The 144,179-nt window shown below is 37.7% G+C and overlaps 1 protein-coding gene across 1 annotated transcript; it reads right to left on the minus strand.

Moving 5' to 3' along the window:
* Positions 1-8,759: 8,759 nt before the first annotated feature.
* Positions 8,760-105,250, minus strand: MDFIC2 (MyoD family inhibitor domain containing 2). The gene is made up of 4 exons (XM_059937708.1): positions 105,074-105,250; positions 104,401-104,488; positions 21,300-21,521; positions 8,760-9,219 (listed from the first exon to the last, which is right to left on the minus strand). The coding sequence occupies exons 2-4, from the start codon at positions 104,486-104,488 to the stop codon at positions 8,960-8,962; spliced, it is 570 nt and encodes a 189-aa protein (XP_059793691.1). The 5' UTR covers positions 105,074-105,250; the 3' UTR covers positions 8,760-8,959.
* Positions 105,251-144,179: the final 38,929 nt, after the last annotated feature.

The following is a 144,179-nucleotide window of genomic DNA, read 5'->3' on the forward strand; positions in this document are numbered from 1 at the left end:
ACATTGAAGTCCCTCTCACCAGATTAAGGAGGAGGACAGACCCTCCCACTGCCTACCTTTTGAAATTGGCCAATCTGGACCTCAGCCATGGTCTTCTTACAGCTTAAGTGGCTAACAACATGAGCTTTGGATTCACACAGACTCCTGAGTTCAAATCTCCACTCTGCCATCATGTTCCCTTGGCATGAGACAGTTATTTAAATACTGCAAGCCTCACTTTCCTCTTCAGTAAAATTCCTCAGAGTTTGTTGAGGAGATTCAATGAGATAATACATGAAAGGCCATTCATACGGTGCTTGGCACATAATAAGTGCTTATTAAAGTTATCTATTGTAATGAGTATTATCCTAATCTTGGGAGAAAAGGGTACTGTATCATAAGAGAAGGAAAAATAAAGACATACGGGAATTAGATACTCTGCTCATTTCCTGGATAAGTAACCAGGGAATAATGAAAAAGATGGCATATGGCTAAGTCTCAAAAGATTGGTGTGATGTGGGCTATTACAGAAATAGAGCATAAACATCTCTCGTGTTATGGGAACAAATGAGCTGGGTAGTGCTGCTAATAATAATTAGAGCTGAAAATGTTAATGAATGTACTATACGTACTAAATCTACACTAAAGATTTTGCTGAATTATCTCTTTTTACCCCTTACAATGACCCATGGGGTAGGTGTTAATAGCCACATTTTACTGATGTGAGACTCAGAGAGGTTTAGTTACTGATTCAATACATTTAGCTAGTAAGCAGTGGAGACAGGGCTGGTACCCACGTCTATCTTTAGACCTCAACCTTCTTATCTACTGTTACATGGCTACTTGAAGTCATTTAATAGAAGATACTTGCGTTATAATTGGGCATTCTGGAGCAGGGGTGTCCTGACAGCCCAAACACCCCGAGACCAGAAGGGAGGGCCCTTGGGACGGTGAACCTTTGGGATGCTCCTCTGAGTGCCTAGGTGATATTCTGACCCCACCTACAGAAAAGGATCTAAGATCGCTTTAAACCAAAGGATGTCCTCCATCCTCCCAACGCCCTCATCCCCTAGAAGGAAGCTTGAATTACTCATAATTGCTATGTTGGCAACAGATAACACCAGAAAAACTGACAAGGATGTTTTTTCTGCATCAGTGGTATTAGTTATAAAATTTCTGCTCTCTCTGGGCTTTCACAGGGTATACTGATCATGGCATAGCTGTCTCCATCATGCAGAAAGCCCCAGCAAGGGCAGAGAGAACTAAATTTCAAGCATGACTAATAGTATATACACTGGATTCTAAGCCAATGCAAATGTGCTGAAAGTTCATCAGATGAGTTTTCACTGATTATTCCTACAGGACCAATCCAGCTATTGAGAAGTCAGTTTCCATTATCCTTCCCCATGCGGCAGAACTTGCCAGGGGCCTGGAATACAGTTTAGGCTCTAGTCAGATGGGATTTGCACTTCGTCCAACCCTGAAAAGTCACTCCTTGGCTATTATTTTTCACTCTATTGTAAATAGCAAGAGGCAGATGAAAAAGTAAAAAATATGTTGGTTGGAAGATACTTATTCTCGCCTACCTAGGGCAATCAAAGAGGAGACATCAGCTCCAGATTTGGTAAGTAATAACTCACATTTGACTTTAATACACTGTGATAAACTTTGAGGAATATATCTTTTAAAACATAAAATGCTTTACCTCTGATTTAAAGTTTGGGGGATTGGTCCTGTGCCGTTGGCAGGCTAGATTTAGCATCTCTGGAAATTCCAGAGCAATTTTAAACTACTCTTTTTGATCACTTGCTGCAGCTCCAGCTTTCAAAGAGAATGAGATGTTTTGGGAATGAATTGTGATGGACTTATATGAAAATTTATATGACCAAGAATTGGATTTGTTCCCCTGGAATATTATAGATTATGTTTTATGTTGGAATTACATCAGTGTGCTGAGCAGCAGAAGGCTGGCTTAATGTAGCTAAAAATACACCTTGACTTTCCACGTGGAATAAAACTCTCCCCTCCCCAACCGGTTCCTTCCCTAATGAAAATAATGGCTTCATGACTCATAGACATGATAGACAGTAGGGAATATTTGAGTCTTAAACTGAGAAGAGTTTGAGAAAGGACTAATGGTCCTTTTCTAATTTCTTTCCCATCCATCTCTTCCATCTTGTTTTTCCTGTCACCATCCTATTTCAGGCCTTCAGCACCCCATGCCTCATTGCAATGGCTTCTTTGTCAGTCTCTGGTGTCTCCTTGCTTTAATTTGTCCTGTACATTGTGTCATGGTCCATCTTCCTCCTACACCACTTTAATCATGTAACTCCCTGCCGTTCTTCAGTGGCTTTTCATTTGCTCCTAAGTACATCACAAAGGAACATCCAAGGCCCTTTCTAGATATGAACCTTGCCTCTTCCTCCTTTCCAAGCACTCACTTCCCAACCACGCACCTAGTCCAGGCCTCTACTAAGTCTTACCTGGAGCTGGGCAATAACCTCCCAACCGGTCACCAAATTTCTCTCATTCTTGCTTTCATTGAACCTACTGTTGCCAGTATAAGTACCATTGGTGGCATGCAGGATGATTTTTGGTGCTACAGACACTTTTATTCTCAAAATCATTTCTAATATCTGGCTAGTACATTATTGTAAAAATGTTACTAGTAGATCAAGACCATGAATTTATGCGTATTATTGCTAAGAATGAGAGTCATCAAAAAGGTGAGCTAGGAGGTAACTTCATGAGGTCTGTGGATCTGCTGAGGCCCTTCTTCAACATTCAGATCCCTATCTCTGCCTTATCTCTCTAGGAGCAGTTCCCCAGACTTGTCCCCTGAGCTAGGTGGTTTACTGCCTTGGCCACATGAGCAGATATTTGATTGTAACAATGGCGGAGTGACAGCTTTGGCACAATCCTACCTTCTTGCCTTCCTCCCCCATTGCAGGGGCCTGCACCTCATATTACAAAGCTGTACAGCCGTGATTTGAAACATTCATGCAGCTTTCTGAAGAGCCTCAATTACAAATGATGAGTAGCTTATCTGCTGGGAGAATCTTGTTCGATATTCTTATTTTTTTTTAATATTTACGGGAACTTGATGTTCAGTGAAGACCCTTAGGCAGAAAGTGCTGAAAGAGGAAACAAAGAGGATGTTGGAGAGGGCTGAACCTAGTGAAAGCTCAGAATCCACAAAGTAAGTTGTGGCTTTGTAAATTCACTGTAAGTACATTTGAGGAACAATAAACCATAAAAGAGGTTACCGTGACCTTGGTTTCTGCATAGCTTTTGAGATAAAAGGTCTCAGAATCAGAATGCATTTGGTTGACATAGTGTTGTTGACTGATTAAAAACAATTCATGCCCTCATGGAATACTGATGAGGGCTGGCCTGGGTGTGTGTACAGGATATGGACTCTGGAGGTAGAGATCAAAGTTGCTTTGCTAAAATGGAGCACTAAAATGTAAGCCTTCATAACCAGAGATGAATGGGGCACAGCTACTGGCATAAAGATTAAATTGCAATACATTCACTTTGCATTCACATAAAGATTAAATTGCAGTACATTCATTTATTACTTATTGGGTACATATCTTAAAAGCATATTAAAAAAAAAAAAAGCATATTGAAGATGTTCCAGATTCTCATCATTGCACAGGATAACAACTTGGAAAACATTTACTATCACCGAATGGGTTTCTTTGAATAGTGTCATATTTTTCTGATTGCTTTTGCTTTAGAAGTGAATACTTGAACTTTATTTTGATTTGGTCATTTTTCATATGGACAACTTTTAGGCTTAGTGATTAAAAGCATAAACTTTGGAATGAACAGACCTGGGTTCAAGCCTTGTGACAATTGCTTACTTGGTATGGACCTTGGGCATGTTACTTAATTTCTTTAGGTCTCTGTTCTCCCTAGGAAAATAGGGATGTTAGTAGAACCTGTGTCATAGGGCTGTTTAGAGAATTGCGATAATGTATATAAAGCACTTAATCAAATATTTTCTTTTCTTTTTTTAAACATTTATTTATTTATTTATTTTTAACAGTAGGTCCTTGTTGGTTATGTGTTTTAAATATAGCAGTGTGTCAATCCCAAACTCCCAGTCTATCCTTCCCCCTCTTCCCCCACCCCCAAATATTTTCTATTTGATATTTTTCTCATCCGTAAAATAAATAAGAATAATGTAGTAAAGGGAACACTTTCAGGCTCTCTGGTTTCTCCTAACTATATACTAAGAGTGCATGGTGAAGTTCAGGTGTTAGTAGATGGTATTGCAGTCCAGGTTTAAGAAATGCCTCAATGTCACCCTCCCACTCACCCTTTTTCCCTTACTGAGTTTTGGCAGAGGGAGCTATTGATTATATGGAAAGCAAAACAGCTAGACAGGCAACAGGCTCCCTTCTAGCGGTGCAAGCACTAATCAGGGCAGGTCTTTCTAGCCAAGACTGAATCAGAAAATATGGTTTAGATGTGAAGGTGTAAGTGAAGGCCTCTGCTTACTACTTCTTGAATCAAGATAACTCTTGGCTAAGGTGCTTCCTCAATTGCCAACAGAGGTGTGACATGACCAGCTTAGTCCAAGACAGGAACCTTAGACAGGAGGGAAAATGAGAGTGTCCTGTTTTAGAGCTGATCTTTAAACCAGGTTCCCCAACCTAAATTACACCACCAGGTAAAATGTGGCCCAGTGAATGTCCTGGCTTCTGACCCAAGAGGTCAACAACCATTCCTCTCCTGGAGTCAGGGAGGGAGCTGAAGGATCATCATTTCCCCACATTCCTTCTCAAAATGTGGAGTCTGTTGAGCTAGGGCTGCTAGACTTAGCAAACAGAAATATAGGACAACCACTTAAATTTGAATTTCAGATAAACGAGGAATCATTTCATAGTATAAGTGTGTCCCATGCAATGTTTGGGACATGCTTATACTAAAATATTTTTGTTATTTATCTGAAATTTAAAGTTAACTGGGCATCCTCTCTTTTACCTGGCAAGTCTGTTTCTAATAGTTTTTTTAAGGTCAGTTTGGTGATGGTTCATTGAGACTGATAGAGAGGCTTGCAGAGCTCTTTGGGGAGGTTATCCTGTGTGTTGTAGGATGTTTATTAGCATTCCTAGCTTTTAATCACTAAAGGCTACTTGCATCCTTCCTCTTTCCATTGTGACAACCAAATATGTCTCCAGACATTGCCAAATGATTGCCAAATCACCCATAATTGAGAACCACTGCTTTAGAGATAGTGGCAAAAGCGAGGCTGTGAAGCATATCAAGATGGTAGACCTGGATAAAGGTGGTACTTTCATCCAGTCAAGATGGTAGACCAGAAGGTGGCACTTTTATCCAATCAAGATGGTAGGCCAGAAGGTGGCACTTCTATCCAATCAAGATGGTAGGCCAGAAGGTGGCACTTTTATCCAATCAAGATGGTAGGCCAGAAGGTGGCACTTTTATCCAATGCTGATACAGGTCCTGTCCCTTCCCCCGTTTTCATCCCTCCCCGCATTCTGGACTCCTTCACAGTAATGTAAGGAGCTGTCTAGACATACGTAGAGGATCTCATTAATACAGTTTTGGTCCAGTGTTGATTATGATCACTGGAAAATTATTCTTTATTCACTCTGCCTTTCTAAACAGCTCACATGAGGCTCTATATGGCAGCTCTTCAGGTTTTAACTCAGATATCTTTTTCAAAGAACACCCAACAAACTATTAAACCAAATACTTAAATTTTATAATTTTATCACAGGTCATCAGTTTGTGTACCCTGGGTGAACTTAGCATTTGATGGGCAAAATTCTTAGAGTCAAAGTGCCTCTCTTAAGTGTATGTATTATTCTTTTGCTTCATTTTGTAGAGGGAGAAATTTGGAGGCATTGGATAATGAATTCTGTCCTTCAAACGTTTCCACCTTCACATTTATCCTTGAAAAAATGCTGATATGCCTTCATGTGATGTTTCCTATTTGTAAAGCTTCCCTGACTGTGTTGTCTTACTTCTTTGGAAAAAACTGAAGGGACTTTTGCTTTATTAACTTTGATTGTCCAGCATTGATAATTAATTTTTTAGGCCTGTCAGCTTATGTAGTGGGAAAATTTCATTAGCAAGTTAAATGTAACTTCGTTTTTTCATGGCTTTCCATATTTTGTAGGCTTTTAGAGAAGCAGTGGTTTTATAAAAATACATTGAGCAAAGCAAAGACAATGTACTTATCTGGTTATATTGCTGTGGGAAAAAACATTTCTCTTCTGGAATCCCTATAAAGGTTGTATGTTCTCAGATCTCTCTTATCTAGTGTGCTTCCTTAAATCAGAATATTCTTTTCCCTTAAAAGCCCACCTTAAAGAACAACAGTATCTTTATTTGTGATCACCGGCCTTCATCATTGCAGAAAAAAGAATCTGAGCCTTCTCAGATTCTGATATTTGTATTTAATCAATAACCACATTCCTTTTTCATCTGTCTTACCTCTGCAATTGCATTTTCCCAGCTGCGTATATTTTATTGTGTAAGAATTCAATTGAAAGAGCCATTCATGTTTGCAAAAAGGATGATGTTTTATTATTGGTGATAAAGAAAAGAAATTGCACACTTTGTATAACCGATCCTTTCTGTTAGAGCATGGAGCATGGTGAATTCTGAAAGTGAGGAATAAGTTAACAAACTGTGGTAAGAGAGGCCACAGAAAGATCTTGTAGTATTCTGACCACAGTATAAAATAAGACCTGACAATTCTTAACGTCTCTAATTGACAAGCGTTCAGTTCACATTTGAAATGGACCATCTTTGCCCAATTTGAGGGTATGTAGACTAGAAAGAATAAGGGGATGATGGTCAAGGTAAATAACTCCGATATGACATGGCCTGATCAATGACACCAGGTACCATATTATTGGGACAGGATTCCAGAGACCTCCTACAGGTCCAGGTGTTCCTCCTTGAGTGGCTGGATCAGGGGGAGGTGGGTGGGTGCTTGGAGAGGGGCCAGGTGGCTGGGGGTACAGGGGGAAGCCCTAAGGAGGTTCACGGTAGCAACTGTTTATGAGCCAGTCTAGTAGTAGTTTAATATTTGAACAGTTGAAGTAGCTGTACCGCTGTGTAGAGCTGGACTAAGAAGTGGAGAATCCTGGGGTGGTACAGTGTCGTTAGAAAATTAGACCACCGGTTCGAGTTCCCGACACTGCCATTAAATCACTGTACGGTCTTGGATAAGTCAGTTCTTGGGGTCCTCTATTTTCTCTTATGAAAAATGAAAATACCGGGTAAGAACAGCTCTAAGTCCCCTTCTTAAGTGTTTACATTTTTCGCTCATAAACATCTACAAGTTCTATGCATAGAGAATAGAGTTGTCTCTGAGCTTCTGAAAAGCACTGAGACCAAAGCGTTTCATAAGGGGTGGGCAATCACATGCTCTGTACTTTGTGGAAAACATGATAGTCAAACAGGGATGAAGCCTGCATTAACCGTGGACGGTCTGTGCTATCAGGAACAAGACAAGAGCAGCTCAATGCCTTTTGATGGGAAGCTTAAAAATATTTGCAAAAGATTAAGAGTTTTCAGCGTTTTGAGGAAGTTACTGCAGAGTAGAAGAATGTGCTAGTTGACTAGAGAAACAAAACAAGTGTAGCTTTTGTCCAAAATTACCTAAGTCAGGCAAAGACAGGTATTTTGGAATTTATTGTTGTTGTTTGCCTAAATCATAAAACGTTCCCTCTCCATTTTACTTTTGTGTTCTTTGTTCGGTTATTGATATAGTGTGCTTTTTTATATTCAGTGAAGATGTCCATGGGAATATTTAAGCACATGTTTGTGAGCAACGCCATGCCTACAGAAAGTAAAGAAAATTCCAAAGTCACTTCAACCTGCCCAAATTGTTTTAATTCGTTTGAGTTGGAAGTCACTTTCTACGTTTGTATCACATCTTTAAAAAATTTTTTGTAAGTATGAGGAAGTGCTCAACATAATTATGAATCAGTTGAATTATCAGAAATAGAAAAAAAATATATGGTTTCTGAAGCACATGCTGTATTAGGAAACTTAGTGCTGAATAAGTACCTGCACGTGTATTTCTTTCAGGTGCCTACACAACTCGTCGTTCAGTAAAATGAACTGGTTCTGTTTTAATATCCTGCTGCCTATTGTACCTGACAAACAGAAATGAGGAAAATGACAAATGGATGATCTGGGGTCATTTTCTTGAAACTTGCACATAATTCCCACTTCTGCTCATTAGAATAAAGAAAAGCCTTTCTGTAACAAATTAAGAACATGCATAACCTGTTATGATATAGTCATAGACATATAATAATACAGTCTAGAACTACAGTACTCTCTCGAAGTACATCATATTCAAAATTCCCTGGATATGTCTTGGAGACATGTGTAGTAATTACAGGAACACGGTTTCTAATTCATTTAATTCCCTGTCCTACCTAAACAGAACATATAAGTGAATTTTAAGAGACTGTACAAATAAATTTTTAATTGCAAAATGATGTTATACAATGCATTATTAATAATAACCAACAATGCATAATGTTTATACATGAGTCCATTAGAAGGACAAGCTAATGTATGTCAGTTCTAAAAGAATGTGCTAATTTGTCCTGAATTTGTGAATGAAGTTGAATCCATGATGCAAGCCAATGAGTGCAATAACAGAATGGTTTCACATGCTGTTTTACAGTTAAGAAACATCTTGTACCTATGGCATTTAAGAGGTATTTAAGATTTGTTCATCACATGTGATCAAGATCTGAATTTTCAGTGAGCCATGCGGTTGGGAAATTTGGAATAAGGCCATTGAGTTGACAATACTAGCTTTTTCCCAGACAGGTGCAGAATAAAATGGTCTGGAGCATCCAAGAAATGTATACAGTCCTTACATTTCAGCGCATAGAAATCACAGTCTCATTGTAATGGAGTTTCCCCCGGGGGGCCAAAGGGTCTGCCGGAACGTGTTTCCTTTGTCGCGCTAGTGGTAACAGATTTCTGAAATCTCCATGGCCAGCTCCAGACACTCACTGGTCTCCTGGCAAGATTCAAAAAGGCTGAAGTCTATGTCACAGTTGCAGTTGCAGTCATTCCGGGAGTGGCTTTCATCTGAGGTGTGGCGATACCTGTGAGAGGGGCAGCACAAATTGGTACACACCGTTTCACACGTATCCGGGAGCATCAGGAGACAATCCAAAAACTGGCAAAACAGACAGGTGAGGATGAGGGAGGCACAGTCCTCTGTTTAAAGAAGAAGAAAGACAATTACAGGTGGCCCATCTGGGGGCGCATATGAAGAGGAGGCGTGTGCAGTGGTGTGCTTGATAACTTTATAGCCAACTCTTAATTATTTATCCGTATTAGGGGCGATGTACACCAGTTATTCTCTCAAGCTCCCCCTCCCCCATCCAGTACTCACTCTACTTAATTAATTGTTTCATTAACTTCCTGAGCATTTCCTATTGATTCCACGTGATCTGGTTATTTAAAGTGCTGTCACTTTTCTAAACTCCTTTATTTACGTTGCCTGCGGAGGTGCTGGGAAGCCGCACAATTAGCTGCCTATCTGGAAACCTTGCAATGGTCTGAAAAACAGAGCGTCCTCCCCAAGTGTAGGGAGCTTGCAGCAGCAATTAGATTTGGGGACAATGAGAGATCATACACATTTCTGGCTTCTCATCACAAGGCTTTCTTATTTGTTTGGTGTGGATTCCAGTAAATCTGCCACACCCATATTCAAATGTGAGTGAAAAGCACATTTCAAAACCTAACATAAATGATTTTTAAAATAATCATAGTTGTTTCGGGTTGTATTTTATTTTTAATCCCTGTCTTCTTTTTCCTCCAGTTATGTAAAGCCTTGATTTTATATCAAGTTAAATGAAATATGGCATCGTATACACCTAAAATGGTATAAATCTTATCAGTCCTCTTTAAGAAAATTGGTTTAAAAATTTACTATGCATACTTGTAAAAATGTGAAAAGTATCTCTAAGGCATTGAAGGTAATTGGTAGTTCTAGCCAAACAGCTGTGATGGGTTATAGATTATTGTATTTTTTGTTTCCATAAAGGGAATTAGTTAGAAGATGTAGCAGTTCTCTTGTTAAAATTATAACTTCTTAACATCTTCCTTCCTTCCTTCCTTCCTCCCTCCCTCCCTTCCTTCCTTCCTTTCTTATTTTTAACATCTTTATTGGAGTATAATTGCTTTACATTGTGGTGTTAGTTTCTGCTGTATAACAAAATGAATCAGCTGTACATATACATATATCCCCATATCCCCTCCCTCTTGCGTCTCCCCCCCACCCTCCCTATCCCACCCCTCTAGGTGGTCACAAAGCACCGAGCTGATCTCCCTGTGCTATGTGGCTACTTCCCACTAGCTATCTATTTTACATTTGGTAGTGTATATATGTCCATGCCACTCTCTCACTTCGTCCCAGCTTACCCTTCCCCCTCCCCGTGTCCTCAAGTCCATTCTCTATATCTGTATCTTTATTCCTCTCCTGCCACTAGGTTCTTCAGGACTTTTTTTTTTTTTTTCTTTTAGATTCCATATATATGTGTTAGCCTACGGTATTTGTTTTTCTCCTTCTGACTTACTTCACTATGTATGACAGATTCTAGGTCCATCCACCTGACTACAAATAACTCAGTTTTGGTTTCCTTGTACGGCTGAGTAATATTCCATTGTATATATGTGCCACATCTTCTTTATCCATTCATCTGTCGATGGACACTTAGGTTGCTTCCACGTCCTGTCTATTGTAAATAGTGCTGCAATGAACATTGTGGTACGTGACTCTTCCTGAATTACGGTTTTCTCAGGGTATATGCCCAGTAGTGAGATTGCTGGGTCATATGGTAGTTCTATTTTTAGTTTTTTAGGGAGCCTCCATACTGTTCTCCATAGTGGCTGTATCAATTTACATTCCCGCCAACAGTGCAAGAGGGTTCCCTTTTCTCCGCACCCTCTCCAGCATTTATTGTCTGTAGACCTTTCGATGATGGCCATTCTGACTGGTGTGAGGTGATACCTCATTGTAGTTTAGATTTGCATTTCTCTAATGATTAGTGATGTTGAGCATCCTTTCATGTGTTTGTTGGCAATCTGTATATCTTCTTTGGAGAAATGTCTATTTAGGTCTTCTGCCCATTTTTGGATTGGATTGTTTGTTTTTTAGATATTGAGCTGCATGAGCTGCTTGTATATTTTGGAGATTAATCCTATGTCAGTTGCTTTGTTTGCAAATATTTTCTCCCATACTGAGGGTTGTCTTTTGGTCTTGTTTATAGTTTCCTTTGCTGTGCAAAAGATTTTAAGTTTCATTAGGTCCCATTTGTTTATTTTTGTTTTTAGTTCCATTTCTCTAGGAGGTGGGTCAAAAAGGATCTTGCTGTGATTTATGTCATAGAGTGTTCTGCCTATGTTTTCCTCTAGGAGTTTGATAGTCTCTGGCCTTACATTTAGGTCTTTAATCCATTTTGAGTTTATTTTTGTGTATGGTGTTAGGGAGTGTTCTAATTTCATTCTTTTACATGTAGCTGTCCAGTTTTCCCAGCACCACTTATTGAAGAGGCTGTCTGTATACTCTTGCCTCCTTTATCAAAGATGAGGTGACCATAGGTGCGTGGGTTTATCTCTGGGCTTTCTATCCTGTTGCATTGATCTGTACTTCTGTTTTTGTGCCAGTACCATACTGTCTTGATTACTGTAGCTTTGTAGTATAGTCTGAAGTCAGGGAGCCTGATTCCTCCAGCTCCATTTTTCTTTCTCAAGATTGCTTTGGCTATTAGGGGCCTTTTGTGTCTCCATACAAATTGTGAAATTTTTTGTTCTAGTTCTGTGAAAAATGCCATTGGTAGTTTGATAGGGATTGCATTGAATCTGTAGATTGCTTTGGGTAGTATAGTCATTTTTACAGTGTTGATTCTTCCAATCCCAGAACATCATATATCTCTCCATTTGTTTGTATCATCTTTAATTTCTTTCATCAGTGTCTTATAGTTTTCTGCATACAGGTCCTTTGTCTCCTTAGGTAGTTTTATTCCTAGGTATTTTATTCTTTTTGTTGCAGTGGTAAATGGGAGTGTTTCCTTAATTTCTCTTTCACATTTTTCATCCAGAAGTGTATAGGAATGCAAGAGATTTCTGTGCATTAATTTTGTATCCTGCTACTTTACCAGATTCATTGATTAGCTCTAGTAGTTTTCTGGTAGCATCTTTAGGAGTCTCTGTGTATGGTATCACATCATCTGCAAACAGTGACAGCTTTGCTTCTTCTTTTCCAATTTGGATTCCTTTTATTTCTTTTTTGTCTCTGATTGCTGTGGCTAAAACTTGCAAAACTATCTTGAATAACAGTGGTGAGATTGGACAACCTTGTCTTGTTCCTGATCTTAGTGGAAATGGTTTCAGTTTATCACCATTGAGAATGATGTTGGCTGTGGGTTTGTCATATATGGCCTTTATTATGTTGAGGTAAGTTTCCTCTATGCCTACTTTCTGGAGAGTTTTTATCATAAATGGGTGTTGAATTTTGTCAAAAGCTTTTTCTGCATCTGTTGAGATGATCATATGGTTTTTCTCCTTCAATTTGTTAATATGGTTTATCACATTGATTGATTTGTGTTTATGGAAGAATCCTTGCATTCTGGGATAAATCCCACTTGATCCTGGTGTATGATCCTTTTAATGTGCTGCTGGATTCTGTTTGCTAGTTTCTGTTTCCTTCCTTTCTTTTTCTTTCTTTTTCCTTCCTTCCCTCCCTCCCTCCCTCCTTTCTTTCTTTCTCTCCCTTCCTTCCTTCCTTCCTCCCTCCCTCCCTTCCTTTCTTCCTTCCTTCCATCCTTCCTTCCTTCCTTTCTTTCTTTTTTTAGTTAAGAAAGTCTCAAAAACATGTGAGGGTTTTGAAAAAGGGTAGGTAAGTGTTCACGTGATATAGCATCTAATTAATTAAAATCAGCATCCTGAAGACTTGATGGTTGAAAGTAACATTCTAGCATGAATTGGAGAAAAATTCCTTCCTCCTGATGGGCTTATCAATTAATTAACATTAGACTTTTTGTAATCTATTTTTCCCCCATTAAGAATGTTAATAACCTTTGGTTTTCAGACTTCAGTTGACTGTAACTGTACAAGCCTGTAGGAGAGATTTCGCTCTTTGCCTCATCTGTCAGAGCGATCTAAGTGTTCTTAGAGCTCCCTTCATTGATTTCAAACAATGTTTTCCAGAAAACATTTTTCTTTTCTTATTCATATACTTCTTAGTGTTTAAGAGAAGGGAGAACGTGGAAACTTGCTCTGAAAGGGAACAAATATTTTAAAGAAAACCATTCTTATCTCTTTTATAAACATCTATAAAGGTCTAAAGTGAGTTCTGCATATAGGTAAACAGAAATCTCCCTTCATCCCTGTGTTCCTCCCCCTCCCCCTGCTTCTCACCCTCCATTTCTTTCTTCCCCATAAGACAGTGGTAAAGAACCACACCATGACTTTTATGACCACTTTAATTGCCATATATTGTTGCAGGTGCTGTGGCCATTACTCAGTATTTGTAGTTTAGGTGGACTATTCCATAATATGTCTGTGGTGTGTGTACTCATCTATTTGCCAGACTGGGTGTATTTTTGTTCACTCAGAGCCAGTTTCTAGCATGTGGCCAACTCACCCGTATCTCATAAATCACTATAAATCTCCCACAGAAATTCAGGAGTGAGTGAGTGCAATACATAGACTCTATTCTGCGTATGCATTTCTGAAGAGGGCGTGTTGGTGGTCAAAGATTTCAGGCATAAAACCTCGTCACGTTTTTTGCAATTCCAAGACTGCTGCTACAGCAGCCCCTGGCAAAGAAGAAGTTCTCAGGAGAAAATATTCCAAGCAAATGCTCCCTGATCTTTTAGGCTAGAGACTCAGAGACTTACTCAGGTCCATGACCATATAAAAATGATTTTCCCACTAGGTGCTGTCCTTTGTAGGTGCGAGACTGAAAGTTTGGCTTGGAAGTAAGTCAGGTTGGGTGTAGGGTATTCTGTGGGGATGGGAGCTGGTGTTTCCTATCAGAGTGTGAAAACCTGTTTGTAAGATGGCCTTATAATTTCCTGTGGGCATATAACCGTTTGGTTCAAATCCTCTTGCCAACGTCTCCTCAAGTTGGCAGACTCCGGAGGTCTCCGCTACTGATATATACTATAGATTTTATTTATAAAAAAATATATATGTTGACCTAATCCTTTGGTCAAGTTGGCATTTGTTTCCTTCCACCTCTCTGTTTTGTGCTTGAGAATAGAGCCCATTTTTTTCTGTTTATAAGTCAGTCCTTTTTATTTGGTTGTAAAAGGCAGAGCCTCTTGCCTAGAGAAACACGGCAACATTAATGAATTGAAAACAGATTTTTTCCCCACTTTCAAGTGTGTTCCACACTGTTCCTAAAAGACACATTAAATAATTCTACATGAGCAGGCTAAACTGTTTTGCATATGGCCAGTTTATGTTTGCACAAAAGTAACGTAAGCAGTTCAGAGGAAAATTGACGCACTGTTTGAAAAGAGAGTTGGACTTTCCATTCTCCTGAATGGGTATATTTTCCTTTGCCTGCAGTATTCCTTGGGACTTTAATATTTAATAAACTTGATGTTCAGAGTCATAGCCTATGATTAGTACTCCTCTCGGCCCATCCAAAGCATCATCCCTGCATCCAGCTGCCTGCTTCCCATCTCTTCTGCTCTGTGCTCAGAACATCTCACACTTACCAAGGCCGCATTACGTCATGGGTGTCCCTCTTTCCCGCATCCCACAAACCTGTCTCTTCCCTCGTTTTCTCTTGTGAGTGGCTCCTGAACACGCAGATGAATTGGCACAAATCTGGGACTCATTCTTGTCATTTTCCTTTTCCTCATCATACCCTTCCCAGCCAGTTCTTTCCTGAGTTCTGCTGATGCTCTCTCAAATTCCTATTTGAAATCCATCAACCTCTATCCACCATCCTAGCTGTAGCCACCATCAGCCATCCTCAGGTCAACAGAAACAGCCTCCTGTCCTGACACTGCTTCCACACGAGCCCACCTCAAACTCATCAGCCCCTGCGATACTGTTAATCATTAATTAGAACATCTCACTCTCCCTTTAGAGTCAAGTCCTAAATCCTTGCCATAGCCTGCAAGCTCCTGTGTGATCAGGTTCCTGCCTGTTTCTCTGCCTTCCAGTTCTAGTGGCCTCCTTACTCACTGCACTCCAGCCAAACTGGTTAAATTTCAGTTCCTGGGATGCACCTAGCTCAGGGCCTTTGTACATGCTCTGTCTCTGGCCTGTGTTGCACACTCTCCCCTCACAACTTTACCTAACTCCTACTCAGCCTTTGGGTCTTTAGCTTAAAACACCTTCCCTGTAAATCACATCCTTGCAGAAACTCTCATAGCACCCTGCTTTGTTTTTTTCTTCATAGCACTGACCGCAGGATAGTAAACTAATTAGTTTATTGATTAGTTTCCCACCCCCCCCCCCGACTAAAACCTGAGTTACAAGAATGGCTTATCTCTTGTTGAATGAATGAATAAATGAACAGTAAGAGATAAACAACATGGTCCCCACTTTTTAGATGTAAGGACTAAGGCTTAGGGATTGTCACTGACTGTCCTAAAACTTTCACCTGTATGGTGATGGAGCAAGGAATTAATCTAACTCTGGATCCAAAATCTGTGCTCTCTTTCTCATTGTTAGATGTGTCAGCTGGTTTGTGTAAAGCAAATTTGCAGTCCTGTACACTTTACATACATCTCACATGGGTCTTGAGATAACTCTCAGTTGAGTACTACTACTGTTCTATAGATGAGGAAACTGTGGCTCAGAGAATTTAAGAAATACAGGAAGTGGTGGGGCTGTCATGTGAACCTAGATTGTCTCCTCCAGAGCCCTTAACTCTGAAGCTGACCTGCCCTTCATAACACACACGCTTTCTTCTGTCACGTTCAAGCCTGGCGCCAGATGCTCTAGGCCTCCTGGTGACCTGTTTTCCCTTCCATTCCCCTCTCATCCTGCTCCCCTCTGTATTCCCAAGACTGGTAAGGTGTGTTTTGCAGGTCTGCCAGGTGGCTTCTGGCTAGCTCCAGCCAATAGGAGGCAGCTATAGGAAATGGGAGGGTGGGAGAAAGGAAAGCCTGGGGTATATCTCCTTCCTTCTCTCTGCTTTGTATCTTCCCTTTGGTTTTATCTTTTTCCGAATGTCCTTCTCTTTGTGACTTCTGCTAATGCCACTTACTAGTGGTCTGTCTACTAATAGTTAGTTACTAGTGGCCAATGAGCTAATGCCAGTAGTAGTGATTTACTAGTGCCCTAGAGAGACCAAGGGAAGAGGTGGCAGAGCTTTCCTGTTGTCGGTAATTTCCTCACGTAGCTTTTCACCTCTCCCTATACCTTTGTAACACATTCCCAAGTATTAAATTTCTTTTATTGGACTGCCTGGCATCATGGCATAGGCTCTAGTTGCTGCTGTCAGAGTACCCATCTCATTTCCTACTTCTTCCTTCCTTAAACCTGGATTAAAGGAGGTTTAAGATGTATCCAAGACCTGCAGGCCATTCAGCTGGAAGTGGTATTTGCCTTTTAGCAAGAAGCCATGATAAAAACCCTCTCTTAAGTTGATTACATTTCCTCTTTACACCCCTAGGGTACATTGAGGATGTGGAGGCTATAACGTGCTAAGTGATATCCTTACGACCCTGAAGGACCACTGCAACTTCTAAAGGTGCTAAATGTTAACTGGATAGTGGCTACTTAAGAGGGAGAATCTGTTTCTGTTTTGTATATACATTCATTTGTATTATTTTTAGATTCCACACATGAATTCTATCATATAGTGTTTGTCTTTCTCTGTCTGATTTACTTCACTAAGCAGAATATTCTCTAATATCATCCACGTTGCTGCAAGTGGCAGTATTTCATTCTTTTTTATGGCTGAGTAATATTCCATTGTATATGTATACCTCATCTTAATGTGGTTACCAAAGGGGAGATGGAAGGGGGCCACAAATTAGAGGTATGGGCTTCACAGATACAAACTACTATGTATAAAATAGATAAGCAACAAGAATATAATGTACAGCATAGGGAATTATACCCATTAACTTGTAATAACCTATAATGGGATATAGTCTACAAAAATACTGAATCACTATGCTGTATACCTGAAACTAACGCAATATTGTAAATCAAGTATACTTCAATTTAAAAAAGAACAAAAAAGGGGGTAATAGAGAGAAGAAGAATCTGCCTCATAAGAATGGATCGTGTTTAATTATAGTGGAAAAGGTAACAGTGCGAAGGAGTTTCCACTAATATACCTGAGGTCGGCCCCATGTTCACGGTCCTGTAATCCCTGAGTTTGTCTTTCCAGCTTTCAGTGTTCTTGCCACCATGATTCCCTGGGATCAGGAGGAGGGAGGAACAAGAGGTAGCTGTAGCTGCCCTCTCTGGTCCCTGGCACATTCCTCAACTCCAGAAACATGCTTCCTGCATCTTTGGGAATCATTTTCCAAAGTGGCAAGAACATGGCTCTTCCAGAAGTGACCCCAGATAAACAACAGTCTCCCTTCCTCTCCCCCCAAAACAAAGTAAGAAAAAAAAAGACAAGATGAACCTGGTCCACCCCCAGTATTCTCATACGTTAATGGTTAATGTGCTGTCCCTGAGAGAATTTGGCATAATAACAAGATTCATGACACACTGGCTCCAACGGGTCACTAAAAGTTTTTGGTCAAAGAGTATAAAAATTGGGACTTCCCTGGTGGTGCAGTGATTAAGAATCTGCCTGCCAATGCAGGGGACACGGGTTTGAGCCCTGGTCTGGGAAGTTCCCACATGCCGCGGAGCAACTAAGCCCGTGCGCCACAACTACTGAGCCTGCGCTCTAGAGCCCATGAGCCACAACTACTGAGCCCGCGTTCTGCAACTACTGAAGCTTGCGCACCTAGAGCCTGTGCTCCGCAACAAGAGAAGCCGCCACAATGAGAAGCCCGCACACCGCAACCAAGAGTAGCCCCACTCTCCGCAACTAGAGAAAGCCCGCGCGCAGCAACAAAGACCCAACGCAGCCAAATAAATAAATAAATAAATAAATAAACCAAAAAAGTATAAAAATTGGTTCCCACTCCCCCGACATTTAGTTCTTTAAAAAAATGTCTGTAATACAGAATAGGAATAAATAAAGTGTGACTGCCTTTCTCTAGCTGGGGTATCATCCCTGATGTTATCAATTTTAATAGCTACTTAAATATGTCAAGATCTATTTAAGTTCAGACAAGCACAACTAACATTCAAGTCAGTTCTTTAGAACTAGAATGACTAGATTTGGGTGATACTTAGTAAATTTTTGCTTATGATTTTTTCTGAGCAAATGAACTGAAATAATTATAAAATTGAAACATTTTATAAGATGACACTATTGCATCTAATTGTATGAAATTTACAGTGTAGAAAATGTAATCATTTTATTCAGTAGTCCGTGGTGTAATTAAGACTGTTCTTTTGAGGTATCTTGTATTTATGATTTTCCCCTTCCACCTGGATGAGACATCTCAAATTCAAAATTATACATCAATTAGGTATATTCTCAGGATTCTTTTTAAAGAGGCTGTTTTCTCATATCATGTGTATCCCTGGTTTTATCATCCACGGGGATGCTTTTGCAATCCGAACATAGAAGCAGAAGCAGAGACACAGATAGTGCTCTGGACTTTTTCCATTTTCTTCAGGAAAGGGACCACACAGGATGAGGCACAATTTAATAATAAAGTAATGTCGCAGTACACAGTGTGTGATGTGCAGTAAAGATCATTTTAAATTCCCATCAGAGCACACACCATGAACTGTGCTAATGGATGTAACACATTTTACAAAATCTGCATGTGTGAGGCTTCTCCATCCTGTTTTAAGTGGGGCAATGTATATAAATAATAGATATTAGCAATTAAGCATCCATTCCTATGCACTCATTTATATATTTGAAAATAAATTAACCACAAACTACATAAAAGTGGATGCAATCTTCTCTTTTCCCTTCTGTTTCCCCTGCTGTTCCTGAAAGATATTTCTGTATTTATCTCAGTATGAACAGTGACCCCAGCTCTCAATTTCTGCATCCTTAAATTAATTACTATCAAAATTTTCCTAAAATGCAATGAGTCTGACTTAACTCTTTATTTCCTTGATGTTTGCTATCTAGGATAATGAGAGGTTCTTAGCACTATCTGTGGGCCCTAGTCTAGGTGTTTTACTCTCCTTTTTAACCAGGTACCAAAAACTCTTACCTCAGTGGGGGGATTTTTTTTTTTTTTTTTTTTTTACAATGTGGGAAATGAAGGATGAGCGATTACCTGTGCTGTCCGCTTAATACTGGAATTTTCTGGGTCATAGTAGCCTCTGTCCAGGCCCTAAGAAAACAGTCTAATTCAATGGTCTTCATGAATCTCCTTTGCTCTTTTGAAGAAAGAGTAGTTGGTTCTTTTCCTACATGAGGCTCCTGAGTATGTGTTTCCACTTTAATGGAGTAGTCATTTTGGTCTTCCCTGAGAATACAAGGGTTCAGGTATCATGCTAGCTGCATTGGTCTTTCTCATTCTGCCAAGATACCTGATGAGACAGATCAGAGTGGTTCCGGAGGGGCACCACTCTCCTGTATTGTGTGGATACATATAATGGTAATTCGTAATTCTGGGATCATTGCAACCAAGATCCATTACAAGTAAAATCCATGCATCCCTGACACGATCTGATAAAATTCTCTATTGCCAAAATGCAGAGAACTCGCCTCTGTTGCCTGTTTTCTTGATTAGCATCAAGCTCTAACAAAACCAGAAACTTGGACATCATCTTGGACTCAAGGTCATACCTGGCACCCTATCGGCCAAAGTTAGCTGAAAGCTGTGTATTGTCGGGAGTGTCTGGGGCTTCGTAAAAGAAATAGAACTATTGCCAACACTTAAAAATTGGGAGATTTCCTATAACACTGTAGCTCTGGCAGGTCTGAACCTCTTTTTCCTTCTGGCAACAATTAGCTGGAGCGGAGTGGAGGCAGTGTACTTCTCCTTGCCCCAGTCCTCACCCATCCCTATCACACATCTGGAGGTACTTCCTTATTCGCATTGTCTCCTGGCAACTGCAGGCAATTGTGTCTTCTAGTCTAAAGCCTCCATGGCAATGTTTTCACGAGATCATACATAACGTGTGTTAGAAATCTCTCCCCTTACTTTTTAAAACCATACTCATAATAAAAGCAAAAGTCGAACATCTGTTCTGTGACAGGTTCTGTACTGGATGTTTTACCCATGTTATTTCATTTGATCTTCAAAACACCCAATTGCGTGTTACTAGCTCCATTATATAACTGAGTCTGAGATTTAGAGATGGTAAAAAACTTAATCCAGTCTTATACAGTGAATAAATTTCAGAGCCAGGAATTAAACTGATGTGATTTCAAAGTTCCTGTTATACAAAGTTTATTTCACTTTTTTTATCTTACTTTGAAAAAGTAAATATGAATTTAAATATAGACCAGAAACTGTACCTTTTTATGTTTTCCTGTGAGAAACTTCAAGGTTTCTTTAAATGCAAATGTCAGTATGGAACATTACACAATTCCTGAATGGTTTATGTCTCCTATGAAGGTCAGTGCAAAGTTAACATGAGTAAAATTCCATATGTCTTGGTGTGGAGTCTATGGCCTTGAACTTGACTGTGCTGATCATTTAGCATCAATTCAATTTGAAATTGGTTTTGCAAGTGCAACATGCCTCTTATGTCATATATAGAGGTGGTTTGGTGTAGCTTTGCACTGATTCGAATGCCTAGAAGGTGATGTTACCTAGAGGAACCAACCCTTTTCCACAGGCTGCTGGTGTAAGCGTCCTTGTATTTTATTGCAGTCTATATTTATACTTTTCCAGCTTTGCAATGCTATTCCACCCTGTCTTCGTCTCCTCTCAGCCTAGAGTCGCGGATTGAATAGTCCCAGATGCAAGAAGAGAAAAAAATTGGCTATTTTTTAGTCTACTTCATAGCTCCATAGCAAGAATGATTTTACCTCACTCCGGCTATTTAAAACACTTTGCCTCAAACTCCCAGCTTTGAGAGCAAACAACCTGCCAAGCACCTCATAATTGCAAGGTGACCTTGACATGTGTCATTCATCAGCGTTTTCAAATTGAAGCCTTCCTGGTTAATATTCATAAAGACTTTTTTTTCTAACAGCATATATGATGGTTTTCCAGGGGCTGGGGTTTGGGGAGCTTTATTTAGAGATGGGTTGATTGTGAGAAACATACCATCAGTGTCTCTTGGATGAACTGAAGTATGAGTTTGGAGGTAGGAAAATTTCGTTTGGCATTCTTCAAGGGAGGACAGGGATATGCTGGATTCTGACAGTTTTTTCTCACTGGGGGTTTCCTTGGCTGGTCCATCTGTGATTTTGAATTCGGATACTGAATTTATAACGATGGTATTAATGGCTTTCTCTTCTGCCTGCTTTTCGTTTGTGAGTTGCGTATCTAGATGAAAAAAGAAAACACACATACACAGACTCGCTTATAGTTGACATGACCTCACGATCCAAGAAGGGACGTTTGCAGAAAAATTCACATTCTAGACTTTTATAAGATTAAAATCTTATTTAGAAGCATGAAGCATTATTGGACAGGATTATCTTGAATGAAACTATATGTAAGAATAAAAGTTCAATAATTATAAAATTTTACCCATATTTCAAGTTTCACCTATCACAGTCATTTGTACCACTTATTTCAAAAACACAGTGGTTTTTATAGTGATGGGTGGGGAGAATCAAGGCATTCATTCACTAGGATTAACAAAATCTCATAGAATGTTGTCAGCTTATTGTCATAATGTTTTATGGATCTCAGAAGTAGTAGAAGGGTCTTAAATGCTGGACAGTAATGTATATGATCTCAATCAAGTTGTTTTATTTCTTTGTGTCTACAAACCTTAGTTTCGTCCCCTGTATAAGAAAAGTGGTCACACATAACCATCCTATAAGCTCATTTCTACATCTGCCCTTAAAGACTCTTACTTTGCCAGTCTTTTCTCTGCCTTGCCATTTGTTAGGTGTCTATGAAGGTGATAGTCTTTGTGGCTTTTGGGGTGTACTCCTTGGGAACAGGCTTTTATTTCCATATAACCACCTGGCAGGGAACCTAGAGCAAAGTCCTTGACTGAGATTCTGGTTTGGAGAGGCACAGAGAAGGCTGAAAAGACCTAGGTGCTTCGTGTATTTCAGAACTCCCATACTCATTTACTGGTTCCTGCAGAATAATTGAGGGTCTGTTATATAACAAGCACTGTTCTGGAAACTGGGGATTGAGTGCTGACGAAGACAGGCATGGTCCCTGGCTTTCAGAGACATCCAGACGGGGTAGTGATGCAGGCACTGTATAGCTTACCTACACCAATTAAATCGTCCTAAGATGGAGAGAAGAGTTAACAGAAGGTATTCTCAAACCTGCATCCAGGATGATGCCCAGGGACTTCCTCAGCCCTAAACAAGCGTCAGTCCTGGTGATTTGGCGGCACTACTGGGAGATAGTGAAGGTGCCTCCTGGAGAATTGCCTTTTCCACCACTAGCCCAGTGCCTGACTCAGTGACGCTCACTGAGTGACTGAAATCAATAAAACAGTTGGCAACCTGGTTTAATTTTACTGCGCTTAGGCAGCTCCGTGCAAGAAATACATTCTTGCCAAGTCCATTTTCATTGTCCTTCCGGAAATTGCTTCTTAGTTTGAGGTAGATGGAAATCTCTGCTTGATCCTGCCACCTAGGACAGTGGTAGACGTGTCTACAGAGGAGAATCATCTAGGAAACCTTCTAAAAATTTGGAATTTTTTTAAAGCTCAGGCAATCCCTCCTCCCCCTCAACAGATTAGATCACAGCCCGTGAGGGATTTTTGAAGCTCCCTCAGTGATTCCAACATGCAGAAAAGTTTGGGAACCACTGCCACAGAGGCCTTCTGCTTTTGAGAGTGGAGAAAGGAGAGGACAGCCCACTGATACATACATCAGTGATTTTCAGAAGCTAATCATGAGACAGTTGCTCTCCAAAGGCTCCTAACTGGCAGGGGAGCTGACAGTATTGCACGCACAATTGTATTGTCTCAGGCCGTTTTTGTTGCTTTCTGAGCCTCCAAACAGCCTCGGCTTTCAACAGTGTTTAATTTTTATTCCCTACCTCTTAGGCTGCTAGCTTTAAATCTCTTGGTTGCAGTTTGATTCACCTTAAGAGGGATTGGCAGAAATAGGGGTTCAGAAAAACATCTATTGTTGATAGCAGTTAATGTAATATTGAATAGATAGAATTAGTTCAACAGATTGGGAAACTCTTGGGTTCCTTTAACCCAAGAGAGATTCACCGAATTAATGATATAGTGATGATAATGATGATGATGATGATGATGATGATGACAAAAATAATAGTTTATTTTTCTTGCTTGGATATCAAAGTGTCAAGTAACCAGCTTTAATCGCAAATAGTCATTCAAATTATGCCTTCAGTACTTAGAGAAGAACTGGTATTTTGGGCCAGATAATTCTTTGTCACAGGGAGATTGTAGGGTGTTTAGCATCATGCATGTCCTCTACCTACTTGTTGCCAGTAACACCAGTTGCCCTAGGACATGACAAACAAAAAGGTCTGTGGATATTGCCACATTTCCTCCATGGGGCAAAATCACCAATTTTGAATATCAAACCACTGCTTTATACATGCATACACACACACACACACACACACAGCACACAGAGTTATATACCTTGTATGTCAAGTTCTGTGTTACCACTATGAACCTTATTTAATTTAAGCATCACAAAGACTCTAGGAGGTAGATACTGTCAGCCTCCCAGGACAGATGGGAAATGTATAAATTGGTACCCCAAGTTAACAGATGAATGAGTGTAACCAAGGCTTAGTTTATTTAGATAAGTTCCCTGAGGCTTCCTTGTTAGTAAATGGTAGAGAGCTGGGATTTGAACCCAGGCCGTTTGGATTCCAAAAGCTTTGCTCTTGTCCCTGTCTCTTTATATTATTCAACATTTTCTCCAATTTGTTCTTAGCTTTTATCTCTGCTTCCTCACTATGGGGACTGCACATCAGCAAAACCCTCTTCACTCTAAATCCCATGATGTGTCACCTACCTGAAATCAAGCCTTGCAAATAACATCGCTTTACAGACATACCTAAGCAGTCTCTGCAAAGCAAGACTACCTTCTTGCACACTTAGGGAATCCTGCCTCTTTAGTTACAGCTGCTGTATCCCCTACATTAAAGAGCATTTCAGGCAGAGCTGATAGATAACAAAACTTTGATGAGTATAGAGATTACAGCAGCTATTTACTACAGAATTAATTGACAATCAGTTCAAATTATCACACCTAGTCAGGCTGCATGTAATGTAAATGGCTTTTGCACAAAGTAATTCAGTAACAAAAAAAAAGTTGGATAGAGGTTACTGGAATATAAGAACATGCGGAGAATACAGTATACAGCCAAGTGGTATATGATTCTCTTTTTAATTTCTCGACACTTTTAAGTATAGCATTTTGAATCTAAGTGGTGTGCTACATTAAGCAACCATTTGGAGACACTGGGCTTGTACTGAGAGAATTTTATGGAGAAGTTAAACTGCCATTCATAAAGTTATTTTAATTCTATAATCTCTGTTTATATTTTTATTTTATTTTTTTCATTCCCCACTGGGAACTATCTGTTACTCATTAGAAAATCATCTGACAAACACACATTTCAGAACCCAGTCTGTTCAACCCAGAATTCTGACATCTGAAATGAGTCACAATTTTTGGGTGAATGTTACTGACATCTTCCATCTTTTATAGATGGAATGCTAACAGTAATTTCCCCAGATTCCTTCTTTTGCGGTGTTATTTGACTTTGTACCCGAAGTATTATAAAGTAGCATAAGCTAAAAGGAGAAACACATAAAAAGTGGTATCACATCTTCTGCAGAGAAAACTATTTTGGAATTAAATAAGGAACTCGTGAAACTAAATTTGGGATGTTATACATAGTTCTTGACATTAACTTAGAGAGAATAATTTTTTTCAACAGGAAAAAATCACCAAAATTAGGACAAAAATTAGAAGTTCAACTGTATTTCTTGGGAAAGAAATTAAAGTGTGTACTGAAAGTCAGGGAAATAGAAAATTTCTGTTTGGGCTAGAAGTAATTGCAGAAGCAATGGGCATAAACTTAAGTAACAGAGACGACAGACAGTAAATTAATTTTTTATTACCACTGAGCAAATGTTATTAATTTAATTCAATTAACATTTATTGAGTACCCACATGCAATGGATGAATCAATGTGACAGGAGCTATTAATTTATTTACTTTAAGTCATTAATGAAACATTTTAATGATTTTCATTTTTGCTCACTAAGTGTGACTTTAGAATTTTTACATTGGTGCATCTTCTGAGTCTCTATATATACGAATTCAAATCATGAATAAGTAGCATCTCTTCTCCCCCGCGCTCCTCCGATCCTATTCTTGTTTTCCCCCTCCCTTCCCTTCCCATTTCTCTGTCTGGGTTTACTTCTTTGACCTTTCCTATCTTGATTATTGGTTTCTTCTTTCCCTCCCATTCCTTCAATATATTTTTTCCTCAAACTTTGTTCTCTTGGTTCCTTTCTTTGTTCCTTGGTCTTAAAGTCTGTATTCGTTTACACTCACAACTTATTTTCTTTGTGCACTTGGGCCCCAAATCTCTATGCAGTTAGCCAGCCAGCCACAAAAACTATGTGCCTAGCTGTACTAGGTGCTTGGGAATTCAAAGACTAAGAGCAAATAGTCCTCAAGAGACCCAGAGTCAATTGCAGTCTCAAACTTGCAACTGACTGTTGGATGTTTTATTTGAATTACTGGCCAAATCCTTACAATTACTGTGTCTCTTTCTATTGGCCCGTCATTCTCCTCCCCAAACTTGGTAATCCTGGATGTCCCTGGAGAATTCACAGTTCAATTTCTTTTCATAGTATTGTCATTTTGCCAGTTTCATGAGCTTAAAAATATTTGATTTGCCCCATCTCTCCATTCAATGACCTTCCAGTTTTTCTTTATTATTCCTTCTAAATATCTCACAAGTCCATCTCTGTTTTTTCATTTGAAATACTACCACTCAGGTTTAATCTTCTGTGCCCTCAAATCTGGACTCCAAGGCATACCTCAGAGATATTGTTGGTTCTGTTGCAGACGGCCATAGTAAAGGAAGTACTGTGGTAAAGCAAGTCACACGAATTTTTTGCTCTCCCAGTGCATATGAAAGTTCTGTTTACACTATAGTGTAGTCTGTTAAGTGTGCAACAGCAGTATGTCTAAAAACACAAGGTACATACGTTACTTAAAAATGCTTCACTGCTGAAAAATGCTAACCGTCAGTGAGTTGTCATCTTTTTGCCATAGTCATAGCAAAGATCATTGATCCTAGATCACCATGACAAATACGGTAATAATGAAAAAGTTGGAATATTGTGAGAATTATGAAAATGTGGCACAGAGACACGAAGTGAGAAAATGCTGTTGGAAGAGATGACTCTGATAGACTTGTTTGATGCAGGGTTGCCACAAACCATCAATTTATAAAAAACACAATATCTGTGAAGCACTATACAGCAAAGCAAAATGAAACAAGGTCAGCCTGTGTTTCAGTAATCATTGATCTCAACTATAATAACAACTCTCCTAAGACATCTTACACACTGTAATCAAAATGATGTCGTGAGCAGTACTCTTCTGATCATATTACTCATGAAAAAGCAAAACAAAACAAAGCAGATGCACATCATGCATACACGCAAAATGTCAGTAGCTCTTTCTTTCCCATTCTCTTATTCTCAATTAACTTATCCATTCTACTGACAAATTGCCTTTGACATAAGTTGCTTGTTGTTAAGTTTTTCTTGTGAACGCTAAACTCCAGAAACCTCTATGAAAATTAATTAGATAAGATGTTAAGGCAGGGTGATTTTAGTTTTAATTCTAGACCAAAACGTTTAAGGTGAGTGTGTATTTCAAATGTTTGGACCATTTTTAAAGCTGTAATGGTGAATTATATTTTCCTTTGGATTTAAACTATACTCTAGCTTAGAATTTAGTACTATGATTATCCGTGGTTGAAATCAGATAAGAAACATACAAGTGACATTTCAAAGTGTAAGCTACTAAACCATTAATAAATAAGTATGGTTAGTAAGCTGACATAGTAGAGGTAAAAAAAGTTTTTTCCTTTGTATGTAAAGTTTGTAAAGTTCACACAAATGTCAGAAATGGTATTCTGTTGTTATTGTTAGACTATATGGACTTTATTCTCCACAGCTTGGTAGGTAATGACACAATACACAAAGTAGAGAAAAGCATACAACATGATCACACATGGTGAAAATTATTAGAACAAGCTAGAATCATTTTCTTGATGTATAGAGCATTATTTTTCTTACATTGAGTTAAATTTGAGATTTGATACTATGGCTAAAGACAGAACAAAATGAGGAAGATAAGGATTCCCTAGTAGTCACAAAAGCATAATAAAAGGTAACTGATACTCAAAGAAGGTGTTTTTTTTTTTTTAAAAAACCACATTTTCTTTTTTGGAAGCTGAGTGGGGTAATTTTCTCAAGGTGAGGGTTGAAGACTTCCTAGAATGTTCTCACCTTTTGAAATGAATGGCAGTAAATAATTCATGGAGTGTTCCATTGTTATATCCTGTTAGTTAGATTGGACAAAACAAAATCTTGGGTTCATTACATCTATTTTTTGATGGGGAAGGGATAAATGAACTAAGAATATTATACTGGACCTTCTTTTTCTTTAATTTTTCAAATGCCAGCTCTGGTTAGATGTCCTTTAAAGACTTTCAGGTTTTTTGTTTGTTTGTTTCTTTTATTTTTTAAGACAGTCAGGTTAAAGCAGCAGTTTTACATATCATTGTTTTGCTTTGTCTTCTGCAACACTTCAACTGAAACTCTGCTTCAAAAAACATTAGATAAAATGTTTATCAAGGGCCGTGACAAGAGGACATTTTAAGCCTTTTCAGTCAGCCTTAGTAAATCTTTTTCTTTTTATAGAGAGAAAAAGCGAAAGAATGTTTTTCCTCCAGATGTCATAGCAATGAGTGTTCAAGGTAAAAAGGATTCATGGGGAAGAAAGTTCTAAGAGAAAGTTGAACATGGCCCCCTCCTCAGGCTTCCCTGATACCTGCAAAGCAACTTCAGTCTTTTGGGACCGAAGTGGGATTTTTGGCCTAATGTTTCTAGATAATTACCTCCGTTTTCTGCTTGCCACTATACTTTGCACCGGTAGGCAGACATAGGCTAAGTGATATACTTTTATAGCTTGATCCTAAACTTTAACAAGGAGCAATTCAGTCCTAGGAAGTGGTTGAATCTTCTTTAGACATGAAAACAGTTTGCAATTATGAGTCTCCATTTCATTTTCATGCAGTTAGCTTCAGTTTAACGTTAGTATAAAGTGTCTCAAGAAATAGAGATTATGTTATCTTAGGAAAAAAATAATTGGTTAGCAGTTTTTATAGCTTGATGCACTTGGATTAGTAATAGGTTAAGAGCTCTGAAAAAAATAAATGAAGCCAATCAGGCTATAAACTCATGTATAATTGGTGTTGTGTATACATTTGATTTCTTTTTTTACTGTTATGTTTAAATATAAATGTTAAAAATTATAATTATTCACAATCGTCTCTATTATGTTAAAACCGTCACAATTTATCATCCCAACTATTTGAATGTCACTGAAAGTCTCTTACTTGCATTATCTCATTTGACGCTCACAACAGTATTGCAAAGTATTATTATCACCATTATATGAATGAGGAAGTAGATGGAGTGTCAGAGATTTTAATGGTTTGCCCAAGATTACCCGGCTGGTAAGGGGCAGGGCTAGTACTTGAACTTATGCCTTCTAATTCCTATGACAGTCAAACTTTCACAAATTGCTTTATGGAACCAGGCACTCTGATATGAGATCAAGACACTTTTCTGAAGTATAACTCCCTTGTCCTTTCTGATTTTCCTTTCTCTAGGCTAAGCGATTTTGCTGGTGTTTGATTAGGAAGCACGCTATGTGTTTGCTCAAAACCAGAATTCTTACAAATGATTGCATTTTCCAAACTTATCCCTCAAAGACCATTGCAAGTGTCATCTCCTAGGTGAAGCTTCCTACACTGCCCCCCACTCCAACTGAAATTGTTACCTTTGGGAGCCCCCAGAGACCTGGGTTTGTCCTCATTATAGCCTACACTTCCATTTATTGTACTGTGGCTAATTGTGGATGTATTTCTCTTCCCTTTTCTGTTGTGAGCTCCTTGAAGAAATGTGACCTCCATTCATCTTTGATTTTCCAGCACCTAGCACAGTGTCTGGCAGGAAGCAAGCGTTAAGTAAATTTCAGATGACTGATGAACTGACTGACAGATTGAACGTGGGGTGTCTCAGCTTTCAGTTGACAATTGACTCATTTTCCCTGGGACAGGTTTTTCTGAGCACATCTTCCATTGGTCTTCCTCTCCCACTCTCGCTATGCCAGTTGATCCTGGTGAAAGTCTAAAAATTCTCTCTTTTGTGCTAAAATATATATTGATTTTTATTTTGATGTGAAAGCAACACTTGCATTTGTATCTATAAAACTGTGAAGAATACAAAAAGACACAAAGAAAATAAAATCCCCTGTAATTCTACCGTTATTAACACATTATTTCATTTGTTTCACAAAAAGACAATGGAAAAATCTGGTGTATATATAGCATATATATCTACATATATGTCAGATTTATAATATATAAAATATGTATTAAAATTAGAATATATATTTATCTAATTTTAATATATTATATATACAATATATATGTATATATTATATATAGTGTTTCCAAGATGTGCCACTCACTCTTCTAGGAACTTTGCATGTATTAACTCATTTAATACTCCCAGAAACCTTATGTGTTAAGTGCTACTAGTATCATCCCCATTTTTTGGATGAGGACCCAAGAGCACAGGGATATAAAGTAACTTACCCAAGGTCACCCAACTAAAAAGTGATGGAGTTGGGATTATAATTAAGGCAGCCTGGCTACAGGTGTGTGCTTCTAACCATCATGCTGTATTGTCTGTCTAGATAGAGGTTTAAAAAGAAAATCAATATTGCGATTTTATTGAATATATTGTATTATATATGTTACAGTTATTTCATGAATGTTTCCCTATAGCCTAAAGATTATTTAAAAACATACATCTCAGCTCAAATTTGCCTCCTCAAAGAAGTCTTCCCTACACTAAGTCTAAAGCAATGGTTCTCAATTGGGACAGATTTTGCCACCCAGGGGACGTTTGGCAATGGTTGGAGACGTGTTTTACTGTCATGACTGGGATGAGTGTTTTTAGTGACTAATGGCCAGCGATGCTGCTAAACACCCTGCAATGCACAGGAATCCTCCTTGCCTCTCCCCCCGCCCCCCCCCCAAAAAAAGCCTACACAAAGAATATGGTTTCCTCTGAATCTGAGAAATCCTTATATAAACTCACCTCAAGCCCTCACCACCAGCCATTTCTACTACATCACAAGTTCACTGTCTTTGTAGTGCTTTCCATTATTCTGAAAATGTTTTGTTTATGTATTTGTTTACTTGATTATGGAGTATATGTCTCTTCTACCCTTGACTAAAATATCACCTTTAGGAAAGCTTTGTCTATATTAATTAATTGCAATCTCCTAGAAGGGTGCCTGGAACATAATAGGCACTTAATAAATAAGAAGTCAAATAATGCATAACATTTCTTGCATGACATATCATAGATTATTTAACATTCCGCCATTCAATAAAAATGTAAATTGTTGCCAATTTTTGCTATTATAAATATTCTTAAATGCTATTTTCATGAACCTTTTCATATATCTATTCATTTATGCAGGTTTAATTCATAAGTAAGGACTTAATTGGATTAATGGCCAAATTTCTAAAGCTTTTCGTATAATTTACTAATTGCCTTCCAAAAGGATCATGTCAATTTATACCCACACCAGTAGTGATTGGGGGAAGTTTGCATACTCTTTTCTGGCTGACTCTAGGTTTTACCAATAAAATAATTTATTTTTATCAATTCAAACAGAACTTTGAGCCAAATCTTCGGTTTTCTATATCTGAAAAGACAGTCTTTCACTATCATGAGAAGTGCGAGGTTTTTTTTCATATCCACTGCCTTTCTGAAGAATTTTTGTTCCACAGCTAGATTCATGGGTAATTCTGAGCTCTGCTGCATTATATGGAATTAGACAGTGAAAGACATTCATTTTGGGTTTATAGATCTATACGTTTTTGTTCAAAAATATTTATTGGCTGATTGACGTTTGGATTTCATTTATTTAGCTGGTTCTTGCTTTTGTGTCCTGAGGGCTCTGAGGTGACATGCCTGTTGACAGACTGTGCAGGATCCCTGTTGGCTTGTAGGTCTTGACAGGTTCATACCCATTCATAACATGCCTGTATAAATGTAGGATAGGGATGAGATCTATATAGAGAGCCTGGAGGCTAGAAGTCAAGCCACACTAGGAGGAAGGGCAAGAGGTAACAAGAGGGAGTAAGTAGAGAAGCAAAGCACATGCTCATTTACAACTCCTTTGGCCCATTGTATGTGCCCAGTGTATTATGGCATCTATCAGAAGCCTAACTGGGGTTTATGATCTATTTTCCTGGTGGCCCATCTGGTGGAAGTTTAGTCCAATGGTGTCCCTCCTAGAGGAGGTAAAAGTCTATCCAATGCGGGTTAGAGCAGCTACTGACGTTGTTTTTTTAAGAAAATTATCATATAATAGTTATTTTGGTGTATTTTATAACATACATAGAAGTTAATGTGGCAACTTATATATCCATTGCATGCACACGTGTGTGTGTGTGTGTGTGTGTGTGTGTGTGTGTGTGTGTATGTGTATGCATACCTACCTAAGGTGGGCCTTGCTCTTTTCCCCCCTTTTTTACTAATAAAGGTTTACAAGAAAAACCTTAGAGACCTGCTGGTCTAAGTACTAGACTGAGGTCAGCCCTCTACATCCCTCTCCACCTGAAGGAAAATCCATTTTCTTAGGCTTCCTCTTGGTACCGAGGGTGTGGCACACTGGAAGACTGACAGCCACAGCAGCTGCAGTAGTGGCCTGAGTAGACTTTTCCTCTGAGTTTCTATAGTGGTAACAGGATTAACAGACTCTATTCTGGAAGTACTTGGGTGGCATAACACCTCCCAGCAGAACTATTCCTGACAAGGACGTGCAGATGGAAATGCATATTTATGTCACTTAAAGCCTACCAGAGACACAAGGATTTCAGCTATAACAATAAATAGAAAAAAAATTCTCCAGAGTTTTCGGTAACCCATACTCAAGTGCACTGACGGTGCTTGGCGAAAGACCTACGGTTTGCTCCTTGTCCAAGCGTAAAATATTCAGTATTCCAGCATGTGAAGGTAGACTATTCTGAATATATTTTAGAATACTTAAAGCAGGCTAGCACAAAGTTAGGTTACATTTTCAGGGCTTAAAAATAACAGAACAATTCTATGAAGTGTTTGGAGCATTTCAAGGAAAAAACACAAGTCTCCTTTAAAAAAGTATCCACTTATTCCATGTATTAATCATGCTAGGTTTTAAAAAATTATTTCCACAGGCCAAATAGTCACTGTAGTCACAGCTTCCAAGTTTAAAATATTGTCTTTATAGCAATCCTTGGTAGAATTTCTCCTAGCTTCCTTCTTAAGCACCTCTGACAATATAGAAAAAGAAAAATGCTCACGTCCACAAAATATGGGCTTGCTTGTTCTGGGAAGAATTAATACAACATATCTACTCATTAGAATTGAACTAAAGAATCCAATCAGTCTGGCGCTTCGGCTAGCTCAGCTGAGAGGGCAATGAACAACCTCTGTCTCCCCACCGTGCCCCAACACCTTGCCTGGTCCAGTAATGAATATTCTGTATCATTTGGAAAATTGAGCTGCCCTCTCCTTTGAAGAGCTGTGCTTTTTGATCTGACCAGCGAGCTGTAGTTCTTTGTCACTCTAACCAATCCAGGTATGATTTTTTACAATAAACAGAAAATTTTCAAAAATTGAGATTCTGATTAGATTGCCTGAAGAAATCTGTGAAGAAAAGAGAAGAAAATCTTAAGGAGCAAACAACTGGAGGTGAAAAGCCTGCAGGATAGATCCAGAGGGACACAGTGAATTAAGAGATTCTGAAGAAGTCAAAATTATAATGACAGAATTAAAATCTGCATTCCGGGCAGTAAAACAGAGAATTGACCCTACAGAAAATATCAATAGTCATGTAGAGAGTAAATATGAACAACTTTCCCATAGTTTAAAAGTAAAGGACAAAGGACTGAACTTATGATGGTAAAAATGGTGTTAGATACAGAGGTCAGAGCACATAGATCTCACCCAAGAGTTAATAGTTTCCTAAAGAAGAAACCAAAACATTTAAAATTTGAGCTTTGTTTAAAGATAATCTTGATGTGTATGTCTTCAGTAGAAACAATTTATGAGTATGTACCTCACTGTCTAAAATTTAGTAAAAAAGAGACCAATAATCCTACAAAGTATTTTAAATTATAAAAATAAAGATATTTTTCAAGCACCCAGACAAGAAAACTAGATCATATAAGAAACAATTGTTCTGAGGTTGTCCCCAAATCATTTTTGCCAAAGCTAAGTGCCAAAAAACAGTGGTGCAACATTTCTTAAATTTTGAGGAAAGATTAGGCCTTGACAATTTTCTCCTCAATCAATTTGTCTTTTCTGTGGGAAGGTGTACTAAGGTATTCTCATAATACATTATCAGAAGAAAATATTCTACTCTAAAGAAAACTAACAAAACCTTTTTTGAAAACATTATTGAAAGTTATATTTTCACTTCCAGAGAAAGCAAAAGCAAAGGTAGGAACTCAGGTTTTGAGATGCTGAGGCAAGGAAAGAATGACAGTTGTCTTGAGGAACGATCAATGGTTATTACAAAATTAAAACTACAATGAAAACATTGAGGTGAATGTCGTTATTCAGAACTAACACTGATTGGAGGTGACAGAGCCATAAACCAGGGAGTGGGTAGAACTCTTTGGTCTCCTTATCAGATGGTTTCTGGGTGTAATTATAAAGCAACCTTTGCAGGATTCATTTTTATTCTTCATTATGGCAGTTACCTGGAAATTATACGTAAGAAAGATTCTCAGATAAAACCTCCACTCACAAAAGTGTTTTCTGAATTTTCCAAATGCCTGTAACCAGCATGAGTTTTCCAAATTTTCAGAATCTTTCACGTTTTCTTAAATGAGCATTTTGACACAAAAGACCTTTGTAAAAACTAAGAAAAATATATTTTTTCATTGAAAAAAAATTCCTTTTCAAAATGACCAGTTAAAAATGGGGAACTTTAGGGCTTCCCTGGTGGCGCAGTGGTTGAGAATCTGCCTGCCAATGCAGGGTACATGGGTTCGAGCCCTGGTCTGGGAAGATCTCACATGCCGCGGAGCAACTAGGCCCGTGAGCCACAACTACTGAGCCTGCGCGTCTGGAGCTTGTGCTCCGCAACAAGAGAGGCCGCCATAGTGAGAGGCCCGCGCACCGCGATGAAGAGTGGCCCCCGCTGGCCACAACTAGAGAAAGCCCTCGCACAGAAACGAAGACCCAACACAGCCAAAAATAAATAAATAAATAAATAAATAAATAAATAATAAAAATAAAGGAATTCCTTCCCCCCAAAAATTTTTTTTTTAAATGGGGAACTTTAAAATGAATGCTATAAAATACTGATTCAACGATATGAATTAGAAACCAAGATAGTCAAATAGAAACGTTAGTGTCTGGAGTGGTCAGCGTGTACACGTCAATAATTTTATTCTTTGGAAAGTATTAGTATAAGTATTTCCTTTGTTTAATGAAAGGAATGATGAAGGCAAGTATTGTATGTCTTTATTCTTTAGTGATCCTCTAAAATATTTTTATAAAGAAAGGCGGAAGAGAGAATTCAGGCATTTTGGAGAAGGTCCTGGAGCTAGTGAATGTTTAGATGAGGAACCCATCTCAGAACCATGTGGGATGTCGAAAAGGTCAGAATCAGGGCAGCGAGCAGCACAGTAGTAATACAGCCATCCGGGCTTTCAGTTCACACAGTGTGTTCAGAGCCACTGCCTCTTTTGATCTGCAAATCCTTTCCTCCCAACAGCATCCTCTCCACACATAGACATTGGTGACTCCCAGTTTTGTGAATGCCCTTTACAAGTGCCATTCTCTCTGCTTGGAGTTCCCTTCCTCCTTCCCCACCTTACTCAACTCCTCCTCATCCCTCAAACCTGGAGGAGATGGTACTTTATTTATTTAACAGCTATCTGTCATCTGCTCCTGTACTTAGAAACCCTGCCAGATACAGGGAATATGAGGATTAATGAAACCCATTTCCCATCCTCATGGGCATTTCACCTTCTCTGGAGCCTTCCTTGACTTGTGACAAAGGTTCTTTCTGTGCTTCCAAGACATTCTGTTACGCGTGTGTCTTTCTTTTCTGTGAGGAAAGGTGTCCATGCCTTGGTATTCCTGACCTTAGCAGAGCATTTGGCATAAAGGTTGAATGAATGTAGACAGGTGTCTGCTTACTAAGTGGTAGGCAATGAAATGTTTAAATTCTGGTTCCCCCGGCCTCTAGTCTCTTTCTCTTTCCGCTATATTATATTGCATCCAAAACAGGTACAATAATAGCCAGGACAGGTGACATATTTTCAGGTAAGTTTTCAGATATGAAGTTCTTTGGAAACTGAGTCGAATTATAGAATTGTAGATGTTGGATAAATCATAGATGTCAGTTTCATCTTCCAGACACCAATTCATCCATCCATTCATTCACTTAGCACCTGCTGTAATAATGAAAATAAGGATACCTAACAGTCGCTCCACATTGTGAGAAGCTTTGTCTAAGTGCTTTAAATGAATTCTCCTTTAATCCTCACAATAACCCAACGAGGAGGTTATTATACAGTTTTCCTAGCGAGGAAAATGCAGTTTAGAGGGGAAGGGGGCTGTGCTTTATTCATTGGTGTGTTCCTAAGCTAGTAAAGATTGGAGTAGGAATTTGAATTCAGGCATTTGGAAGCTACGGTCCTTCCTCTTAACAAAGATGCAGGAGGCACAAAGATGAATGTGGCGTGGCTGTGCCTTTGGGGTCTTTATGGTCTATTTATAGGAGGCAAACTTGTCAACAGATAGATTGCCCACAGGTATCCCTTCTCTGCCATCTGTAACCTGATTTTTGTACCAATGAAATGCCCCTTAATGACTAATAGCTGATCAGAAATCCCCAGTGAGGCCAAGGTTCAAATGAAGGAGCAGAAAGGACAATGTATGATGGAAGATAAGGCAGTTTGGCTCTCGTCCCACTCCCTGGGACTCTGAGGCATATGATCATGTTAGGCTATCATTGTTCAGGAGATCTTCCATATTTACAGGGCATTACGAAATCAGATGATGAGTGTTGGTCCTCATCCTCTCAGTTGGGTAGATTAATCTCCCGATTCTCTTTAAGAGCCTCTATCAATTAGGTTGTCATAGAAAAAGAACCCCTGAGCCTGGCTGAAATCCTTTGTGTCTAGCAGGTGAGTGTTCTGACTCTCACTTAGAAAATGACAATAGTATTACCATGATGTCATCCACCCTTTATGCTTTAGATTGCTGTAGGTGCTTTTATGGTCCACACACTCTCTCCCAAGTTTATAGGACAGAGAAGCACTGCTGGTCTCTTTCTTTGGAAATCTAAGAACTCAAGTAGGAGAACAGTCATAGCCACGGAGAGTTGGAGGTTTGGGTAAAATTTGAGTTGTTCTTGGTAATTGGAGATGAAGACTCTTTGAGATTCTAGGTCCTCAGCATCTGAAATGCTTTTATGTTTCCATAAAGATAAAACTAGTCATTTTAGCTCTTTGTTAAGAGTGCATTGGCATTTGTATTTTTGTCAAATGAGTTATATGAAACTATGCATTTTAAATCACTTTAAAGAATTGATATTTGTGGATTTGTTTGTGTCTCTGTGCTTATAATTTAGTACTTTGGATGGGTAGGCTTTCAACAAAGCAATTCTTTACTACTATGACTACTACTACTACTACTACTACTACTACTACTACTACTACTACTACATCTGCTTTGGATTAATGTCTCTTTAATTGAATGCCAAATACATTTGCAAGAGCTCAAAAGGTTGAAGACAGTAACAGAAACTCTAAAGGAATAATACTTAAGGTGGAACCACAGGGCCTCCTGGGTTACGTGAACTTCCTTACAACTTAGCTAATGGGATATTTAAACCTGAAATGAGCCAGCCATACTTTGTTTGAAGTTGTCCCTTGGTGATACACAAACAGGTATAAATATACAAGGTGTTTCCAATTCAAAAATTGTGGCAGACTGGAACGAGGATTTTTTGTTTCTCTAGGAGAGCTCTGTAAGTCATCAAAAGATACTGCTGATGTTTTAAAGGAAGTACCTTTGCTCTTGTCAAGGTTGCTCTGAAAGGAATACCTTTGTAGGTGATCAGCTTGTTGAGTCCAGCTGGTAACTGTGCAATAGTTTATACATCATGTTAGCATGAGCCCACCTAGATCTTGTTTTCTAATACCTAGGAGAGTGGTCCCCAAAATTTTTGTGTAGCCATTACGAGCCCCAAGGCAACTGAAATTCAGAGAGATGAAGCAACTTGTTCAAGGTCACACAGCCAAGGCTCAAACCCAGTTTGTTCTGATTCCAAAGTCCTCTCTCTTGTTACCATCTATCTCTGCACAGATTCCTTCAAATCAGCTGAGATGAGTGCAGAGTGCCGATAATAAACACTCGCATCCAATACTTCGGGCACACATATGTTTAAGAAGATGTTTGAGTTAGAATTAGAAATGATTCTCTCTTTTCCTTTCCGAGCAAAAGTTACTTTTCTAGATTTCAAAGAGACTAGTTGCCATGCATCAATTAGGAAAGATTGAAATTCTCTTCTAGAAAATGAGTAATCTATTAAATTCTCGTACTGTCAGAATGAGACTTAAAGGCTGGTGCCCTGTCCTAGGTTCATCACCAGAACTTAACTCTGAGATATTTCTTTTCCCAACCTACTACCCAATTTTAAGAGCATTCTAGGACAGAACCAGGTCAACATGGTTACAGGCAGTCAATTTAATTCACATACAAATGAGCAAATGACGCCGGGCTTCTTTGGGTTCTTTTGGTGTTTCTTTTTTTTTTTTTCTTCTCAGAGGTGAATTTACTTGTATCACTTTTTGGGACCCAATCTTTGACCCTCTTTTACTGTGCTCTTTCTGTGGTACCTGTTAGTCAGTCTGACTTTTGTAACTTCTCCCCCCGGCCCCCCTCCCCAGTCCTTGTGGTTTTCTTTCTTTCTTGACTTAGCTGATATGCTCTCTGCGTTGGATATGTACAAGAGTGCAGTATCTCTAGTCGTTATATATTTCTTCATGTATCTTAATCTTTATTCTTTATCATAACAGGCATTGTGGAAAACACCGGGTTCATGTAAAAGGCAAATCCTCATGTGTATCCTTGTCACTAACAAGCAGAGGGAAAATATTGAGTGTGGATGAAATGGGATTAGTAAACTGCAAGAAATAGCCAAAATATGTTTTCTTCTAAGTTTGTAAGTGGGCTTTTTGCTTACTGGGTCAGTATCCCTTGAGTTGAATTCTACACGGACCAGACACCCTGCGTTCTTCCTTGGTCTCATGAGTATTTATGATGGTGGATGAATAACCCTGGTACGTGTGCAGAAATGACTCTAGCCCTCAATGGCTGAGGTGTTTTGCTTTATTACGTTCTTCCATCTATTCTGGAGGCCCTTTGGATGGGCTCCAGATGTTTCATAAAAGGTGGCACTTTTTCTAAAGACAAACGCTTAGTTTTCTCATTGGCAGCGTTTCATGAGTGTTCTCTGAAGATAGGAAAGCACCCTGCAGGGGATGCATTTAACACAACGCTATAATTTCCACGATGCTCACTCAGGGTCTGACTTTACAACTGCCCCTTTGCCTTCCCAGTGCCCAAGGCAGTAATGGGGTCAGTTAGAGAGCTTCCTTCAACACTTGGGAGTCTTCCCTCTGAGACTTCAGTGGAGATAAACACCAGGAGAAAATTCATCCCTGTGGTTTTTTTTTTTTTTTGCATTCATTTAGAGGTTCACTCAGCAAAATGCCATTTCCAATTCTGTTCTCTATTAAAACACCGCGGTTGATAACATCACTGTAATTTTTGTAGTATTCTTTTCCCCTCTTAACCATCCAACAAAGAAAGGAAATGGATGAAAATGTATGTTAAGTGAAAACATAATATTATATCTTCTTTGACTTTCGCAAAGGGCGTTAAAACAGATTCATTAGTTTTGCCTAAATGTAAGGTTTCCATGAGGATTTTCGATAAGTGACATGACAGAGTTGATACGTGCGCTCAAGACAATGGAGGTTAAAACTGTTTTGAAAATATATTTCTCTAATATATCTCGCATGTTGAGCAAGTTACAGAATAAATACATGGTAGATAGTTTTCAACGTAAGAAGAAAATTTTCAAGGCAGGTCTGTCTTTTCATGAGATGCCTTTTGTGCCATGATGAACTAGCCAACAAAAGAATTTTTGGGGGGAGGTCAATAAGAGAAAGTAATTTATAATACTGATATGTCAATATGTGTTTCAATAAATTTTCCCCCAGATTTTCTTGAATTCTCGTCATTGTAAGAATTATAATTATATGTCTTCCTCCCACTTTCAAAGTGGCACAAGGCGCCCGTATGCAGTTCTGCCGTCGTCACTAGAATAGAAATGTCACGACTCAGTTAACAATGCTTTATTATTCACATGGATCTTTTTTTTTTTACAGTGTTCTTTATCTCAGAAACATTGTAAATCAGTATCTACCTCCCACTCTTTTGTTCACTTGCAAATTTGTATTATTCTAGTTGAAGAAAGCAATGGTGTGTCAGGAGTCAATGTGTACTGTTTATGTTCTTCCTGCTTCAAAATCCTGTTTGCCATAAAAAGGGAAGATGCCAGAAGCATGCCTAATTCTAACTTCTTTATACATGTTTGTAAGAAAACTTTCTCTTGTGGATCAAAAGAAGTTTGGTGTTTCTGTAATCTATGAAGATGAAACAATGGAAGGAAAATATATTTATCATAGAAAGAAAAAAGTACTTTAGATGTATGTCTTTTAAAAATATGTCATTTGCTTCTATCTCAGCGTCTCCCTTTGGAGCTATGTATGTGGCTTTTACTGCAGCACTGCTGTGTTCAGTTCAAGATGTATGGTGGTGCTTTTATTGAAATAACTTCAAACTGTCCCTTTTAGACAAAAGTTACTAGCGGAAAGAGTGTTGGCCTCCTAGGACTTAAAAATCATGCTATCAAATCTTTGTTTCATCACCAACTATCAAGTTTTTTTTTGATATGATACTTAACGCGATTTAAAACAATTTAGGGAGTGTGAAACATAGCACCTTATTCCTGAATTCAGAAGTATGGTATTCATGTGGATTAACCACACTGATAAAAAAAAAAGATCCCTCAGAAAATATCATGCAGTATCCACCTAACAGATGAATTTGAAGCAAGACAACAATCAGTGATTCACTCATTCATCTGTGAAACATTTATGGATTCTTTACGTCATACTTAGCAGTATGCCCATGGCTGGTAGATACACAAAGGTGAATAAGGCCTGGTCCCTGTCTTCTGAGTTTACCCTTCAGTGTGGTGATAGGCACTCAGATGACTTCAATAGCATATGATAAATGGATAAAAGGTTAGGTGGTACATAGTTCTCTGGGTGTGAAATTCAGGAATTTCTAATAATGCTTGGTGTATTACAGCAGATAGATGTCTAAAAAGAGACGACGTTTTCACTGGATCTCAAAAAATTAGTATTCAGCTGCCAGGTGGCCACTGATACTCAAGAAAGAAGAAAAAGTTTGTAAAACATGGCAGTGTGAAAAACAGTACTTAGTAGAGCATGGTAAGAGCATGGGGGGAAAAGGGAAAAGAGAGAAGAAGGACTGTGAGAGTTAAGGTGGAGTTTTTTATGTATATCTGTGGATTTTAGACTTTAGCCATTGGGGCAGTGGTTCTTGATTTAGGGGGAATGGACCCCAAGGAAGTATATGAACTCTTTCCTTGGAAAAATGCACCATACCCAAACATATAATACAGATTCCTGACCCCTCGCCCCCCAAACACGCAAACTATATCCAAGTTCCCTTAACTCCTGTTTAAGAGCCTGAAAGAAATGTTTTAAGCAGAAATAAAACAAGATCATATATTTGTCTTAGAAAGTCCAATATGGAGGGTGAACTATAGAGAAAGTAAACCGGAGTCCAGGATTCTAGCTATTCTTATTCGGCTACTTTCCATCACATTACCTGTAAACCAATTACAACCTTTTCCTTACACGATTTTTTCGGGGGCCAAAACTATAATATCAGTCTCTCTGAATTTTTCTGTGCCTCTTCTTGCCCAAGATATGAGAACATTTCCCAAAAATGTGTGATTAAAAGGCCAAATGTTGTAAAGAAGGCAAGGATACTTCAGGATGGAAAACAAACCGCTGAGTTTGGTAATTTGGTGACAATTTGCTAGAGGAATTTCAATAGGTGGGTGAAGCTAGAAGACAGATTAAAGTAGGATGAATGGGGGAAAACAGAAATAAGAAATTTAGAAAAATGGAACATACAGTACTCTCTCAGTAAGTAATAATAGCTAAATATTTCTAGAGGCTTTTGGTGTGCCAGAAGATGTTCTAAGACTTTTCATGTGTAAGCTTATCTGATCCTCACCACAACCCTACGGGCTAAGGACTGTTACTATCCACATTTTATATATGACGAGGCTGAGGCACAGGTAGGTAATATAAGTTATGAATTGTAATTGCAGATGGTGAATGGCAGAGCTGGGATTTATACTCAGGAAGTCTGGTTCCAGAAAAGAAGATGAGCTTTTAATTATCATGGTGCCCTGCCTATGATAAAGTAGACTTAATAGGCAAGAAATAACATTCTTAGTACATATAATATAATAAGTAATATTGATAATATAGTGGTATTATAATGGTAATAGAATATGCAGTTACATTAAATGCAAAGGAGAAACTTGAATGATATCAGTTTGAATAGGTCACCACAATTATTAGGATTTAGTGTGAAATATTTTAATATTTGGAACTGCATAAGGTGCTAACAGTAGTCTTTACTACCCTTAAGTTTAAGAAGTTTTGTTATAAAGAAAGACATTTTTTAGAGGTGAATATTTATAATAAGATGTAAAATAGACAATAATGCCAAAATACTGAAGAAAATGTAACACTATATATTTTCACAGTGAATGAATGGAAAAACCTTGATAAAAAATCTTGTAATCAAAGTTTAATTTGAAAAGTCACCCACCTTTAGCATAAGTATTTTTCTTGTATCTTAGAAGGAACTATTTGTCTTGTAACTATATTAGGCTGCCAAAAGAAAAGTTTCACTAATAGAGATTCAGAGATGGCCTCTTTTTTTTTTTTTTTTTTTAAACATAGCATGCAAGTTTTGGGAGAAGGATCTTTGATAGGCTTGTTCTAAGTTGTATTTTCTCTTCAAGTGATAGTATATGAATACATGAAGGAAAGAAAATTATTTCCAAAGTCAATTTACTGGAAACTGGTGCAACATTCAAGATTGTTTACTTTTTAAAAGGTATGGTGTTAAATGTTGAAAATTGAAAAAAAAAAGAGTTTTATACTTTTATAAAGGTAAATGTATATTCCTCCCGTTTATTTTTTTCATGAGTCATTTATTCTTTGATAGCACTAAAGTTCCATTTGTATTTTGGTTTTCTTTATTGACTAAGATGTACAGCTGGATTTACCTCGAAATTCCTTAATTCATTCAGTGAATGGTATTGTCTGCTATGTGGTAGATACTATTATACTAGGGGAGGAGAAACTCAGATAAAAGACATAAGTCGGTTTTCAAATCACTTCCAAAGAGCAGACTCCGCTAAGGAGACACTGAGAATTCCATGTAACAAATGCTCTGACAGAGGTTATGGGGATACTGGTGAGGGGCACCCAGCTCAGTCTCCATCATAGAAGAGGTCTTCCCAGAGAAGATGAGTCAAGATTGGAATCTGAGGAAGAGTAGGAAGAATGCACATTTTCTTTTGTTAAAAAAAGAAAAAAAAAAAAAAAAAGTAAAACTTTTTATGAAAAAAGAGTTCAGTTATCAGCATTCTGGTACATATGTTAGACAGGGAATCAGCAAAGAAGAGTGAGGAGGAATAGTCAGAGGGTAGAAGAAAAACCCAGAGACAGCCAAGGAAGGTGAGTGTGTAAAAGAATTTAGTGGTCAACAGCGCCAGTGCGTCTAAGAAGGACATTATATATTCAGAAAGCTCCTAATTTGCATAAATTGGCATACACAGCGCTTCAAATATGGCTGAGGAAACTACTCTCAATTATACTGACTTTAGCTAATAAAGATTTATGTTGGTGACAGAGACTGGCTGTCTACTGAGCCAAATCTTCTTCTTCTTTCTGTATACACAGTAAAAGTACGTTTTTTGGCCTCCTTGCATCTAGGTGGGATCATGTACATAGTTCTGTGCAAAGGGATGCGGCCAGAAATAATGTGCCTCACTTCCAGTTTATCCCCTAAAATACGCCCTGTGATTCTCCACATTTTGTTCTTTACTTCTTGGACAGATATAAGCAAAGCATACAGTAGAAAACTCTGAGGGGGCTTCTAGGGATGGCAGAGCCACAAGAGAAAAAATGCTTGGATCCCTGAGTCACCATGTGGTAGGAGACAACTGAGAAGTGTTTATCTGCATTGAACTTTGAGTGGCCACGAGTGAACGTTTATTAAGTTAGGCCATGGAAACTTGGGGGTTGTTTACAGCAGCTACTGTTAATCAATCTGGTTAATAACGTGTTAATTTGGAATACAACTCATAAGTAATCAATAAATATGTTTCAGTAATTATTATAGAATAATAACGATTTACTATTTATAGGGTTACAGGATTGATACAAAATACAATATATTTATTACTTTTCTCCTGTAAGAAATGTACTTAGTAGATACTGTAACAGTAGTACTATGTAGTTGTATAATAGTAGGTACTATTACTGCCATCACACAATAATGGTTAAGAAACTGAGGCTCAGAGAGTTGGAGACATTTTACTTAAGATCATAGAATTAAAATATCGTGGACAGGATTTGAATCCATACTGTCAGATACGGGAGCTGTCCTCTTAACTGTATATTGTCTCCCATTGGTAGATACCGTAATACATGTTGAGCAAGTAATATCACGTATTATTTCTTTCCTGAAGGGGAACATAGTTTAATGACATCCAGTTCCCTTTATCCTGCAGAATAATGTAGAAGATCCATTTCACCCTTAGGATGACAACAGAAATTCTTTTCACCAGTATGTCCCGTCATAAAAATATGAATATTTTACATTTGGTAGTGTATATAAAATATACAATAAAATATTTATTTGTGGGCTAGTATCAAAATCTTTATTTTTGACCACTAGAACTATTATTTGGTTCTCAAAATCTCTGTCAACTTGTTACCGTTATGCAAATAATAGATGACTCATATATATATTTTTTAAACTCTAGCCAAATGGATGTTTGAATGACAACAGAAATCTCTCTAGAAATTGGCTGATAGACATTCTCTATTGATTATTTATTATTTAATATCTGGTTTCATTTAACAAAACAAACCTGAGCTGTGATCACAGCAAACTATAGTTTATAACTCGAGGATTCTAGTTTTTGGGTGGAAATCTCTTTTAAGTGGAGGTTTATCTATGGAACAATTCATCTTGCTTGAGTTTTAAAGACAGTGCTCTGTGCTGAATCCAAGGGCCAAATGTATATTCAAATATAAGGATGATACATGCCCACCACCTACCTGGCTTGTGTTATCATCCAAGAGGATCTGAACAAACAAAGGTCTTTATTAAAAAGGTGAACTTCACTATGGAGAACAGTATGGAGGTTCCTTAAAAAACTAAAAATAGAACTACCATATGTCCCAGCAATCCCACTACTGGGCATATACCCTGAGAAAACCATAATTCAAAAAGAGTCATGTACCACAATGTTCATTGCAGCTCTATTTACAATAGCCAGGACATGGAAGTAACCTAAGTGTCCATCGACAGATGAATGGGTAAAGAAGATGTGGCACATATATACAATGGAATATTACTCAGCCATAAAAAGGAACGAAATTGAGTTATTTGTAGTGAGGTGGATGGACCTAGAGTCTGTCATACAGAGTGAACTAAGTCAGAAAGAGAAAAACAAATACTTTATGCCAACACATATATATGGAATCTAAAAAAAAAAAAAAAAGGCCTGAGGAACCTAGGGGTAGGACAGGAATAAAGACACAGACTTAGAGAATAGACTTGAGGACACGGGAAGGGGGAAGGGTAAGCTGGGAACGAAGTGAGAGAGTGGCATGGACATATATATACACTACCAAATGTAAAATAGATAGCTAGTGGGAAGCAGCCGCATAGCACAGGGAGATCAGCTCTGTACTTTGTGATCACCTAGAGGGGTGGGATAAGAAGGGTGGGAGGAAGACACAAGAGGGAGGAGATATGGGGATATATGTATATGTATAGCTGATTCACTTTGTTGTAAAGCAGAAACTAACACACCATTGTAAAGCAATTATACTCTAATAAAGATGTTAAAAAAAATTGAGCATTGAGGATGAAATGTAAGATCTTTTTATTTCTTCACATTTCTGCTCTTGTAAGAGTCATCTAAAGTGAGTATTTCTACAAGTCTCCATTCTGACCAGGGCATGTATTCTGGATAATGTCTCTATACATATATCTACTATATAGTTGTATAACTTACTATTGATTTAGCATTTATTTAAATGTAAGCAATAAAGTACTTTAAATCGTTATAGACAAAAGAAAATCAATAAGTAATCACCAAAGAAGAATATCTGTTCTACTCCCTGAAACAATATATTGTCTGTAAAATGTATTTATGTTAGAAAAAAAAAAAAGGTGAATTTCAATTTGAATAAAAAGACCACACCCTGATCACATTTTGCTCCTTTTCCCTGCTCTCCGGCAGCTGGATTGACACTTAGGAGGGACCAGTAGCCACGAAGCACAGCAACACTGGTCCATCCTGTCTTGCCATTGCTCTGCATTTGTAACAAATACTTTTCTTTTACCTTTCCTGACAAAACAGCCCTATTGTTATCAACTGTAAATGTATTAGAAGCTCACAAGGGCATTTTAGTATGTGTATCATGCCTGAAAAATACTATTGCCTGACAGGTTCCCATTGGCAAGTGAAAAGAGGTTTTATTGAAGGAAACAGCAGTAGCAAACAGCGAGCAGTGCACAGGAAGGTAATTGTTCTTTTAATATTGGAGGCGCACATTCACTTAAGACAAGGGCTCCTGCCCGTGCCTTATCCACACCCAGAGGACCCGCCAGACAAGCAGCCCCGAAGCCTCTCTCTGGGATCAAGCTGTCAATGCAAACTTGCATTCTTTCCCTTTTTCTGAGCTAAGTAAGCTCTACCCCCAGAGCTCCCGATGCCTTCCTGAGTGAAAGCTCTGAAAGAGCTCCCTTCTAAATTGCATCACTCGCCCAGCGCTCTTCAAACTGACAGAACAAAAGAGCCAAATTCCAAAAGTCTGGTCTGAGTGACTTGTTAGTTGCGTTGGTTGATTACCTCTTAATGGGCTCTGAGAATGGGCTGTGGTCGTTTTGACGCTGCTTAAGGAAACCTTGCAGAGTTCTTTTCTACTTAGTTCCTAATTAAGGTCGATTTGCTTAATCAGCAAAACACACACTAAGCGGAGAGAGAGAGACTCCAGAAGGAAGTTACTACCATCCCCCTCCCCTCCCTTCCAATCAGTGGCAAAAAAATTACTTGGACCAGGAGTTACAAAAATAAATTCTCATTGGAAAGGACTAAACAGGACTGCTGTGATGTGTGTGTGTGTGTGTGTGTGTGTGTGTGTGTGTGTGTTATCTTTTTCCCTTCCAGAACTGATGCAACACCAAATAATAGTGTTTCCTTGCCGGCTATTTAGCGCTGTGAGTTCCCAAAGCCTTATTGTCTGCTCCTTCCGCCCTGCTCCCCCCAACCCCAGCCATTAATGAATACATTCAGCCAGCCAGGGTCACTTTATTATTCTGACATAATGAACTGGGGATGTGATTTCCAAGTTCTGAGGCTGACACTGGCAGGGCGACACTTTCACCTCGAGGTGCCGCCACTGTATACTCGACACACTTGGAAGAATAAATATTGATCTGCTTTCCGAGGATGTGTGGCCATGTGAAATGTTAATGCTTTTAAACGGTTTTGGACATACAAAGCAGCTATTATTACCACTATTATTATAAGGTATAAAATCTCAGAGAGTATCTCATCTTTACCCTTTATCCTCATGATTAGTGCATCTGTGTTGAGTGCCCGGTGTAGTCACATCACTGCTCATGTGACTGGATACGATGATGACATTCACAGACAAAGACACTAATTTTGAGACGCCCCAATAAGGAAGGTAAGGATTATTCTCAACAGTAATGTGTATACATATTCCGTGGACTTCCAATGATGAATGTTTATTCCCTCACGGGGCCTCATTTATTATTGGGTTGGAGATTTTCCATTTGTCTTCCCAGGATGATTCATTCTTTTGTATGGAAGGAAGGGAAAAAATGGCCATTTAAAATCATAATTGGCTATGAAAGTTTGGGGCCCTAAAAAGGTTGGGGTTAATATCTAACCTTTGGTTTGGCAAAAGCACTTCTGGGAAAGTTTAGGTACTAAAAGTGAGATCCCCCCCAAGCCTCGGTGTAGGAGACAGTCATAGTGAAACCGCTCTGCATAAGAAAAGGTGAAATTTGTGGTTTGGGTGGTACTCTTGAAGCTTGACAGAAATAAGAGTGCAGCAAGATGGCAGGAGGCAAGGACTCAGCATGGAATAATGGCCAATGAGAATGGCCAAGTGACATAGTTAACACTATGGATGTCTAATAGCTAATTTTAAATCGCTTGCTGGCTGGTGTTTTGCTGATAAAGCCCTCCTCCCCATTGTTTTCTCACTTTTGTAAAACTTTAGTAAAAATCAATTACCCACATAACCTATTGTTGATGGCATTAAGAATAAAGAGGTTGAAATCATATCCCCTGAAACCAGCTGAGGCCCCATGTAGATCTGAGACGTGAGAAGTATTTGCAGTGAGTGACTTGGGATTGCGTATGAGACGATTCCACCTTTCTCAAGGATTCTAGACACTTGAAGAGAGGGCTGGGCTGCCACCTGAGTTATACATTTGTTTTTTTATTAAGTTATTCATTCAACTCATGTTTATTGAGTATCCACTGTATGCCAGGGACTCTGATGCAGATTGATTGGGAATACAAAAGAGACTAGTACTGTTAAGACCCGTGCTTAGTACAGTTTATGGTCGTAAGTAATGGGATGCACGTGTATCTACTTTGTAGCAATTTGGACATTTATAACGATCCTTTGTCATCTGCCCACATACTAGTGTTTCTATTTTCTTGCCCACTTCTTCCTTTCTTCCTTTATTTTAGGCAAATTCATTTCTTTATTGGATCCTAGTTTTTCAGATTTTACTCGAGTTGTTATCACATGTAACCTCCCCACTAGTCACACCTCGCCAAGTCCTCTTTACAGCCTTGGATATCCTCAGCCTGAAGAAACCTCACATTTTGCTGATTTAATTGGTCTGGAGTTCAGTCTGAGCATCACAGTTTGTAACAACTGCCAAGATGATTCTAGTGTGTAGCCAGGGTCGAGAACCAATGTCCAGAAGTGTGCACATAAAATCTTATTGGTACAGTTTCCTATGATTGCATTTTGCAGCAGCATTTCTCAGTTCCTTTATATTTTCTTCTATCCCCTATCAGAGGAAAAGGGACCCTCCTCCTTTTAAAGATAACCTTCTGCCTTAGGAGTTTGCGTCTCCTTCTCTTTCTCCATCCGTAGGAAGCATCTATATTCACCATCATCCTCTTTCCCTGTATTTTCACTCTCTCTGCTGACTCCATCCTGCCTCTGCATGCTTGCTTAGGTACACCATAGCCTGAAAATCCTTCTTAAGCTAATTTTCCCATCACCCAGTTCCTCAGAGGAGTCCTTAACACAAGCGATTGTACCATCTACTCATTCCTTAATCCTTCACAATTGGCTTCCATCCCCACACAAGGAAAACTGATCTTTCAAAGCCCATGCAGTAATACATGCTGGCTGCTTAATACGTATTGGTTGAGTGAATAAATGAATGAATATATGACTTTCTAATCATCAAATCAGTGATCTTGCATCAGTTTCCCTCCTCCTTGATAACATGGCTTAGCAGGCCCATGACTCTGTCCGTGTCCTCTTTAGCATAGAATGCTGTTTTGTTTTTTTTTTTCCTATTCTGATGTTTCTTCTATGACCCCTTGGTTGGCCACTTTGCAGCATTACACAGGTTTATGGGTTGTGGTGGTAGATAAACTTGGCGTTCACATCAAGCCCCTGCCACTTCATAGCTGTATGACTTGGGACACATTGCCCACCTCACTAAGCCTCATGTCTTCATCCATAGAGAGGAGATGATAATAACATTGTTTTAAGGTTGATGGGATACTTTAATGCCATTGCAAAGTCACGAAGCGCTCAGTTAATGTTAGTGGGTGTTCTCATTCCAGTGGTTATAAGTCCCTGTGGGTAGACACCATGCCATTTTTTCCACCACTCTATTCTGTCCTCAAAACCTACAGTGTTTGGCTCAGGGTCCTTGAAAAAAATTAGTTGTGAATGAATGAGCCAATGCATTGCTTCTCTTCTCTTAATGGATGATCCTTCTCAAAGCTTTGCCTTAGGCTCTCCTCACTCTTTCCCTTGCTGACCTCATTTATCCCCTGATGACCTTTTGACCTCATTCATTACTTCACTTCTCGTCTTCATGTAGATGACTGCCACATCTAACCTGAAATCCGACTCTGCTTGTTGTGATCTCCATATCCAGATGTGTTGTCTTTAAGACACTTTGCAAGCAAACATCCCTAAAGACATTTCTTTGATATCTTAAAATCCCTCATACTCAGAAAAGAACTTGTCTTTCTTCTCTCTCCCTAACTCTTATTATTCATTTATATATATTCATTATTATATATGTTCATTATATGTATTTGGAATAACCTCCTATATAAAGTATATTTATTTAGGCTATATATTTGTTTAATTTATATATACATATACACCTACAAAATATATGTATTTATCTATGTAATGACCTCCAAAGAGTTCTACCTGCCTATTTGTTTATTGGCTCGAAGATAATCCCACCTGCAAAATGTTATTCTTCCTAATGTCTTGCTCAGGGTATTGGCTCTCTACCCCACTGACAACCAAAAATAACAAGAACATTAATTTTTAAAAGTTCACACTCCTTATCCTGCCAGTGTTATTTTGGTCCTTACTTTGATCAAAAACTTCCTTCTATGTAAACAATATTTATTTATTAGGCAAGCAACATGTAGATAAAATTTTATCGTGGAAAAAAAAAGGGCTTAAGTGATATGGAAGTGTAAAAACAAAGGAAAATTCCCACCTCAGTCCTGCTGCTTGCTTCATTCTTACTACTTTTTATGGAGGTGGTTCCTATTTTCAGTTTGGGATAACTCATTTCTAGACCTTTTATCTACATTAATGAACATATGGATGTCTGATTTTTACTTAATGTAAATGGGCCGTACTGTATTTGTCAATGTGACACTGGATATATTTTTTTTTCCCCCTCATTAATACGTCTTGCTCATTTAGCCCTGCCTCTTCCTGAAGAACTGGGACACAGTATTGCCTCCTACTGGAGAACCATGACATATTTAGGCAGACTTTCATTGCTGAATGCTTAAAAGCTACCTTGCTATTTATTCCCCATTCCTCTGTGCCATCTTTTCACTAAGCGAGAAAGCACCTTTCAACTTTTCTGTCTTGGCCTCTTTGTACATGCCTAACAGTGAAACTTCTACTTATGCCCCCAAACCCAGCTCAGATGTTAATTATACATGGAGTCCTCTTTGCAAATTCCAGCTTCAAGTGATATCTTTGAGAGATTCCTCAGTCCTTGGAGGACAGAGACTGAGGTTTTTGTCATCCCTCAAAGCTGAACATAGGGTCCTAAATATAGACTCTGAATCCATGTATTGTATAAATGAGTACATGATTTTTAAACTTTTGTGACCTAACATGTATACAGAGATAGAGTGTAAGCACCTTCAAGGTAAAAACTGATTGCAGTATGCCTTGAATAATGCAGATGTGTGATGATGTGTGTGCCAGTGCTGTGGCCACTATACTGTGGATGTGGACAAAGATGGAGTCCTTCCCTTATCATATGGCACCAAAAGTACCCATTAGCCAGTATAGGAAGCTATTACAAAGAAATAAAATGAACCTACCAGGGTCTTCCAGAGGACTTTGAATTGAGCTGGATGGTCCTTAAAAGAAGGGAAATTAAAAATAATTATTTGCGTGGATATCCATTTTTTTGCCTTTCCAGGATCCCTTTACTCCCTTTTTCAGGAAAGAGAAACCCACTTTCCAGCGGAGGACCTATTCCATGTAGCTTGAGTGGAATGGTCTTGTCCATCAGTGCTCCCTGTACAGAGACATGGTAACCCATGTCCTCTGTTTCCCAGCCATAGCGGTTTGTTGAGGGATGGCTCTAAGACCAGGTAGTACCAATCAGGTTGCTCCCTGAGACTTGAGATTAGCCTGCTGGAAGTGAGGGTTCTCTCCTCCTTTGTGAGGTAGAAAGATAATGTAGGCCTGTGACTGACAAAAGCCATCTTTCCTGCCTTGTGTAAAAAGCCTGAGAATAAAGCCAAAACAGGGAGCCAAACGGCCAAGAAAAAGTAAAGACAAGGTACTGAATTCATCATTTGGGTTCCTGGATTCACTTACATCTGAAGCTCATCTACTCCTGGACATCCTAGATACGTGAATCTACAAATTCCCTTTACCTATGCTAGTTGGCTTTCTGTGTTCTATAATGGAAAGAGGCCCACGACATTATATAGGAGGTTTTATTCATTTTAAATATTTCTTCTGACTCTTGTTTCCTTCCCATCTCTCTTTAGAGGATGTATGCTGATGAAATTCTCTAAATTCAATTGTTTAATCTCTGCTTTCTAACTCCCAAAACGTTCACAGAGTAGAAATGTTAAATTATGTGGAGGTATGCCAAAAATGACCTACAAAAATGGATTAAAATTGGAGGCTGGATCTTATGCTAAAATAATTGGTAAGAAATAAAGAAACTGAGGTGTGGTTTCTGCTAACCTGGTCTTTCAATCAGCTCTGTTCAATTTACATGAGTGAGAAGAGGGGACAAAAATTTATGTGTATTTAGTTTCTACTCAATTCAACTCTTTCATGAAATTTACCCCTTTCATGTAGATGTTGTGATCCTGACTTGGAAGATTTTTTAAAAATCCAGATGCTTTTCAGAGTTTCATTCTTCTCCAAGGTCACTAGTTAGTTAGGTATGGTTGATTTAAGGTTAGGATCCAGTTGGGTCTGACCTCTGAGCCCTCCCTCTCCACCATCCGGAATGCCATACAATTAGGAAGAATGTTGACCCTTTGATCTCAAAGCATATTTCCAACAAGTCAACTGCTTTGACATTCATGGCTTGGCATTATTGTTTTCGGGAAAATTATATTCTGGGGAGAAGTGTATTGCTATATAGGGAGTTTGAGATTTGAATTTGGAGACATGAATTCTAGTCCTGTGATTTTTTTCCACTAAATAGCTCTGGGATTATGCAACTCAATCTTTTTAGATCTTAGTTTCCTCCTCTGTCAAATAAAAGATATGAGGGCTGATCATCTCTCAAGTCTATCCTAGTCCTCTTCTACTGGTAAGCGCTTCCCAGAACCCTATACCTCCAATATCAGAGATGGTAACACGTTGTGTTATGATTATATGCTATATGCAGTGATGTCTTGTTTAGTTCAGTATTTCCCAGCAACGAGCCCAGCGTATGGCAAATAATAGATGATCAATAAATACCTGTTGAATAAATAGATGAGGGAAAGAAGTCTATTCACTTTTGTGTACAGAATACTACTTTTTATATATTTTTTTCAACTGACCAAAAGAGTGATCTTTGAAATTGCAGAAAATACCTCTAATTTTGCTGGTGAGAAGTAAAAATAAGCTAATGGTAGATTCGATCAACGTTCGATTCATCAGTGTGGATTTTAAAGAGGACTTTCCTTTAATTCAAAGCTCAAGATAAGCAAAGAGTTAACTGACATTTTTCAAATAGGAGATGTACTTTAAAGTATAGAATGGTCATTTTAGGTGGCCATTGTAATTCAGCTTTTAAGGCTTGGTAACTGAGCCATCTTGGTGAACCTTCTGTGTGAGTGAAGTTTTCCTTAATCGGCTTTTCCTATATTATTTCATCCTGGGAAAGAAAAGCAGTAGCTAAGCCAGAAACAAGCAGGAGAACAAAAAAAGGAGTCTGTGGCCAAAGCAACAGAATTACTTTTCTTTTCTTTTCTCTCTCTTTTTTTTTTTTTCCTTTCACTTGTGTTTATAAAGGAGAAGTAAGAAACATAATTTTTCATCTTTGTTTAGACATTGGACAATACAAATCACAAGAACAGTTATTTTTGACATCCTATTTTTTTAGGTGTTCTTTGGGATTTGGACCCTAATTAAAAAATATGTGTTTCCTAGCCCTTCTTACTGTGAAAATCCTTGGCAATGTAAACAGATGCACCGGTTGGCTTTTAATTCTGACACCAGACTGTCTGAAATAATAGCTCTAAGAAAGTGTGAATTCTTTCATTCCTCAAGCTTTAATTATAAGTACTTAATTTGTTTCTCTTTCTACTGCTGACTATCATACCAATCTGGTTTATTTTTTATCTGGCTAAACATGGTACACCTTAGAAGCCCCTCATTTTGAAAAGTTTATTCTGCATGGGAAGACAAAAACAAGCTAAAAGTTTGAGTTATTTTCATATTCCAGGTCACATCACTGTGACAACTAAGATGTTAAGTGGCGTTCTAAAATTTTGAGTAATACAGGCCTTTAAGATGACAGAATTAGGATCTTGATAAGCAGTTTGAAAACACTGAATGTTTCTCGTAAAAATTGACTCATCATTTGAAAAATGAGCCAAGTTAATAGCTTACTAACTCATCTTGACCTTTCACAGTCAAAGATATTCTTCATTTTTGTGTCCACCATTTTTTACATCTTATAACCAATTTGCTGTCACATCATTTTTAGCCATGGGACTGACTGTGGTGATACTGACTTCTGTAATTAGATGAGGTACCATGTATGGCACATTAGCCAAAAAAGTCATCAGTTGCTGGACGTGGTAGCAATTCTTTTTGAAGAATTGCTAGGTCTGAGCTTTCTGAATATTGTCATATTTCCACTTTGAAAGCTTCACTGTGTTGAGATGTGTTTTTATGTTTCTAAGGGCAAAAAATAAGATCAAAGAAAGACAGATCCTTGCTGGAACTCATGATAAACGTAATGAAGAAAGTCTTATGTTGTTCCTCCAGTTGGTTTCTTTCCAAGTTTATCTCTATATATGCATTTACATTTTGAGATACTTTCACCAATTATTTTGGAGCCTAATAATAAAGATGTTAAATCCCCTTTGTAAATATGATGGAAAGAATGATTATGGTTAAAATTTAATGTGCTTTAGGTTAGGCATTGTTAAGCCATTATTATTATTATGTCACTTTCATTCTCGTAACAATCCTATAAGGTATTATTATTACTATCCTCATTTTAGAGGTGAGGAAACTGAGATTTTATCCAAGTTCACAGAGGCAGGAAGCTGTGGAAGCAGGGATTTGAACCCAGGAAGGGTTCCTGCTGCTGCTAGACTTTACTACTATTAATTTACCTAATGTTTTACACACATGGCCCCATTTAATCCTTCCCCAAAACCATTAATATAAGGACTATTATACACCCATTTTATGGATAGAGAAACTGAAACTCTGATAACGGAATTTGCTCAGAGTCACTCAGTTTGCCCATCTCACTAAGTAGGCGAGATCAGCTTGGAAGTGAGGTCTGCCTGATTGCAATAAGCCTGTGCTCAAAACCTTTATTCTAAATTGCATAATAACGTTTATCTAGGGCTTCAGAGTTTACTATCTAAATCTAGTAGAAAGCACCAAAAAATTCTTTGGTGTGCAATGATTGAGGTAAACTATTTTAGGTGCCAGAAAGAGTTTAAGGTAAAGGTAAGGGCCAATGAAGTAATTGCTGTTTTTGATTTTTTTTTTTTTTAACAGTGATGAAAAGGAGTCTTGGGGGATACGTATTTCCGGTGGTAAAAGCAGAGGCTGGGGATTTGGGCTCCTGGGTTATCTTCCTAATTCCCTTTCACATGACACATCATTTAATTCATTTGCCTCCAATTTATCTCCCCTAAAATCAAGTTGGTCATGATAACAACTCTTCAGGAACTGTGGGAAAAAAAGATGGTGATGTTCTCTTGACCTTTTTGCGAAAAATGCAACCACTCTTTTGTCCATTTTTTACTTTTTTCCCATGAGTCAAAAATTTGTTTATGTGGAATTAGAGTTTTGAGAATATGAAGTCTCAGTGGCCCTTGGGTTCATGACCATGCTTTAGGGCAATAGCTTGCACAGCCATGATAGCTTCTAAGTTGTTTCCTGTTTTTCTTGGTCTTACTGCAATCCTTGCCAAAGCTTCCCTTCTCCTCTGCTGCATTAGTAATGCAAAATGAAATTCATTGTGCCCATTATATCTGTTAAATGGTTTCCATTTTAACTTGAGAAAAATGTATTGACGTTCATGTGTTTGGCATGGAAAGTGTGTATATCTATCGAAGATAGCAACTTGTCTGTTGGAATTACAGTGCATTATGTATAATGCTGCTTTTAGCTGCGCATGTACATTTCCTGGAATCTTATTGTGTCAGAGCTTGGAAAGTTTACACAAGCATTGGTAATCTAATTTTTGTCTGGTGGGTGGCTGTGGAAATATGGAGTATTTAAAAAAGCAAATGTCTTGGCCATCTGTGCCAGGCAGGGGTGTCTAGTCAGGTGGGGTAAAAGCACTCATCAAAAAAAGGTTTTAAAAATATTGCCCCAGGTCTAACCTAAATATTAATTTCCCAAGAGCAGAAAGATATAACAGTTACTGTAACATGGTTTTGAGCATATTTCTGGTTATTCTTTTTAGGTGTTCTAATTGTAAGGTGGAGGAATGTTTTATCTTTCTCCTGCCTCTTAACAATAATCCTTCTCTAGACTCTATTGTTTCCTATGTCTTTTGTCTTCTGCAGACATGAGTCTTTGGCTCATGAACATCTTGTTAAGGTCTGTTGAGGATTAGGGGCTGTGATACAATTTTCTTGCGGAGTCTTTTGATTGGAGATTTTTCAGTTGGTTTGTCTTGGAGGTCTTTGAAATGTCTTCTCTCAAGCCATGATTTTCATTTTTCTTTGTTCTCCTCAAAATTGGGGTTGTATTTTGCTCCGCTGTTCCTGGGGTCTAGGTAAATGAATTGTATTATTTAATAGGCGAGTGTGAAATCCTGTGTGCAGTCGCTGGACTGCCCTCTGCCTCTCAGAGTTGCTAAAATCCTCCTCTCTGCACTGCCGCTGAGCTGTGATGTAGTTTTTGTTTTTTAGCTTTACGTGTATTTCACTCAGCCATCTGAAGCCGGGTTTCTTAACTTCGGCACTGTTGTCATTTGGGGTGGGTAGCTCCTTGTCGTGGAGGGTGTCTTGTGCACGGTGGGGTGTGTAGCAGCGTCGCTGGCCTCTACTCACCAGGTGTTAGGAACACGTTCCCCCAATGTCTGCAGGTATTCCTGATGTCCCCTGGGGGGCGTGAAATCACCCCATTTGAGAATCACTGATCTAAAGCAAGGTTGAAAGACAAGGCTGGCGTGATGTAAAGGCATTTCCATAAAAAGCACTGAACTCAGGCAACGCAATGACAATGCTGAGGGAGCTTTGTGTCTTGGAGGATATGTGGAGAAACTGTATCACACATCCCTGGAGAAAATACTGTAATAATTGTCTATAGTTTCTTAGACTGAGTAACAGAGGAGGTAAGGGTCACCTTTTAAACTGCTTTGCTTCTGATCTGCTAATTATCTCCTCACCCTGTGATGCCTTTTATCTCCTCTCTAAGCAACTTGACTCACATAAGGAAGATTCTAATTCTTTGCAGATTTTCACCTTAACTACTTTTCTACCCTAACCTCCCTGCTCTTCTGTTTCCCCCACTGGTTTTCTTTGGCTCCAGTGGGAACATGGTGTCCATTTATTTCTTTAATCCACTTCACCACCTAATAGTACATTCTCTTCTGAGGATGAATTTTAACAAGATGCTTTTTCACTCCATAATACACTCCAGTAAAGAACTAATGTTTACCGCGATGAGTACCCTCTATTCCAACTGAAAAGCGGAGATGCCGCCGACCACTGCCGTTGTTCACTTTCTCCCGTTTAACTTTTTCTCAATGCCTCTTTGAGTGAGTTACATCTGTTATATTTAATGGCAATCTTATGGGCTTGTCCAAAGGGCATCTATTTGCTACTGAAATAGTACTGAAGATAACACGCAAACGAATGAAGTCATCAGATGTATCTGATGATAATATCGAGGTTATTTTTTATTTTTCTAAATGCTGTGAAAGCTGTGGAGGGATGCTAACATATCTATTTGATCAATATATGGGATGTAAAAAAGAAGAGGAGACAAGATTGACTGATGAATAAAACGAAACTGACACAAACAGGCTGACAGCCAGCTGTAAGTCTCTTTAGGGCAAATGCAATTAACTTAGAATAATAGACTCAAATTTGATGGTTAGAAATGCATTTTTATTAACAATCACAGGCTGAATCATTATGCTCTTATGAATAAAATGGTACTTATATTTCGTGCATGTGTGTGCATGCATATATAAATATATATACATATGTCTCTCTACGTATATATCCATGCCTCTCACATTCCTATGTGCTCTGCTTACAATTTGGGTGGAAAAGTTGATTTTTAGAATAATGTACTTTAAAAAGGAAATTCATTCATAAATTGTCTCCGGGACTATAAATTCTGAATATTCTCCCAAATTACATATATAAAAATCATGCTACTTATCTGGTGCTATTAGACATAAAGCCAGTGAGCCCTGGTCCCAGAACTGCTGGTCCTTTGGGGATTTGGAATTGCAATCAGGGATTTACAGATTTCATTTTGAAGAGGAGAAGTCATTTCTAGAAACCTAAGCTCATTTCCTCTCCTTTAATAGCTATTTTAAATCATTCATTTAGAAAATACATTAACTATTTAGGGTACTTGCAATGCGTTTCTCTTGGCATTGTCTGCATTTTTTAAAGAGTTTTTTTTTTTTTTCTAAAATTATTTCAAAAAAAGGTGATATTTAGAAGAAAAAGACCGAATGACTTTTGGGTGATATAAAATTACTTTTGCATAATATTTCCCTCTCTCATTGCCTAAGAGGAAACAACTTAAAACTTAACAAAATATTAGAATATTATAAGCAAACTTTTTAATGCCATAGAGATGAAAAAAAGGTGCGTGATCCTTGGAAACTTACAAACTGGACTTTAAATATGGTTAAGAAATGGCATATGGTTGATGGCATCTTTAAATGAATTTGTTAATTTAAATCAAAAACAGTTTTAATTCTGTACTACTTACTTAATATTGATTCCCACCTTAACTAGGATGTGGATTAAAAAAAGGATATGAGATTACAGGAAAAAATAAGGGACTTTAATTTCTACAAAGAATTCAGAATGTGGAGTCTTGCATAACCCTGCAAACTCCTTTAGATACATATTTTTTCAAATGCAAAATAAAGCTCCCTGAGTTATGTAATTGCTATTCTTCAAAAGGACATCATGAAGGTTGACAATTTAAAATGTACTCTTCCTGTCACCATCCAATTTTGTAAAATGTCTACTGATGGTGTAAAAAACAATCTCTGCAGAAGAGGGCTGCCACTGCCAATTTAGGACACTGGCTTTGTTATTAGCGTAGGCATATTAGATCATCCTCTTGCTGTTCCTGCCTGCTTTGTTCTTTTGATATGGCAGGGAACTGAAATTGACAACAGCCTACATTTATATAACAATAACTTGCATTGTTAAATATATATGTGTAGATAGACAGATCGAGAGTTCTTTTATTCCCCAAAGATATCAAAGTTCACTACACACCATGAAGAAAACCACAGAAATATGCAGATGCTTCTGGGGTGAACCATGGCAACTATTCAAAAGCATAAAGTATTGACAGCCTCAAGATTCTGGAGTAGTTCATAGTCTTTTTTAATTTTGGCTATTTTTACCCCTTTAGAAAATTTCTGTTTTCTTCAGGAGAAGAGAAGGATAAAGGTCACATGTTGTTACTTGGTGATAAACCAGAAATAGTTTAGGAAAGTGAGCTGGGAACCCAGCTGTCCAAGTCTGCAGGCTTGAGAAACAATGTTGTGGTAAACACAAGGCTGAGTAGACTGCTTTGCATCTCAGTCACCGTGTGATCCATTGCATTCGTTAAGACCACATACAGTGAACTCAAAGTGGGGAGTCTGAGGACTGGATGGGCACCCCTATAAATAGGGTTACCATGTTAAATAAAAAAATACCAAATAAAAATACAGGATGGTCAGTGAAATTTGCATTTCTGATAGATGATGCAAAAGTTTTAGGAGAAGGAGGTCGCACGCAATATGTGGGACATACTTAATACTAAAAACTTATGCATCATTTAGCTGAAATTTAAATTTAACTAGGCATCCTGCATTTAATCTGGCTATCTTCACCGTAAAAGCAAGGCTTCGTTTACTGTTTAGAAAGTAGATTATAATTGGGGAAAGAAGGTTTTAGAGAAAAACCAGTAGAACTTTAACTTTTTCTTATCCCTACAACAGCCTTACCATCTTAAAGATTGTAAACCTCTTTCCTCCTCACAGAATAGTAATGCACAATATTATGTTTAGATGTGACTCTCCGCTCAAAAATTTATAATTATAGGTCCTGGACAGAATATTCTTGAACAATGTAAGGCTCAGGTCCTATCATAATAATTGGTGTCTGTCTGTCTCCCTAACTGCCATGAAGGATAGATAATTTTTTTAAAATGTGTTTTCCTGGGTACCAAATATGGAGTCAAGCAAATGGTAGGAGTTTAATCCGCACTGCTTGAATGAATTTATTCCCTCACCATTGAATTGATTTTCTCTTTCCTTCTAACTTTTTGTCATTTCCCTCCTTTTTCAGACATAATGATAATATTTCCTCTATAGTTGAATTTCCATTTTAAGATATCCTTTAGCCTGCATAGGGTGAAATGTCATACCATCTTAGAAGTAGGGTATAGGCGATATTTCTTACAAGGATGGAACTAGATTAGATCTGGAAGGTTGAGGGTGACTTTCATGGTGATGGGGAGACTTAGTGAAGTAATTTTTTAAGGCCACCAGGAAAGTTGTATTATAGAAACATTTAATTTCAGATATTCAACTATACTCTTGAGCATTTCATATGTATTCTTTATTACGTAAAGTATATTATCTATTGTATGAATGAATGAATGAATGAAGAATTTCCTTAGAGGACTTTTTTAAAGATTTTTTTTGATGTGGACCGTTTTTAAAGTCTTTATTGAATTTGTTACAATATCGCTTCTGTTTGATGTGTTTTGTCTTTTTGGCCGAAAGTATCTTAGCTCCCCTACAAGGGATGGAACCTACACCCCCTGCATTGGAAAGCGAAGGCTTAACCACTGGACCTCCAGGGAAGTCCCTCTTAGGGGACTTTAAGTATATAGAATTTTTATCTTAGGCACTGTACCAAGTTCTGAACCACAGACCCAAGCAGCAACTCCATTGTATTAGAATCTTGATATATAACATTATGTCTCTTTTAAAACTCAGAATTTTGTGACTCTTTAATAGCAAAAGGTAAATCTTTTTATCCCCATCATCATTATCATTGGTTTTGTTCCTATTATATACACGCTATGGGCTCTTGCCAAGGAAGTATAAAGTGAGAGAGGTGTAGGGTGAGGGAGGAAGAAGTAGAATGAGTTAGAGCCTTAAGAATGATTCAAGGTTACAAGCATGCGAAATGGAATTATGGTCATCAAGAAAACAGAAACTGGAAGTTCATCAAGAACAAAAATAACATCAACATTTTTTTTTTCTTAAATATAAGTTTCCATCTATTTTCTGTGATAAAGAGATGCTTACTCCTCTTTTAGATTAGGTTAGACATTACATTAACAAATAAAGTAGAATTTTCAGTTAACTTCATCAAAATAAAAGTCCAAACAAGCCAGTTTAATCCATCTTTCTACTATTTGAAGGGTAGGGAGGAGAGTGCTAGAGGACATAGGCTAACATTTACTAACATCTACTGCATGCAGGCACTGTGTCAGGCAGTGGGAATGCTAAACCATAATCTCTGACCTCAGGACTCTTTGACTCATGATCTAGTGGGAGAGATAGCCAAGGAAGTGAATGATTGCAATGCACTGTAATTAAGTGCTATAAAGACAGAGTATATTGTACAGACATGGTCCCGTGTAGAATCTTATCAACCTTCTAAAGCAATTGCAGGAATGTCTTCACTGGGGAGATAATGCTTGAGATGGGTTCTGAAGAATTAGCAACTGGCCAAAAAAAGTGAGAAGACATTTTATGTAGAGGGCACAACAGTTGCCAAAGTGTTGAGTCTGAAGCAGCATTAGAAGCAGACTGGTTTCACTGGAGTATAGAAGTAATTCCAGGAAATGAGACTTAAGAAATAGGCATAACTCAGAACTTGGAGGCCCCATAAAGTTTAATATGGTCAAATTTAGAAAGAGAATGCTGGCCGCAGATTAGAAGAGACAAGGTTAGGTTAGAAGAGCAGTGTCTGAGCTCTTGCAGTCAGTAGTTCAGGTGAGAGGTAATGAAAGCTTAAACAAGATGTCAGTTTCTAACTGGAGATGCACAAGATGTAACAAGCCAAAGAACTAAAGAGCTGCACATTCTGAGGAGTGGTGATAACCCTGGTCAGCATCAAACAGGATTACATTGAGTAGGCTGCCATATGTGATAAGTTTGCTGATGGTGGACTATATGACTCAGAGGAAAGGATACCAAGAGAAGGAAAGTGAGTCTACTTTGTTGATGGTAAAATCAGTCACCTTTAAAGGAAATGGGATAGGTAGCATTACACGCATTATTCTAAGTGACAACTTCACAGCCATCTTTTTTTTTCCCCCTATGGAGTTTTATCCCATTTGGCTGAAGAAGAACCCGAAGCTCAGAGGTGTTAGATGTAATACTGTAAATTCACAGAGCTAGGAAATGATGGTGTGGAGCTCCCTACTCAAGTCCATCGAATCACAAAGTCCCTGATCTCTCCTTTAAATTGCACACCCTCAGAGTGATGCGTGTGTTTGGACCACGTTGAACAAGGATTTAATTCTACATCAGAGACACTTTAAGTAATCTCTGCAGGAGTTTGAAGTGGTTTCAAGAGCTTTGTGTCTTTACTATTTCCTAACCAGTTTGAGAGGCCAGAAATGGATTCATTCATTCTTTCACTCAATATTTATTGAGTGCCTTCTTTCTTATTTTTAGTCGTAATTTGGAGCTACCTCAGGCTTTAGTGTCTAAGGGAAGGAACTGCTCATACTGTGCAAATATGAGCATTGGTTTGGATACAGTTGAGGAGATGCCACCATTGTTGTGACCCCCAAGTTCCAGGAGAAAAGGGAACAGAAAATAATTACATTTCAAATTTTCCCTTTGTATCTTTCTTTTTGGATGAATCATCCTTTTCCCCTCCCTCTTTCATGACTGCCCCTTTAGGTCTTAGTGAATTTTCCCCTAAAATATAGCATTGTGGGTGCCCCTGCTGTGAAAACGGAAAGAAATGTAGTGTTTTTGGCCATGGGAGAGTTGCCAAGTCCAGAGTACCAGCACGGTGAGAGCCATCCTCTGTTGATTTCCCCCTTTGCCTTTTTTGGATGGTGATGAGACACTCGTGTGGCATGAAGCCTGTTTGCTCCTTGCTGTATTTATTTTGTTAAGATTAGAGTTGCTAAGATACGGTAGTCATTTCAAATTGTAACTGCTGATGCCAGTGGTCATAAGATAAAGAACTAAAATTCCTTTATTTGCTAAGCCTAATAAAAAACATTCTTGAGGGGGCGAAGGAGTTTTCTGGCAAAAAAGTGAGCAGTATGCCAAGTGGCCTAAGTTTTAGCACATAAAATTAGATCTGCTGGTCCAGCTGATGTTGAGCTATTTCAGTCAGAAATCAACAGAGAACTTCTGCCTTCGAGTTGTTTATTAAGTTATTGTTTTTAAACAAAGGAATGGTCAGGTTGTGCACATTTCGTGTCCCCTCTTCTATTTAGTGGTTTAAGCCAAGGGATTTCTTTTTCAGTCTGTTGCTAGTTATTCTTCTCTGTTCAAGAAGTATTTTGAGGGATTTGAAGTTTCAACATTTTCTCGCAACTTCTTGAGTTGGGCCCCTTAATTCTTATCATCTCGTGTAGCTAACGCCCTAAATCTCTCTTATTGTATTTATTAATTCTACTCTAGTAGTACATAATTTATAAGTCACTTGTGGCTTTATTGTTGTCAATGACATTATTTAGGTAATTGAGAAGATACCACACCCTATGTTTCAGATTTAATCATTATTGACAAGAAAGCATTCTGTGTTTTTCTTCATAATGAATAATTTTTTTAAAAACTCAGAATGTTTTCCAACTGAATTCAGTCAATCCTGGGACGTTCCTCTAAGCTTCTAGGTAAATATTTTCAACTAATACTTAAAAGAAAAACCATTAAACTATTTGGGTGGAAAAATAGTCTCAGAGAAGCCAGTTTGGCACAGTTTATTCTATGAATGTGTGTAATTTCAAATTACTGTATGTTTTTATTTCACAAAAATTTCCAGCTTCCCCAGAACACTTCAAATGCTAATATCCAGAGTTTCCACTGGCAATCCTTTGTTTGTCCTGGAAGCATCTTGCAATTTGGGACCAAGAAAATACTGTGTTCCCTTTGGATTTATAGACATAAACATATGTATTTCCTCTTCAGCACACAGTTCTTTTCAGGGGAAGCCAGGTTTAATGGGCAGATTGTCAAATAAGGATTCACCAAAACTACATAGCACGTTTGGCTGAAAAAGTGATCTTCGATAAAATTTAATCTATTTAGAGAAAGATAAACTATAAAATAGTGACTCATCCCGATGTGATTTGATTAAAAGTAATATTTTGTGAAATCACCATTTTCATGCATTTCCAGAGAGACCTAGAAACTGTGTTGTATACTGTGGAATTGTATTCATTAAGCCGAACTTCTGATACCCAGTGGAGCCTTATTCCACAACAAGCCTGTGGTTAATTGTAATTCCATTAGAGAAATTGCAGAAAGGTGGTTTCTGCCCACATCTTTGGAGACGGAGTGACTCCTCAGGTTCTGTGGTTATTGCTGTCTCAGGATTTTGAGATGCCAGCCCTTTGTAGTTTCAGTTCTAACATCTGAGTTCTTAGAACTTAATGTCCAGAAGGTAAAGTCATTTACCACAGTCTTCAGCCTTCATATTCTATGTTGGTAGCTCATCTTTGCCATAATAAGGGCACCATCTGAAATTTTATTTTATCTATGTATACTGAGGTCTCAGATTATAGATATACCGTGTCTCTAATTTCATATAATAGTGGGTGTATATTAGATTGATTTATTGGTCTAAAATTTTCACTCCCCTAAAATAGTATTTTACCTGCAGAACCTTGCTCTGGCTCATGGTGGGTGGGGGAGTGTACATTGAGAGTTTAGTACTGTGACTTGACTTGGCAAAGATAGGGAATGAGATGTGAGCAGCGTGCTTGCAAACGTGGGCTCCTGCCTTTTGCATTGAGAATAACATGCCTAAAAGTTGCTGGTCCACGAACGATGAGAGACATGTGGGGCAAAACTGGACCCAGCCTACAGCTTTGAGCTAAGCCCTACTGTACCCAGCCTACATTAGCCAAACTGTAGCTGACTCATAGATACACAAGCAAGAAATAAATGCTCATTGACATTTGTCACTGATATGTGGGGTAGTTTGTTACATAGTATTATTATGGCAGTGTCTGACTGAGACACTATGTCCGATGATAGTTCCTTCACCTGTGTCTTCAGAACAACATTCTGCATAGGTGAGCAGGTGAAGGAAGACATCTACTCTTTTCTTAAGTCTTTTGGTTCTGTGCTACCTTTAAAGCTGTTTGACTTCAGCTCCATACAGATTTGAAACATTTCAATAAATTTATGAGTTGTGTGTAAGTGATCAATGCCCAAACCTCTTTCTTGGTGAAATAGGACAAAATAGAAGATTTTTACAAACTCGAAATAATTTTTGAAATGGAGCTACACACAGTCTGGGTGTAATTCTTACCCAGTATATCACGTAGGTTTAAAGTATATGCTGTAATTGTCCACTGGAGTATGGTGGCACGTACCAGTGGTCCATAAGCCTTTCACAGGTGCTGTTACTTCATTTGCATCAATGTATGACCTTTTTTTTTAATGGGTAGTAGAGGAGGGGACAAGTCTTAACTGAGGGTATAAGCTATTATAGTAATAGCTGGCAAATGGATTATTGAACTAAGTAGTTCACTTAAGGTAGATTAGAGAGTAATAGGTTAGAAGTATAATTCAAGTGTTTCAATCTCAAAACTTAAGCAAAGACAGGCAAAGAACATAATCAGTAAAGTGGGCCAGGTGATAGGAATGGGACATGCCTGGTAAACTGAAGAACATGTACCCCATTTATAGGAGGTGGGTATTTGGCTCTAACTAGTTTTGTCATGCAGGCACTGCACTGTCTTTGAACACCTACTATGTGTCCAAAACTATTCTAGATTCTACAGATACAACAGTAAACAAAACAAACAGAAATCTTCATGGGATTAATATTCTGGTTCATGAAACAGACCATAAAAAATTAAATAAGTAAAATGAAAAATATTTTAGATGGGTATAAGTGCTAAGGAGAAAAAAAAACCAGCAGAAAAGTGAGGTAACATAAAACATCCAACAACACTATGCCATAACCCATTTTAGAGAAGTTTGAAATTCTCGCATCAAATATACCTAAAAGGAAACATTCTGTTCCATGAGATGAAAATATTTAAATATATTAAAATGCACAATCACATCTAAAAACAAAACAAAATCCAGAAGCTTTTCTGTTTTGCTCATTGGTAAAATTGAGCTAGTTCAGTAGAATTAAAGAAGAGGGTTAACAAATACAGAGGTAAGATTAATTATGAATCTGTATAGTTTGATTCAAATAGCAGGAATTTAGTAGGCATGTTTATATTTTTAATATTCCTTTCAGAACATTAAAATTTTTTGGTAATTGTACATAACAAAACCTAGTTCCAATTACACAAAAAAAATTGTATGCTAAATAGTAATGATAAAACATTAGTGTCAATTGCATGATTTTAACAGCTGTAATGCCTGTTTTTGAATTCTCTTGGATTTAATGGATAAATTAAAGTCATATTTTAAGACTACTTAAAAGAATTTTTTAAAAAAATGCTCAACCCCAAACATTCTAAAATTGCTTATTTTTATTCAGTCTGTGCAATTACTCTCAATTATTATTTTTTTTATACAAGTTTTACATTATTATAAACAGATGTGAGTATGATCTGAAATAATATAATCCATCTTAGATACAAAGGATATAGAACAAAAATAAACTCTTTTGGGGCTTTCCTTCTGCTAAACATTGGAGAAAATTAATTTTCACATAGAAGTCTTTGGAACAATAAATACAAGTCTATTTTCCCCAATGGTGAAGTGGCAAAGGCAGTTGCACTTAAAAACCAAAATCTGGAAAGCAATTTTCTTCTATGAAATCAGTAATTACGAAGAAGTTCATTACGTAAGTTTATCACAGTGACAGAAAAAGATAGTCTTTTTCTTGAGATTACAAAGTGAAAATTAGAAGTCCTATCATCACTCAATCACTCTACCCCAATGGAGATGTTCAGTCACTTCCCGCCCCGTAGTAGTTAAATTGTGGGCAGTTTCTTGTGCTTTTCTTTACATGATTTCTGCATATATAGCACTTCCCATTTTTATTTTATTTTTTATTTATTTTTAATAAATTTACATATTTATTTTTGGCTGTGTTGGGTCTTTGTTGCTGTGCGCGGGCTTTTCTCTAGTTGCGGCAAGCGGGGGCTACTCTTCGTTGCAGTGCACGGACTTCTTGTTGTGGTGGCTTCTCTTGTTGCAGAGCACGGGCTCTAGGTGCGCGGGCTTCAGTAGTTGGAGCACGCGGGCTTCAGTAGTTGTGGCTCGCGGGCTCTAGAGTGCAGGCTCAGTAGTTGTGGCACACAGGCTTAGTTGCTCCGCGGCATGTGGGATCTGCCTGGAACAGGGCTCAAACCCGTGTGCCCTGCATAGGCAGGCGGATTCTCAACCACTGTGCCACCAGGGAAGCCCTCATTTTTATTTTAAAAATGAGAGCTTATTATATACAGTGGTATTTATTTTACCCTTTTTCTACTACCCATTTTCTTTACTGATTTTATAATATTCCTCTGCACTTGACCAGTAATATGGCATTTAGCTTGTTTCCTATAGTTTTATAATACAGTCAGCCCTCTGTATTTATGAGTTTCGCATCTTCGGACTCAAACAGCCGTGAGTTGGAAATATTTGGAATAAGAAATTCCAGAACTTTTCAAAAACCAAACTTGAATTATGTAGAATTTACACTGTATTTACAACTATTTACATAGCATTTACATTGTGTTAGGTATTATAAGTAATCTAGACACGATTTAAAGTATATGGGAGGATGTACACAGGTTATATGCAAATACTATGCCATTTTATATAAGGGACGTTAGCATTGGCAGATTTTGGTGTCTGCCAGGTCCGTGAAACCAATCCCCTGTGAATACTGAGGGAGGACTGTAATAATTTTTGGAATGATTGGGGAACCAGCTTGAAGAAGAAAGAAGTGCAGATGAAAGTAATGGACCAATTAAAGGTAAATAGTTCAATTAACAAAATAGTAAACTGGTTCTTAAACCATGCTGCATCTTTGGTATCAAGGAAGTTACTTTGAGATATGTCATTACAAGAAAAGTAAAAGAAATTAAAAAATTTTAGTAAACTACAGGATAAAGAGTAGATTGTACTAATGACTGATACATTTTTTTAATAAAACAAAACTATGAATAATACTTTGTGATTTTATGGGTGTCACCAGGCACACAAATAAAAGGGCCATAGATGAGTCTAAGCTGTTCTTGACATTTGGTTCATAATAAGCAGATATGGAACAAGTGTGTTGGTTCTGTGATTCAGGACTAAATAAGCAGGCCTATTCCTCAACTTGCCTTAGCTACCCTCTGAACACTGGGAACTGGGACAAACACACACCAATTGACGGAAGCCTCTGTCTTGGTGATGGGGCAAGAACCAACAAGGTCAAAGAATTTTATCTATTAGTTTCCTCCAGTGTAAGGAACAACTTTTTGAGGCGGGTCCTTGTAATTCAGATGGCAATGTTAAAGCAGTTATATTATAAACTGTTTGCTGCTGGTAAAAATAAAGCCACTTTCTGGGAATCAAGATAACATGTGTCAAGGAGGCAAGGATATACAATGGAGAAAAGACAGTCTCTTCCATAAGTGGTACTGGGAAAACTGGACAGTTACATGTAAAGGAATGAAATTAGAACACTCCCTAACACCGTACACAAAAATAAACTCAAAATGGATTCAAGACCTAAATGTAAGACTGGACACTATAAAACTCTTAGAGGAAAACACAGGAAGAATGCTCTTTGACATAAATCACAGCAAGATCTTTTTTGACCCACCTCCTAGAGTCATGGAAATAAAAACAAAAATAAACAAATGGGACCTAATGAAACTTCAAAGCTTTTGCACAGCAAAGGAAACTATAAACAAGACTAAAAGACAACCCTCAGAATGGGAGACAATATTTGCAAACGAATCAACGGACACAGGATTAATCTCCAAAATATATAAACAGCTCATGCAGCTCAATATTAAAGAAACAAACAACCCAATCCAAAGATGGGCAGAAGACCTAAATAGACATTTCTCCAAAGAAGACATACAGATGGCCAAGAAGCACATGAAAAGCTGCTCAACATCACTAATTATTAGACAAATGCAAATCAAAACTACAATGAGGTATCACCTCACACCAGTTAGAATGGGCATCATCAGAAAATCTACAAACAACAAATGCTGGAGAGGGTGTGGAGAAAAGGGAACCCTCTTGCACTGTTGGTGAGAATGTAAGTTGATACAGCCACTGTGGAGAACAGTATGGAGGTTCCTTAAAAAACTAAAAATAGAATTATGATATGACCCAGCAATCCCACTATTGGGCATATACCCAGAGAAAACCATAATTCAAAAAGACACATGCACCCCAATGTTCATTGCAGCACTGTTTACAATAGCCGGGTCATGGAAGCAACCTAAATGCCCATGGACAGACAAATGGATAAAGAAGATGTAGTACATATATACAATGGAATATTACTCAGCCATAAAAAGGAACGAAATTGGGTCCTTTGTAGAAACGTGGATGGACCTAGAGACTGTCATACAGAGTGAAGTCAGAAAGAGAAAAACAAATATCGTATATTAATGCATATATGTGGAATCTAGAAAAATGGTACAGAGGAACTGGTTTGCAAGGCAGAAATAGAGACACAGATGCAGAGAACAAATGTATGGACACCAAGGGGGGAAAGCAGCAGGAGGGGGATGGGAGTGGTGGTGGGATGAATTGGGAGATTAGGATTGACATATATACACTAATGTGTATAAAATAGATAATTAATAAGAACCTGCTGTATAAAAAAATAAATAAATGAAATTCAAAAAAAAAAAAGGATAACATGTATCTCTGTTACAGGTTCTCTGAGTCATATAGAAGTGTGCTCGTCATTTGAGAGACATGGTCTGGCCTTCTTATTAACCCTCCCTATAATGATCCAGTGTATACACTAATCTCTAAGGTTTTTTTAAGATAGGATACTGGACTTCCCTGGTGGCGCAGTGGTGAAGAATCTGCCTGCCAATGCAGGGGACATGGGTTCGAGCCCTGGTCCGGGAAGATCCCACATGCCACGGAGCAACTAAGCCCGTGCGCCACAACTACTGAGCCTGCGCTCTAGAGCCCACGAGCCACAACTACTGAGCCCGCGTGCCACAACTACTGAAGCCCTTGCGCCTGGAGCCTGTGCTCCGCAACAAGAGAAGCCCCAGCAATGAGAAGGCTGTGCACCGCAACGAAGAGTGGCCCCCGCTCACCGCAACTAGAGAAAGCCTGCGTGCAGCAATGAAGACCCAACGCAGCCAAAAATAAATAAATTAAATAAATAAATTAAAAAAAAAAAAGAAAATACCAATAAATTCCTCAAGTAGAAAATGTACAGGTCATATTTTACTATAGTGAAATAAAATTAGAAATTAATGACAATTTAAAAAAGATATGCCTAGCCAATTGGAAGTTTGAATATTATTCTCCAAATTGTTATTAGGACAAAGAAGAAATCAAAATACAATTATACTGTGTTTAGAAACAAAGGCAGTGATACTAAATATCCAAGTTTAAAGCATGAGTCAAATATAAACTTATGGAAAATTACTGCTCTTAAGTGACAATTACTTATGTAAGTATTCAACTCAAGAAAATTTAAAAAGGAAAGGATCCTAAGGGAAAGAGAAGAAAGGGGGAACAGGTTGAATGAGAAATAAGAATTGGACAAGAACGCAAGGATAAATGAATCAGAGAGTTTATTTTTCCTCCAGGGAAGGAAAGACACCGAGAACACAAAGTTCTGAGAAATATAGTAATGCAAACCACACAGTTATACAAATAAATTAGAAATTTTAGATTATTTTAAAATTTGGAAAACGTAGAGAAACAGACTAAGAGCTTTGGAAAAAGTGGTTGAAGTCTCAACTATTAGTTGATTTTAAGGATGATTCCTTTCAAATTTCTAAGGTACAACTATTAATTCCAGCGCTTTATAAAATATTTAAAGCAGGGAAAAAAAATAAGAACAGCTTCCAATAATTTTATAAAGAATATATAGTTCTGAGCCCCAAATGATAAATTAAAGGAACAAACAAACCAAAAAAAGAAAAACACAGAGCAGTCCCATATAAATGCAGGATCTGTTTCAGGGCTAAATGTTTGTTTCAGTCACTAGTAGATCAGTGGCTGATTATCATAGTGTAGGTCTTGGGCTATTTTAATTATTGAAACTTTCTCTGGTACATGTAGGCTGCTACATTAGTCCTACTCCAGTGTTTGCAAAAGGTTGCCTGGAATTTCACAGCTTGTGAGTGTTTTCTCTTTGTGTATACCTGAGTGAGTGGCTTTGCAGGGCCAATTTTTAATACATTGCAATTTTATTCCTAAAATTAGATCATAGGTCACTTCTCAGAGCTGGGAAGTTGTTCACACCTCGAGGACACCAGTTATTTATCATTAGCTTAGGATTTCCAAACTCAACATGACCAGGGGACATGAAAAGGGCCTGGGAGAAAGCAAGGCGAACTGGAGAGTATTATGCCTGGCTAAATGGAGTTGTGGTTAATCCTTTCCAACTAAGTGGTGCCATTTGGGGTGCAGATTAAGTGTCATCAGATATTTGCTTTTCAAAGAAGCCAGAAGTCTGAAATGTCTATGAAAAGTTTCTGATGTTTAAATATTGGTAATTAATTCAAATATTTAACAAGAATTACACTGCAAAAATTACATTGCACTGGACTTGCAAATTTGATCGAATGTGGCCCAGAGCCCATCATTTTGCAAATTCTGGCCTAGTCCATTACCTTCATTTTACATATGAGAAAACTGAGACCTGTGTAAGTAACTGACCCATCCAAGGAGGCCTCACAGAGAGTTGGGGGCAGGGGTGACCCTTGCATCTCAGCCTCTTGACTCACACTCGCCAAAGCTGTGTTGTAGTGAAAATCCTATCGAAAGGCACAAAAGAGTGCCATGCTACCTCTGCATGACATTAGTTAAAATTGTGATGGTTCCATCACATTTTTTAAAGGAGTAATGGCAATCCCCATCACAAGCCAAGGGTTGCTCAGCACATTTATTTTGGTCAAGTTTGTTTAAGTATAATTTACATATAATAAATGTACCTCTTCTATGTGTATGGTGGGATCTTGGCACATGAAAACACTGCCATGATCAAGATGCAGAACATTTGCATCTCCCCAAAAGCTCCCCCATTCCCACTTGTAGTTACATGCCCCCCACCAGCCAGCCCCAGAAAACCACTAATCTGTTTTCTGTCCCTCTAGATTAAATCTGCCTTTTCCTGAACTTAGTGTAAGTGGAGCCATACTGTGTGTACTCTTTTGTGTCTGTTTTCTTTTGCTCACTATAATGTTCCTGAGATTGATCCACTTTGCTGAGTTCATTCATTTGTAATGCTGAGGTGTGTAGTCCATTGTATGAATAAACCACAATTCATTTCTCTCTTCTACTCTGATGGTCACTTGAATGTTTCCTGTTTGGAGCTAATATGAAGAAAGTTACTGGGAACACTCATGTGCAGGCCTTTCTGTGGGCATATATCTTCATTTTTTCTCTTGGGTAAATACCTAGGGGTGGAATTGCTGGGTTGTATGGTAAGTTTATGTTCAACTTTGTAAAAAACTTCTCAGCACATTGTGAGTTTAGATAGACTATGTAGCAATGCTAAAATACCAAAACCCTATTATCCTTCCTCTAAGTTCTTCGATGCTTTCCTCCAAGTTTTCACTGAAAAGCACAAATGAATGTTTCCTGGGTCACTGGGTTAGAATTTTCTTTCAGCAAGATTTTGGGAAGGAAAGGAAATGGAAAAGAGATCAGAGGAGATCACTGAAATAAATAACTAAAAGAGACAGCCAGCAGGTAACATTCTGCAATAGCTCTCCAAAGAGCCCTTACTGGTCACGTGCCTTCTAATTGGTGCCATTAAGGCCTCCGTCCAGGTCACAGAATAACGTCCCTCCTCATTTAGCTTCACAGATTCTTTGTCACACTCCTGACTACCTTTTACCAAAGGGAGTCCAGCCTGAGTTTTGTCTGAGAAAGGTTATCTGTAAAAGGAAGATGAGTAAGGTCCTAAGAGGACTGCCAAATCTAAGATTTACCCCAGTGATCAGGGAGACATGAAAGGTATGCATGAGGTTTCATGCAGATGTCAATGCTCGTCCCAGAGGTAGAATAACAAGTGTGCTAAACCCAGCGAGTTCATTAAAACTTACTCGACTCCACAATTTCTCTGAAGATTACTCTCAAGAAAATATGTGTTTATATAGTACTCATCACCTCTCTTTTCTTCTTAAAGATGAGATGCTGAGACCTTTAATCCGAAGGGAAGTCTTAAAAGCTTCAGGATGAGATCACAGAATTGTTTCTCTCCAGGAGTATTTTAGGATGATTGCCATCACCCAGGAGATGCTCCAGAAAAATCCTCCCTAAAACAGTAAACTCCAGATAATACGATAGTATCATCTAATTGGGAAAAAGTCAATCCTTGTGTAAAGTCTGTGTTATGAGGATCTTTTTTTTAAAAAGAAGTGAGGTGTCTTGTTTTTGGTTATACGAGCATTTTGCTAGTGTCAGAGGGGGGAAAAAGGCAAGCCTTAGAAATACTTCGCACACGTATGTTGCCATTCTCCATCTATTGTGCCAATGGCAGGTGTTACGAATTGATCATAGTTTTTTAAAGGGTAGATTTTTCAGAGTTGTTTAGTAGTCACATTTACAGAGAGGTCCAGAATTTGCTTTTTGATACCAAAATTTATTGGCCTTTTCAGAGCAAGAGGTTGGTATAAATATTATAATTAAAATGAAGAAATAGATGCCTGTGGAGTGTGTGTATGTGTGTAGTGAGAGAGAGAGAGAGCTGACTATTTGAATCTCAGGGAGTTCAGTTAGGCAATTCAGGTTATAATATTTTGGTGCTTTTGATTGCAGATAAATTATGATCGATGAAAATGAAACAAGGTTTAGAGTCATCATATTCAACAAAATAAACTTAACTTTTGAAAAACAGAGTGAATATCCGACAGAAGTGAGCATTGATATATAATTTTTCAATGACATTATCCATCAGCTTGGTGTTATAAGATACATTTGCAAAGTATTTTCTGGAAATAATGTTAAACTGAGTTAAGAACTTAGGAGCTTCCAAATTGAATATGCATTGAGGAATGTTATAAAAATTATTAGATGTTGCTAGTGATTTAACTTTAAAACCCAATTATTTTTTACTATTCCTCCTGTAAGCTCTGGGTTAGATTTGTTCAAGATTTTTGCCTGTTTTGCAATATAAGTTATATAAAAAGGGAGAATAAAATCTATTACCATTTGTCTGTAAAGAGGAAGATTCTCAGTACTTTGTCTTCCAAAGCAAACTGCAAAAATAAGCTGCCTCTTCAGGGTGATATAAGTCTGCAGCTGTCACTCATAACTTCCAAACAGAAATTCCCATAGTTAACAGAAATGCCTCCTCATCATTCTAACTGATCTTATAATTATATCAATGTTAGAAATTTTAACTTACGAAGAAAGTTGATATTAAAAAAATTATTACCTATTTTATATATTGCGTTTCCAAATAGTATTCATGATGATTAAAACTACAGGCCTTGGAATGGTACAGCCTGCGTTTAAACCCTGGCCTTGCCATTGGTTAGCTTTGTGACCTTGGGTAAGTCGCTTACCCCACCTCCCATACCTCAGTATCCTCATCTGTCAATTAGAGATAATAATAATACTTACCTCATAGGGTTGTTACAAGGATTAAATAAGTTTATATTTGTGAAGTACTTAGAGCAGTGTCTAGCATAAGATATGTATGTATGTATATGTGTGTATACATACATATATATACATATATATACACGCTATATGAGGGCTTGGTGAATAAATTTCATTCAAAATAGGTACTTTTCTGCTAAAAAATTCTAAAAGTCATGTCTTACCCCATGAGTGTTTAATTAGGCAATAATTACTTAAAATCAGATTATTTATTATTGATCCAATTCATGTTAAGTGATCAACTTTGTTTAATATTCTTAATCAAAATGTCATAGATAAAATTACTCAGGAGTTTATTCTCCCACAATTAATTTTTAAAAATATTTTGATGAAGAACATTTAAAACTTAAAAATATTATATGTACTTTTTTTTTGATAGTACAACCATACTTATTTAAGATAATATGTCCTCTATGTGGACAGGATTTTTGCTGGTTTTGTTCCTCCTCTATTTCAGTGTCTAGAATAGTGTTTGGTATATAGTAGGTGTTCAATAAATATTTATTTAATGAAAAATACTTTTTTCTAATAAATTTTTTTACTTCATGCATTTGAAGATATTTTTAAAATGTTAAATATTGTTCTTTCAATATTACATATCATCATTTTTAATGAGTAATTAACATTCCATCTTATACATATTTTTCCATCCACTCCCCAATTATTGGTTATTTGTGTTATTACTTCTGTTATCTTGTTATCGTAAACAAATATTGTGACAAGTACTCATAGCAAAATACTTGTACTCACCTCTGATTATTTTCTTAGGGTAATGTCTAGAAGTGGCTGGTGAATGAATTATATGGAATTTTAAGGCTTATGATTCATTCAATATTTATTTAGTAAATGTTTACCAAATATCTAATTTGTGCGCTTCTTGACACCCACTTGGAGATACTGTGGTAAATAAAGCAGGTTTAGCCCTATGACAGGGATCTTACAGTCTAGTGCAGAGGTTGGTAAACTATGGACCAGGGGTCAAATGCAGCCTCTCTTTTTTTTTTTAATAAAGTTTTATTGGAACATGATGACACTAATTTATATATTGTTTATGCTGTCACACTTTAATGGCAGAGTTGGATAGCTGTGACATAGACTATATGGTTTGCAAATTTGAAAATATTGACTGTCTGGCCCATTACAGAAAAATTTCACCAACCCCTGATCTGGTAGATGGTAATTTTGTCAAATTATCCTCCAGAAAGTTTATGTCCTCAACTATAATCCAGAAGTTCTCACATTAACAAGCTAAACATAGCTTGGTTTTTACTGGACTTATTTATTTTTTTCTTAAGAAACTCCTTAGAAGCAAGTCATTTTGAGCATAGCATGCATGAATAATCACCAAATCTGAAATTCAGTGGAATCAGAAATATTGAAATTTACTTTAAATGAGACACGAGAAATATTGTCTGAGCCAATGTGACTGACTGAGCCCTCAGCAGTTTTATTGAACTTTCCTTCTGTCCTCATAAGGCCTGAGAAGGCTTCAACAACTTAAGTAGCCCGTATCTTCAGCTGCCTGGAAATAAGATTTTTAAAAATACTGGAATTGTTGAAAGAAGTAAGATATGACTTTACATATGAAATCCATTTTGTTTATTCCGAAACTAACCAAAATTACCTTAATGACTTATGTAAACGGGAATATCAGTTATTTGACTTTTTTCCCTCAGTCCTGGCCTCACACAAGCACACTGACGATTATTTGTCAGATTGCTTACATGGTATGAAGGCTTTTTAGACACTGTAATGGCGGCTCTTGATTCACTTGATAATATTTAGAATAAGCCATAAGAGCTGATCTCGGAACGAACAGACAGCTTTTATCAGCTTTTAGTGCTATTACTGCTGTCATAAGTGGAAAATTGGCCTAATGCAAGCAATACTGCTGTGTCATACTGCAAAACTGCTGCTTGGTTTTATGGTTTATTTCTTCTAATGAAGGTATGGCCAGGTTTGGCGATTGGTCCCACCACCTCCTGAGCTGCAGAGCCTGATGCCACCACAGTCTGTGGTTTACCTGAGGAACGGAGAGGGATGTACTTAATGGTGGGTGGGAACTTGCCTATTGCCCTAGGCATGTGATCATTTGTTACATAAATGCTTGTTGAGTTCTACTACTGTGTGCCAGGTGTAGGGGATGAAAGGGTGAGACAGATCTGATTAATATAGAACTGGTTTTGATCAGAGGTTGATGATTGAGGGCCTGCTGGCTAGTTTCACTGGCCTCCTTAATGTTTTAAATTAAATTTTCATTGAGATATAACTTATATAGAATAAAGTACACAAATCTTAAGTGTACAGATTGTTTTAAGTTTTTATGTACACCCATGTAACCACTGTCCATCAAGATAAAGAACACTTTCAGCACCCTAGACAGTTCCCATGTGACCCACTCCCAATTGGCACCTTTGCCCCCAAGAGTAACTGTTATCCTGACTTCTGTCACCATAGATTACTTGTGCCTGTTCTACCTATAAATGGGGTTATGTGATGTATATTCTTCTATACCTAACTTTATTTGCTCACCATCCTGTTTGGTAAGATTCATTCATGTTTTTATGTGTACAAGTGGTTCATTCTTTTTGCTGACTTGTAGTGTTCCATTGCAGGACTACACCAGAATTTATTTACCCATTTCATGGTTGGGGGACTTGGAGGCTATTCCAAGTGATTGGTTGTTTTGAATAAAGCTACTTTGAACACTCTTGTATATTATTTTGGTGGACGTAAACACTCAGTTCTACTGGTTATAAATCTAGGAGTAGAGTTGCTACGTTGTAGAATGGGCATATTTTTAGCTTTAGGTAAATAAAGCTTAGCAGTTTTCCTAAAATAGTTCCAGTTTGTACATCCGTCAGCGGCATATGAGAATGCTAGTTGCTCTGTGTTGTTGTCAGTACTTGATATTGTCAGTTGCAATATTTTAATAGATGTGAATGCCTTTATATGCTGCATGTGTAGAAAATTCAAGAAAAAATATACTTGGCTTGGGAATATGTTTTCTAAGTATACTTGAGCATGTGTGCGGAATATCATGGGCCATGGGGGAGGTGGTAAGAACACCAGTTTTGGTATCAGAGGAATTTAGGTTGACATCTCTGTCTCTACCTATTTATAAATGAGTGGCTGGGGTAAAATAACTTATGTTCCCTATGCCTCAGATTTCTTTTTTTGTAAAGCATAGCAAAACACCCTAAATCAAAGGGTTGTCATAAAGACAAGTGAAATAACACATGTAAAGTAGTGAGATAGTGCCCGACACATAGCTGGGACTCAATGAATAGTTCCTTTCCCCTCTTCTTAGTGGTCTGGGTGGTCAAGCAAAACAGTGAAGCTGCTCCAGAAAGATCCATCTATATATAGCTGCCTGTCAACTTCTCATTTTCTACCTCGTCAAGCTTTCTCTCCTCCCTAATATCCTCAGTTGCCCAAGCCAGACTCCTGAATGTCCTCCTATATTCTTTCCTCTGCCTCCCTCACTCCATGCAATAATGACAACGAGTATCATTCCACTTTTTAATTTACCAAGTGCTTTGTGCCAAACCCTGTGATAAATGCTTTACACATATTGCTTCATTAGAACCTTGCATAGTGCATATTATTCTTTCCATTTCACAGATGGGAAGAAACTGAGAGTTTGAAAGATCAAATTATCCTTAATAATTTGAGTAGGTGGTAGAACTAAGATTTGAAACCATATCTCCTTGACTCAGATGCTCATTTGATTAACTACAATTCAATATAGCAAACTAGTTAGAAAGTCCTCTTGACTGTATCTACAATACATCCCCAAATATATAATTTCATCTTTATACCCCTTATCACGTGCAAATTTTCTACACATTCTCAGCTTCCCTGGACAATGTTCTTCTTGCCAAATGTGTCACCGTGCCGTCACCTTTACTGGCACCGCCTGCTGAGCTCCCAATTCAGACAGAATCAGAGTTGAAGGCTGAGATTTGCATGGGTCTCTTGCACCGCATGCTGAGTCCTATTTACATTAAGCAGCTCTTCTGTTTCTTCATTTACATGAAATGCACACCATGAGGTGTGGAATGGGGTTTTCCAAATTGTTGTCAACGGGCTGGATTATGCATACAGGCAGGTAAATTCCTCACCCTTTGTCCTTTAATGGGCTGCTCTGGAGTATTGTTTCTCCTTGTATACCTTCTCCAGAAGTCCTGTGGGCTGCATGGCAACCCACCTGTTACGACATGATGTGGTTGTTTGTGAAGTGGTGACCAGCATAGTAAGGCATCGTAATACATCACATTGCCTTGCATCCTTTCTTTCCTCGCTTACTGATTAGTTTCTTAGGGCTGCTATAACGAATTACAACCTTGGTGGCTTAAAACCACAGACATTTATTCCCTCCTAGTTCTTGAGGTCAGAAGTCTGAAATCAGTTTCACTGCAACAGAGTTGGGTCAGCATGGTTTTACTCCGTCTGGAGGCTGTAGGGGAGCATCAGTTTATTGCCTCTTTCAGCTTCTGGTGGCTGACTGTAGCCCTTAACTTGTGACTGCTTCACTCCCATCTCTGTCTCCGTGGTTGCATCCCCTCCTTCTCTTCTGCATGTGTCACATCTCCCTCTGCCTGTCTCTTATAAAGACACTTATGATTGAGTTTAGGGCCCACTCAGGTAATCCAAGATAATCTCCACTGGTGAATATCCTTAACTTAATCACATCTGAAAATATCCTTTTTTCCTTACAAGGTAACATTTAAAAGGTTTCAGGGATTAGGATCTGATATCTTTGGGTGGTCATTATTCAGTCTCCTACACTTACCTTAGTTCTTCACCTTCACCACCATAGGTATGCACCTCTCAAGTAAGCCATCAGCACTTTACCCTTGCCTCAAGCTCTGATTTCTAGAGCAGTTGAGTGAAGGCATTATCTTTGCCATTAACTTGATTCCAGCCATCACTACTTCTTGCCTGTATTCTTGCTGCCACAAATCACATGCCAAAACTCTCATCCGATTACATCATTCCCTTGCATAAATTTCTTCAAGGCAAACCCCCGTGGATTTTGTGTCAACATTCAAACACTTTGGCTTATACAAAGGCATTCAAGGACCTCCTGATCTGTTCTATTATCTCTCATACTTTGTTATTTGACACTCCCCAGTCTAATGGCTAAGATCACATGCTTCAGTTAAACATCATTTGCCTCAATTCTGCCTTTACCATTCACTAACTGAGTAATCTTGAATAGGTCCGTTCATTTCTCTGGTTCTCACTTTCCTTAAAGTTCCTTTCATGGTGATTGGGGTCATAAAATAAGATCACATATATGCCTGGCACAGGATAAATGTTGAAAAAAAGTTGCTTTGGTTATGTCATATTGCATGTGGGAATCTAAAAGTCAGGTAATATTTTATGTATCTAGGTATTTATTCATAATGGTTTCTCTCCCTGAGGGATCCTCACCACCATTGCTCTCTGCCCTTCCCCCATAAGTTAACTCTTTCTTGTTTTTGGAACTCAGTTCAAGAATCATCTTCTCTGCCAAGCTTTCCCATTAGCTTTCCAAAATTCTCGTATATGTAAGCCACTAGGGTACCTTGTTTGAAATGCAGGTTCTTTAGCCCTGGCCACAGAAATTCTGGTTCATCATATCTGAGCTAGCCTCATGGAATCTTCAATTTTATAAAGCACTTTGGTTGATTTCACCGTGTGTGGCCCCTTGACCTACTTTAACACCCTGTGTACCACACATGGCGAGTCCCAGCTTGCGTGGAAGCCCTCTTGGACAGACACACCATCCAAGAAGATGTGTCCAACCCCGTGGAATCTGTTATGTTCTCCCACCAAATTCCGAAATGCCCATGTCCTATCCTGACAACCGAAGTTTTATAAGTCAGATCATGATACTTATACATACTAATGATTACTCATTCCTTTTGAGCTAAAATTTAAAGGCTGCTATGATCTGACCTCTGATCCTCTCTGACCTTAGTTAGCTCTTAGCACTCAGCCTGGCTCATCCTACTTCACTGGCCTTGAACACGTTGAGAATTCTCTTGACTCAGAGACTTTGCACTTGTTATTTACCGTGATGGAAATTCTTTTCCTCCAGATACAAATGTGGCTCTTGCCCTCATTTCATTCTGGTCCCTGCTGGGATGTTACCTAATCAGAGTCCTTCCTTGACTACTCTATTTATGCCCTACCTGCTTCTACTCCTTAACCGTTTTATCACCAGAAATACCATATACTTGTTTGCTTATTGTCTGCCGTTCTCCACTAAAATACAAACATCATGACTATTTTGTTTGTTCCTTCCACAGTGCCTAGAATAGTGTCAGGGAAATGGAGGCGTTCAGTAAATATTTGTAAAATAAATGAACCTGCCAACATTGTCTCACCAGTACAAAATAGGGAAAGGGGGAATTAGAAGACGAGTCTTACAACAATTGGGTATTCAGGACAGGCCTGTTGACAAGACTAATTCTGGTAACAAGACAGACTAGAGCAAGAGATGGAAGAAGCAGTTGAATATATCCTGATCATCAAAGCTTTTGAGGTTCATGGCTTGGGAACCTCGGTCGAATTCTCTCCACCAGTGGCTTTTGGGGTGATTAATAATCAAGCAATAGAATCCATTTCTCTTGGCGAAGAGAGTAGCACTATGGCTTGGAGCATAAGTGATCCTGTGGCAGGAGATGCCTGTCAATCCCAGCTTTACTAAGGAAGGAAGACACTGGAATAGATTTACAGAAGCCTTGTAAAATCAGCAGTGCTCTGATTGATTCTTTTTTGGTTGGCCTGCGTTTTTAATCCACTGTGCCTGGAGCATAGTAAATGCTCAATAACGATAGTATAAATAGGCCTAGATTTGGCAGAAGCTGGGACGGAACGGTTACTGTTGAGACTGATGGATATCATTATTATTCCTGGGAACTGTAGACACATGCAAAGAATAGGGACCTTGAAGACAGTCAGAGCTCAGTTCAAATCCCACATGTGTCACTTACTAGCTAGCAAATCTCAGTCTCTCCTATTGCTGGTTACCTCTTCTGCACGACGGACATGATTGTGTCACCCAACTCCGTGGTGTTTGCACGGGATTGATGCTTGGGTTAGACATTTCGTAGCTATGATCATAGTAAAAGTTAGGGTTTGAATGTCTGAATCTCCAGGGGGATTCAAGTTAGAATCCTGATTTCATACAGAGTAAGAGAGATTAAAGAGTATGTGGTACTGAGTTTTTAAAAGAAAAAAGAAAAAGGATCTGAGGCAAAGATGGCCATATGTTAACATCTGTTCAATCTGGGTGGTGAGTAAATAATATCTTTTTAAAAGAATGTGTAAAATGTCAAAAATCAAGTAGTTAATATACGTGCTGTTAATAATCTTACACGATGATTCCAAGATTAACAACTCCGCTTCTGATCCCTGATCTGTAGCCTTCCTACCCTCATACAAAAGGCCTTTACATGTTTTTGGGTGGCAGTGATACTGGCTAGTGGCTTTTTCAAATCCTGAATAAAACTTGGATTTAAATCCCGATTAGACTGGTTTTCATGAGTCTGACTCTTAAAACTGTTACCTTGTTCTTGTTAAAGTTCCATGAAAGCTAGAGTCATGTTGTGCTTCCATTTATAGTTTTTATCTCATTAGACAGGCTTAATGAACATTACGCAGCAGGAAAAGTGACAAGGCCAGGATATCTGTACTTGTTAATCCCTGTGATTTATTTCCGTAATCCTGCCCTACAGTTTTATAGAATTGTATTTGGAATTTGCAATTCCAGTTGGTAAACTATCAGAATCGGTATGTGAGTCTTCGTATGTTTCCTTGCAAAACTCTGTTAACCTATGTGAAAACAAAAGCAAAAACAAACAAAAAAAGAATTCCTTGAAGAGTGACAAACATCAAGAGTTAATGAATTGGTATAGCTGATCCATATTTTTGAAGTTTCATTGACAATGTTATGTGGGTTAAACTTAAATCACTGTGGTTCCAAATTACTTGCTTCTTACTAAGGAAAAGAATATTCTTAAAGTAATTTTACTTATCTCTGGAGGAAACACACCCAGTGCAAAAAAAAAAAAAAGTAATTTTCACATATTTTAATGGGTAATGTCTTGGGTTCTGGACCATGTGAGGTTTGCACTCCGGTTCCCCACCTACCATGTGTTGATCTTGGGCAAGTTAATTATATTATCTAGAGTTCAGTTTTCTCAACTGTTTCTCAGTTTTTTACGGATAATAATAGCAGCCATCTCACATGAATTTTGAGAGAATTTGGTGACTTAAGACATGTAAGTAATTAGTACAGTGCTGGACAGATTGTTAGCTTGCAATATATTACACTGTTATTGTTATTATAACTAATAAATCAAGTTACTAATAACTACAGGTAGAACTCCTGTCTCCCTTCTCTGGACTGACCTAGAATCTTGAACATAGATCTGTTCCTGCACTTGTCACAGTGTCCTGTGCTTTTTCTCTTTCTTTGAGCTTATCTCCCGCTACACTCTGAGATTCTCCTGAGGAAGGACAGTTCCCTTAGCACAGCATCACAACATCGGTAGCCAGGAATGGCAAATCGTTGGCAAGCATCCTGCCATTCTCCCCTCCGGTACTCAGCACAGCGTTGCTACCCTTACCCCACTCAGAATGCCCTTCAGTACAGCCCTCCTAGGAGTTACTGACAGCCGATTAGAACCAAAGAGTTCAAGATCAATGTATTTGTTACCTGTATAGTAGATGCTCATCAGATATTAAATAATATGTAATATTTCCCTTGTCTATTTATTCATTGTTTATTGTGGAAAGAAAAAATGTAAAGAGAATTTTTTAGAGCAGTTTTAGGTTTACAACAAAATTGAGAGGGTGCACAGAGATTTCCCGCCTACCCCTGTCCCTCCGCATGCATAGCTTGCTCCACTACAAACCTCACTCACTAGAATAGTACCTTTTTTCTCTTTTTTAACCGAAGGTGAACGTAACCCTCTTCCAAAATGTAGTCGGCAGATCTTGTTTTTGGCTTCCTGGCAGAATGTAGGAGTGTAATACTTTGTGTTCTCCCATTCTTTACCTCTTAAATTTTGTCCAGTGATTTATTTTTATTGTCATTCACTTAAGTTTTACCTATCACATTCAAGACATGATGGTTTCAAAGCTGAATAAATAATCACTGTCTTCCCTCAGAAAGCTAAACACCACTGTAATACAGAGCTATTACTCTACAATTAAATTTGTATGTTTCAACCTCTCCTGTTACACTTGTATCTCTGTGGCTCCCTTTTGACATGGGGAAAGTTACTCCACGTCTCTGAATTTAAGCTTCTTTTCATGAAACGAAGATAATAATAACCTATCTCACAGAGTTGTTGTAAGAATTAAGTGAGATAATACACAATATGATTTTCCTTCATAATATTAACAATTGTATTTAACCAATTGTTTACATTATATAATATCTGCCTGACTAAACCAGAGTCTCTCAGTGTAGATACCGTGCCTGCCTTGTTTCCTTTTATAGCTACAGTTTCAACTAGTGTGCCTGACACCTTGTAAATGCAATTACTCTCACTTTACTGTTAATCACTATTAACCATAATAACGGTGAATCTGGAAGCAATTGCAGAGATGGAGTTCAAGCTATGTTTGTCTGGCTCCTTTAATTTGAGAAATGTTGAGAAAAGAAAGTTCACAAACTTGTGATTTCTTTTGTATGTAGGAGTCTTTCATATCTGTTATGTATTTTAATGTATTATTTATGTAGGAATATCTTGTATTGGGATGAATTTTCTTCTCTTTGGGCAATAGCACTTTTAAACCACCTTAAAATTTGACAAAATCAAAATTCATTTCCAGTATTTTCGCCTATGAAATGTCCTCTTTAATGATGTGCAAACGTTTAAAAGTACATATTTGATGATGTATATACTACATATATATCTACATATAGATATATGTGTTATCTATCTATAATTTGCAGGTAAAAAACAATTACTTTCCTTTCCCTGGTTACACATTGGAATTGTAATTTAAAAATAGAAGTTTTGTTCAAAAATTTTCTTTTGAAGGTAGAATTACCCTGGTGGGTATAAGTCTGATATAACTAACTTTTCCAAAATAAGCTTAGAATATTTTTGATTCAAAATTGTCAAACATATGCAGGAGAAACATATGCACAATTGATTTCTGAAAATTTAAGAATTTATCTTTTTGAAAGAAGTAAAAGCTGTTTGTGGAAAGTGTAATCGACTTTGATTTTTGTTGTTTGAGAAGAAATAAGTAGCATATTGTATGATGGGAGGGGCAAAGGTTCAGTCTTAGCCGATTCTGCTTCCACCCCCTTTACTTTTTAGATTTCTGGAAGTGTTCTGCTCATTTGCATTTCCTTAGTTCAGGGGTCCTTAACATTTTTTTTTGAGCCATGGAAGTCCGGTGAAGGCTATAAATCACTTCTCAGAGTCATGTTTTAAATGCATAAAAATAAAATCCATAGGATTATAAGGAAACCAATTACATATAGTTATCAAAATATTTAAAAATTGTTGATATAGTAATAGATGTGCATCTTTATCACATAAATTCAATAAGTACAGAAATCGAATAACTAATGATGGGATAAAAATAAACAACATTTTGAGATATCAGTTACAATTGTAAGGTGATGTGAAAATATCCATGATTTCTGTTGTTCACATAATCACAGTTGTTGCCAATTATTGTGATGTTGCCTTTATGATTGAAGGGAATTCTAAAGTTTAGTTAGAGGTTAGTGAAAACAAAACACTTCTGCTTTAGTTGGATGTTACAGTGATATAAAACTGTGTTAGCTTGGGATTTGTCCCCAGATAAGATTTTTTTGGTGGGCTTGATCCTTTTCTTCCCATTTTCTCTTTTCAGCACAACACTAGACTTCACTAGAAGTTAACAGGATTTTTTTTTTATGACATTAATATTCATCCAGAAAGTCTTAAGAAAGAAAAAAAGATGAATGAATATCTGACTCTTACTGAAAAGAGAGGGAAAAAAGGCCTCCTTATGAGCTTGCTTATATTTGCTAATTGGTAAAATTAACTGTGCCGTTTTCTATTTCGTCACTTTATTTACTTTTGTGTTACACATCGAGGCCTAAAGAGACTCTTGGAGCCAGAAAGAAAGAGTGGAGTTATCTGATGAAAGACGGAGCATAAAAACATAAAAAGCACAAGCTATCACTCAGGAATATGAATATAAGATCAAGGATGGTACTCTGGGCAACAGTTGAATGAATTTTTAATATTTATCAATTTTTATTAAGAGTACGGCTTGGTTTTACAAAGACATTGTCATGTTTTAAGTTTTCTCATCTGAGTTTCTTTTTCCCGGTGCTTTAGAAATGTCACTTGTTCAAAATAGTATTGCTCTAGCATTTGAAACTTGGTTCATGGAAATTTATATTTCTCTTAAGAATGAAAAATATATCATTCTTTAGAATAAAAAGTACATTGATTTTTCTCATACTATTCTTTATAAAATACACCCTCTTTTGCTAATGAAATCTGTCTACTCTAGTTCATTAATAGACCCTACAGTACAGTGTGTGAAAATGCTTTGATTCAATTCTATTTCATTTTGACAATATTTGTAAGCACTTACTGTTGATAAACACTGTTGTAGGTATGTAGGGGAATATAGAAAAGAATAAGAAACCACACGTTCCCTGATGGTTTCCATAGGGTCAAGAAAAGGGAGAAAAAGACCTAAAAAGTGACTATGAGAAAAAAAGGTGAAAGTAATAATGACAGTAGTTATTATTGGGTGCTCAGTACTTTTCATTCATTATTATTCATTCTGCAAAGTAGCCTTCAGCCGCAAATAACAGAAAATTCCAACTAAAACTTGCCTTAAAAAAAAGGTAATTTATTTCTCACATGTCAATTTCAGAGGTAGGTTGGCTCAAGGGTCGATTAAATCAACTGCTTGACAACGCTCATAAGATTTTTGTTTCCTTTTTTTCCCCTGTGTTAATTTAGGTCAGACACATGACTTTATTATTAGGCTGACTTCCCTTTAGGACCATAAGGTGGCTTCCCACTTTCCGGCGTCACATATAGACTCGACAGCATCCAAAAGTGGAAAGAACTTTTCTTGTAAACTTCCTTAGGATCCCCCAAAACCTAAAACCTAACTAAAAATGAATAAATAAACAAACAAACAAATAGAGCAATCGACTCACCTTTCCTTATACAAAATAAAACAAAACAAAAACCTGTACCAGAAGTCTCTAGCAGATTCACGTCTCATTGTCCTGAATTATTTCACAAACTTGTCTAAAACGATTACCGGTAAGGGCAATTGGGACCCCCATGATTGGGTTAAACCAATCAGAATTCACTTCACTCCTGGGACCGTTGATGGAGCCAGCCTCCCTGGAAATGCGTGGCTGTGATGAAATAGGTGGGTTTCTGAACAAAACTGAGGTTCCTTAAGAACAAGGGGAAAACGGATGTTGGGTAGGCAATCCACTGTATATGCAGCCTTTATTATTTTTGATTTATAGCTTTGGAAACTGAAGCTCAAGGATGTTAAGTGATTTGACTAAGATCACTGTTTAATTAGGAGTAGAACCAGATTTTAAATACAGGTCAGTGTGGTTCCAGAGACTCGGCTCTTGACAGCATCATTCCCAATGGTATAAATACTGCAATGGAAATATTTTAAAGTGCTGTGGTTTTGATCCATGATACCTCTTGATTCATGTTGAATATCTCAGTTGTTGCATTTTTGTTGTTGATACGGGTCTTACTTAATGAAACCAAGTATGGTTTGATAAAAAACACATGCCCCCTATTTATTTTCTCTTTGCTTCTCATACCTGCTCCTTATATTCTTTCATCTTTATGGAAACAACAAAGGTAAATTATGTGTAAAAATAGAAACAAGCTTGATTTGCAAACCTCACAGCCTCTGTGTACCCCATTTAAGACTGTGTTTAATGTGTGAATCACCTTGTTAAAGACATCAACAGAATTCTAGATCTGTTTTACATCTTAAACTTCATTCCAAGCAGCAGTATTTTTACTGATGGGGAAAGGGTGAAAGCCTTGTTTATCAAGACATTTTCTTTACTTTGTAATAAGATGAAGAGAAAATGAATGAGTAGTTTACACCTACTACGAACCTTAGATTTCCTTTTCCCATAAGCCCCCAAACAACTTGAAATTTAAAACATAAAAGGCCACGAAGCTTCATTTAAACCCTATGCTTGTTTTCCCTCTCCAGATCTTCAGCTTATTGTCTCCCTAAGAGACTGAAAGAACTCTAAACATGCTGCTTCCTCCCTATTAACTTCTGCACCCAGAGCCCACCAGAAAATATGATGGAATTCATGTTAGTTAACTGAAGTCCAAGAAATACTCAACTCCAATTTCTAAAACCCAACACTTCTAACACCTGGACATTGGTTGACATACTTCTTCAATTAAGGTAATTAAAAAAAAAACAAACTCATTTAGTTATGTAACTCACAGCAAGTGAAGGATACACTACAGTTCCTGTGTTTCCAACTGAGCAAAGAGCTTGGTAATTGACCCAGCAACTTGCATTCCGCCTTTGAGGTCTGTCTCCTTCATCCCCAGAACCAAGTTACCAGGAAGTCCTGACAATTGTAATTTTCAATGAATCCTCAAATTTTCTCTTCTCATTCATATTGTCATTTAAAAAATTTCTACTTTGGCTACTGCAGAACCCTTCTATCTGCTTTCCGCCTCTCCCATCCACACTGCTGCCAGAGTGGTCTTTAAAAAAGGCAAATCTAATAATGGTCTCTCTGTGTTTAAGGCCATTTAATATCTTCCATTGCCCTTCAAGTAACTTCTTTCACATAGTTAATAAGTACGCTATGATCTGCCTCTCTGGTCTAGCCTATTGCCAGGCTTTGGTCCAATACCCTCCTCTTCAACCCCTACCCCCAGTATATTATGGTTTTGCCAGTGATTTTTTCTTTTTTTAATTATTTATTTATTTATGGCTGTGTTGGGTCTTCGTTTCTGTGCGAGGGCTTTCTTCTAGTTGTGGCAAGCGGGGGCCACTCTTCATCGCGGTGCGCGGGCCTCTCACTATCGCAGCCTCTTTTGTTGCGGAGCACAGGCTCCAGACGCAAAGGCTCAGTAATTGTGGCTCACGGGCCTAGTTGCTCCTCGGCATGTGGGATCTTCGCAGACCAGGGCTCGAACCCGTGTCCCCTGCATTGGCAGGCAGATTCTCAACCACTGCGCCACCTGGGAAGCCCTGCCAGTGATTTTTGATTGACTAATTAGTGTATATATTTTTCCTTATGGAAATCTGAAATGATACAAACCTATTTCTCTCTGATCTCTAGTTATTTTAAAAAAGAGAACAAATAAAATTTACATTTAAGCACAATTCTCTCCTTGTTGAATTTAATATTGGACAATTTTAATAATTGTGCAAATTATTTTGTCTGACTCTGAGTAATTGGTTATTGTAAAATGAGTCCTTACAGAAACAAAGCAAAAGAACCAAAGAGCCAACCTGTTTACTTGAATATGCTAGGCAAAGTTTAGATAAAGGTTGTAAGAAAATTGCTTCAGACCACAGAGACTAGATGTCTTGGTGAAAATGAACAGTTTAGATATTTGAGCCACTAGAGGGCTGTAATTAGACTCTACTTCTGTTTAACCCTCAAGTTATTCATTTAGCTTCTCTTATTATTAACGCCAATTTCATATAATCACTGTAGTTTCAATTGGTTAGACAGAAATAAGAATGCTTTTCATTGCGTATGTCTGGGTGCCTTGTGGAGCAGTAAGTGTATTTGTGTAATCAGAATTCTTTGAGTTGCATTAAACTTCTTAGAGGGTGGAAAAATATTTGACTCACTTTCCTCCATTATGTGAAATGAGAAATTAAAATTCTCCCCTAAGCATTTTGTTATTGTTGTTGTTTTCCGTTGGTGGGGTAGATGGTAAGAATTCAGGTAATTTGTTAAGTGTCATTTGATTACCTAAAAAAATAGCTTTATTTATAATTTTAACTAAAAATATTATTGTAAACTAGCAGGCTTCTGATCACCAAAGTACAATTGAATTTAATTTATGGTTGAAAAATACAATGGATGAAGTATCCATCATGTCTGCAATACATTGTGTTTGTTTCTGGCTTCAAGCTTTTACAGAATGGTGTCTTTTATTCTTTGCTAAATCCTACTATTTAAAGATTTAAGGGGACAAATTTTTTAAAATTCTGAATATAACAAGGAAAATTAAGGTCACGTCTAAGGTTGACCGTGGGCTGCTACTTGCTGAATATGAGAAAGCAGGGCTATGTGTAATGTAATTTTCTTGCTGGAGAGATGGTAAGACCAGATAAGGATATTTGAAAATTAAAGTTAGATTTGGCATCCAAATATCCTTAGGTCTGCAGGTTTTTGATCTGTTTATTAGCCATGCAAAAATATATTGCTGTTTCTTAATCTGATCATGGTTGATTCTGCCTCTGGAGTTATTTTCCCCCCAGACTTTGATGTGATATGTTTTATTCTCAAGTGCTCGTTTCAGAAAGATCAGCAAACAAAATAAGATTTCCACTTCCCTCCTCCATCAGCCATATTTTTTGTTTAGTTAACCAACATCAATGGGAAGATATTAACATGATTAACTCTCTTGTGTCTTAAATGACTGGATATTATGGGAACTGAACTCCAACTTTTATCTCTTAAATATGAATGCAGCAATATTACAATGTTGTAATTCATTCTGAACTATTTAATCACTACAATCTGTAGGTAAGTTGGCTTCTGAATCTTTGCCTAATGTCATGACTAAGTCCTCTTTCCCACTTAAATCACCATGTCTTTGCTGAAGACAGGTGTTTAGAGAATCCAACTAAATGAATTAGAGGCTTAAAGATGCATTATCCGCCAGACTTCCCCAAACTTTTTAAGTTTCCTTTAATTTTATTTGTCATAATGAGTGCAGGTGAGGGGTTATTGGTCATCTACCTTCAAGTATATTTCAGAGCAGAGTCTATGGTGAGCAGGCACTGGATATAGCATCAGCATGCCTGGCTTGAGATCTGGTTCTGTGATCTGTTTCCTGTGTGACTTCAGACCTCATTTTTAAAATTTCTCTGACCTTTACTTTCTTCCTGAGCATGGCTGTTATGAACATAAAGTGAAGCACTGATGTGCAGTACGTTGCATACGGTTCCCTGACAACCAAAGATAAGGTGTGAGGATGCACAAGGTGCTTCTGGTTAATCCGTTTAAAAGGAAATCGCAGTAGATGCTGTAGTGTATTCTTTTGAGATTTCAAAGCAAGAAATTGGAAACAACCTAAATATCCGAAAGTATGGAAATGTTGACATATATTTTATGACTTCAGTAGTGGAGTACTATGTGTATAGCCATTGACATGGTGCTGTAAATCTGTATTTGTTAACCTGAAAAGGTATTGACATTCATTTATGAGTAAGAAAAGCACATTATTAATTATATTGCCTAATCAGGTTTCATTAAATTTACTAGTGTGTGTATATACACTTTGGTACACATATAAAACATATAAGGAAAGATGTACAGTGGATACCCCTAGCTGTTAAGATTTGGAGTAATTTTTTACCATTTGCGTTTTCTAATTTTTCTGAAACCAACAGATTACTTACGTAAGGGGACACACACACACACACACACACACACACACACACACACAGAGGCATTCCAGTTTCAACCCTGAGGTTTTCTAGAATCTCTGACAACTCCTCCCTCTCTTACCCTCTAACATCTAGTCCGTGGCCAAGGTGTTGGGGCCAGCACTCTTTTGGGTGCCAACCACTTTCTTCCCATTGTCCTGGCAACCAGTAGCCCAGTTCAGAAGTCATTCTTTCTCATCTGTGGATGCAACACTCTGTTTCTACCCTTCCCCTCAATTAATATGCTTCTAATCCATTTAAATAAAGATGCTCAAATCACGAATGTTTTCTAAAGCACAGAGTTTTCTGCCATCTTTAGGTCCTGTCTGCCTTCCCAACCCCAAGCCCAGATACATTTGATAGCTTCTCTTTGTCCTAGAACTTTCCAAATATGCTCTTCAGCCTAGTATTAAAAGTCCTTCATGACAGAGCCAATGTTTATTTCCTACTGTCACACACATACCCTTTACCCAGGAAAACATAACTACTGTTCTCTGAACATGCCAGACTTTTCTGTCTCCACTTTAGACCATAGTATTCCATCAGTTTGTAATGCTACTGCCTACTCTACTTATGATTTATAGCCCAGCCACATCCCCAATTTTTCTGAATTGTAGATGTGTTCTTTCTTATATCATATATCATATATCACTTCTGAATATCATATCACCTTTGGAATTTACTTATGTAGTCTTTCATTTATTCATATCATTTTTGAGCATCTGCTCTGTTCCAGGGGCTATCTGGATGCTCAAATATAGAAGTAAGTAAGCTGGATACACCCATGCCCTTGAGCAATTATCAATCTAATACTTAACATTTCTGCTTTATTAAATCTGTTGGCTTATGGTGAAGTTTCCTTAACTACTACCGGCCTCTGCAATATCACATATACACTGATTGTGGGCACCTAGAGTGTTATTTATGTCTGATTCTCTCCTAAGAAACTACTATATTGTTTTACAAAGAGAAGATAGTCAATAAATGTATTGTTAGAAGGCCAGAGAGGATGGAATAAAATATTTTGTTCCATATACATATGTATTATATATAACTATGTATATTATGTGTATATAATATATAATTATATATATAATTTTTAACCATGTAACTTTTCCCTGTTCAGGGTTTTTACAAATTAAATTCGATTTCCAATTAGCATTGTTAACCTGTGAAGTGATGAGAACAAGTTATTTCTCCTAGCTGCTAGGGGACTGCAAGACAAGACTGATGTCCTTAAGTAAAACTGAAGCAACGAGTACATTCTTCTGTTAGAGAGGAAGTGATGAATTGAGTTTAGAACTCAGACTTGGTAATTTGTCCTAGAATCCAGAGGCCTGAGGGTAGCTTCTTAATTAATGGTTGTTGGCCTACAGAATTTAGAGGTTTAACAGTATATTGGACACCCCAGTGTATTCATGACCTATGAATATATTTTGCCTCCAAGTTGTGTTGTTATTTTTTTTTAAAAAGTCCTTAATGCAGTTGTCCCTCTTTACTAAATAAGTCATTCACATTAGAATTTCCCTTGGAAAAGTGAACTCCCTTACTATTTATTAAGTATCTTTATCTCTTCATGTTATAATTTTTCCTCATTTTAAAATGTGGACATCAGTTGTTTTTCTTTTCTTTTTTCTTTTAAGAAAAAAGGCTGGGTAATAAATTAAAGAATATTTACAAAAAGTTCTTTTAAGAGACTATGTAAGAAATCTAAGTTAATATTTTTAAATGAATCCTGTTTTCAAGGGAATCTTTAGTGCAGTTGTTTTAGCTGAAATCTGCTAAATCCATTAAAAACTACAGCAAACCGGGGCTTCCCTGGTGGCGCAGTGGTTGAGAATCCGCCTGCCAATGCAGGGGACACAGGTTCGAGCCCTGGTCTGGGAAGATCCCACATGCCGCGGTGCGACTGGGCCCGTGAGCCACAACTACTGAGCCTGCGCGTCTGGAGCCTGTGCTCCGCAACAAGAGATGCCACGATAGTGAGAGGCCCGCGCACCGCGATGAAGAGTGGCCCCCACTTGCCACAACTAGAGAAAGCCCTCGCACAGAAACGAAGACCCAACACAGCCAAAAATAAATAAATAAATAAATTAATTAAAAAAAAAAAATACAGCAAACCAACAAGCTCTGTTTTAATCTTAAGAGAAATCTTTATCTAAGGAATTAGGTATACCCGTACGGTTTGGTGTGTGAGAGATTGATACTGAAAAGTTCCATCCAAATTGGTTGTGCACATTGTACTATATTTCATATAAAGTTGAAAAGCTTGCTCTTGTCTGAATCCTCTGGCACACAGGATGTGTTGTGATATTTTGTTTCTCCAACTGAATTATAAGTTCCTTGGGCACAAGAATCATGACATATTATTTGTGTTAAGTCTTTGCGTTGCAGGAAATCAAAACATTCGTTGATTTGGTTTACTTAATTGTATATTATTTTGTAAAACAAATGCCTCTTTTATGGTATGAATACTTTGTCTTATCAATCTGAGTTTTCATATAGTGATCTAAGAAATTAGTTTTAAGACACGTGTATAGAGTGGAATCTTTCTTTTTTTTATTGAATGTAGACGGAATATAATTTTTGATGAATTTTTTCTTCAGAAGAGTTTATTTATAGAAACTTTACATATTTTAATGAAATTTACATTCAGGATGTTTTAGTGTTAACATATATCTTTTGTCAACTCTGGGAGAAATTTGGTTTCCAATCTATAATTCTGAATATTCTAAATAAAGAAAATAAAATCAGCAAATGAAGGAGCTAAAATGCAGATTTTCCTCTCCTATTGTCAGTTGTTTGAGATTAGACATCATGAAGCACCTTTCTTACCTTCTGCAAGGTAGCTGTTTCTTTTCAAATCCATACTAGTGTGGAAATTCAGCTCAAGAGGAGAAATTGCCTGATGTCTTATTTAATACTACGCCTCTAGGAGTTATCCCTTCTCTTTTTTCTTGAAGTTATACACTGGCAAAACTACTGTCATTGCCCTTGCTTTTTGTCTTTGCTGCACATTTACATTTCGACAGGCTTAAATAATGGCTAAAATGGTTGAAGTGATTTATGTCTGTAGACTGATGTCTTCATTTGCTCTCTTCATATTCCTTTTTTTACTAATGGTCTGGTGCACACCTAGCACAGGTACGTTTTATTAGAGAGTATATTCCCTCTAAATGCTGTTCCTAAGCTGAAAGAAATGGGCCATAATCATATAAAAATAAAGTATCTCTTTGTGGAATTTACAAGAAATGGAATGTCCTTATTCCTGAGCCATAGAACATAGGGGACTTTTTCTCTCCCTATAAGATTGCTCTTTATACTAATGTTGGTTAAGTGAATCACACCAACAGCTGTTGTGACATAGAGGCAAATGAGTCTCCTGAAAAATCTCAGTTGTAACGAGTAAATCTCTTGAAGTTTCTAGTTAGCTACAACTTTCATTTTCCTGTTGAGACAGGACAGATTGGTTCCCAGTTTCTACAGATGGCTTCACTCCTAGTTCATAAAATTGCAGTTAATAATGGTGAGCTAAGATCATTCTGGATTTGATGTACTGCCCTATCATCATTGAAAGAGAGTCTTTAAATCTGCTGTTTTAACAACTTACAGGGACTTTGCACTGATTAATTCATCTGGTCATAGTCTCAAGGCTGACATGGCATCTTCTACGCCTTCCATTCCATTGGGATCAACATCATCATTTTATAAGAAATGAACTTACCACTTTATAGGCTTAGTTGGAAAGAAATTTCAACCGTCAGCTGTAGGATGTGCCGTGTGAATTTAATTTGTTTACCTATGAGAACACAGATCTCATCTTTTACTGGACTTTCTCAACATAAAATAAGGTTATCAGAGAAACAAAATGATTCTGACATTTGAACTTCGGTAGAAGGCCAATACATTTCAAGTAAATACTCTACTTCCTGAAATGTTCAGTGTTCCATCAACAGCACATGTCAGGTTCTTAAGAAAATATTATCCCTTGTGGAGCAAAGCACTGAAAATCGTGGCTACTGGCTCTTAGAGTAGACATTATTTGGAAGCTACACAGCATCTGTTCTCCTTTCATTCTGGTGCTAGCATACTGAATTTCATCTGAAGAAGCATCTCTCCCCCATTATGCCTAGCCTTGTGGTGCTGTCAGTCACGGTTTCCTGCCCTGCCTAGCCAGGATGGGGACTCATGGACAAAGCTGTTGAGCTTTCTTCCTTGAGATTTGGAGTCTTGAGTACAGGGGGATGAGAGGACAGAAAAAGTGTGTGGAGCTCATGTTTTAGGAATGGTGACCTGAATATATTGTTAAATCTTGCTATCTGGATCACCAGAGCTAGATTACTTCCTGCCCATCCTGGACCTGAATTTTCCTTGTAGACTGCAAACCGACTCCCAGCCTTCCAATAAATACCGCTTTTCATTAATTTAACTAGAAAAAGTGTCTGTTACTTTCCTCTCAAAAACTATGTGATGATTAATTTTGTGTATCAACTTGGCTGGGCTAAGGGATACCCAGGGAGCTGGTAAAACATTATTTCTGGGTGTGTACATGAAGTTATTTCAGGGAACAGATTGGCCCTTGAATTGATAGTCTGATTAGAGAAAATCTCTTTCCAGAGTGGGTTAAGGGATAAATAGAACAAAAAGAAAGAGGAAGGGCATATTTTCTCTCTCCACTGGAGCTAGGACATCCATGTCCTGCCCTTGGACATCAGCACTCCTAGTTCTCAGAACTTGTTACTTGGACCAGGATTTACACCACTGGCTCTCAGAACTTGGGGCTTGGCCTGGAACTACTCCACCTGCTTTCCTGAGCCGCCAGCTTCCAGACAGCAGATCATGGGACTGTTCAGCCTCCATAATTGTATAAACAAGTGCCTCATAATAAATCCTTTATTATCTATCTATCTATTCATCCATTCATCTATCTTCTATCTACCTATCTACCTATCTAGCCTATTGGTTCTGATTCTCTGGAGAACTAATACAAACTATTAAAGCTTCATTTTATCATTGTTAGATCTTGAAAGTAGTATGTTATCCTTTCATAGTCCTTTACCTAATTTTCTTTTGAGCATAAAATGCAGTGGGTTATATTTTACTGCAAGATAAAATATATCTCTAGTAGGCATTTCCAGGGTAGAGAGTTTATTGGAATCCAAGATGCTGACTGATCACGGTCTCTGAAAGGCTTGAGGCTCGGTTCCTGGGCAAACTCCCCACACTCATCAAACGCCAACCTTCCTTTGGGTCAAGATGTTTCCAGCCCTTCTTGTTTTTGTTCACTTCATGGAACATGACATGTTCTTTCCCGCCTTGAAAGAAATTGTATTTCTACTTGAAATTGTATTTCATTTCCTGTGCTCTCCCATCAGCAGATGCTTTCTCAATCTTCGAGTCTAAAGCAGAATCTCTAGCCAGCTTTCCCTGTCAGCATTACTTAAAGTGGGAACTGATCTCATATATCCTCTTGCCCAATTGATAATCTTCATTGGGATTATCTTCAGCATTTCACACTTAACCTGACCCACCCAGATCTTCTGATTCTCCCATCTCCAGCCAGTTTTTCTCTTATTCTTCATGCAGCATTGCCATAATGCAGTGTCTCAAGCCAGGAGTCAGCCTTGCCTCCTTTCTTTCTGTTGGCCCACACCAGGGCACCAGCCAGTTTAGTTGGCTCTACCTCCAAAATAGGTCCCGAATCCTATTCTACCTCTTCTACCTTCACAGTTTTATCCTATCCCACTTACCATCTTTTGCTTGGTTAACTGCAGTGTCTTCTGTTTTATTTCTGTGTACACTCTTTACCACATCCAATATAAATGAGTCCTTTTATTCCCCTGCTTAGAATCTGCAGTGGCTTCTAATTCAAATTAAGGAAAAACACCTAAATTCCTGACTGTGACCAGCAAGGTTCTACATTATTTGCAACCTGAGCCCTTTTTTTCCCCTTTCCCTTCCTTACTCCCTCCCTCCCTCATTTCCTTTTTTTCTTCCTTCCCTTTCTTCCTCCTTCCTTCCTTCTCATCCAGCCATTCTGAGCCATAGTATCTTTAAACAGGCTCTTTTTCCTGTTGGAATGCTCTTCCCAGATTTTTGCACAGCTGGCTTCTTCTTGTCATTTAAGTCTCCACTCAAATATCTCTCCTTCAGAACTTCTCCGACCACTGATTCTCAAGGACAGTTCCCCACACCAATTTCTATCACATCATCTTGTTTTAAAGCTTCAAAACAATTACCCTGTGAAATTATCTTGTGCTTATTTTACTTCTTTATATGACTTGCAAGGACATATTTTCACATATAATTTCTCCTTTCAGCTCTGGTTAAAAACAGCACAACATTCTATTTGGCTATTACCTTCTCCTTACCTGTATTTTGGTTATTAGGTAACACATTTTCACAAGTTCATGGAGACCTCAGAAACAAGAGCTAATGATTCTGTTTCCTGTGTGTACATAGTAAAAGGAAACCAAGATATGCTATTGGTGGAAATTAACAATTTAAAATAGGCATTAGTGTGGCTTAATTTTTAAGCTAGACACAAAAATGTAGCCCTTTTAAAAATGAAAATTATCTGAATGAGCGAATTAGCATGGATTAATATTTAGTCATTATAATAAAGCACTGAAATACATGAGTTCCTTGAGGGCAAAACCTGTGGCGTTTTCATTTTTTGACATCTTTATTTCTTCGCCTAATATGTTATCTGTGAGTTCAAGAGGAGCCTCATCAAATGCTTGTGGAATTGTATAAAGTATGCATTTTGGAATTGTCTTAATGCTCATGATCTGAAATTATTTTTTGAGCAAATGAAGTGAACTGTCTTCACTTAGAATTAAGGGAAGTTGAGTGAATTTATGAATGTCAATAAATGTAAGATTTATACTTTCTCTATCTCATTTGCAAACAAACCTTAATCAAGAATGAGCTGGGATTTTTGTGGTATGGATTTGAGGTTTTGCATTATATTGAGAAGGAAATTTGTGTAACATGGCTTTTTGGACCTCTCGAATGTTTTCCAGTATCTTGGAATATTAGTCTCTAATACTCCTGAATTTTGATTAAATAATAACCACTGTATTCCAGATGCCAACTCATTGGTGACTTGACTCCTCTACATCAATACTAAATAAGTTTAGGGGAGTTTCCTTTAAAATGTCTCTAAATAATAATTTTGAAATCACCGAAGACTGTAGTCACCATGTGACTGCTTATGGAAAAGGATTTATAGTTTGTTCAGAGTTACTACAGAATTCTCATCTCCCAGGCTCTTTCCTTCCTGGCATTTTTGGAAAGTGAGAGAAAGCTTATTCATTGCCCTCTCCCTGCCCCCATCCCCCGGCCATTTTTAAAAAATCAAGTATTTTCTATAATATGAATTTTCCCTCTGGGGCTCCACCCAATGTAGCAGGTATGGGACCGAGTCAGCATCAGGTTAGAAGATTATAAAACTATGCTTTGTACATTGAGGGCACACTTGTAACTTGGGATAATTTTATTCTTCCCTCTATTTATTACACTCATAAAGAGACTGCTTCACTAAAACTGTTACAGAGAGCTAGTCTTCTGAAGGACAAACAGTTTTATTTCGATCTTCTTAACTTCACATTTTTTAGGTCAAACCATTGTTTTGACTTTGTGTGTGTATATATATATATTTATGGAAAATCAGTTTTTAGGAAATTGTACTAGATTTTGTTAAGAGATACAAGCTCTTAGAACAGAAGTTACACACTGGTAGCCCCTGGGCTGAAATAGACTCACAGAACCTGGTTTCATTTGTTCTGCATGGCCCTTTCTTGTAATTGTTGTTTGTTGTTGTTAATTGTTATTACTTAACCTTCAGAAATCAGGAGATTTCATATAGAAATCCACTTTCACCTGAAAAATCAGGAGACACTCTAAGAAATTGTGTGCCGTTCAAACACTGGTGATGCTGTGATTTTAAACTGCAAATGGCAACAATTTAAAGGCTTCCATCCCTTCATTCTGCTGTTTCTCTTCCCTGTCAAATAGTGTAAGAAGCAAGCACTGAAATGCTTGCCCAGAATGCTTCCTGGTTTAATGGGGTATTACATGCCATCTTATTCCACCTGTAATTTCCCCCCCAATTTCTATGTTATATCAATTTTTCCTTTGTAACATTTTTCACGTTTGGGCCTATTTTCTTCTTCTCCTTGTTATGACTTTTATGCTGGTCGTGTTGTCCTCACTTCAGGGCTACTGAATGCATTGCTGTCTTAGCCATCAACATCCCCCTTGCCTTAAAGTTTCCTCTGCCTGCCCCATCCCACTTTGCACTCCAGTTACAGATTTAAATGACGCTTCAGTATATTAGTCCCTGACCTCAGACCTGCAGGGACAACTTAGAACCCATGTCCAACTACTTGACCTATAGTTGGAACTCAGTCTTTCTGTCTTCCTTGTTTTGTGTTAATCCATACACAGGTAACTAGCCCAAATGCCCATTTCCCTAGCGCCAAAGCGGGCATCATGCAGCCTGTGATTTGCTCCCAGCATTACTCCTCTTCACCTGTGCAAATAGAGGATCCCCACCTTCAAGACTGGCCTTTCTAGACCACTTTGGTCCACAGTTACACAGTACAGTTCATCTTGCCTGGTGCATATTTCACAATCATATTTTGTTTCTCTGATTGTCTTAAAACAGGGTTTCCCCAAGTATGGTCCCTGAACATGTTACTTCATGTTACTTGCTCGTAAGCATTTATTTCTGGGCTCCACCTATATCCTCCTGAATTCCTTAAGTTGGGACCCAGGAATTTGATCAATCTAAAATTTGAGAAGTCAAGAATTTAAAGGCAAGATGACGAATAATGTTACAAGATTGCCAGGTAGTTTGAGAGAAGGTAAAATAGGATTCAGTTAACTTGACTCCGAGTGCATTTTCAGGTTTATTGGTGTGTTTCTTAAACACTATTTACCCTAATTGTTAATAACAGCTCTGGATGTTGCTTTAAGCAGCTCTTTGACACCATTGCCAAGGCCATCAGGCCCATGGTCCATAGGAGAGAAAATGGAAGGCAAATAAGAACCTCTTCAGGGGAAAGCAGGACAATTAGATAAAATTCTTGAGTGCAGGACTGTGTTTCTTTCCTTCTTTCATTTTTTAAAATTGTTCTCTGTTATGCTCATGCCTTGTCTCCAGTGATACCGCTGTTAATAAATGTTGACTCGAATTGGATAAATTGACAATGTTTGAAGATGAGAAGTTAGAGTATCAGTACTCAGGTTGGCAGTGATGGTGCTAACTCCTGTTGGTCCCATGCTCACTATGAGGTCAGGTGCTGTGCTCAGTGCTTTATGTAGATTATGCCAGTGAGTGCTTGCTGCAACCCTAATAGGGCAGTGCTGTGATTCCCTATGTTCTAAACGTGGCCAGTATTCAGCTGGAATTGCAGAGGGAGGCAAGAGGCACTGTGATGGGAGAAGCAATTCCTTTCGTTATTCATGAAAAAACTTTTGAACCACTTTCAAGTCTCTTCAGTCAGTCCTCCCTATCTGTGGGTTCTGCAACTGTGGATACAGAGGGCTGACTGTACCATGCCATTTTGTGTAAGAGACTTGAGCATCCTTGGTTTTTGGTATCTGCACAAGGTCCTGGAACCAATCCTCCTGCAGATACCGAGGGATGACTATATTTCTTTTTCTTTTTTAAGGGGGAGGGGGTTTGATAAATTTCAAATACTGATAACTGTTGGAGAAGGCATTGTGACAAAGCGGTTTAAGGCAAAGAACAGAATTTGGAAGATTTGGGTTCAAGATTCAGTTTGCCACTTAACAGCTCTGTGAGTTTGAGCAAGATCTAGTTTCTCTGAGCCTCGGTCTTTTAATCTGTAAAATGGGACAATACTACTGCACACCAAATGGTTGTAGGGACCACGGGAAGGAATTTATATAAAATGCTGTGAGAGAAACAATGACAGGAATGACTGAAGTGTCAAGAAGGACCTCTGTGTTTGCTGTCCATGCTGAACTTTGGCTGAACACTCAACAATAAAGCTGCTGAATAGCTGCTGAATTGCCAAAAGGAAACAATAATGCTGAGAACTGGACTCTTTTTGGACTAAGGAAACCCTACCTTTCCCTAGTAAGGGATGAGATGTGCTTGATAACCCAGTTGTATATATGGAACACATTTACCCTCCAATCCAAATCTTTGGTAAACAACTTGTCTAAGCCTGCATGAACTTCCTCCTTTATTCCATAAAACCCCCTGCCCGTTTTCCTCTGTTGAGACGCTATTCTGGGTTCTTCCGGAATCTGTGATTCCCCAAATTGCAATTCTAAGATCCCAAATAAACTGCCTCTTTGCATCTTTATAGAGGTCCTTTCTGTTGACAAAGCTATTAAAATATACAGCGCTGGTACTAGTGCAGATTGTTCAATGTGTGAACCAGGATCTCAAAAAAACATTATATTATTTTGAATCATGCTTTAAAGAGGAAAAAAAGACACAAAAGTAATGAGATCTCTCCCCCATAATTTCACAAAGTAGGTGTTATAGTCCTTGGCTAAGGAATCTGAAGCTCAGAGAGGTTAAGCAACATGGCACAGCCAAACAGCTAGTAAACAGCCGAGCTGAAATTTTAAACCTTCGCCTGCCTGACTTTAAATCCTCTGCTCTTTCCATTGCACCAGCTTGCTTTAAAAAGAAAAAAAAGCCAACATAGATCCTTTTTCTTAACATTAAAAAAAAAAAAAAAGACATTTATGTTCAAAAACTAACTCATCCTGGTAATTCCCAATTAAGATGTTGTCATCTTGCATCTGGCTCGAATCCCTTTTATGATACAGTAAACATAATTTGAGTGTAGCTTAAGTGAAGTGTCCAAATGGGCTAAAACACCCATTTAGGGTGTTAGATTTTGTAGATTATAAGAAGTTAGGAAGTTAGATTTTGTAGATTATAAGAATTTAATCCTAAATTGTACTTAATGGAGACAATTTTTAAAATGGAAATTCTTCAGGAAGCTAATGACTGGTATATCAATTTCTGTCATTATTTCTCTATGAGACATCTATAGCATGGGCAATTGAAGCAAAAGAAATAAGATAAACGTCACTATAAGTCACAGAAGAACTTCTCTGTCGTTGTGGGCTTGGTCTTCGCAAGAAAAACACAGAGGGATCTTTGGGCTGAGTTCAGTTTTTTTACTTCTATATATTTTTTTAAAGGTTAGAGAATTTCTTAGCTCTGTGGCTTTTCGAAGGGAATGATTCTGAGAATACATGTCTGTACCCACTTTTATCCTGAAATAAAGTCTTCACTGGAGATGAGTTCCAGCTATTAAATTTGATTATGGGGCCCTGGGGCAGAAGGATAATCTTTTTTTTTAAAAGTGAACAGTTAAAAAATGAGGATGGGGGTAAAGCAGGATTAAGAATAAGAGTGGATGGAAGAGTACGTGTGAAGGTGGAGGTGTTGATTTAAACACTTTAGGAAAACTTTCTGAGCACAGATCATGTCCTGACAAGTAACTTAAACATCTTTTCTATGAAACACTGTGTAAGGTGGTAGTTCAATTTATATACTGTGGAGTCACACAGTCTGGGATCAAATCCCCGCTCTGTTACTTCCTCATTTTGTAATTTTAGGCAATTTACTTAAAGTCTTTGAGACTCTATTTTCTTACCTGAATATTAGGAGTGATTAATGCTTCCTAGGGCTGTTGTGATGATTCAGCATAATCACTAATGCACATTGTCACCGTGTTTGATGTCATGATTATTATTATTATTACTGGTGTTGTAGAACTTACTTGACATATATATTAAAGTCTCCCGTGACCTTAGAAAACAATTTTGAGGCATGGCAACTACTTAAGAGCCATCTTTTAACAACGGAATAGATTCAGGAAATGAGGTAAAAGACACAACTTATCTATTTAGATAGAATATCAAGTTGGTTTCCTTTTAAAGATGTTCATAAAAAGATTAAAGACATTAAAGATGTTCATAAAAAGAAAAGATTATGAAACCAAACCTTCTAGTAAATAATCATGAGTTTATATGTATTTTCAAAAGTGCACATATTTGTACTTCTCCTAGGAGGACGTATCGATTTGTGTGTGTATTTCAAGCAAGCATCTTACGCACGTCGTGCTTGTAGCTGACACTGCTCTCCCGGGGGAAGGTGGCTTCTGTAATTGCAGTGAATGGCAATTCTATTTGTAGACATGACTTCCTACAGCCTGCACTCCTTTCTGTGATTATTATTTAAAAAATACTTGTCCTCAAATTATTTCATCTTCCTGGCTACAAGGGAGAAAATTCTCCAGCACAACAAGAACCTCACAGGTAGCATGTATCTGAATTGAAAATGTATATCATCTTACCCATAAAATCATCTGAGTGACCTCTGCAGTCTAAGGAATACAAAAAACATTTCAATACTGAACACCCTCAAACTACCACTTAGGCCAAAAAAAAAAAAAAGAAAGAAAGAAAGAAAGAAAATCAGAAGTATTAATGTCATTTGAAATGCTGGGACATTTTTCTTCTTTCTTCCACACTCTGTTTTGCTTATAAACAAAAGCACAATTCTCACATTGATAGAAAATCAACAGCAAGAGGACTTACCTTCCTTCAACCAAGAAATGTTATTTTTGTCATTTTCAAAATGCTCAGCTGTTCTGACTTTTATCTTTTCCAGCTCAGTTTCTGACATCTAAGTGGAAACAGAATTGGTTATATAAAAAATTCATTAAGAACCCAAATTTATAACATGGAGCCTTATATTTAGAGACGACTATCATATTATAGGAACATTTTATCTCTGTAGTTTTTCAGCTCCCTGTCTAATGTTAAGTCTTACATTTTATCCATGTGTAGTATTTTACAACACTGACATTGAGAACGAAACTTTAGATGATATTTTACTTTTCAGCAGTCAAGATTTGTAAGCTCTGTAAGCTCTGATTTCTGAATACGGAAGAAAAACAGATGAACAAGTAGCCCCAGATTTGTCAAAACCCAAACATTCAGTGGCTGTTTTAATGCATTTCTTAATAGCCTAGAGAAAAGCATGCTGCAAAGTGATGTGCAAAGCTAGAAAGACTAATAAACACCAAAGGACTTTTCAGCAATGTGCTGGGTAGAATGAGAACCTTATGACCTCAGCCAGGCCACGCTGAGCTTCCTGAAGGTGTTGAGACCTATTAGGCATTCTCAGTACATTGCACTTGACTTCCTCCATGGCTTGGTCGCAGTGAGCTAGGACGCCCCACTTGCATCAGCACCTCGATGTACTTACCTGTTTATTCCTAAGGGAGGAGGCCCAAGGCGTGGGACGGGGGAGCAGCGTGCCGATGCTCTCTGGACAGCCTCCCTTCTCGTCTCTCGATGTCCAGCATTCCTCTGCCCTGCCAGAAGTGAGCGAAGAAGCAAATACGCTCCCTCCCTGGGTGGTGCTAGATTTGTATTGCTGCCAGAAGCATCCAACTTGCGGCTGAGAGGGTTTTTTTTTTTAAGGTAATGTAAAGCCTGTGGTTCAAAACAATAAAAAGCTTCTCCAGCCCAGCACTTATTTAAAATGACACTCTGCAAAATAGGGTGAAAAGAATGAACTCTTTTCAAATGGACGGAGTTTCTCCAGTCTCCTTCTTTCCACACCCGCCATTCATCACTTACAGTTAATATTAAGGATGTAGAAAGAAGAGATTGAAAAATATACGTAGGCTATTTGGGTTAAAAGAAAAGGAAGAGAAACCTCTCAGGGTTTATTTTCTAGAAGTTCACCCTGCAGCTGCTGTTTCAAAAGGCAAGTTTTTCTAACGTTTTATAGACAACAAGAAAACATTTCACGTTCTTTTGAGAGTCTGCAGGTATTCCCAAAAGAATTTGGAATCACATTCCAAAGAGGATTTGTCATTAGATTCTTAGGCAAAGATAGTACTGTTTTCAACAGAAGGTTAACAGCAGTGAGCATAACCCTTCGGAATGCGTGATAATAAATAGTCCAACATTCCTAAATGTTGTTGTTGGGTTTTTTTAATTTTTATTTTTATTGGAGTACAGTTGCTTTACGATGTTGTGTTAGTTTCTGCTGTACAGCCAAGTGAATCAGCTATACGTATACACATATCCCCTCTTCTCATCATAAAAAATAATCTTTATTTTTTAACCCAAAGTGGTTTGCCTCCTCCAGTGTCTTTACCTGGAAACTGTCTGTTATCTGATCGACTTGTATCCATTTCACCTCTTTTCCCAACTTCATTCCTTCTTCTACTTTGCTTCCAGTTTCACGTGAAAATTGACTGATCAACGTGGTTTTTAAAAACAATAAAACTGGGAGCAAAAGATAAATTTCAGATTCCTTAAATAGCCAAGGAAGACCTTGACTGGTCAGAATCGATAACATCATTTTCAAACTGTGGCTTAAAGTTTTAAGATTTCTCAGAGGTGCCTATCCTTTCTTTCCCTTTAAGCTAATGCAATACTGCTCTTCCTTGAACTCACCTGCTTTTGTTATGAACATTTCAGAATGTTGCCTCAAAATCCCACCTCCACCCCCATCTTGAAGCCTTCTTGATGTCTAGAAATGATCATTCCCTTCTCTGATCCCCCTTGGGACTTGTGGCATCATCATCTCCATTGTGGTCTTGTGTAAACCTGTCTTATCTTCCTGACAAGGTTAGAACCACCTCCACCCCAACCCCCCAGGGCTCAACCTCTGTCTCTAAGTTTTATGCATCTTGCTCAGTGTACGACATGATCACCTATAGATTAACAATGGTTGGATAAACAAAACCAGCATATCAAAAACCAGTGGTGTTTTCCTTGTCCCAAAGTCACAGGAAACACCTGATTACGATGTTTCTTTAGGTTGTCTCTTTTCTCTAGTTATAGCACTTTATGTCCCTTCATCATAAATTGGAGACTTAATCTAATGCCCTTAATAGTTTGGGCATTGTCCTTTGGAAAAGCAAGTCATCTAAATTTTATGTATTCGTGGGGTCAGAAAGATGTTTGGTAAATGACAATCACAGTGATCTTAAAACGATAGAGACATCATCGGAGCTAAAGAAACCTAAGATGCAAGCACTGTCCAGATGAGAAGAAATAGTCAAGTGTTCAGGCGAGAATGAGTGAGCCAAAACACTGCTGATCATGTTATTCCTCCTAGTTTATTTTCAGTTGTATTTTAATCATAGACCATATGATTATCCACGTTATTCCTCCACAGAAACTATTTTTTTTTAACATTCCAAATGGTTTTAGATCTCTGTAAGTTTACAAATTGTATAACCTCTTCTTCCTTGCAATTTCTAAGGCAGAGAATCCATTCCTACCTTGAGTGTGTGATGATGAAGCCTCTCCTTGGATTCTGTAATTATGTTTACATATTTTATTTATGTTCAACTAAACTAGTTTCTAATTATCTGTCCCCAGAGCAACCTATAACTCAAATCCTGTCCACATTTCTAACTTTGGAGGTTATGGTTTACTCTTGATTGTGGTTTATGCTTTGATTTTTCTTGATTTATGCTTTGATTTTTCTTGATTTATACATGTTTTTCCACTTATTTTATACATATTTTTCTACTTGTTTTACTTTTGCAATAGCTGTGATACATTTATTTGTATTTGTTAAGTAAATTGCAAACTTTAAAATCCTTTGGAAGAATAGTTCTGAGGAGGGAATTTTTATGAAGACACAATTCATTTCTAATTTGGAAATATTATCCAGTTTTGACTGATATATTTTAAACATGTCCTAACAGTTAAAATTTTTCTTTTGTTCTATTTTATCATTTTTCTCTGCTTAGACTTTCACTGCCCTTTGATTTCACTTTTGCTCTTTGAATTGGCTTTTGTCTTCAAGAGTGGGTGATGTTATTTGAATTTTCTATATGGAATTTTTTTTTTTTTCATTTTGAAGACGCCATTTTTTGAAGTTAGACAACTCATTTTAAATTCCTTTCCTGTCTTTGTTTTAGCAATCATTTAAAATGAGAACTGTAGAAATTAATAAGCATGGTATTTGATTTTTTTCATCTACTTCATCAGGAAAGATGATAAAAATAAGCATCAAGTATTTTATCCTGAACCAGTTGTGTATCACTAGTGTCCCTGTTGGTTGGACATTGCATTAAGGGTATTCCATACTGATGCCAACCTTTAAATCATTCATTCACCCACCTAGAGATGTACTTGGGTCACAGAATTCTCCATATGGGTGATGGAGTCTGATTTGGACTGGGTTTTAGTCTCTTGAGCTAGACTGGGCCTTGGGATGAATAAGATAAACCACAGTGGATGATAGGAAGTAAAAAGGGAGTTAAGTCCAGTGGGTCCCAGATAGAGCAGACTTGGAGATAGATGGTCCAAAATGAAGCCCAAAAGTTACTGGCCAGCCTCAGAGGTCAGACTGGTCTGACTAAGCTCCAAGGAGAATAAACATGTTATTGAAAGCATCCCCTGTCCAAATTATGTTTGTTGTGCTCATTTCAAATAATGAGCTAAATAATTCAGACCCAGGAATGTGGTCTCCAGGCTCAAGTTTTCTTGTTAAATTCTTTTTTTGTTTTCTTTTCTAAAAGCAGATAACTTGAATTATCCATTTCCCTTTATTTTGACTCATGCAGCAGTAATAATTCCATTCCCTTTATTTTGACTCATACAGCAGTATTTCTAGTTCCTAATCAAAATCCGATCCAGAAATAGAATCTTTAAGGGCACACTATCCAGCATAAAGCTATCTTTGCCAAAAAAAAAAAAAAAAAAAAATCCCTGCAAGATCGTCATATGTTTCATCTTCTTGTTTCTTTTAAAATAAAATTGAGTGTGTGAAGCTAGAGCCTTCTTTAACAAATAATTATGTGCTATCACATTAGTCTTTTGTGATTGTCTTCAAAAGCATTGCATTGTCCCTTGCCATTGTTTGTATAACAGTGACATTATATGTATAATGCACAAAATGATATTAATCAGTGTGTAGAGAAGTCACCAACTTAGATTATTGGATTTGAGGACTCTTGTAGAGTACATCTTTCTGAAGGATTGGTGGATTGGGTCCAGATGGAAACGGTATAGGATGAGTGCTTACCCTTCGAAAGTATGTTTTCTGCTACAGAATGGAATCCTATATTATTTAGTATAGTTAATGAAAAAGTTTTCAGTAGCCATTCTAATGACCAATGTATGCCATCACGTTTTACATTTTAAAATTCTCTTTGAGATTATGTGACCTTGATTCAAAAATACACATGGAGTAAATAAACATTGGTCTAAAGTATCAGTGGTAAAGACAAATAAAACAAGAAGAAAATTCCTTATTTGTAACACAGGCTCTCCCAGCGGAAAGTTACAGCTAACACCACAAGGCATACCAATTCAAGGATTTATTAGATGTTAGATCTCATCAAAAGTTTAGGTTTAAGAAATAACACTCAGGGATATAAAATGCATTAAATTTTATCCGTGTTTCATGCCAAACCATTAAAAAAGCTGTTTACCTTGACCAAATTATTTTTATGCCTTACAGAGTTTCTGTTACTGACATAGACCTTGGTTGGCACTGAGAAAAGATATAAGAATAAACATGTGAATGACACTTGCTAGTGGGTTATGAAGATTTTTATTTCCTCAGGATTACAGTATAAATCCTTTAATTTACTACTGTCCCGTGTAAATATTGTTCCACTTCATGTTAAAAGTAGTAACTTTATAACTATATAATGCAATTAACACACTCTCCCCTTTGTACTATTATTTTTATATGCTGTACATTTACAAATGTTATAATCTGATGGGCAGTGTTCCTGTGTGTATGTATGTGCATGTGTGTGTGAGTGTGTGTATTTAAATAGTCAACTGTCTTTTAAATAAATTAGGAAAAGAAAAAATAGATATTTTAAAAAATGTTTACCCACACAGTTGCCATTTCTGGTTTTCTTCAATTCCTTCTGGTAGACCTGAATTTTCATTTGATTTCATTCCTCTTCAGCCTAAAGAATTTTCTTTACCATTTCTTGAAGTTCAGGTCTGCTGGTGACAAACTCTTTCAGCTTTTGTTTATCTAAAAATGTCTTGAGTTCATTCTCCTTAGTAAAGGATATTTACCCTGAGTGTAGAATTCTTGTTTGCTAGTTTCCTTCCCTCCTTCCCTCCTCCTTTCCTCCCTTCCTCCTTCCCTCCCTCCCTCCATCTCTCCCTCCCTTCCTTCCTTCATTTTAATTTTGACATCCTTCCTGTTCTTGTACCCCTATATCTAACATGCCTTTTCCCCTCTCTGATCACTTTAATTTTTTTTTAATCTTTGGTTTTCAGCAGCTTGTCTATGATGTGTTTAGAAGTAGTTTTTAAAAAAAGTTTTTCCTGCTTAAATTTTGCTGAGATTCTAGATTCTGCAAGTTGATGTTTTTCTCCAAGTTCAAGACATTTGGGGCCATGATGTCTTCAAATATCTTTTCTCTTCCCTTCTCTGTCTTCTCTTCCAACAGCATTCCAATTACACATGTGTTAGACCACTTAATATTTTCACAAAGGTCACAGAGGCTCTACTTATTTTTTCCCCAGCCTCTTGTCTCTCTTCTTCAGATTGAATAATCTTTGTAGAATTGCTTTTGATGTCACTAGCCTTTTCTTCTGTACTCCCCAATCTACTACTACTAAAGCAATCTTGTATATTTTTCATTTTAAACATACTTTCAGTTCTAGAATTCACATTACATTTGGTTCTTTCTAATAGTTCCTACTTTTTTGCTGATAATACTCATTTATTATCACCATTTTTTCCTTTAATTTCTTGATCATATTATTATAGCTAGCTTAAAGTCAGCATTTGGTAACCCCAACATTTGGATCTTCTATTGACTGCTTGCTTTCTTGGTTATTCAAATGGCTAATAATCTTTTATTGTATATTAAATATTTTGGATGATACATTATGGAGATTCTGGACAACACTGCATTCTTTTAAAGGGTAATGAATTTTGTTTTAGCAAACAGTTAAACTACTGGTATATCCTTTGGATCCTGTCAGGCTTGGTTTTATGTTTTATTAGGGTTGAGTCAATTTCAGTTTTTGTTTTTTTTTTTAATTTATTTTTATTTATATTTATTTATGGCTGTGTTGGGTCATCGTTTCTGTGCGAGGGCTTTCTCTAGTTGTGGCTAGTGGGGGCCACTCTTCATCGCGGTGCGCGGGTCTCTCACTATCGTGGCCTCTCTTGTTGCGGAGCACAGGCTCCAGACGCGCAGGCTCAGTAGTTGTGGCTCACGGGCCTAGCCGCTCCGCGGCATGTGGGATCTTCCCAGACCAGGGCTCGAACCCGTGTTCCCTGCATTAGCAGGCAGACTCTCAACCACTGCGCCACCAGGGAAGCCCCAATTTCAGTTTTTTTCTTAGTCTTACGAAGTAGTTCAGGCTAAAATATCTGGTTATTATGGCTGAGGCATGTCCTTTTTCAGGGCTCAGTTAAATTCCCAGGTGCTCAGTGAGATATCTCTAGTCTAGTTGGACCAGAGTGTGCTCTAACACTGTATTAACCCTCATACATGCATTCATTGCTCAGTCCCACAGAAGCTAATTTTTGCAAGATACTTCAAGTCTCATCCTATGCATGCACAACCCCGCCCCTAGCCAGGAATGCTAGGGTGAACTCTGCCCCTTACGTACTTCGTGCAGCTCCCTCTTCTCCAGAGCCCTGCACTGAACATTCTAGTCACTTCAATAGCCCAAACTCCGGTCTCTGCCTCTTCACTTCAACAACTTTGCTACTCTACTTTGGCCCCATCTATTCAGTACTTGCACTTTGGTAGGGAAAAGGTTACCAAGTCAAGAGCTAGAGCAAATATGTAGCTCGTCTTTTGTTTTTACCTACTCTCAAGAATTATACTACTGTTCTGCTTGTTGTCTGATGCTTAAAAATAGCTTCTTCATTTATTTTGTCAGGTTTTATAACTATAAATGAAGACATGCAAGTCCAGTATCATTTATTCCATTGAGACCAAAAGTTAAAGAAATTTTGCACATTCCTTTATCCCTATCCTTCCAGTCAATCAGACATCAGAGACAGGTTTCAACATCCCCTGGTGTGGGGCAGATGAGTCTAGAACAAAGGGTGGCTCCTTTTTGAGATTCAAATTTCATTTTATTTTAAGTTCATAGAAGAATCAGTAGTTTTGAAAGCAAGTCCTTTTTATGAGAAGTACCAAAGAACTGAGATCACATTTAAACCATAAATCATATGTTAGGTAAGACTAAAAAATTGCTTCAAAGTAGTGTTTGAGCTAATCACCCCACCAAATTAAATTTTGACAAGTGAGTAGGAAGGGAATTTGAAGGGGATGTGTGACTGTGGTTTAGATGCTGGATGTTCGTTAAATAGGAATTTGGTGCATTATTGTTTTAGTTAATTCTTGAAAGATTGGGACAGTAGGATCCCTGGATAATGTGGGGATTACTAGGGCAGAATATTTCTTTGCCCAGTTTCCTAGAAGTACCTTAGTAGTTTTCAAGACTTAGAGAAACATCTTTGCATCCAACATGACATCTAAATATCAATAGCAGATGGAAAAACTAGGTGAAAAGATTTGAGTATTTCCATAATACAGTGTATTCTGAGAACACCTGGGGAGAATTCCAAACTTCGTCCAAGTTTGAGAGAAGTGCTGAGGGCCAGTAAGCAGAAACAAGGCTCTTGGTCCCAATAAGAGATGCCATTCGTGGGTGCTGCATAGTAGACAATCCAAGCTAGTGGCAATGGAAGGGTTATGGATTTTGGGAGAAGAAATCGTGGGGAAAGAGATGATCCCCAAAGGCTATCAGGAGGTATTCTCTCTAAGTGAAAACCAGCAATGACAGAGGATTATCATGTATTAGATTTGCTATCCCAGGGGAAGTTAAGGGGGGATTGTATATAGCCTGAAAGCCTCTCTTTGAAGCTGGAAGAGATTGAATTAGCTTGAATTTGTAAGTTTGTTTTCAACCATCAGTAGGAATGTTGGCACAAATGCTAAGTTAATATCAGTTAAAGAGAAATAAAAACACCATATGTTTTGTTGATCTGAAGACATAGCCTTGCTCTATACTTCCATTCCCACCACTCTCCTGAGATCTCTAAAGATGAGTTCACCAATGTAGGCAACATTTAGAAGTGCTTTTTAGGAGTCTATTTAGAATGGCTTCCTTCTTAGATAATGACCACCATCACTCACAGAGGTGGGTCCAGCACCCTATTCCTTGGCCATAACAGGTGGTATCAGAAATAGGTGGTTCAAGCTGGCCAATCCAATATCCTCTCTCCCAAAATTTGGAATTGGGATCCAATCATTAGGGTTTAACACAGGATGGCCTGTTTGGGTTGTGAGAAAGTGGAAAAATTGGGCAATCAGGAGAGCAAAGTGGACAACTTATTTGTTCCAGTTTCTTCATCTTTAAAGGAGATATAATAATTATGGTATCTACTTTGAAGTTGTTGGGGGTGGTGGTTAAATATTAAAGAATGTAAAGAGCCTGGAAAAGAGCCTGAACATACAGTAAACACTCAGTAAAGACTTAGAAATTATGTTTATTATGAGTGAATTATTTTTCAACTCCATTGAGGTATAGTTGAAACACAAAAAGTGACACATATTTAAAGCATGTGGTTTGGTCAGATTTGACATGTGTATGAACCCATACAATCACTGTAATCAAGATAACAAACATCCCCATCACTCCAAAAGTCTCCTCATCCCTTGGTAATCCAACCTTCTCCACCCCCATTCTCAGACAAATACAAATCCTCTTTTTGTTATTCTCTATAGATTAGTTTGCATTTTCTAGAATTAAATCTAAATGGAATCATATACTATGGTTTGTTTGGGTTTTTTTGGTTTGTTTTGCTAGATTTTTAAATTCAGCACAATGGTCTTGAGATTCATCTATATTGTTGTGTCAATAGTGCACTTTTATTGCATTCCATTGTATGGGCATACCACAGTTTGTTTATCTATTCACCTGTTGATGGGTGTTTGAGTAGTTTCCTGGTACAGCTATTACAAATAAAACTGTTGTAAACACTTACCTATCAATACAAGTCTGTGGTTTTACTTTTTGTTTGGTTTTAGTATTTATCAAATTAAAAAATTTTAAGGGGAAAATGAGAAGAACCCCCCAATAAATAAAATTGTGATTAGAAAATACAGTTTTAAAAATAGCGTTCATTAGCTTGCAAATTAATTTCACCCTAGAATATACAACTTTACTTTTAAGAGACTAGTTGACATCCAAGTGGAGTTTACAACTGTCTCATCTTTATATCTGACTACTGTGAGGTCTTTGTTGAACTACTATCTGCTAGAAAACCTTCTAAAGAGGAAAAAGGTGGCTTATAAAATTCAAGACAATAAGGCCAGATACTGCCCCTTAACCTCTCAAAATTGTATTATAGAAATGAAGAGGCATATTGTCTTCCCAGAAATGTGCACTATTGTTTTTTTAAAAGATAATTGAACTTTTCATACAGTTAGAACATTTAGTGCAATTTATTTAAAAAATAAATTGGAGAAATAGCAACTTTGCTTTCTCACTGGAAACCTAGATATTTTGAAATATTTGGATGCTAGCCATTACAGCCATATAGAATGTTGCTTACTGAGTTTCTATTAGAAATTACTTAAAAATTATTTATTAATGAGAAGGGATTGATTTATTGGATTCTTACATTATAGTACCTTTTGCTAAATTCTTACTAATTATTTTAAATAATTATGTAAACTAGTGGATATTATTGGTGGAGGTATGATAATGCTTAAAACAAAGTCCTCTGTAATCAGTACATTATGTCATTCAAATGTACTCTTGAAATGTTAACATCTGGAAATGTCTGTCTCTTTGGGGGAGAGACATTTCTTGACTACATGTAGTTATTTCCCTCCTATTTGAATCTCGTCATTGTCAAGTTCTTTGTCATCTTCTTGGCTGTGTCTTGGCTTTTTTAGTTCCAAGATCTCCCTTGCCAAGTAGGATGGACAACCGTGATTTCTTTCATACAGTACTTGGTTTTCTACCTACATTAGTGAGGAATACTGTTTTTTTGTTTTTAATCCCTGGAGAGAAAGAAAAAAATATGTTATCTTGATCAGTCTTTTCTCCAGACCACCTCTCATGGGTCAGTCTTAAAGCAGGACATTTAAATAAATTGAACTTCAAATACAATCCCAGTTTAATAGGACTTTTGGATTCAAAGAGAAATTCTAACATTTGATCAGCTATTCACAAATGATGTCTTTGTATCCTTTAAAGAACTATAAAGCAAATAAAAAGTTGTAAGCTGTTTTATTTGATGTTATCTGAGATAAAATAATTCTTTGAAGAGCTGTAGAGACTAATTGGAAAAGAATAGCAGTATATCCCTAAATTATGAACTTAATAAAGTTAAAACCACACAGGACCTACATAGGTAAGCCACAGTGATCTAAGAATACACACTTGTTAATGTTCTACAAGTTCTAAGGGGGAAAAAATGAGTTTTCTTGGAGAAGAGATGAGAAAGTTTTAGTGGACAGAGATTAAAAAAAAAGGAATGATTGAAAAAGGGAAAGGAGTAGGGTACAGATAATAAAAGGGGAAATTCTCCTTCCACAAATTAGATGGAATTTATCCAGCTTCTCTGCAGGGTATCTACTTCCTCAGAGTTGGAGGTAATGACAACCAACGCAGTTTCCAATCCAAACTCATGGCTTCCAGCTCAAGCTCATGGGTGTCAGTTTATCCTTTTTATCCTCTGCTTTACATACCTTCTTGTCTTCCTGATAACGTGCTCCACCCACTTGAAACTCCAGCATCAGAAGCAAAACAACAACTTTATAGAGACTAATCGACTTCGCAAGTTGTGTAAGATCAAATCCCTGTAACAGATCCCTTACTATATAAACCTCCTAGTGGTTCTGCTTCTCTGATTGAACTCTGACTGATAAAAGTGCTCCATTTACATTGCACCATGTAAATGACGCCAACTGCTATAGTCCTGTAGTGCACTGCCTAGGGGCTGAATCAGCAGCTCTGAAAGTCTGTATTCCCATAGCTTAAGTGGCTTAAAGACTAGAATCACTTGTTTCTCGTTTATTGCTCCAGTAATAGGTGGGAAAATTGACTTCGTAGCCAAATACATTTGAAAAACCCTGAACTCATTCCTCACCACTGTACTGAGATCCTACCACCTTCACACAGTAAAGGCTCTGTAAATCCACGCACTAAAGTAATTTGTTCAGTCCATCCTTCTCCAAACTTATTTGACCATGGAATCATTTTCCAAGTAGCTCCTGTTAACATAACCCTGCAACCAGTGGTTACGAAACACACTTTGAGAAATATTGGAATACATTCTGATAAGCTCAGTCATTTAACATTTGACTCTCATCATTTCTAAGTGCTATCTAAGAACAGAATTAATGTAACTTAAAATTCCACTTAGGCAGTCAAAATTAAATGCATCCAGGGGATGTGATCATAAGAATGCAATGAGGGCTTCCCTGGTGGCGCAGTGGTTGAGAATCTGCCTGCTAATGCAGGGGACACAGGTTTGAGCCCTGGTCTGGGAAGATCCCATATGCCGCGGAGCAACTAGGCCCGTGAGCCACAACTACTGAGCCTTTGCATCTGGAGCCTGTGCTCCGCAACAAAAGAGGCCACGATAGTGAGAGGCCTGCGCACCGCGATGAAGAGTGGCCCCCGCTTGCCACAACTAGAGAAAGCCCTCGGACAGAAACGAAGACCCAACACAGCCAAAAATAAATAAATAAATAAATAAATAAATAATTAAAAAAAAAAAAAAAAAGAATGCAACGAAGAACAATGCTTGCTGATATGCAGTGTAACTCCTTCCAGCCCTTTTCAGGAGATCTTGAACCACAGGAGAAATGCTGGTGGCAGAAAATGCATGCTGGTGTAGGAAAGGCACAGTGCACTGCACCATGACAACGAAAAGAGGTCATAGAGGGAATACTTCTTCTCCTCTCTCCATTCTTTTTCCCTCTTAGTGTTGAGTTAAAAGATGAATATGTGAATGGCAAAAAAGGCAATGAGATAATGAACAGAAGGCATCGAATATTGAAAGCTGGGACCAGGTTAGCCTTGAGTGAAAGGGAGGAAAGTCAGGCTCAGAGCAGACCACACACTTCATTTGTATCTTAACTCAGCTGTTTACATGTAGATGAGACATTTCCATGGCACACTAGTTGCTGCAAGGCCAGGAAGGCAAAACTGTAAAATAGACAAGGTTAGTTTTTGATGCACTTGTTTTCTCTCGGTGAAGCAAGCAGTGGTTCTCAAAAGGAGTCCTTTGGGTGGCTATAATGACTAGGGAACATCGCTGGCATATCAAGGACAGGAACCTTGGGTACTGAACATCCTGTTATGCAAGGAGGATCCCGCACGATAAAGAAATGACCTCCCCAAAATGAGTTGCCTCTCTGTTGAGATACATGGAAAGTACTTCATCTGGGTCTATTTCCTTTCCTATTTCAGTGATTTCACTATGTGTGTATCTCAACTAGGTGTGGAGATCCACACCTAGCTGATTAGCTGATAAAAGTTATTGCAGGAAGATTGAATAAGACTCAACTTTCAAGTGTTCATTTACATTTCAAAAGAGGAAATCATCAACTACAAAGCGTCTCTAACTAATTGATGCTGTGAGAGGGAAAAATATATTACAATATTTTATTAGAATCGTAATGTAGTCCTCTTATATGGAGAGAAATTTTGAGACACTTCCTTCCTTTGCAATTTGCTCATTTCAAACTCTACTCTCTCTCTTTGTCCTTCTATTCACAATACTCCCTTTCCAAGAAATCATTTGTGACTGGCTGATATTACACCTGCACGACATCAACCTTTAACCTTTGTAAATACATGTTTATAAAAACAAACAGCCAGTACTTGGAGAGAACTGGTAGGTGTATCAGATTGTAAATCATGTCTCTGTCAAAGTAAAGGAAGTCCTGTCTGAACTGTTAAACTCTCTATGAAAAATAGGTAATGAGACAAAGTGGCAGTTTCTGATTTTTCCTTCTTGCCTACACATGACCGAAACAAAAATATTTCATGTTCTTGCTTGGTTATTGGTGTAATAGTCCCTTTATGCATTATTATTTCATATCTTGGACTAAGAGCTCCAAAGGTAGAAGAATAGGAGTAGCTGATGAGTTATAGCACTAGCCGTATGTATCTAAGGAAGCTCTGCACTCTGAAATGTGCCATTATCTCCACCCTAAAGATAAAACCTGAGGCTCAGAAGGCTTAAATATCTAATGCGTTTAATGCTGAGAACTAGTGGAAGTCAGAACTGACCCCAGGTCAGCTTAGTATTTAAACTTATACTTTATTACTATACCCTACAGTGTACAGGTATTTTTAGTTTGCCTTATAGGCTGTCCTACATGAGTATGTATGTTCTAGATAGCTTTCAATATAACCAGTTATTTAAGGGAAAGATATGTAATTTAAGGGAAGGATATGTAATCTAAGGGAAGTACAGGTAATCCCTGCCATCAGGGAGGTTTCGCTCTAGTTGGAGGGATGTCACATGTACAGTGACACATACATATGGAAAGGTAGAGACTAAAACATGGCATGATATTAATTAGTGCCAGCTGAGATGCACATTCAGTAGCTGTAGGATTTTAGCAGGGAAGAGCTCACTAGGAACTGAGATAATCGTGTTTCCATAGTGTAGTAGTTAACACGTTCATCTCACTGAGTTGAGGTAGTCAAGGAAGAAAACAAGGCTGGTTTTCAGACCTGAAGTGTTACTAATAATAGCCATAATGTATTCATTAAAAAAAGTGTGATGAGCATTTATTATGTGTAGACCTGAACTAGGCTCTGGCAATACAGTGATGAAAGGGGTGGAAAGAGACCTTGCCTGTCTTGTGACCCCTTTCTCTCCAGGCCCCAACATTTCTTATGCCTACAGAATCACCTGGGCATCCTGTTGAAATGTAATTTTTGATTCAGGAGGTCTGGAATAGACCTGAGATTCTGTATTTCTAGCAAGGTCCCAGGTAATGGACACGCTGCTGCTCTACAAACCATACTTTCGAGTAGTCAGACTCTAGAGGACGGGGTGGATGAGTGAATGGTGAGCATATAACTTTAGCAAAAATAACGGAAGGTCCACCAAGAGCATGTAACCATCTACTCTAGCTTTCAGGTCCTGTCTCCACAAAAAGACCAGGCTACCATTGCTGCTTTGTCATAGCCTGGATAGGCCTAAAGTATGGGATCAATCACTTTGGTTTACTTTCTTCTTGGTCTATATAGAGATCTTCCCTTCTGTTGAATTGTTCTCCCTCACCTATTTACAGTCCAGTTGATTGTAGCACATTTTTTTCTTTTTTCTTTTTGTATATCACCTTTTCACTGTTACTTTCCTGGTAACTTTCTCCGTATCCTAGCAAAATTGATTTGATTTCAGCACAACCCTGATATTCTTGGGATCAGTACAGTTGCAGAGCATTTCTGAATTCTGTGAATTTCTAATCTTATTTCTAATGTGTGCTCTCTCTCCTCCCTCCCTCTTTCTTCTTTTCCATCTCCCTCCCTCCCTTCCATACCTTCTGTTGTTTTTTTTCTGTCATTCTGTGTTTCTTATCTACCCTCAGAGTGGAACATTTGCAAATTAGTGGGATTCTTAATATAGCTCCCAAATGATGAGTTTCACATCCCAGCTATGCCACTTATTAGTTATCTGACTTTGGGTAAGTTATTCAACCACTCTGTTTTGCACTCTTCCTCATCTTTTAACTGAGGATTAATAACAGTATCTATCTCACAGTGTCCTTGTGGGTTAAATGATTATTAAATGTTAAGTGCTTAGAACAATTACTAGAACTTAGTAAACACTATATAAATGTTGTTGGCTATTGTTATTGTTATGTAAACTTCTCTTTCTCCTTGTGGGGCAAGAAACTTCCTTTTTATTTGACAGTACAGACGTCCATGGCACTTAGGCACGAAGTTCAGTGCAGTTGTTGTCTCTCATGTTCTGAGGAGACACTTGGAAGGTCTAAACAGTTGTACCAGAGTTTTTATCCTTCCATTCCTTCTTCCTCCATGTCTTATCAAATTTTGAACATTTTTTCCATTTGATATATACTATCTTTCCTTTATTCTCGTTATTCAATTACCCCATAAATGTGTATTTCATGTACATGTAGTTTATGTCATGATGGCAAGACAGTTACGGATGAAAGCTGTTTTACTAATTTTTGGCATCATTGTACATATTTGATGATGATGATTACCACTAATACTAGTATTACCCCATCAAGTATATTATAAAGGACTTCTGCTTCTAGCCATAATGGAATAAGAAGAACCAGATTTACCCTTCCACTTTAAACAGCTGAAAAAAAATGTAGGCAAACATAAGGAACAACAATTAGACACTGAACAACAGGAAGTGCAGGACAGTGATCCTTGACAGAAGGAAAACAAACAAGATGAGCCTAATGATTGCCCTAGCTTGCTTCTTAGAAGGATTTTAAAAGTTCATTGCAGGGTGAGGAAACCTAAACAGAGCCTGGAAGTCTCTCAGAGTTTAGGAGACAGAGTTCAGAGATGAAGAAAGCCAAAACAGATAGAATGCCTATGGCAGAGTCCTGGGGAGAAGAGAGCTACACACAGAGTGAATGATTCCTGTCAAGAATTCAGCTAAATATGGCTCAGTGCCTACCTGTGAGAAAACCATGAGAGTCCAGGAAGAATTATCAGAAAGAAACAGGCAGAACAATACCTGGAGCTCACACAGGGCCACAAAGAGTTTATGTTCCCACCAGCCAGAGTACAAAGACCTAAAACACTGAGCATCGAGTAAGTCTTCAGCATAACAAAGTGTAGAGGCAAGCCAAAAGAGAATCAAGTTGTTTCCAAATAACTTAGTTGTGTCCGAGAACAAAAATGAAAAATATTTCTAGGAATAGAGAATCCTCCAGCACTCAACAATGTAAAAGACAATGTCTGACATCCAATAAAAAATTATCAGGCATGCAAAGGAGCAAGAAAAGACAATTGATAATAAATAGGAAGAAATCAGTCATTAGAAATAGACCCAGAATTGCCACAAATAATAGAATTAGTAGACAAGCACATCAAGACAGCTAGTAAATCTATACTCTCTTGTTCTAAAAGGTAGAGGAAAGCATGCACATAAAAAGAGACAGGGAAGGTCTAAAAAAAGAACCAATTTGAACTTTTAGAGATGAAAAAAATTATACTGAATGGGATTAAAAGTATATTAAACACTGAAGAAGAAAAGATTAATGACCCTGAAGACATAGCAATAGATATTATCAAAAATAAAACACAGAGAAAAAAATAACCGGGGAAAAAACAACAGAGCATCATTTGAGTTGTGGAACAATTTAATCAGTATAACTTATGTAGAACTGAGGCTCAGAAAAAGTTGAAAAAGTAGGGAGACAGAAGAAAATATATATTTGAAGAAATATGGCTAGAAATCCAATTTTTTGGAAATTGAATTTCCAAATTTAATGAAAAGTATAAACCCATATGTTGAAGAAGTTCAGTGAATTTCAAGCACAAGAAACAGAAAGAAAAGTACACCAAAGCACTTCAAATTACTTAAAACTAGTGTTAAGAGAAAAATCTTAAAAGTGTCTGGGAGAAAAGACACATTACAAATAGGGTACAATAGATAAATGACAGCAGACAACAGACATCTCATCTAAAATAATGCAAGAGGGAAAACAGTGGTGCAACTTTTTTTTTTTTTTTAAATTTATTTTATTTATTTTATTTTTGGCTGTGTTGGGTCTTCGTTGCTGCATGCCGGCTCTCTCTAGCTGCGGTGAGCAGGGGCCACCCTTCGTTGTGGTGTGCAGGCTTCTCATTGTGGTGGCTTCTCTCATTGCAGAACACAGGCTCTAGGCACACAGGCTTCAGTAGTTGTGGCTCGCAGGTTCTAGAGCACAGGCTCAGTAGTTGTGGCGCATGAGCTTAGTTGCTCCGCAGCATGTGGGATCTTCCTGGACCAGGGCTTGAACCCGTGTCCCCTGCATTGGCAGGCGGATCCCCAACCACTGCGCCACCAGGGAAGCCCGGTGCAGCTTTTTTAAATATTGAGAGGGGAAAATTCAACCTCAAATTCTATTCCTAGCAAAAATCTCTTTCAAAAATAAAGGTGAAATAAAGAGTTTTTTCAGGCATAAAAAGCTGAGAGAATTCAAGACTGGCAGACCATCATTACAAATATGCAAAGCAGCAATGTGCTAAGCATTTTATGTGCTTTTCCTCATCTAATACTTTTCCAAAACTTAAAGATATATACTATTGACATCCTTACTTCATGGAGTAGGGAATTAAGCTTGTGAGATCTCAAAGAAACACAGCCATGGTATAGCCAGACTATAGAGCTTGCAATAATGTACTTTAAGCCAATATGAAAAGGCTATATATTGTATGATTCCAACTATATGACGTTCTTGAAAAGGCAAAACTATAGAGACAGTAAAAAGATCAGCGGTTGTAAGGGGATGGGGTGGGAAACATCAACAGGTAGACCACAGAGGATTTTTAGGTCAGTGAAAGTACTCTGTATTATACTATAATGATAAATACATGTTCTTATATATTTGTCCAAAGTCATAGAATGTACAACACTAAGAGTGAACCCTAATATAAACTACAGATTTTAGATGATTATGTGTCAGTGTAGGTTCATCATTTGCAACAAATATACCACTCTGGAGTGGGATGTTGGTAATAAGGAAGGCTATGCATGTATGGGGGCAGAGATCATATAGGAAATATCTGTACGTTCTCCTCGGTTTTATATATATATATATATATATATATATATATATACACACACACACATATATATATATTTTTTTTAATTTTATTTTTTGGCTGCGTTGGGTCTTCGTTCCTGCACGTGGGCTTTCTCCAGTTGCGGTGAGCAGGGGCTACTCTTCGTTGTGGTGTGCGGGCTTCTCATTGCGGTGGCCTCTCTTGTTGCGGAGCATGGGCTCTAGGCACGCGGGCTTCAGTAGCAGCACGCGGGCTCAGGAGTTGTGACACGCAGGCCCCAGAGGGCGCAGGCTTCAGCAGTTGGGGCATGTGGCCTCAGTAGTTACGGCTCGCGGGCTCTAGAGCGCAGGCTCAGTAGTTGTGGTGTATGGGCTTAGTTGCTCTGCAGCATGTGGGATCTTCCTGGACCAGGGATTGAACCCGTGTCCCCTGCATTGGCGGATTCCCAACCGCTGCACCACCAAGGAAGTCCCCTCCTCAGTTTTAATGTGAACCTAAACCTGCTCTAAAAATTTCTTTGTATTTGTTTCACTAGGCTAAGTCCCAGTCTATAGCTAGGGAATAGTGTTTTTTGGCATTTGGAAGGAGGTGGGACTGTCTCAATTGAAATCATGTGTCCAAGAAATATTTTTGACAACTAAGCTATTAATGTTTTTATCATTTTAAACAGGGATCATACTTACTAATGATGTTTTGTTGCAAGAAAAATTTTAAGAAATTACGTTCTTAGTTATATTTTAGACAGTAAAGGTCCAGTGTAAATTTTAGGCAACACACGCAAAATTTTAGATAATCAATTACTTCATATATTCAATCATAGTCATTCATCTTACTTTAATAATAATAGCAGTAAACTTTCTGAAGTAATTAGAGTTAAAGAAGAAAAAGACTTATAAAAGTCCTTAAGCTTTTCAGTAGCTTAATAACAGTGAAGGATTAACCTTATATCTTTGATAAGTTATTAAATTTTAAAGGCTCTATTAACATTTGCCTTTATTTTTTTCATTCAAAAAATTCTAAAAATGCTATTTGTGAGCAAGTTAATGGTTAAGCTGTTTTATTGTTATTTTGCTCAATTTTTCTAAAGACTATTGAATTGGGAGTAGTTGAGATTTCTAACTCAATTTATGTCTGGCTGTATTAATCAACTGGTAGTAACTTGATTCTACACACTGAATCTCGGTAAAGATTTGTGCAAAATTATTGTTGAAGTATTACATCATAGAAAAAAGCCATGGGCTTATATCACTGAAAATGTAACTTCCATGCGAAAAGTTTTCTGTTTTAATGACAAATTTTCGAGTGATTCTGATATGCTGGAGAAACTAGAAAACACTGCCTATGAGAAAAAAAAATGATAATATGAAATTTAGCATGTTTCATAAAGCTCATTTGTAGATGTATTATCTGACATAAAAGGAAAATCACATGATTGAAAGAATTCTAAAGATTTTGCTTTATTTAAAATTTTGAAGGAACAAGTAAGGTTATTTGCTTACTTGAAGGTTCTCAAAAATTCATTGGAATAAAAGATTTAATTGAATAAGAAGACATATTTTGAGTAGAGACTTTCATCTTTGTATTTTGTAAATTATCAAAAAACGCCTAGATATACTTCATACAGCTATGAAGTATTGGTGGAACCTGAAATAATTTTATATGCAATATAAAGTTACTAGATATTTACATTTTAAAAATTCAGGAAAAACATAGTCTAAGTTTACATAAGAAGACAGCTATAATACTTGATTCCAAGGTGAAAAAGGACTGCTAACTCTGTTGAAACAGAATGAGTAACCTGTAAATAACTATATAAATTTCTTAGTAATAACTGATCATAACCCTCATTCAGAAAGAATATATAAACTTTAAGAGAAACTTAAGAAGTGATCCAAGGAATAACTAATAATATTAACATGTATAAATGTGTTTTTATATTTTAAAAAGTCAAATCATTTTAAAATCTTAATGATGAACTAATCTAAATCTTTCAAAACCCACATACCTTTTTCTATAATTAGTTATAGAACTTTGAGAACTTATCAGTAATCTGATGTACATGAAAAGTGAAATGAACAATTAACATTAAATAGCATATTCAGACAAGCTATCTTTATCTTCGTGGTATATCTATATTTGTCTTTATATAATACCATTGAGTACAGCATTTAGATTTCCTAAGGTCTCTTATAGGTAAGAGAGAATACCAGAAAATAATCAAAGGAGGGGAAAAACCCAGTATTCATTGTCTTTCTGTATTACAGCATTTGTTTATTTATTAATGCAATCATTATTTCATGTATAATATTTTCATACCATTTAAAAACAGTTGTTTATGTGCTGTACTTGATAATTATGACTGATACTATGCTATTTGAGTCAGTATTGCTTGTTTAAAACTAGGTCAATTATAAATGAAGGATGTTTTGGGTTTTTAATTAAATATAAAAATAATAGTAGATTATAGTGAGTGGTTGATTTAATGTTGTAATTTTCTCACATGTCAATAAAACATTCCAAGTACATTAAAATTTGTAATGTACATTACATTAAATTAAACATTATGATAATTAAACATTATGATTTAAACATTAAATCATTTAAATTTGTATCGAAAATTCTATAAAAAGACATTTATTGTATAGAATCTGAATGATTGGAGTGATAGAAAATGAATCACAGGCAATTCATTATATATGATTTCATACACTTGAAAGTGAAAATAAAACAATTCCTTTTAGATTAGGCTGTGTTAAAAATTTACATATCTTAATTTAGCTCTATTTCTATTGATAACAATATGCATAACTATCCTATGGGGATATGAAACTTGGGAAAATTAAGATCCCCAAACTGAAGCTTTTTTCCTCTTAGACAAAGCACAGATACTTCAAAGCATGAACTCTGAAGATTGTTTAAAGGTACATAGGATATCTCATCCTACATGTTGGGAATAGCTTCTATAGCATTATGTTTATTTCCATTGCTCTTCTATATTTTTTTTCTCTCCATTGCATGATTTTCTGCTACTGTGAACCCTCCTACTTGGCCCAATCAAAACTTCGTCCCGTGAAGTAATTGGTCCTGGTGGATGGGTGATCTAATATTGTGGACGGCTAGAGCTTATGTGCAGCTTATCTCATTGTGGTACTCCAGGGAGAGAAATGTGTGTTTTCTGTTTCCTTCTTATCAGAATGAGACTTGGGGCCACCTGCTATCAGACCCTAGATTTTACCTCACCCACAAATCCAATTTATTCAATCTATTTTAGACTTAAGCATTCCACATAGCCCTTGACGCCTTACTGGACTTTATGATAGATAAGGTAGAAAATTCAAGGTGCTGTTGATGAAAGTAAAACAACAAAGTCTGCACACACACATCTTGCCGGAGAAGTGCCTTTAACTATTTTAAAATATAAAATTCACTTACTTAAACTTTTCTAAGCAGCTTGTATATATAAATGATAGAATAAAGCGCCCTTGTTTTTGTTTCTAAAAAATTGTCAGATAATTTGCATCCCTGCCCTTTATCTTTACTGTTATTGAAGTCTTAGCGGAATAAAGTTCCATTTGCTTCTACTCACAGAAGACTGTCATATTCAGATAATGGCACAATGTAGAATTTATCAAGTGCCAAGAGATTATAAAAGTTAATGGAACAAAATGGTATTAGTATGAGATTTTTGGGAAAATCTCATGAGATTTGGTACAGTAACTTCACAATTAAATTACTATTTCACTACTGTCTGTGCAGACAAAGGGACGTGTGGCACTTGTGAATTCAGTATTGATAGATCTTAGGAATGATCTAGAAATGCAAAGCTCCTTTGTTTAGGTCAGTGTGAACCTTTTCAGAGAGTCGCTTTCTCTTCTCTGTACAAATATTCCAAATGAAGGACACAATGATGTAAGTCAACTAAACAGACATTTTAGGACGGCTTTCTTTAATTCAAAACACACAGCGCTCAAAAGAGAAAAGATGTGTTTGGGGAGGGAAGGACTTTGACCAGAAGCTCACTTCAGATTGGTGTTTTGTTTTCTCTTCACTAAAACTCTCTCATGAATAGTCTGACTCTTGTAGAAGGTCTCCATGGTGTTGAAATGACTCTATTTCCCTCCTTAGCACTACAGGCTAGCTGGCCTTCCCTAGGTTAAGCTTCTTCGGAATGACTCCTAGGCACTGCCCTGTAGTCCTCATCCTGGTGACAAGCGAGACACAGCTGCTGTCTTCATGTTCCTCCTGGGTGTCCGGGTATCATCTCAGATCTAGAATCCTCCAAACTGAGCTCATTACCTTCTCTGGGAAGAAGTTACATAAAATATTTCACCACAAGGATTCGAGTGAGAATTAAATGAGACCACGAGGGTTTTAGCACAGTGCTTGGCACCGTGTAAGTTCCTAGTTGTTGCTATGATGAGCAATAATATTCTTGGATATGGTGGGTCCTTCTGTTTTCTCTATTGTATCCATGTTATTGTCTTTCCTTGACTGCTCAGCCTCAGAAACTGGGAGTCATTTTTCTTCCTGTGTCATCCTCACTCAGGCTATCCTCCTAGGTCACAAATTTCTCTACACTCTATCCTTTGGGAATTTCTTTTCTCATGTCACTGTGCTTCAGACACTGCTCAGCCAATAGTTCCCACTCCTTCCTTGTACACAGAGCCTGTTTCCCACTTTGGAGACTGAAATGCCATACATAGGCATTCCTTGGAGATATTTCATGTTTGATTCTAGACGACTCCAGTAAAGCCAATATCACATGAAAACGAGTCACATGAATTTTTTGGTTGCCCAGTTCATATAAAAGTTATGTTTACAGTATACTCTAGCCTATTAAGTGTGCAATAACCTTATGTCAAAAAAACAATGTATTGTACATACCTTAAAAAATATTTTATTGGTAAAAAATGCTAACCATCATCTGAGCTTTCAGAGAGTCATCAGAGTAACGTCAAAGATCACTGATTACAGATCACCATAACAAGTATAATAATCATGCAAAAGTCTGCAATATGGTGAGAATTACCAACATGTGACCCAGAGACACAAAGTGAACAAATGCTGCTGGAAAAATTGCACTGACAGACTTGCTCGATGCAGGGTTGCCACAAACCTTCAACCTGTAAAGAAAAAAAAATGCAGTATCTGCAGAGTGTGGTAAAGTGAAGAGTGGTAAAACGAGGTCCACCTGTACTCAATATTCCCACTGGGCCTAGAGCAAAGTCATGGGACCCAATCCTGCCTCTGAGATGTGCGTGAGATTTCTAGGAAAGGTATTCTTCTCTTTAAAAATTAAATTTAAAAATAATTACAATAAAAAACAAATAAAATAAAATAATGTAAAATACCTGAATCATGAGAAACTATATTAAAAAGACCTGTAAGTAGAAACCTAGTTTTAAAAAGACTTACAAGTGGAAACTTCCATTGTTTTTCTCACTGGAAGTTGTCATATCTATTGGGTTGGCCACAATGTTCCTTCAGTTTTTAAGTAAACATAAAAGATGCATTTTTCATTTTCACCAAGAACTTTGGTGAAATTTGGAAATTTCACTTTGGAAAGCAGTTTAGAAGTTCCTCAAAATGCTAACATTGAGTTACCCGATAACCCAGCAATTCCACTCCTGGGTGTCTACCCAAGAGAAATGACAACAGTGTATATGCCCACACAAAAACTTATGTTGATGTCCTCCCGGAATTGCCACAGTCATCCTGATACTAGGCAAGAAATACTATACGGGATGACTGGGGGATAGATGGACGCCATCTGAGTCTTGACTTTTTTTTTTAACATCTTTATTGGAGTATAATTGCTTTACAATGGTGTGTTAGTTTCTGCTGTATAACAAAGTGAATCAGCTATGTGTACACATATATCCCCATATCCCCTTCCTCTTGCATCTGCCTCCCACCCTCCCTATCCCACCCCTCTAGGTGGTCAAAAAGCACCGAGCTGATCTCCCTGTGCTATGCAGCTGCTTCCCTAGCTATCTGTTTTACAGATAGCTATCTGTAAAACAGATAGCTGTAACCTAGCTATCTGTTTTACATATGCTTACCCTTCCCCCTCCCTGTGTCCTCAAGTCCATTCTCTACATTTGCATCTTTGGTCCTGTCCTGCCTCTAGGTTCTTCAGAACCTTTCTTTTTTTTCTAGATTCCATATATATGTGTTAGCATACGGTATTTGTGTTTCTTTTTCTGACTTACTTCACTCTGTATGACAGTCTCTAGGTCCATCCACCTTACTGCAAATAACTCAATTTTGTTTCTTTTTATGGCGGAGTAATATTCCATTGTATATATGTGTCACATCTTCTTTATCCATTCATCTGTTGATGGATACTTAGGTTGACTTTCTTTTATTTGTCAAACTTTTATATAGAGCCTGCAGTCTAAAGCGGTTTTCTCACTGGTCTGCTTGTTTCTTCTTTCATCCTTCCAAACTATCCTGCACATTGCTGCTAAATAGTGCACTTCACTCCCCCACCCCACCCCCCTTCTTTTTTATGTCTCAATCCTGTTAAACATCTTTAACAGTTTTCAGTTTCCATAGTAGTGGTATCCCAATGGAGGGATGTGGGCAGGATAACCCAGTAGAGCACATGAATAAACTATTAGAAATTGTATATCAATGAGAAATTAAACATAACTAATATTTTATATATCAACTGTCAATGGCTTTCGCACTGGGTCATTTATCTGATGGTCAGCTATCACTCAAGGTGGGAATTGTACACGGGGGCGTCTATAGACGAGGCACCCTCACTGGTTCACTTGCTTTCAGAATATTTTGAGCTACTGAAGGATATTGGAATTTTGTTAAGTAGATTTATAGATTATATAATTTCGTTTTTTCTAAACTATAAAAAGTGACATCGAGAGATCTCTAAGCCACAGTACCTGACGGTAGTATCGTTATGTAAGCATCCTTCTGCTTTTTGGGGTACAAGCTCTTTGTCAGCCTCACTGTAAGGCATGAATAATAATAAACAATAATATATATATTCAATATGAATTAGGCCAAAAAATTCAGAATTATCAAGTAGACAATTTAAAATGTGGATTTACATGCAGTATTATTAATGATGACATGACCTCTTGGGAAGAGAATGCCTTGAGATATTAGCCCATGATAGAAGCATATGTATGCAATATATAAATAACTTCATGTGCATTGGGGGTATAAGCTCGAATCTGTATTTCACTAATGCTGATTTCAATGAAAATAAATTGGATACCTGTGACCTATAGGATAATATATTCCTTTTGCTACTTAGCTAAATCCTGCTCCTACTTCAAAAATGATTATAAATAAGTGCTCCTATTTACTGAATGCTTAATTGTATGCCTGGCACTGGGGTAAGCTCTATGCATGATACCGTTTATTTTGTTCACTATCCTTTGTAAACAACCTTGTAAATTATTTTTCTCCCATTTTTATAGATGAAGAAACAGATTTGAAAAATCTCAGAGTTCTCCTGCTAATAAGTTAAAGAACTGAGATTGAGGTTACATTTAAGCCTTAAATACTACTTTAAACTATCTCTTTTATCTTATCACGACTCTTGTGTCCCCCTGGGAGTGGCAACAAATCAACTAACAAACGTAAATAAATAAGGGAATTCCCTGGTGGTCCAGTGGTTGAGACGCCTCGCTTGCAATGCAAGGGGCGTGGGTTCGATCCCTGGTTGGGGAACTAAGTTCCCACATGCTGCGCAGTGTGGCCAAAAAAAAAAAGGTAAATAAAACTAAGTACATAGTGTGTATTAGAGAGCATACGAGGTATTTTAAACATTTTCTAATTTAACATTTTCAGTAACCCGTTAGCCAGCTGGCGTTCTGCCCTGTGTATTTCTGATGAAGAGACTGCAGTGCCTTCCATCCCACTGTAATCTTTCTTCCTTCTGAAATTTTTGCACAAACAGTATCTACCATTTCTTTGGAACTTAATTGTATCCTTCCTTGTGACTATTTTTAGTACCTGATTTTACTCTTCAGAACCAGTGTGATATAATGGAGATAAGTGGATTTGGTTCCAGGCTGACTTAGAATCTAATCTTGGTGCCTTACCCATAAATGAGTCACTTTAGGTTAAAAAACCACAGTTCATTCATGTTTAGAATGGGCATAAAAGACATTCTTCAGATAAGTAAACACCTAACCCAGTGACCACACATGAACATTCCATTACAGTTATTTTCTTACCTGGTGGGTATATCTCGTTTCCAACTAGAGTGCAAATTCCTTGAGGGTGAAGTGTGGATGTTTTACTGTTTTGTTTCTTTCAGAATATTATGTACATGGTAAATACAGTACATGTTTTTTTTTCTTTTTTTTTTTGAGATATTTATTTATTTATCGGAGTATAATTGCTTTACAGTGTTGTATTAGTTTCTGCTGTACAATGAAATGAATCAGCTATATGTATACCTATCTCCCCTCCCTCTTGGACCTCCCTCCCACCCCCGCCTCATCCCACCCATCCAGGTCGTCACAGAGCATCAAGCTGAATTTCCTGTGCTATACAGCACGTTCCTGCTAGCTATCTATTTTACACATGGGAGTGTATACATGTCAATCCTGATTTCCGAATTCGTCCCACCCTCCCCTTCCCCTCCTGTGTCCACATGTCTTTTGTCTACATCTGTGTCTCTATTCCTGCCCTGCAGTAGGTTCATCTGTACCATTTTTCTAGATTCCACATATATGCATTAATGTACAATATTTGCTTTTCTCTTTGTGGCTTACTTCACTCTGTAGGACAGACTCTAGGTCCATCCACATCTCTATGAATGACCCAGTTTCATTCCTTTTTATGGCTGAGTAATATTCCATTGCATATATGTACCACATCTTCTTTATCCATTCCTCTGTTGATGGACATTTAAGTTGCTTCCATGACCTGGCTATTGTAAATAGTGTTGCAGTGAACAGTGTGGTTCATGTCTCTTTTTGAATTATGGTTTTCTCAGGGTATATGCCCAGCAGTGGGATTGCTGGGTCATATGGTAGTTCTATTTTTAGTTTTTCAAGGAACCTCCATACTGTTCTCCACAGTGGCTGTATCAATTTACATTCCCACCAACAGTGCAAGAGGGTTCCCTTTTCTCCACACCCTCTTCAGCATTTATTTGTAGGTCTTTTGATGATGGCCATTCTAACCGGTGTGAGGTGATACCTCATTGCAGTTTTTTTTTTTTTTTTAATTTATTTGTGGCTGTGTTGGGTCTTCGTTTCTGTGCGAGGACTTTCTCTAGCTGTGGCAAGCAGGGGCCACTCTTCATCGTGGGGCGCGGGCCTCTCATTATCGCGGCCTCTCCTGCTGTGGAGCACAGGCTCCAGACGCGCAGGCTCAGTAATTGTGGCGCACGGGCCCAGCTGCTCTGCGGCATGTGGGATCCTCCCAGACCAGGGCTTGAACCCGTGTCCCCTGCACTGGGAGGCGGACTCTCAATCACTGCGCCACCAGGGAAGCCCCTCATTGCAGTTTTGATTTGCATTTCTCTAATAATTAGTGATGCTGAGCATCTTTTCACGTGCCTCTTGGTTACTGTTGCTAGCTCCTGGATTCCTCAAATCTCCAAACATTGTTTTGTTTTGTTTTGTTGTGCTTGAGGATGATTGTGGTAAGCAGAACAAAATATGTACGCTCAGCTTCTGTCCCTTTGACCAGTACGTGATCATATTTCTGAAGGTTTTCATCACAATTTTATCTATGTATTTTTTTTCTTAATACCACACAAAATATTTCTATGAGAGAAGGAGCTCAGTTAGAACTGACCATTCTGAGATTTAATAACTAAAGTAGCTGCTTTGAAATAAAGACAGCCCATTTACTTAGCCACTGTGGGACTGTCCAGTGTTATAATCCTGAGTGGCACTGACATACTGAAGGTATCTTGAACGTGTGCCCACTCCAGTCTGGGTAATTTTTCATCAATACCCTAGGCTTATACCATGCTTGTGAAGTACAGAAGTTAAATTCACTTTACCAATGAGAAAACAGCTTTACTATCGCATCAGCAAAGAGTAAAGGGGCTTATTCTGATGTTTTAAAAATTAAGAGTATTCGTCTTCAAACCCCTCAAATAATAAATTTGAAATGTGCTGGTAGTCTCAAATTTATCTTCCCCACTATGTTCTTATACCTATATCAAAACAGGGATTTCCACCTTGGAAAACCAAAGAGAATTCCATGGCTAGAGGGTATCATAATCTAGGCACTCTTCTCATATAATTACAGTTTCAGGCTGTAGTTAGGAATTGGCATCACCAGCAAGACCAAAAGTTCTTCCTAAGAAGGGAGCCTTACATTTTAAGTAATTAGATCCCCAATCACTGTCTTTAATATTTAAAAGAAGCACTGTGCAAAATAGCACTCAGCACTGAGAAAACATGTGAGCTTTGACATCTTCCAGTCTTACAATTTGATTCAGTTATATATTTTAACTTGAGAATTGTGATCAATTTTTTTTTAATATCTAAGAACTGCATGGTAAGCTATGTAAAAGAAGAAAAATAAGTAGAGCCTGAGTTTTTGAAGGCAAGGCCAATTTGATGCCTTTCTAAAATATTATCCGAGTTGCTTGGGAAGCTGAGTGTTTCAAGTACACTTCCAACTAGCAATTGCAAGACAAGAGTTATCAGTGTAATGATGTGCTGTGTATTTCTAAAGTTATGCAATAGTTTACTTCCTTTCTGGAGTTTTCCATGTAATACAGAGTTCCCCTTTCCCACTCAAAGACGTATCTGTCAATCAGGGAGATTTGTGGGAGAAACTTTTGGGAGTCAAAGCTTCAGGAAACTAACATTTTCTGGCGCTTTTGATTGGTATGGACATCTCCTGCTTATGAACAACTTTTGTTCTTTATCAGTCTTGTAAAGTATAAAAAAACCACAGCAGCATAATGTCTGAGATAGGACTTGGAAGAAGAATTCAGTAGTTGAGTTTACTAGCAACCTTTTTTATTTTTCGGTGTTGTCTGTACCTAATGAATCCTTTCTTCAGAAAGAATCATCATCTTTCCTTTAGAATGTTTTGTTGCAGGAGTTAAACATGGTGGACAGTTTTGCTGTTCTTGTTGTTGTTGTGTGTGTGTGTGTGTGTGTGTGTGTGTGTGTATTTGTGAGAGGGAGAGAGAGAGAGAGAAGTTCATTTCATTGAAGAGTAGATTCCTTACCAAAAGATAATAGTTCATCTCTTCCTAGCTATTCCCAGACCACCACCAGTGAATCAAATATTCTTCCTTATGTTACAGAAAATTAGAATGACTTAATAATATCTAAACTTAACAGGGAGTTTTATATCTCATGCTCTTAGGTATTTAATTTAAAAATAATTGCTCTGGTATTCCAGGATTTAGAACTGTAAAGAGAGTACCAGCTCCTCTTTGAGTCGTGGCTTCCTGCTCTAACCGTGGGCCAGCAGTGTTGGAATGCAGTTACCCTGCTAAGTGCTTGTTTTCCCTATTGTGGATTCTGCACCGTGGCTACATTTCAGCTGCTGGCTTTCCCCAAGGAAAATGCAGCAAGCAAAGAATATGAATAAATAAATGCTCACCATCTTGCATGTCCAGAGTTTATTATAATTTCTTGCAATGATGATAGACATTTTGTAAGCTTTATTTAGGGAGTTTTTTTCATCACTTGGCATAACCATATGCTATAACTGATATTTGAAGGTGCCTCTATTCCTGCTAGGATATGGACTGGCATGCTAACTTAAATAATGATTGTGCATTTCATAAACTGATCTTAAAACTGTGATTCCCTGAATGGAATTCCTCTGGTCACACACTCAATGAAAACTGGAATAAATAAAATTCAAAACTGTAACATTTATCATGTTATCTTCTATTTAATAATTACTTTTGTTTTTATATTTTTTCTCCATAGGTTAATTTGTATATTTAATCTCTGCTTTTTGTTTTTATTTAAAATTCAATTTCATTGCATTTCTCTAGTTCCTTTGAAATATATTAATTTGTAGATATCACAAAATTATACTTAAAATATTAAACCCTTTTGATTGTGTATGTTCCAGTATGCCAAGATTAGGGTCATGTATTTTTATTATTCAGTGATCAAAATTTATAATGTATTTGTTATATGATCAATTTTATAAAGCAGTGTGTTTTTTTTTTAATTTAATTTTTACTTTGTATTGGAGTGTAGTTGATTTACAATGTTGTGTTAGTTTCAGGTGTACAGCAAAGTAGTTCATTTATACATAGACATATATCCATTCTTTTTCAGATTCTTTGCCCATATAGGTTATTACAGAATATTGAGTAGAGTTCCCTGTTAAACCAGTGTGTTTTAATGGGGGGAAATTTGACTTTAACATTTGGACAAGCCTATGTTAGAATCCCAGTTCTGTAGCTCCCTCACAGTCATTACTTTTTTATCTTGGCCAAGATATATGAACTCTCTGAGCCCCTCCTTTTTCAGTCATAACTGGATACAGATATCCCAATATCCACTCCTTTTCTTTTTAATGTTAGAAATTCCCTTTATTATATTCAAAAAGAAAAAAGGGGGATGATGGGATATAGAAACAGAAGACCCATGTTCTAGTCCGGGGTTTTGTCTAGTATTCTAGATCTCTGATTGTGCAGAAAAGAGTTAATAGCAAACCTGAGACTGCTATCCTTAAAAAGCTCTGCTTGAGGTGTTGGCCTTTGGCTGTTGTGTGGGAACTTGGATTTGGGGAGGGTTCCCACCACCCTAACTGATAAGAGTGGCTGGCTTTGCCTAGATTGTTTGTATAAACAATGTGGTTTATGCTGAGCAGCTGCTTTCCTTCAGGGACTCTGGAGTTTTGGTATGTGCTCAGCAGAGGATGCCTAGGTAACAAGCCCCCCAACAAAAACCCTGTGTGCTGCATCTCTAATGAACTTCCCCAGAAGACCCCATTTCACAGGTGTTGTCACAATTGGGGGAATGAAACATACATTGTGTGATTTCACAGGAGAGAGCTCTTGGAAGCTTGCACTTAGTTTCCTCCGCATTTTACCCATGTGCCTTTTCCTTTGCCGATTTTGCTTTGTGTCTCCTCCCTGTATAAAACATAGTCGTGCACATGACTGTATGCTCATGTATAGTCCTGTAAGTCCTCCTAGCAAATCACTGAACTTAGGGTGGTTTGTGGACCCCTGACACAGTGATCTGGAATGAGTGAATACACCTCACTGAGTCTGTTCCCTCTTCTGTGAAATGTTTATGATCCTGACATCTCCCTTGCAGGGCGGCTGCCAAGTTAACATGTGATTGTATGTGTTGATTGTATGTGTCTGCAAAGTGTCATACATATGTGAGTTGTTGCCGTTCCCGTTATTATTATTATTATTATTTTATTTGAATCGTCTTTTAAGTTAGACCTCTTTCAGGTGCTTTGGGATATGCTTCCTTGATGCACTTGGGGCTGGGGGAGGCAAGGCATCAAAGTCACTCCCTTTTCTCAGCTTGGCCCTGCTATGATTCCGTAATTAGCCCATAAGAGACCAAGTAGAGCTGAAAGGACTTGCATATACTGAGACTGCTTCTACCCAGCTAGAATCTAGAACTGTGTAGCAACCCCTATTTTTTTTTTTTTTGCCTGCTGAGCATACAGCTAATACCATCTTCATTTCCATCTATCACTATCCTGATATTTTTTATGAGGGTAAGACTGCTTAATCTCAGAGAAGGTAGGTTCCTGTCCCAGCCCAGAGGATAAATCCTGGTTAGTCAAAACAAATCATGGTAAAACAATCTCATTCCCCTTGATCACTGATTGGTCTACGAGTAGACAGGGGACTATGTTCTGATTTATGAGATGGAAGAATAAGACTACTAGGGAGTATTTCCCTTCCTCCATAAGAAGACAAAGCCTCATGAGGCAAAAGCCCTTTCCCTCTTGCCTCTTTCTTGCCAAGAACATGAATGTGATGACTGGAAGCACAGTGGCCATTTTGAGTCCATGAGGACACAAGCTATTCAAGTAAGGATATCAGAGCAGATGGACAGAAAGACCTTTGCCTTTAATGGTGGCATGAAACATCGCGATGTTTCCTTATTGAGACACAGTGTCCAACATGAGATAAGGACTCCAATAAGAGAAACTTTAAAAATATTGCTTTATTAGTATTGGATGCATACAATATTTATAATATATCAGTAGTATATAAGGTCTGTTAATAGATATCCCTGTAAATCAATGAATGTGGCATATTCGAAGCAAACATTTGCCTAAATGGTTATTAGAACCTTGCTGTAAAACTGCCCTTGTTCAAAATCCCCAAAACAGGCTTCTTGTTGGATTATTACAAAGAAACCAACATTTTTAAAGCAATAGTAGCAAAGCATATTCTGAGATACAACCTTTAATAGAAATGCTTTATTCTGTATATACCATTTCGAGTTGTAAAATACTATTACTGTTACTATTACCATTGAGTGTTTGGGGGTCAGTTGTTTGAGGCAGAAAGAGTGATGACAGAAAGCACTTTTTTTTTCTTTACAAAAGCTTGGAAGAAGATCACATGGTATCTATAACAGGAAACTTTAGGTGACTCACTTCAAACTCATCTCTTCAGTAGCTTCAGTAAACACCTGCTGTCGTATTTGACACTGCTTGTTAATAAGTGGAAAATTTTTAAAGAATCTATATCTTAGCACAAATGCTTAGCTGGCTTAGAATTCGTGAATAATTGATGATAATTTTGAGTGAGGTGCATTGATGGTGCGCACTAGTGTAGTTGGCTTTACACCATCCTCTTTCCAAAGGATTTATGTGAGTGTCCTATTAACTTCCGAGGAACCAAATGGCACTTTTCTTTCACTAAATTGATTGATTAATGGATGAATGTAAGCTACATTTTCTGAAGAAAGCCCAAATGTCCTGTGGGTGTTTTATAAACTCTGCCTTAGAATGTAAGAGGGAGTTTATGAGATACACACCCTTTCTTTCCAGAAACATCCTCTTTAGGCAGAGGTAAGCGACCAGTGGCTGAGGTCAGCACTGCAGGAGGTCCCTGCTGGTGACCCCAGCGCTTCCAACATAAACGTGCTTGTGTTTCTTTTCTTCTCTGTCTGTTTCATTTTCAAATTTTTCTCCCTTTCCCTTTATCTTTGGCCAGTGTTTGTGTACTGTGGCAGTTAGGAGTAAAGAGGTGGCTGATTTCCATTACGTGGTAGTTCAAGTCATTGAGCACGTGGCAAACAGGAGTAGTAGGTACTGAAAGTTAGCAGTGGGTGTAAAATGCTCTGAAGAGTTACAAGTGCCAAACAGGAGGGAACTGGAGATGTTACCTTTTTTTTTAATATAAATTTATTTATTTTGGCTGCATTGGGTCTTCGTTGCTGCATGCAGGCTTTCTCTAGTTGCGGCGAGCGGGGGCTACTCTTCGTTGTGCACGGGCTTCTCACTGCAGTGGCTTCTTTTGTTGCGGAGCACGGGCTCTAGGCACGTGGGCTTCAGGAGTTGTGGCACACGGGCTCAGTAGATGTGGCTCACGGGCTCTAGAGCACAGGGTTTTGTACTTGAAGCCAATTCCCCATTGCTTTTTTAAAATAAGCCTTTTATTCTAGGATAATGTTAGTTTTACAGAAAAATTGGAAAGAGAGTAGGGAGTTCCCAAATATCCCATACTTAGTTTCCCTTACTCTTAATATCTTACAGTGTATGGTATATTTGTCACAGTTAATGACCAATATTGGTGCATTATTATAACTGAAGTTCATACTTTATGTAGATTTCTTATTTTTTACCCAGTGTCCTTCTTATGGTCTAGAATCCCATCCAGGATACTACATAACATTTAATTGTCATGACTTCTCAGGCTCCTCTTGGCTGAGACTCTTTCTCAAACCTTCTTTGGTTTGGATGACCTTGACAAATTTATGGAGCACTGGTTAGGTATTTTGTCAGAATGCTGCTCAACTGGGATTTCTCTTATGTTTTTCTTATGAATACACTGACCTCATGGGTTTCTGGGAGGAAGGCCATAGGGGTAAAGTCTGGTGCTCATCGTATCATATCAAGGATATACACTCTCACTATGGCTTACCACTGTTGAGGTTAACTTTGATTACCTGGATGAGGTAATGTTTGTCAAGTTTCCACTGTAAAGTTATTCTTTTTTTTTTTTTTTAATAAGGGAGCTTTTTAAAAAAATTTATTTATTTATGGCTGTGTTGGGTCTTCGTTTCTGTGTGAGGGCTTTCTCTACTTGAGGCAAGTGGGGGCCACTCTTCATCGCAGTGTGCGGGCCTCTCACTGTCGCGGCCTCTCTTGTTGCGGAGCACAGGCTCCAGACGCGCAGGCTCAGTAGTTGTGGCTCGCGGGCTCTAGAGCACAGGCTCAGTAGCTGTGGTGCACGGGCCCAGTTGCTCCGCGGCATGTGGGATCTTCCCAGACCAGGGCTCGAACCCGTGTCCCCTGCATTAGCAGGCAGATTCTCAACCACTGCGCCAGCAGGGAAGCCCTAAAGTTATTCTTTTTCTTTCCCCATTCTTTACTGTCCTCTTTGGAAGGAAGTCGCGATGCCCAGCCCACACTTAAAGGGTGGGGAGTTACGCTCCACCTCCTGGAAGGTAGAGTATCTGTATAAATTATTCAAAATTCTTATGCATGTGGGATTTGTGTCTTCTCCCTCATCTATCTGTTCATTCATTTATTTATATGGATGCATGGATATTTATTTTATACTTAACATGGAAGCCAATAATGGTTCACTGTGATGCTCATATTGTCCCCTACTTGGCCTTTGGGAACTTTTTCAGCCGGCTTCTATGTGCCTTGGACGTACCTCCATGATTGTGGGTGTTTTTGAGCACTTCCTTACTTTCCAGCACTGTAAGATGCTCCCAGCTCATCTGGTATATTTGCTGCCTCAGCCGTAGCATTAGCCGTTTCTCCAAGGGTTTCTGGTTCCTTTTACTGGAGAGTGATAGCAGAAACCAAGGTCTGGGTACGAGGTCTTCTTGTTGTTACTGGTGTATCTTTGCTTCTAGGCCATCTCAGCTTAGAGAACAAGGAAGTATGTGTGTACACTTACTCCTGTGTATACTTATAAGTATCTCTACGTGTAATAATCTATATCTATATTAAATTAAACATGAGTTCAAATGGATGTCTCCAACTCTAATCCATTATTACATGGACCATATTAACTTTCTCCCCTTGTTTATCTATAACTTCCCACTCCAACAGTAAGAAATCTGGTTCCCAAAGTTTGTCATCCATTTTCTTAATTGTTCAGTTCCAGCATACATGTAGAGTGGTTTCAGAAGTGATAACCTATATTCCCATAGGAAACAACTTTATCAAGTATAGGTCAGTGCTTATGTACAGTTCCTTTTGCCTTTGGTCTTATAGAATTCAGTGATTTCAAATGTTACTTAGAGCATTACCTCTCTACCTGACCCCTTTTGGTGAAGTTGTTTCATTTAATTGTAATGCAGCCAGATAGTTTTGTCACATTATGCATTTCATCCTTTGATTTTCCACCCTCCTAAATTAGTATTTTTTAAAATTCACACATTAAAGTTCATTCTTTGTTTTTGCTGTAAATTTCTATGGATTTTGACAAATGCATCATGTCATGTATCTACCATTACAGTATCATACAGAATAGTTTCATGGCACTAAAAAAAAATTCCCTTTGCTTTATCTAACCCCCTACCCCCATCTTCTCCAGAACCTCTGGCAACCATCTCTATTGTTTTTTCTATTTCAGAATGTGATATAATTGGAATCATACTGTGTGGCCCTTTCGGACTGGCTTTTTTACTTAGCAATAGCATTTAATATTAATCTGCATATTTGCATGGTTTGATAGATCATTCTTTTTTATCATACAGTAGTATTCTATTATATGGATGTAAGCACATTGATTATCCATTCACTTACTGAATCTTGGTTTTGGTGATTTTGAAGAAAGCTTCCATAAATATTGCAGATTTTTCTTGTGCAAGTTTTTATGTGGATATAAGTTTTCAAATCAGTTGGATAAATACCAAGGAACACAATTACTGCATCCTACGGTAAGATTTTATTTAGCTTTGTTATAAAGTGCCAGACTGTCACTGAGAGTGGCTGTATCATTTTGCATCTCACCAGCAATGGAGTTCCTGTTGCTCTGCATCCTTACCAACAATTGGTATTGTAAGTTTTTTTTTTTTTTAATTTAAGCCATTCTAATAGCTGTGTAGTTTCTTATTATTGTTTTAATTTGCATCTCCATAATGAAAAATGATGTGCATATTTTCATATGCTTATTTTCCATGTGTGTATCTTCTGTGGTAAGGTAACTTTTCAGGTCTTTTGCTCATTTTTAAATAGGGTGTTTTGCTTTTGGTGTTGTATATTAAAAAAAAAACCCATCATCAAACCTAAAGTTACTTTGATTTTCTCTTATGTTCTCTTATAAAAGTTTTATAGTTTTCTATTTTGCATTGAGGCATATGATACAGTTTGAGAATTTTAATTAAGGTCTGTGTCTAGGTTTATTCATTTGTATATGGATGTACAATTTTTCAACACTATTTGCTGATAAGTCTGCATTTCTCCATTGATTGCCTTTGCTCCTTTGTTAGATACCAGTTGATTATGTTTGTGTGAGTCTACCTCTGGGCTCTCGATTCTATTCCGTTGACCTATGTGTCTGTTCTTTCACCAAACCCATCATATCTTGATTACTGTAGTTTTATAGTAAGTCTTGAAATCAAATAGTTTGAGTCTTCCAACTTTGTTCTTCTTCAATACTGTACTGACTACTCTAAAACTTTTGCTTTTCCATATAAATTTTAGAATTAGTGCAGATATCTACAAAGTATCTTGCTGTTGTTTTGAATGGAATTATGTTGAACTTGTAGATCAAGCTGGGAAGAATTGACATTGAGTCTTCTAATTCACGAACATCAAACTTCTTCCCATTTATTTTCATCTTTGATTATTTCGTTGTAATTTTCCACATACAGAAGACTTGTACATATTTCAGATTGATACTTCATTATTTTATTTTTTGGTGCTATTATAAATGTAAATTATATTGTTATAATTTCTTATTCTCATTGTTTGATAGCCATTGCTTTTATCTAAGAAAGCAATTAATTTTTGTATATTAATCATATATTCTACAACCTTGCTCTACTTATATCATTCATTCCAGGAGTTTTTGGTAGAATCTTTGGGATTTTCTAGATAAATAGTCATGTCATCTGTGAATAAAATCAGTTTTATTTCTTCTCTTCATGACTTTTTAACAAAACAATATCAAGAAGTCCTAGAATATAACAGATGGAAACAAAAGATTCTTCTTCAATTCTCTCTTAGGTTTCCTATGGAGTCTTTTTTTTCAGAAACTATCAGCACAACTACATTTAAACTTTCCTCTGTACTAGGTGCATTGAAAGAAGAGGAAAAAAATGTCTTATATATTTATTTAAGGGAAAAAATTTCTCAAACAGAAATTTCTAGGGAGGAAATGAAAACTTAGGGAAGATGTTGTAACTCTCCCAGAGTTGATTGGATTTTCCAAGTCCTCCCTTTGATGGACTAATAACTATCTTTTTTATGATATGATATTTAATTCTAAAATTCTTGCAAAACATGTATTCCAGTCTTTCTTTGCAGGAACACAATTGGACATTGTAAATGTACCATTAGCATGTTGTGTACTTGTAATCCAGTCATAGAACATCCCTTTTTCAAGGGCAAAGTAATAATCTATGGTGTGTTACACTTAAGCTTTGAGCTGTTGATTTCTTTCAGGAATACACAAATAGATCTTGCAGTGAAATTAATGCATAACCATTACGCAAAGACATGTGCTGATTACACACTGATGATACATTGATTATGGACCTTAGCAGAAGAGAAATGGAGATCACCACCCAACACATGAATTGAGCCATTAGGTGGATTGCCCTATGCTAAAATACGATGCACAAACGCTGACCTGCCATGTGAGGAAATTAATTTAGTAGCGAACCAGACTAAGGTAACACAGGCAAGTAAATACATCATCAGTCTGAACTTCTGACTGTAAGCAGTGGCAATACAAGAATTCCTTACTGTGGTGCAAATACCTTAGCAAGTTAGATTTCATTTAAGCAAGGTTGCATTTATTTGTTTAACATAAATATGTGCACTGTATGCGAGGCATTGTGACAGATCAAGGGAGGGCGGTCGAAAGATAGAAATAAATGAACTTGGCTTTGGCCTTCTTAAATGTATTAATTAGATTCTGAGTTCAAGCCATAGTGATTTTTTGGAACTGACTTATATAGAAGAGGAAGGTTATTTTGTAGGAGTGTCTTGCATAATAAGAGGAAGGGTGGAGAACGACTTCAGGATGGCTGTGGAGCCTTGGGCTCTGAAGGACACAGCAAGCTCTCTTCCTCTGCCTCTCATCTCTGTCTCTCTTTTTTAAAAATATTTTTTCTATTGAAGTATAGTTGCTTTACAATATTATGTAGGTTACAGGTGTATAATATAGTGCTTCATAATTTTTAAAGGTTATACTCCATTTATAGTTATTATAAAATATTAGCTATATTCCCCATGTTGTACAAGATATCCTTGTAGCTTATTTTACACCTAATAGTTTATACCTCTTACTCCCCTACCCCTACATTGCCCCTGCCCCCTTCTCTCTCCCCACTGGTGACCAGTAGTTTGTTCTCTAGGTCTGTAAGTCTGCTTCTTTTTGTTATATTCACTAGTTTGTTGTATTTTTTAGATTCCACATGTAAGTGATATCATACAGCATTTGTCTTATTCTGTCTGGCTTATTTCACTTAGTGTAATGCCCTCCAAATCCATCCATGTTGCTGCAGATGGCAGAATTTCATTCTTTTTTATGGCTGAGTAATATTCCTATATATCTATATACACCACATCTTCTTTAACCATCCATCTGTTAATGGACACTTAGGTTGCTTCCATGTCTTGGCAATTATAAATAGTGCTGCTATGCACATTGGGGTGCCTGTATCTTTCTGAATTAGTGTTTTCATTTTATTCGGATATATATCTAGGAGCAGAATTGCTGGGTCATATGGTAACTCTATTTTTAGTTTTATGAGGAACCTCCATACTGTTTTCCAAAGTGGCTGCACCAATTTACACTCCCAGCAACGTCATACGAGGGTTCCCTTTTCTCCACATCCTCACCAACATTTGTCTGACTCTCTTCTTTACATTTAGTTTATGCTTCTCTTTAGCATCTGACCTTTTCTACTCCCTGGGCACATATTAGAAAACAGTTTTACATTTATTCCTCCAACAAATATTTACTGAGTGCTCATCATTCCAAGCATTGTTCTAAGTACCTAAACACAGGCAGTAATGAAGAAGAGATTAGAAACACCTGTCCGGCTAGAGTTTATACCCTAGTGTGTGGAGATAGACACTCAGCAAAAAACATCAAAAATAAGAAAAATGTTAGGGAGTGATAAGTTCTAAAGGTAAAAAGAATGAGAACAGACTGAGGAGGACTCACTGTGCTGGGAATAAGGAAGAGAGGTTGCAGTTTTAGACAGAATGTCAGAAGAGGCCTCCTTAATAGGATAGCATTGCGCAGAAAGACTGAAGGAAGTGCAACA

The sequence above is a fragment of the Balaenoptera ricei genome, chromosome 11 (assembly GCF_028023285.1).
Source record: "Balaenoptera ricei isolate mBalRic1 chromosome 11, mBalRic1.hap2, whole genome shotgun sequence".
Classification (NCBI taxonomy): Eukaryota; Metazoa; Chordata; class Mammalia; order Artiodactyla; family Balaenopteridae; genus Balaenoptera; species Balaenoptera ricei.

What these genes read in the sequence shown, in the direction of transcription:
- MDFIC2 (XM_059937708.1), bottom strand. Translation starts at nt 104,488, where the DNA reads ATGTCAGAAACTGAGCTGGAAAAGATAAAAGTCAGAACAGCTGAGCAT. An exon ending in CATTTCTTGGTTGAAGGAAG is followed by an intron (nt 21,522 to 104,400) that starts GTAAGTCCTCTT and finishes TTTTTCATCTAG; the next exon opens with ATACGCAACTCACAAACGAA. An exon ending in TCATCCAAGAGACACTGATG is followed by an intron (nt 9,220 to 21,299) that starts GTATGTTTCTCA and finishes TTCTTTAAACAG; the next exon opens with AGGACTGTGCCTCCCTCATC.